Source organism: Crocuta crocuta, unplaced genomic scaffold (genome assembly GCF_008692635.1).
Source record: "Crocuta crocuta isolate KB4526 unplaced genomic scaffold, BGI_CrCroc_1.0 scaffold30, whole genome shotgun sequence".
Classification (NCBI taxonomy): Eukaryota; Metazoa; Chordata; class Mammalia; order Carnivora; family Hyaenidae; genus Crocuta; species Crocuta crocuta.
In genome coordinates this window covers 4803420-4925194 of record NW_027528345.1, presented here as the reverse complement: position 1 = coordinate 4925194, position 121775 = coordinate 4803420, and the positions used below count along the sequence as shown (strand labels likewise).

The window sequence follows — 121775 nt, the reverse complement described above, 5'->3', positions numbered from 1 at the left end:
AGACCCGGAGCCGGGAGCCCGCGGCCGCCGCCATGTCCCATCAGACCGGCATCCAAGGTAACGGCGCCCGGAGCGGCGCGCGGGAAAGGGGCTCCCGGGAGGCTGCCGGCGAGCCAGGCGGGCTGAGGGACGAGCAGGGCTGGAGTCGGGCTCGGAGGGAAGGCAGCCGTTCTCTCCGGACAGGCGGGGCCTCTGCGCCTCTCCGCGTTTTCTGGTCCCAGGCGCACCCGGCCTGCGTCCCTCCCAGCCCGGTGCGACCGCCGCCACGTTACAGACGGACCCGAAATTCGCCGAAGCGAACGAAATTGGTTTCGGAGGAGGCCTGAGTGAAGGGGGTGTGCCTTCCTCCGCCCCTGCCTGTAGCCTAACTTTCCCCCTTTGTATCAGGTACGGGGAACCTGAAACACTGGAGGCTACTGGGGCTTCACTGAGCAAAGGCGATTGTTACAAGATTTTGATTATTAAACGAAAGATACTGGAATCTTTTTTTTATTTCCAGTAAAGGTGCTTCCCAAATTCTTCCGCATTTTCTTCCAAACTCGAAACAAGAACTCTGGTATGAGTATGGGGTGTTTTGATCTTTTTCGTAGCTACTCCCTGGGGAACTGAAAAGTCCGATCTGTGTGGCCGAATTTAATCATCCCGTGAAGGCAGTTCAGTGTGCAATTATATCTGACCTCCATTATTTCCTGGTTTGAAAATGGGCAGTCTGGAAACGCTCACCTCATCAGAAATAATATATCCCGGGGTTACTGGCGATTACTTAACTAGTGCTAATATAAACCCACGCTCTTCCTGCTAATGGACAAGGAATCTTTTACCCAGATGAACATTTAATTGCGTTTTGTTCTTATGGGTCTTTAACCACACTGCACCTCTCCCTGCACACACAAACACAGCAAAATTCTCTCAAACCTAAAAGCACGTTTATTTGTCCGAGTTAGTTTTGACATTTAAATTTGTAATTACTGATTTTCCTGTTTGAGCCTTAGAGCAGTCTCTACTTAAATAGTGGTTCATTCTTACAACCCAAGAATGAAATCAGAACGAAATTGAAGTTTTAATAGGAACACAAATGTTGTTATTAAATATATATTTGTTTAATGAACTTAACTAGCTTTTTGAGAAATACAAGTTAGAAAAATATTGCCAGTACAAGCTTGACTGCATTCTATTGAGTTTTTGTTTAGTTGGGATAGGATATCTTATATTTATTGTTGCTTTTAATGTGAAAATGTAAAAATGAATTGCTATTAAAACTTGAAATTGGACCAGAAGAGAATGAAAAGTTTTCAACCAAGCAATACAGGTGGTTTTTAAAATTGTAATGTGTTCATTATTGGATTTGAGCAACTTTAATGTTTTCACTTCCAGTGTTATTTCTGCTTTGGAATTATCTAGCTAAAATATATTATAGTTAGTATGCTTTTAAGCTATATTAATATTTATATTTCTTAGCTGTATACCGTGTCTGATATATTACACCTTTAAGTTTTGTAATTTAAATTACTGGCAATAAGGGGATACTGCATCCTGAAGATTTTTTCTTTGTATTATAATTCATTTTTTCCTGACTTGAGTATTAACACATAAGTATAAAAAATAGGTTTACTTTTCTTTATCTTTTTCCACAGCAAGTGAAGATGTTAAAGATATCTTTGCAAGAGCAAGAAACGGAAAATACAGACTTCTAAAAATATCTATTGAAAATGGTTAGTTTTATATTTTTTAATTTCTAAGTCATTGTCAGTGATTGGAACTATTAATTACGGTGAAGCAAGTTCAGAGCTTGCCTTGAGATAACTTGGATCTTATATATTTGGTCATGTCCCTTTAGCCGCTGCTTACCTTCTGAATTCTGTAGTTGACTATCAGCGAAACAGAAAGCTGTTGGTTTTTTTGGTTTGACATCCTCTTCTTTTACTTTTTTGTATCTCAGTTTCTATACCATAACCCGTTTCTAATGTCAGTGCTTCCGTCTCTGGATTGGCAGTCTGTAAACAGGTGATTATCTCCACCCCCCCAACCCAAAAAAAGAAGTTATTTGAGAATTGTTATTTAGTAAAGTTAGTTTTGAAGTAGAAACAAAGGATTTCAAACTCCCATTTTTCTCCATATGATTGCAATCTGTGCTGGAGAAATGATTCTCCTACCCTGTTTTGGGAAAAAGTTGTAAGAATGTAAAAAACTATAATAATTGATCATTTCAAAATTATTTTTTAGGGAAATTGATTGGATGGGAGAATCTTTTAATTGGGTTGTATTAGAATTTGGACAATTATTGCAAATGAGTATGTTAAAATATTCTAACGGTCTAATTTCTTAAATACCTAAATTTCTTAAGTACCTGGAAATATTTTGCTTTGGAAAAATAACTTGTTCTTTTATAAATGCAAAGTGAATTTAATTTGATTTTTATTTTCTACTTATATATTAAAAATACCAGAGTAGTTTGAAAAAATATACAGTTGTTACTGTATAATAGATTACCATACTTGATAGTAATTAATATATATGGTAAAGCCGCATATTTTAGAAGTATTGAAATGCCATCATTTCCTTAAAGTAACTAAAATGGGAAAGTTTGTCTAATTAGCATTTTTTTGTTTTGACAAAAAATTTTAAGTAAGGAAATTACAGAGATTAAATAATATAACAAATACTTCCATCTCCTCTTAAATTAATAACTACTAATGTTTTACCATATTTGCTTCAGCTTTTTAAATTTTTTTAATTTTTATTTTTTAAATGTTTTATTTATTTTTGAGAGAGAGAGAGACAGCATGATCAGGGGAGGGTCTGAGAGAGAGGGAGTCACAGAATTTGAAGACAGGCTCCAGACTCTGAGCTAGCTGTTAGCACAGAGCCCAATGTGGAGCTTGAACCTACGAACCGTGAGATCATGACCTGAGCCCAAGTCAGACACTCAGCCCACTGAGCCACCCAGGTGCCCCTGTTTCAGCTTTTTAAATTTAACTTAGTATCTTTCTGGTACTAGGGCATCCCCTTTAACAATTTCACTTCCTGACCTCCTTCCCCTGAGGCAACTATATTAGGAGTTTTCCATATTATCTGCAGTGTGTTTTTTTATATGTAGTCCCCCTAGGTAACTTATAGTGCTGTTTTGAGTTTTAAGTTCATGTAAAGTAACACCTTATTCTGCGGCTTTTTTTTCCTGTAAACATTTTTGTAATTTGTCTTGATAGAGAGCTCACTAGTTATTTTTAAATAGGAATTCGTTATATAACTATGCCACATATATGATCATTCTCTTATTGATGAACATTTAGAGTGTTTGTAGCTTCCAGTGTTCTATATGGAGATGTGAACAATAGTATTAATAGGAAATGACTATATTATTTATTGTCTCTTCATTACCATTTGGAATTTCAGACCATTCATGTGTCTTTTAAAAATTGTTCTTCATAGAGAAACTTGTGATTGGCTCATGTAATCAGCCTTCAGATTCCTGGGATAAGGATTATGATACCTTTGTTTTACCCCTCTTGGAGGACAAACAACCGTGCTATATATTATTCAGGTTAGATTCTCAGAATGCCCAGGGATATGAATGGATATTCATTGCTTGGTCTCCAGATCATTCTCATGTAAGTACTTTTTTTGTAACTTGTTTAACATTAAATGCTAGAAATTTTTTTTTTTCTGAAATTGACCTAGGTCAAGAGAAAGTTAAGCAAAAGTTATTTCTGATAGAAGGGAATAATCATGAAGAAAATCCTACTATTGGTAATGTATAATCAGGAGTAATGTACTTAGATTCAGAAGTTTTTCCCTTGAAATAAACAGAATTATTGATTTTAAATTTAAAAATCTTTGGCAATTATATACAATGAGTATACTCTGAGAGTAATATTTAAAATAGTTTGTAACCTAATTGAATATTATGTTAAATATTTTTTTTAATAGCTCCCATTCAAATGATAGGCATACATGCCAGTATTTCTTTTAGGAAAGTTAGCGGACTGATTCAGACTCCTGGATTTGACTGTGCGGTATTATAAAACTACTTCTGTTAGTTGGCAGTTACCTTTAGTAGTTTTTAGTAGTTACTCTTTTTTTTTTTTTTTTTTTTTTTTTTTTTTTTAATATTTTATTTATTTCTGAGAGAGGGAGCATGAGTAGGGGAGGGTCAGAGAGAGAGAGGGAGACACAGAATCTGAAACAGGCTCAGAGCCTGACATGGGGCTTGAACCCACGAACTGTGAGATCATGACCTGAGCCGAGGTTGGTCGCCTAACCGACTGAGCCACCCAGGCGCCCCAGTAGTTACTCTTTAATAATAGTATATATTTGTAGTTTTCATCTTTGCGTTTCCCATAGAATAATATTTGCCATAGGTATGCTATGAACATTTGATTCTTAAACAACTTAATGAGTAATATCTGATCTAGATTTGCTTTGAGTAAAATGTCAGTATCCAGGTTACCTCATTTCAAGCATATATTCTAAAGTAGTATTTTAAGTCTTTTTTTTTTTTAAATTCTTGATCTCATACTTTGAAATGTGAGTAATTTTTTAAAATTTTTAAGTCTTTTTTTTTTTAATTCTTGATCTCATACTTTGAAATGTGAGTAATTTTTTAAAATTTAGTTTCTCCCTTTTTGTAAAATAGGACATAAATTGAAATCTACCTTAATAGGTGAAGTGTTATGATGGCTCTTTGTACACATATACTTCAGTCTATTACAGTCCATGGACTTAAGCTTTATCACAGTTTATTTCTAATGTGCTTGAAGATTTTAATACATTCAGAAAGTGCTTTCTTTTGTAATGGTAGTTTTCATCTATAAACTGAGTAAACTTTCACAACTTACTAGGTTCGTCAAAAAATGCTGTATGCAGCAACAAGAGCAACTCTGAAAAAGGAGTTCGGAGGTGGCCACATTAAAGATGAAGTATTCGGAACAGTAAAGGTACAAAAGTTAAACTTTTATGAGGCTTCCATATGTTGCATTTAAACCAATTTAAGAACTTCTACGTAATGTGTAATTGATATGAAATCAGATTAATGCATCTATAAGGATAAGAGAAAATATTGTTATATTTCATGATATGCAAGTTAACTAAAGCATTGTATTTACCCTCTAAATATGTTGAAATGTCCTTTGCTAGTCTTCAGAAAGTACAGTATGCCTTAGAGATCATCTAGTTCAACCCCTCATTTAGTTCAACCTTTTCACTTTAATGATAAGGGAAACAGGCTCACAAAAATGAGACACTACTTGAAAGAGAAGGTAGTTTTTAGATATTTTGGACGTTTATACCCACATTGTAGAAGCAGTAACTGTGCATATTATGTTAACCAGAAACACTGAGGCAGGTAAATTGATTGGTAATTAATTGGGATTGTTAGTTAATACATTTAACTAGTTAAATGATGATTAAGAATTTACTTTGTTATAAAATTTATATCAGTAGATAGACCACAAGACTGTATGGAGATACTTTTCTTGTTCACCATTAATTTTGAGGTGGCCTGGTTTCTCAGTTCTTTCTGTTCTCAATCTTCCAAATCACAAAATATTGATGAAAAGGTAGACCTATTTGGAATATTTTATTCCTTTAAATAAGAACTACAGTCATATTCTATGAATAATTATAAAGAAATTGTCTTGATTATTGAATAATTATAGGGCAGACTTCCCCAGAAGTTTAATTATTATTGTCCTTGTGACTTGAACATGACCAAGTTTATCATGTGACTGGCATCACCACCACCACACTCCTACAAAAGATTTAGTAATTATAAAACTTTAGGAAATGAAGAGTAAATATTCCCTTCAAATTTTTTCGAATAGAGGATTTTAAAAAATAAATAATAAAATTCTTGATGCTGTATTTCAATCAAAATATTTTCTGTTAAGTTAATAATTTTTCCTAAAGTAACTTCACTGAGGTTTTACTTCTAGAGAATAGCTAATAACAGTCCATTTCTTTGCTAACAGGAAGATGTATCATTACATGGATATAAAAAATATTTACTCTCACAGTCCTCTCCTGCCCCATTGACTGCAGCTGAGGAAGAATTACGACAAATTAAAATTAATGAGGTAAATTACATTTTTGAAACCATTGCAAGATTTTAAGTGTTTGAAAAAATATTTTTAATTAAGAGATTAATAGAAAATAAGTAAAGTAGTTTGCATTTATTCTGTATAGATAAGAGACAAGACTGCTCAATGTGTTTCCAGGAAAAAAAGATAATTAGAAGTAAATATTAAAATTCATGTCAGTTTCATAAGTAGCTTTTGCCTATATTTGTAATGTATATGACAGACTAGTAAATGTTCCTGTTGGAAGTACAACTTTTTAACCTTGTACATTGATTACTAAATAAATGGGAAAAATGTACATTACCTATTTAGTACAAAGAATTATATTTAATGAGGTTGCCTGAAACAGGTTTGCTTAGTTACATTATTTTGGAGAATCATGGTAACTAAAGAGAAAAAAATAAAATTGCTGTAAGATACTTACTTCTAGAAGTTCTGTAAATTCTATGAATACTACTTGGACGGGCATGTGCATATGTATATATGGGAGATGGTTTTTTGAGCACTTGTTTTAGCTCAGTTATATTAGAGTCCATAAACTTCATCTGTATTATAGTTTATCATATTTTTAATGTGTTCACTGGAGCTGTTCGAATTACAAATTAGAATACGATATTTCTACTGGGATTTTATAGGAAAGAACAAGTAAGTAACAGACTAATAGGAATCTGTCTGGAAAGTGATTGAATATTATTTACTATTAACCTGATAGCAAGGATCTATCTTTGTATTATTTTAACTCAAGTTATTTGAGTAAAGATTTTTATGTGATTTTTTTATAAGTTTGATAGTTTGTTTTATTCCTTGCAATCAGAACCCAGAGGATCATATTGGGGTATGCATTTGCATATGTTCTATGATGTTTTCATTATCCAGTATCATTTATGCTGTAGAATCTCCATTCATTTTTTTTTAAAAGTAAAATTTCTATTTGACTTTCTGTTGCAACACTGCAAATGAGACCCTATACTAGCTATCATTTAAGTATAAAAGTCATGAAACGTGCATCGAAAGCTTTCTTGAAGTACTCTTGTTTCCTACTATTTGTTCTCAGTAATGAAAGCTCTAAGTCTGGAACTTCTGCAGTAGTATAATTTGTTGAGCTGTGTTGTGTCTGTACACTGTTCATACTCCTCTATCAATTCAGTGCATGGTGTTTGTGTTGCATTTTATGTCTTCAAGAACAAAGTAAAGTTTTATATATACTGTATAAATACCACAGTGTTCATAAATTTTATCAAGTAAGTTTTGTAATTAAAGGCATAATCTGAAGACACTTCAAAGCGTTTATATAATTCCTTGCAAATGTGCCAAACCAAACATATAAACAACCTCCCTGCCAAAGCCCCACTAACACTGCATACTCACTCAGATATTCACTCCCAGCATTTCATAAAGATGTGTCATACACTCTGCATGTTGATACAATGCTAGCAGAACATGAACAAATGTAAAATATTATTTACTTTTTAAGCTCATGGTATTTAAGGGTTAATTTTTGTTACATTAAGATGGGCAAGGGTGGAATGGCACTTGATAGAGATTGGGTTTTCTTTGCTGTATGTCACTGCTAAATGCTAAGGCTTCATCAGTAAATTAAATCTATTGTACTTAGGTACAGACTGACGTGGGTGTGGACACTAAGCATCAAACACTACAAGGAGTAGCATTTCCTCTTTCTCGAGAAGCTTTCCAGGCTTTGGAAAAATTAAGTAACAGAGAGCTCAACTATGTGCAATTGGTAAGAGACAGATGATGCTTATTATGAAATGGCTGCTCTTCTTGGTGGCTCTCAGCTCATTAAATAGGTTCATTTTTAGTGGATTTAAATTTTGTTTCTTGGTATTTTTTAAGTTTATTTTATTTAGAAATAGAGAAAAAGAGAGAGAGAGAGAGAGAGAATATGAGCGGGGGAGGGACAGAGAGCAAGGATCCCAAGCAGGCTCTGTACTGTCAGTGCTGAGTCCGATGCAAGGCTCAACTCCTGAACCATGAGATCATGACCTGAGCTGAAATCAAGAGTCAGATGCTTAACTGACTCAGCCATGCAGGTGCCCCATGTTTCCTGTTTTTTTTAATTCATTTTTTGTAAACTATAAGACATATGTTCATTGTGAAAAAGTCAAACCTATGTAAGTTTCTCCTTATCTCTTAGGATGTTTTTATTATAAATTTAAAATTTCTGTCTATCTGTTTTAATGAATGTATTTCTTATTGACAGGAAATAGATATAAAAAATGAAATTATAATTTTGGCCAGTACAACAAATACAGAACTGAAAGATTTGCCAAAGAGGATTCCCAAGGATTCAGCACGTTACCATTTCTTTCTGTATAAACATTCCCATGAAGGAGACTATTTGGAGTCCATAGGTATATAATCTATTGTTTTTAACATGTTACTTTAAGTTTGCTGATTGACAGGTTAGCACTGTATTCTTACTTATTTCTTGCCAAGAGGACTTATTTATTAGTTCTGGGAGGATTAATATTTGCTTTAATTGATATGTTGCTAATTGTACTTATTATTTTAACTTAACAGTTTTTATTTATTCAATGCCTGGATATACATGCAGTATAAGAGAACGGATGCTCTATTCTAGCTGCAAGAGTCCTCTGCTAGAAATTGTAGAAAGACAATTACAAATGGATGTCATTAGAAAGGTAAAATTACCTACCTGTTTATTTGAAATTTTCAGTTTATATTAGATCTTTATTGTCTTCTCTATGTAGTTCATGATGTATGTTGGTTTATAAATGAAAATATTTTTTTTCTTGTTCTCCTCATAAATCCTTAGGATCTTCTCTACTCTAAGTGCTTGGGGATGATCTGACATTATTGCCATCTCTGTAGATCTGTACTCTCTCATATGTAGCCATAAGCTGCATGTGGCTATTTAAATTTAAATATAAATTAAAATTTTAAAATTCAGTTCCTTAATGCCACTAGCCACATTTGAAGTGGTCACTAGCTACATGAGGCTGGGGGCTACTGTATTAGACAGTGCAGAATTTAGAGGACATTTCCGTAGTGCAGAAAGTTCTTTTGGACAGTGCTGCTAGAGATTGCTAATACTTGGGATTGTCTCCGGACTTGCTGTTAATAAAGAACTATAGTCTCTAGTTATAACTGAATCATGGGAGGGTTGAGAATCTAGTTGTTGATAAAGGAGGGAACGGACAAAAACATTTGAATTATTTTCTTAAATGTAGATGAGGCTTAGGGAAAGATACTGATTTACTCTTGAGCCCTTCAGGTCTTTAAAACACAAGTTCTTGGGCGCCTGGGTGGCTTAGCCGGTTAAGTGTCCGACTTCAGCTCAGGTCATGATCTCACGGTTTGTGGGTTCGAGCCTTGCGTCGCGCTCTGTGCTGACAGCCAGCTCGGAGCCTGGAGCCTGTTTCAGATTCTGTATCTCCCTCTCTCTCTGACCCTCCCCTGCTCACGCTGTGTGTCCGTCTGTCTCTCTCTCTCTCTCAGAAATAAATAAAATATTAAAAAAAAATAAAATAAAATAGAAGTTCTTACAAACTACCAATGTATTCGGTCCTGAACCCTTCAAGGTTTTTAAGTTCCTAAGATAAAGCAGGGACTGGTCTTTTTCTACAAGAAGACCACAGAGTAAATATTCTAGGCTTCACCAGGCCACAGATGGTCTTTGTTACATACTCATAAGTTGTTTTATTATTTCGTGTTTATAGCCCTTTAAAAATGTAAAAGTACACTCTTAATTTGGGCTAAATTTGGCCCTGTTTTAGAGTGATTTCAAGTGACCCAAGAATGAAGGGGCCGATGAGTAATGTTCGCTGCATATGCATAGTGTGCCAGAGCAATACAGCTTGAGAAGAGAGTGGTGGCTGCTCGTTTTAAGTGTGAGTTAAGGGGCCCCTGGGAGGCTCAGGCAGTTAAGCATCCAACTCTTGGTTTCGGCTCCGGTCATGATCTCGCGATCTCATGAGTTTGAGCCCTGCATCAGGCTCTGTGCTGCTGGTGTGGAGCCTGCTTGGGATTTTCTCTCTCTGCCCCTCCCCTGCTTACACTCTTTCTGTCTCTCTCAAAATAAATAAATTAATTTAAAAAAAAAATCTGTTAAGTAGGAGAAGAAAGGGAACCAAACAAAATGATTATAGCTGATTATGTGTTTAGGCAACTCAGAAACCCCTTCCCCACCCCCTTCACAAAAACAGGGAAAGTCAAACTATTTATATACGGTTCTTGATACTGACCTGCTGAAATGGGTGTTAGGTATTTGTGAGCATTTACTCCTGAAAACTGGCTCCTTGCTTTGTTAGGTTTTGAATGTTGTCTTCTTCATATCATATCACACTTTACTGATTCCTTCTCTTGCAGATTGAGATAGACAATGGGGATGAGTTGACAGCCGACTTCCTTTATGAAGAAGTACACCCAAAGCAGCACGCACATAAGCAAAGTTTTGCAAAACCCAAAGGTCCTGCAGGAAAAAGAGGAATTCGAAGACTTATTAGGGGTCCAGCCGAAAGTGAAGCCACTGCTGATTAAAATCACTATATTAAACATTACAACACTAGTTTTTTTAAAAATCCAGGTTTTAGTACAGGAGAACTGAAATCATTCCATGTTGATACATAGTAGGGGGAAAAATGTACTTTTTGAAAAATAGCACTTTTCACTTCTGTGTGTTTTTAAAATTAAGGGTATAGAAGACTCATGATTTCTATTTTTGAGTTAAAGGTAGAAGAGGGTTCGACAGTCATGTTTAATTTTGTCACACTGTTTTCACAGAGTAATGATTCCATGCTTTCACATAATTCTTAAAATTTTATACAGTTGGGCCAATTCCAGAAAGGCTAATGTCTCAAAGTAAGATACACTCCTTACTACTCTTTAGTGAGACATCACATTTTTTCTTTAAGGAAGAAAGACTTGAAATACTCATACTGCTTATGAATATGTTAGGGACCAGGTTAGACTATGTTCTAAGCCGAGAACGAGAACTTCGAGTGCCTGGGTAGAGGTGAGCAGTTGCTGACTCTGAGAAGCAGTGCGTAACTCAGCCTGTGGGGTCATTTCTGCAGTGTGTAGAAACAGTGTTTCATGGCAGCAGGCATTTCTATTTAACTTTTTTGGTTTTTTAAATGGCATTAAAATTTCACTCTGAAACCTTACCTTAAGGTAAGGGTACCAGATATTTTCTATACTGCAGGGTTTCTGATGACGTTGAAAGACATATTTGAACAGCTTTAGTAAATTCTCTTTCCAATGCTTTAAAATTTTTCCTTTTCAAAATTAAGTCTTTTCCTTTTCAAAATTAAGTCTTTTCCTTGTAAGTAGTGTGAGGCCAATTATTTATGTTTGGATTGAATATTAATATCCTTAAAAAAACAAAACTAAAGTCAACAATATTGAAAGAGTTTTAAACATCAAGATTGATTTTTCTCCAAAACCACGTATTTATAGGCAAATTGTGTTTTTTATTTTAAGCATATTCAGATTTAATAAAGTTGTTGGAAAGTCCTAGTACTTAGCCTAACACAAATTAAACACGTAAGAATCTTGTTTCAATTTATATCTTATTTCAAAACACATTTAACTGTTTTTAAAGCTTTGCATTCTAGCTACAACCTACAGAAATTTTGAGCCTCTCGTTTTTTTTTTTTTAAATACTTGAAATAGGGAAGGAGTTAGAACACTTCGTCATGTTAAATCTGATAAACCTGCTGCAAGAGCCGTAACATGGAGGAGTTTTCTAAATGAACTGTGGGGATCCAGGATTTAGAATTTCTTGATCTAAACTGTATGCTGCATAAAACATATTAGAAATGCACATTTCATAGTATAAAATATGAAACACATTTTTATACCTTATTATCTAAGGTACTATATGCACCTTTCAGAAACTCCATGTGTGTTCAAGTAAAGCATATTAGAATAATTATGGGTTGACAGGATTTTTTTTCTAGAGTTAAGATTATTTGTGTGGGGTTTTGTTTGTTTACAGATAATCAGACTATAATATTTAAACATGCAAAATAATTGGCAGTAAAGTTGCACTTGTTTTCTAAAGATACACTTTAAGTTGTTCCATGGGTGCCCACATAGACACACGTACACACAAATTACTGCATTGAGAATCCTAGAGCTGTGTTGCAGACCATAGCTGAATCTGTATTTTCAATCAGAAAGAATGTCAAACCTGTCATGAAGGTATAAAATAATTTGGTAGCGAATGTTTTTTGTACCATTCATGTGCAATTATAGTCTAAATTCTACACTACATGAAAGTAAATGGACATTCCAGAATATAGATGTGATTATATAGTCTTTAATATTAAACCAAGATTGCTGAAAATCAGTGATGCATTTGTTATAGAGTTAAACTCAGTGTTTACAGTATGTTTTAGGTGACATCATAACAATCAAAGGTGAATAAAATATTCCAGTAAATTTATATAGCAGTAAAGAATTACATGCCTTCTGTGGACATTTTATAAGTGCATTTTATATTGCAATAAAATTTTTTTCTCTTTAAATTGTATACCAAGTTGTTTTCTACTTTACTTTTTTAATGTTTGCTTGATTCTGCAGAATACAGAATCTAGTAATAGGTTAGAAATCCCATCCATGTATTCATTTGTTAATTCACCTATCTAAATGAAGGATTTTACACATCTTGCAAGCTAGGCAAGTTGTGTCAATAGAGTGCTTAATTTAGAACTTTCTCACTGCTGCAGCAATAATGAAAATGCTGTGACTTAAACAGTTCCAACTGTGAGAGAAAGACCCCAGTACAATAGGGTGACCAACATACTTGACACCAAACTTGCCAGCCACCCAACAAATACTGTGAAAGCACTCCATGTACAATTCACTATCAAATGATCTTTTTATTAGGGCTAAATTACCCAAGGATGGAGAGTTGTCCTTAAAAGGGCTGATTTTAGAAACTTGAGAGTTAAGTTCTTTAAGGCATTTCTACTCAGAACTATAATGTGCCTCAGATACATACTGTAGTTTGGTATATATCTTTCTACATACTTTGCATACATAGCCATGAATTAGAAGGATGAGAGATTCTCTTAAAAAGTACTCCTTCTGGGGATTTATATCCAAAGATTTTGATAAAATCAGTGGGCCCAGGAATTACATAGTTTTATAAATGAATCCTGTGTTGCCATGATTGGGTACAGTTTGCCTTATGATAAATTTTTTTCCTCTGTATTCAGTCAACAAACTTCTTAAGTAGTATTGTTTACTGGTATGTAGTGGTTATCAGTAGAGAGAGGTAACAGAATAAAACAGTCCTTACTGTTGCCCGTTAGCTTCTTCATGACTTGGCCCTTGGCTCTGTCAAACTTGATCAATCATCTCCAGTTTATTAGCTGCTTGCTGTACCTCTAATGGACCAAGCATGTTGCTGCCTCAGGATGCCTGAATGTACTGTTTCTACACTGGATCAATCCAGTATCTACGTGTATTCCTCCTTCACTTAACCCAGGTCTATGCTCAAGTGTCATTTCCTTAGACAAGTAAGTCTTCCCCTAACATCCCAATCTGATTGTACCCCTTGTCTCTCTCACCATAATCCTGCTTTACTTTTCCAAGAGCATTCAGGGATTTTGTATCTATACATATTGTTTGTCTCCTCCATTAAAATACAAACTAATGGGGGAAGGGTCTGTGGCATCCTCAGCACCTAGAACAGCATCTAAGACATAATGAATACTTATTTATTGAATGAGTAAAAGAAAGAGATTTTACTTTCCTTGAAGAACAGTGGGGAGAGGAGCTCATTCCAGCAGTGGTCGGTGTCTCACGGAGGCTCTGGTCTTCAGCGCTGCATTTCTGGCCAGAGCAAACATCACTAGCACACAGCCTCTCGTCCTCTGCATCAGGGTTTCTACCACGAAAGACTCTAGTATTAACTCACTCTTGAGCAGCATCTTCCACTGGGGATCTTTATTCAGCAGACTGCTCTGGAAAGGCCAAGACAAGGCTCTACTACTCAACCAGAAAACATTAGAGGAGAGGGAAACTACAAATGCTGAGCTTTAGAATAGGATCAAACTTAGGTTTTTATCAATTTAAAATAGAGTGTCATAGATTTAAATTGTTATATGTTAGCTTCATTGTCACCACAAAGCAAAAACCTACAGTAAATACACAAAAGATAAATAGAAAGGAATATAAGTATACCACTAAAGACAGTCATCAAACCACAAAAGAAAAAAAAAGGGAGTGAGGGAAGAACAGAGAATTACAAAAAAATACAATAAGCAATTAAAATGACATTAATACTTACCAGTAGTTAATTTAAATGTAAACGGACTAAATTCTCTAATCATAAGATGCAGAGTGGCTGAATAGATATAAAACAAAACGAAAACAAAAATAAGACCCATCTGTATTCTGCATACAAGAGACTCGCTTTAGATATAAGGATACATACGGAATGAAAGTAAGGGATGTTAAAAGTTATTCCATGCCAGTTGAAGCCAAAAGAAAGCTGGGGTAGATTTCTTTATATCAGACAAAATAGACTTTTTATATCAGACAAAACGAAGACTGTAATAAGAGATAAAGATGGATGTTACCTAATGATAAAGGGGATAATCAAAAAAACGATATAGCATTTGTAAATATATACTTAACATGAAAACTCTTAAATATATAAACCAAATATTAGTAGACCTAAAGGGAGAAATAAACAGGAACACATAATAGTAAGAAATTTTAGGGGGCGCCTGGACGGCTCAGTTCGTTAAGTGTCCAACTTGAGCTCAGGTCATGATCTCACAGTGCGTGAGATGTCAGGCTCTGTGCTGACAGAGAGCCTGCTTCGGATTCTATGCCTCCCCTTCTCTCTGCCCCTCCCTGTTGACACTCTGTCTCTCTCTCTCTCAAAAATAAATAAACAGGGGCACCTGGGTGGCTCAGTCGGTTAAGCGTCCGACTTCGGCTCAGGGCATGATCTCACGGTTCGTGGGTTCGAGCCCCACATCGGGCTCTATGCTGACAACTCAGAGCCTGTAGCCAGCTTTGGATTCTTTTTTTTATTTTTTTATTTTTTTATTTATTTCTAGGAGAGAGAGAGACAGCGTGGGCAGGGGAGGGTCAGAGAGAGAGGGAGTCACAGACTGAAACAGGCTCCAGGCTCCGAGCTGGCAGTCAGCACAGAGCCCGACGCGGGGCTGAACCCACGAACCGCGAGATCATGACCCAAGCGAAAGTCGGACGCTTAACCGACTAAGCCACCCAGGCGCCCCATCCAGCTTTGGATTCTGTGTCTCCCTCTCTGACCCTTACCTGCTCACACTGCCTCTCTTTCTATTTCAGGAAAAAAATATATTAAAAAATAAATAAACATTTAAAAAAAAGAATCAAAACAGTGAACAAAGGGGCAAAAAGAGACAAACCAAAAAATATACTCTTGTTTTTAAGTTTATTTATTTATTTTGAAAGACAGACACAGCATGAGTGGGGAAGGGGCAGAGAGAGAGGGAGATAGAATCCCAAGCAGGTTCCACACTGTCAGCACAGAGCCCAATGCAGGGCTTGAACTCACAAAACTGGGAGATCATGACCTGAGTTGAAACCAAGAGTTGGACACTTAACTGACTGAGCCATCCAGATGCCCCCAGAAAACAGATTCTTTGCAGATGACAAACATAGAAGGGAGGTGGGTGGGAGGATGGGTGCACCAGGTGAAGGGGATTAAGAGGACACTTACACTGATGAGCACTGGGTCATATATAGAAGTTCTGAATCACTATGTTGTGACTCTGTAACACTGTATGTTAACTACACTGGAATTAAATTTTTTAAATGGGCAGAAGATATGAATAGACATTTGCCAAAAAAGATACAGATTGCCAACAGGTACATGAAAAGACACTGCGCACCATTAATCATTAGAGAAATGCAAATCAAAATCTCAACGAAATACCAGCTCAACCAGTAAGAATGGCTAGTATAAAAAAGACAAGACATAATAAGTGTTGAAGATGTGGAGAAAAAGGAACCCTCATGCACTCTTGGTTAGAATGTAAATTGGTGGAACTATGGAAAAGAGGATGGAGATACCTCAGAAAATTAAAAATAGAACTACCATATAATCCAGTGATTCCTTTTCTGGGTATTTATCTGAAGAAAACAAAAACACTAACTCAGAAAAAAACGCAACCCCATTTCTTCACTGCAGCATTATTTACAATAGTCAAAATATGGAAACAATTCACTACAGCATTATTTACAATAGCCAAAACATGGAAACAACTTTCGTGATCATCAGTGGATGAATAAATAAATGAGCTGTGGTATATATAGAGAATGGAATATTATTCAGCCATAAAAAATAATGAAATCTTGCTATTTGCAACAACATATATGGACCTTGAGGGCATTATGCTAAGTGAAGTAAATCACAGAGCCTCAAATACTGTATAATCTCTCTTACATGTGGATTTAAAAAAAATAAACAAAAATACCTCAACAAGCTCATAGATACAGAGAACAGATCTGTGATTTCCAGAAATGTGACAGGTGGCAGGAGAAATGGGTAAATGGAATCCAAATGTAAAAAGAAAAATAAAAATAAACATAATAACAATTTTAAAAAACAAGTAAACAAAACATAACATCAAATCCATGCACAAGAAGTCCTTGAATTTATTTCATATTCCTTTCTAATAAGTTTTATTAGCTGGTTTCCTAACCCATAATAAATATATAACTATTAATCTTATTGAGGATTCTTCATACCCACTGAGTCACTTCTTTTTTGCTGCTTTCAAGATTCCCTGACCTTAATTATGAGGAGTCTAGGTGTGGCCTTCATTAAGCTTATCCTCTTTATCTCTTTAGGTTTAACAACTTGCAATTGTTAATTTCTTGGACACATAGATTAATATTTTTCATCGAATTTGTATAAATTTTGTCCATTATTTCTTCAAATATTCTTTCTAGCACTTTCTCACCTCTCCTTTTAGGACTCCCAATACATGTATGTCGGTAAACTTTAGGGTGTCCCATTGGTTTCTAAAGGTCTGCTCATTTTTCTTTATTCTTTTTTCCTTCTGTCCCTCATTTGATTTATAGTCATCTTTATTGATTTTTTTTGGCCTGCTCAAATATGCTGGTAAGCTCTTCTAGTGAATTTTAATTTTAGTTATTGTACTTTCCAACATCAGGATTTTTATTTGGTTCCTTTTTATAAATTTTATCTTTTTAGTGATAATACGGCAAAACATCATTCTTATACTTCTCTTTGGTTCTTTAGAGATGATTTCCTTTAGCTCTTTGAACATATTTAAAATAGCTGAATAAGTCTTCTATAGTAGATCCAATATCCAGGCTTCCTCAGGTAGTTTCTATTGGCTTTTTTAAATCTTGGGTATAGGCCATACTTTGTTTTCTTTTTGCATGTGTGGTATATCTTTGTTGAAAACTGGGCATTTTATTTATTTATTTATTTTCATTCAAGGGAGACCAGCTTTATTTCTGTTGAGATTATCTTTCTTTCTTTTTTTTTTTTTTTACAANTGTTGTGTTCCTGATCTCAGGGGGAAAGCTCTCAGGAAAACTGGGCATTTTAAATAATAATGTGGCAACTCTTGAAATCACTCCCTAAGACTTACTGTTCCTAATTGTTCTAGTTGTTGAATGACTCTGATAAACAAGTTCTTTAAAGTGTGTATTCTTTGTGATATGTGGTCACCAAAGTCTCTGCTCAGCTTAGTCATCACTATTGAATAGACAGAGATTTCCTTAAACATCTGGAGCCAATAAACCTCCCAATAAAAGAGTCTTGGCTAGGGCTCTGAGTGCCTATGGAGACACACCTTCCACACCGAACTAGGTAATGTAGCCTCTGCCTTAATCCTCACTTCTTGATTGTACGGAGCCACAGGGTCAGTCAGAGGTGAGAGCTTAGGGCTTTCTCAGGTCTTTTTCATTCTGAGCATGTGCATGGCCTTGCGCACATACATGGTTTTCTAGGTTCCCAAGAATACGTTAGACATTTTAAAAGACATAATGAATATCTTATTCATCAGATTTTTCTTTTAAACTTTGTAGTTAACTTATCATTTGTCCTGTCATTCATCACTTCAGCCAGTTGTCGTTAAATCATTTGCCAGTAACTGTTTTTGACAAATGACTCCACAGGGAGGTGTTTTAGCACCAGGTGAGCTTTACTCAGGTCAAATAAAGATAAGACTTAGGACGTCATCTTCCAAGGAACCACCAGAGTGGTAAAACAATGAATAATTCTTTCAGAAGGACGCTTTGAAAGAGCTCCAGGTCTGTTCTGCACTCTCTGGTACCAAGAATGTACAGCTTTTCTCTCATGGCTGCAACTGAGCTGGACATAAGGGATAGTATTAGGACAAGTTAAAATGCCACAAAACTTGTCGTTCCTATTGAGATTCAGCCCTCTTTCTTGAGTAAATGCTCCTTGAGTTGCTGAAAAGTTTCTAGTTCTGAAAAAGTCAATTCAGACAATTTTTGCCATCGTATTCATTGTTTTTATGGAGAGGTAAATTTTTGGAACTCCTTTGTAATTTTTGAACCCTGAGTATTTAACGGCAGATGATCTTATTGATCTTTCTTGGTCAAATAAGGAACAAAATCTTGGCATGGCAGGGTTTTCTAATAGGTTTAATAGAGTAAGTTGTAACATGTTTCCTCTAATAACATGAATTGATTTAAGACCATTTGACCTAAGAATACCATTAATGGAAGTGATATTGACTTTGTTGTTTTTTTTTTAATGTTTTATTTATTTTTGAGAGAGAGATAGAGACAGAATCAGCAGGGGAGGGTCAGAAAGAGAAAAGTCACAGGATCTGAAGACAGGCTCCAGGCTCTGAGCTAGCTGTCAGCACAGAGCCCGACATGGGGCTCGAACCCACAGACTGTGAGATCATGACCTGAGTCGAAGTCGGATGCTTAACCGACTGAGCCACCCAGGCGCCCTGACTTTGTGTTTTTACAGCCATTGGTAAACATTTCAACGTATTTTTGAAGCTACTCACTAACTTATAATAGCCAAATTGTGTTCACTATAAAGAAGAGTGTTAGTCTTCTTTTAAAATGTTATAGAAATATGTCTCACTTTCTAATAAAAGTTTTGTCATTATTTAGACATTTTACAAAGGGGAGGAGAAACTAAGTATGTAGTCTCTTGCTTGACTTTTAAATTCTTTTCTAGCTTTATTGAGATATAATTGACATATAACATCATGTAAGTTTAAGGTATGCAACATGGTGATTTAATACACTTGTATATTGCAAAATAATCCCCACCATAGTGTTAACTACATATTTAAAAAGTTTTATTTAAATTCCAGTTAGTGAACCATACAATGTAGTATTAGTTTCAGGTTTATAATTTAGTGATTCAACACTTATATACAATACTCAGTGCTCATCACAAGTGCGCTCCTTAATCCCCATCACCTATTTAAACCAACTCCCACCCACGTCTCTCCTGGTAATCATCAGTTTGTTCTCTATAGTTAAGAGCCTGTTTCTTAGTTTGCTTTTCTCTCTCCTTTCTCCTACATTTGTTTTGTTTCCCCTCTTTGTTTTTCCTTAAATACCACATGAGTGAAATCATATGGTATTTATCTTTCCCTGACATATTTTGCTTAGCATAATACTCTAGCTCCATCCACGATTTTATTCCATTTTATGGCTGAGTAATATCCCATTGTGTATATACCACATTTTCTTTATCTGTTCATCAGTCGATGGACATATGGGCTGTTTCTGTAATTTGGCTATTGTAGGTATTGGTGCTATAAATGTTGAGGTGCATGTATCCCTTTGATTAGTATTTTTGGTTAAATTCTTTGTATAAATACCTACTAGTACAATTGCTGGGTTGTAGCTCGCTTTTAATTCTAAAAAGAGGTCAAGACACCATCTGGCTATTAGAACGGCTGTAGTAGGAGAAAGGGTCAAAGTTTAAAGTTTGAATTTTACAATTGCAGATCAGCCTGACATGATCAACTGTGAAGATTTAATTCATGCTACCTACACTTTTGAAAGACTTAGGCATAAACCAGGATGTGAATTTACTAATCAGAAAAAGAATCTGAGGGGGTGCCTGGGTGGCTCAGTTGGTTAAGCTTTCGACTTTGGCTCAGGTCATGATCTCGAGGTTCCTGAGTTCGTGCCTCACATTGGGCTCTGGGCTGACAGCTCAGAGCCTGGAGCCTGCTTCAGATTCCGTGTCCCTCTTTCTCTCTCTATCCCTCCCCTGCTCATGCTCTGTCTCTCTCTTTCTCTCCTTCTCAAAGATAAACATTAAAAAGACACTCTGAAACAGAAACTGATATGTAGGTTGCAATAGTCTTTGCCACTGTGCATTATCTTCTAAAAGGCAAATCCGGGCAAGAAATCAAAGTGAAAAGTCTGCTAGATTAGCATGGGTTTAATGTGAGCTACCAGATAGTTACATAACCTTAACCGCTATCTTCAACTACCTTGATGCATACATAGCCTAGTAGAAGAAAATACCTGACATAACCTAAAAGACAATTAATCTTTGCCCCAGGATAGTAGTAGAAATTTTATGACAAAGTCTTATTATTGGGTCATTGCTAACCTAAGGACATCTGATAACACAGCCAAACACACAAATAAAACCTGATTCAGTTTTGATTTTTTATTTTCTTTTTTCTGAGTTCTAACAATGCTTGTCATTTATATACACCATACTATACACTGGTAGATTTTATTTGTTTGTTTGAGCTTGGGTATTGTTAAAGCTTTTTAGCCAAGGGACTCTCTTTATCACACACATAGTTTTAATGTTTCCTTTGTACTTCTCACTATCTGATCCTGTTTTATTTACTTGTATATTATCATCTCAGTGTCTTATCTCCATCAAATAGTGACTTTCTCCTGAGAACAAGCTCCTAGAGAACAGGGACTTAGTATCGTTCATTATTGTTCATTGCTATTATGTCTGGACCATTGAAAACAATCAGTAAATATTTTTTGAATTAATTTGATTTTTTAATTATTGTTTTAGGTGAGAGTATTTCATGAGATAATTTTTTCCCCTAATTTCATCGGAGGAATGAAATCTTAGTGTTAATTTTGGAGATTCATTGCTATTGTCTCCATCCATATTGATTATTTTTGAGATTAGAATTTGAATGATTAAAAAAAAGAATGTGAATGATTAAAAAGCCATTCCTATTTGTGTCCACTCTTTTTTTCTTAAATAGTTTATTGTCAAGTTGGTTTCCATATAACACCTAGTGCTCATTCCACAAGTGCCCTCCTCCATGCCCATCACCCCCCTTCCCCACTCCCCCACTCCTCAATTTGTTCTCAGCATTCAAGAGTCTCTCATGGTTTGCCTCCCTCCCTCTCCCCAACTATTTTTCCCCTTCTTCTGCCCCACGGTCCTCTGTTAAGTTCCTCCTAATCCACCTATACGTGCAAACATATGGTACCTATCCTTCTCTGCCTGACTTATTTCGCTCAGCATAACATCCTCAAGTTCCATCCATGTTGCTACAAATGGCCAGATTTCATTCTTTCTAATTGCCATGTAGTATTCCATCGTATAGGTAAACCGCACCTTGATCCACTCTTATAGTGGGATAGTACAAACTTTAAAGGAGTATGAGGAGAGGTGGGTCAAAGAATATAAACTCTCAATTATAAAATGACTAAGTTATTGGATCTAATGCACAAGTTGATGATTATAGTTAATAATACTGTATAGCATACTAAAATTTGCTAACAGAGTGGATCTTAAATGTGTTCACTGCACCAACAAGTCAAAAAAGGTAGTGATATGAGGTGATGGTTATGCTAATTAGCTTGATTGAAGTAATCAGTTCACAATGTATACATAAGTCAAACCATACACTGAACACCTGAAGTATACATAATTTTATGTGAGCTATACCACAATAAAGCTGGAAAAAATTAAAATACATACTCATAGGCATGAATCATTTTATTTCACTTTGCAGATAGTGCAGCTTTTATAAATTGAAGATTTATGGCAACCCTGGGTTGAGCAAGTCTATTGGCACCATTTTTCCAACAGCATTTGCTCATTTAGTGCCTGACACATTTTGGTATTCTTGCAACATTTCAAACGTTTAATTATTATTGTATTTGTTATGGTGATCTGTGGTCAGTGAGCTTTGATGTTACTATTGTAATTGTCTGGGGGGCCTCATCTACAGTACCCACATAAGATAGGGAACTTATCAATAAATGTTGTGTGTGTTCAGACTGCTCTGCTGACCTACTGTTCCCCCATCTCTCTCCCTCTTCTCAGGTCTCTCTATTCCCTGAGACACAACAATACTGAAATTAGGCAAATTAATAACCCTACGATGGCTTCTAAGTGTTGAAGGGAAAGGAAGTGTACCACATCTCTTACTTTAAATCAAAAGCTAGAAATGATTAAGTGTAGTGAGGAAGGCATGTCAAAAGCCAACAGAGGCCAAAAGCTAGGCCTGTTGCACCAAACAGCCAAGTTGTGATGCAAAGTATAATTTCTTGAAGGAAATTAAAAGTGCTACTCTGTGGGCGCCTGGGTGGCTCTCTTGGTTAAGTGTCCAACTTCAGCTCAAGTCGTGATCTCATGGTTTGTGAGTCTGAGCCCCACATTGGGCTCTGTGCTGACAGAATGAAGCCTGGAGCCTGCTTTGAGTTCTGTGTCTCCCTCTCTCTCTCTGCCTCTCCCCTATTCACACTCTGTTTCTCTCTTTCTCTCAAAAGTAAACAAACGTTTAAAAAAAAGTTTTTGTAAAGTGCTATTCTAGAGAATACAGGAATGATAAGAAAGTGAAACAGCCTTACTGTTGATACGAAGACAGTTTTAGTGGTCCAGGAAGAAGATCAGACTAGCCACATTACCTTAAGCCAAAGCCTAATCCAGAACAAGGCCCTAATAACTCTCTTCAACTCTATGAAGCCTAGGAGAGGTGAGGAAGCTTCAGAAGAAAAGTTTAAAGCGAAATGATGCTGGTTTCTGAGGTTTAAGCAAAAAAATCCATTTCCATGACATAAAAGTGTAAGGTGAAACAGCAAGTGCTGATGTAGAAGCTACAGCAAGTTACCCAGATCTAGCCAAGATAACTAATGAAGGCAGCTACACTAAACAATACATTTTCAATGTAGAGGAAGTAGCCTTCTTTTGGAAGAAGATGTCATGTAGGACTTTCATAGGTAGAGAGGAGAAGTCAATGCCTGCCTTCAAAGCTTCAAAGGACAGGCTGACACTTGTTAGAAGCTAATGCAGGGGCACCTGGGTGGCTTAGTCAGTTGTGTCTGACTTCGGCTCAGGTCATGATCTCACCGTTTGTGGGTTGGAGCCCCGTGTCGGGCTCTGTGCTGCCAGCTGGCTCAGAGCCTGAAGCCTGGAGCCTGTTTCAGATTTTGTATCTCCCTCTTTCTCTGACCCTCCCCTGCGCACGCTGTTTCTCTCTCTCAGAAATAAATAAAACATTTTAAAAAATTTTAAAAAAAGAAGCTAATGCAGCTGGTGAGTTGAAGTTGAAGCCAGTACTCATTTATTATACCAAAACTCCAAGGGGCCTTAAGAATTATACAAAATCTACTCTGCTTGTACTGCATAAATGGACCAACAAAGCCTGGATGACTGCACATCTGTTTACAACATGTTTGCTAAATATTTTAAGCCCACTGTTAAGACATACTGCTCAGAAAAAAAGGTTCCTTTCAAACTATTACTGCCCATTGACAATGTACTTGGTCATGCTAGGGCTCTGATGGTGATGTATAAGGAGCTTAATGCTGTATTCATGCCTGCAGCCCATGGATCAAGGAGTAATTCTGACTTTCAAGTCTTATTATTTAAAAAATACATTTCATAAGGTTATAGCTGCCATAGATTCCTCTGATGGGTCTGGGAAAAGTAAACTGAAAACCTGGAGAGGGTTTACCATTCTAGGTGTATTTTTGTTTTTAACGTTTTATTTATTGTGGAGAGAGAGAGAGAGACAGTGTGAGCAGGAGAGGGTCAGAGAGAGAGGGAGATACAGAATCCGAAGCAGACTCCAGCCTCTGAGCTAGCTGTCAGCACAGAGCCCGACGCGGGGCTCGAACCCATGAACCGTAAGATCATGACCTGAGCTGAAGTCGGACGTTTACCTGACTGAGCCACCCAGGGGCCCCCCATTCTAGGTGTATTTAAGAACATTTATAATTCATAAAAGAGGTCAAAATAATAATAGCAACAGGCATATGGAAGAAGTTGATTCCAACCCTCATGGGTGACTTGGACGGGATTAAGACTTTGGTGGAGGAAATACAGATGCGGCGGAAAGAGCAAGGGTAGAAGTGGAGTCTTAAGATGTGGCTGAAATGCTGCACTCTCATGATAAAACTTGAACAAATGAGTTGCTTCTTATGGATGAGCAGAGAAAGTGGTTTCTTGAGATGGAATCTACTCCTGGTGAAGATGCTGTGAAGATTGTTGAAATGACAACAAAGGATTTAGAATATTATGTAAACTCAGTTGATAAAGCAGTGGAAGGGTTTGAGAGGATTGACTCCGATTTTGGAAGACGTACTACTGTAGGTAAAATGCTATTAAGCAGCAATGCATGCTACAGGAACCTTCAGCAGGTTGCCTTCAGCAACCACCACCTCATCAGTCAGCAGCCATCAACATGGAGGGGAGACCCTTCACCAGCAAAAGGATTATAACTCCCTACGAGCTTAGATAGTTAACATTTTCTAGTAATAAAGTATTTTTAAACTAAGTATATTATTTTTAAGCCATAACACTATTGCACAGTTAATAAACTACAAGATATTGTAAACATAACTTTTATATGCATTGGCAAACCAAAAAACTTATTTGACTCAGTTTATTTTGATGGTCTGAAACTGAACTTTCATACCTCTGATGTATGCTTATTTTGAAAGTGGAAAAAAGAGGGACTACAGATAGCTGAAATCTATGACCATTTTATCATTTCATACAGGACCAGAAAGTGGATAGAACAATAAATGCTTTAGAATGTCTTAAATTTCTCTTAAATATACAACAGAAAAGTAAGGCAAAACATTTATCAATTGTTCCTATTACCTGTGTAGTTTTCACAGAACATAATGAGAGAAATTTAAAATTAAAAATTTTAGTTGGCTAGCTAGTGAACCAAGTGGGTCAGAAATATGGTTAGAAAACCAGTTGTTCTTCCTAGAAGAATTCAGTTTCTTGAGGTTATACAACCCAAGTCCCAGTTTTTTATGTTGGCTAACAGCTGGAAGGTAGCTCCTAGCCTAGAAGGCCACCGATAGGTCTTAGTCAACGTGGCCTTCTTACAACATGGTAGCTTACTTCTTCAAGGCCCACAAGACAATGTCTCAAACTTCTTGTAAGGACCCACCTTATTAGGTTAGGAGTACCCAGCACATTCTCTCTGTTGATACTCAAAGTCAGCAGATTAGGGAACCTTGAAACATCTGCAAAATTCCTTCAGTTGTGTCATATAACATTATCTAATGATGACCATATCATTATGGGAGTAACATCAGGGAATATTTGGTTAGTGGTGAATGACTGCTTAAAATAGTGGGTTTCCTGAATGGCTCAGTTGGAAAAGTATCTGACTCTTGATTTTGGCTTAGGTAATGATGTCACAGTTCATGAGATCAAGCCCCATGTCAGGCTCTGTGCTGACTGTGCAAAGTCGGCTTGGTATTCTCTCTCTGTCCCTTTCTCTCTGCCTCTCCCTCACTCATACACACATATTCTCTCTCAACAAAAGAAGCACACTGTGAACATGATCCTATAAACAAATGCCTGTAATTGGATTGTATAAGCATCATTATATGAACTTTAACGTCACTTTACATGTTACAAAGTGCTTATACATAGTCTGTATCATTTGATTTTCATGATTACCTGTCAGAGAAGCACAGTAGATAATTAGCCTAACATTACCAGTGAAAAAACAAAGGCTCAAAGCTGTTAAGGGATTACCCAAAGCAAATTAGTAGTGGAGTTGGGGCTTCAGCCTCAGATCTTTTCACCCTATAGTCCAGTCCTCTTTGTTACTAATTCTATAGTTTTCAGACCATGTTTGGTGAGGTTCTAAGGCAATTACTCAAGAATTGAGGGTGACACTAAAAAGCCAGGGATTAGGGTTGGTACAGTGGCTCTACTTTTGTTTGTTCTATATATATGTTGGGGGTTCCACACTCCATGCTCCATGTTGCCTTGTTAAGGTAAAAAAGAATGTTTACAACAAAAATTTAGTTTAAAAAATGGTTTAGATAGCTGTATACAAAAAACCAAGAGTCTCTTCCAGTGAAGTTTTAAGAAGCTGTCATTTCTTGCAGTAGCTGTTGAACCTTTCATAAAGACAGAAAAAATAAAAAAGAAACTGTATTAAAGTGTTGGTCTGAAATGTACACTTAGGGAAAAAAGATGAACCCCACCTTCTTCACTTTTAAATAAATATAAAAAATCGGTACCTTCTTAATGTCTGGTCTCTTATTTTTCTTTTCATGCAAGCATTGACTTGCAACAGAGTACATAGTTTCAATGCAAATGGGATCAGTGTCATTCATCTTCGTGTCAATATAATCTTCAATGGTCTTTTCTTCATCTTCAATTTCTTCTTTAATATCTAGCTTTAACACAAATATTAAAACTTTAGTAGGAGCTTCAAAGAAAAGTGAGAGAAATCAGAATGTAAATGGAATTATTTCATCTACTTCATAACAACATGTACTTTTATTTCACTATCTAGTTTTATAACCTTACTGAGAATTAAAGACATACGGGAGAGACCCCATTTATTTATTTATACATCTATTCACACCTAGGTACAGACATACATACCTTTTAGATACTTTCAGCCATTTGCCTTCTAAGTTTTGTGTTTCTGTTGCTGAGCTAATTGTGCGCATAGTCCCATTGGCAGCATTTACTAGGCTGCCAGCCCAAGGTAATTTGCTTCTTGATGTGCTCCTGAGAATGCAGTTCCAACTTCTGGACCCCAAATCCTCCTCTCTGGACAGGCAAACTTGTCTACAGGTACTCAGATAGTTGAATCAAAGAGAGCGAGGGAGAAGGAACAAGGGGACAGGGCCATGACACGAAGGCACTGCATAGGGAGAGACGCACAGGACTAGGAGGATGGAGTGGGTCAAGTGGTGGCCGTGAGAACAGTACGTCCACGTCCTAAACCCCAGAATCTATGCATATGACTTCATTTGAAGAAAAGGTCTTCATGTGAAGAAAATGACATTTGAAAAACATGTCATTAAACATCTTGAGATGAGATCGTCCTAGATTACCCACGTGGGCCCTAAATCCAATGCCGAGCATCTGTGTAAGAGACAGAAAAGAGACGAAAACAGATGCAGAGAAGACAATGCGACCACAAAGGCAGAAATGAGTGATGTGGCCTCAAGTTAAGGAATGCCAGCAGCCACGAGAAGCTGGAAGGGGCAAGGAGTCTCCCCTAAAGCCTCCAGAGGGAATACGGCCCTAGGAATATTGGGGGCCCAATTCCTGGCCCTAGGAATAACAACACCTTGATTTCAGATTTCTTGCTTATGAAAGAATACGTTTTTGTCACTTTATGTCCCACTTTGTGCTAAGTTTTTTACAGCAGTCCTCAGAAACTATTATCATGGAAAAGACTATTTATGTGAGGTCAATGTACAACAACCCTCCAGAAACTCCTCCAGAAGAATTTTAAGGGGCACCTGGGTGGATCAGTTAAGCTTCTGACTCTTGGTTTCGGCTCAGTTCATGATCTCATGGTTTGTGGGTCTGACCTCCGTGTCGGGCTCTGTGCTGACAGTGTGGCCCCTGCCTGGAATTCTTTCCCTCTCTCTCTGCCCCTCTGCTGCTCTCCATCTCTCTCTCTCTCTCTCTCTCAAAATAAATAAAAAAGAATTTTGAAACATTTGGGAGATGGCAGAATCTAGTGATATAAAGGTTCTTTTAAGGATCACTCCCTTTTGGTTATCGTTGTAATAAAATCTTATTACTTTATAGTCATACTGCATTCATGCCTTAAGTAAAAGGGTATAATCTCTGAGTTTTATGATTTTCATTATTATATGATCATGCATAAAGCTTAGGACTGAGACGGATTCGGTGTTTTTCTGTATTTCATCCTTACTCAAACCAAATGTTTGAGTCTTTCGTGATACTCTAAAGGAGAAAAAGTCTGAGAGAAAAGGATTTAGGCTTTTAGACAGGTAGGCTCTGCTTAAAAAGTATAAATTACAAGGTAAAAAAAAAAAAGGAGAGTTCCTTTAGTTTTTTTAAACTGTCCTGTATTTTTATTTATTTTTAAATTTTTTAACATTTATTTATTTTTGAGAGACAGAGAGAGACAGAGCATGAGTGGGGGAGGGGCAGAGAGTGAGAGAGACACAAAATCCGAAGCAGGCTCCAGGCTCTGAGCTCTCAGTATAGAGCCTGATGGGCAGCTCAAACCCATGAACAGTGAGATCACGACCTGACCCAAAATCTGACACTTAACCAAGTGAGCCACGCAGGCGTCCACTGGCCTGTCCTTTCTTTTTTTAAATTTTTTTAAATGTTTTATTTCTAGGAGAGAGAGAAAGCGTGAGCAGGGGAGGGTCAGAGAGAGAGGGAGTCACAGACTGAAACAGGCTCCAGGCTCTGAGCTGGCAGTCAGCACAGAGCCCGACACGGGGCTCGAACCTACGAACCGCGAGATCATGACCTAAGCGAAAGTCGGGCGCTTAACCGACTAAGCCACCCAGGTGCCCCATGTATTTTTAATTTACACACTTTCTCTGCATAATCCCATCCACACCCAAAGCTTTATCTATACTTGGGCATTAATTGCTCCAAAACATTGTATCTGCAGCTGAGGCTTCCTTCCTGAGGTCTAATGCACAATGAGATAGATAATAAACAGATTATAATTTAGTAATATACATACAATATAATAACATATATATGTATTATATAGATAATACAAATAATATATATTATATAATGACTGTTCACAATAATATTATGTTCTATAAATATACTTCAATGCAAAATGTTATAAAATATGTAATACTGCATTACTACATATCCAGGAAACCATGGAAAGCTTTATGATGTATTTTTTGTAAAGGGTCACCAGTAACAATATTATAATATATAGATATCAAATTTATAGCTTTTCTTAAAAGAGTATGGCACCAAACCCATGAGCAAACATAGCTTTTGACTTTCTAATCTCCAATGTAGGGAAATAATCTGTTATATATGTATAATCTGGATTTTCACACTGGTTTGTCTCATTAGAACACATAAATTAGAATAAAGTCAGTGTAGTTCTTTAATTTTAAGAAAAGCTTATACATGATAGTAAGCATTTCTGTAATCTTCAGATTACAAAAGATTTTTGTAAATTTTTAATTTTATAAAAAGACCCTCTAATTTCGTAAAATCTACTATATCGAGGAAAAAAGGCCAAGCCATAATTGTCTTATAATTTTAGCATTCAGTTAGTCTATTTATGTACCTGCCAATGAATGCCTAACATAATACACAGGTAATGTTTTCTATCACAACTTTATAATTAAAATACTCCATACGGGTGCCTGGGTGGCTCAGTCGGTTGAGCGTCCAACTCTTGATTTTGGCTCAAGTCGTGGTCCCAGGGTTGTGGGACTGAGCCCCACATCGGGCTCTGTGTTGAATGTCGTGCCTGTCGTCCCTCCTTCTCTCTCTTTCTCTCTCCCTCCCTCCCTCTCTCTCTGCCCCTTCCTCCAATTCACACTTTCTTGCTCTCTCTCAGAAAACAAATAAAATAAAAATAGATAGAAAATTTTTCTAGTAATTCTAATACAAATGTGAATAGAAGCTATATTGTTTTTCCTCACTGAGCTGAAAAGTCTGTTAGTAATCATCCTGAAAGTAACAAAAATAAAAATATACTGGAGAAGACCTAAAAAAATCATATAGTTCTATTCTGATTTTACCCACAAAGAAACCAGAACATAGAATATATAAAACTCCTTTGTGGCAGAGCTGAGATTAGAAATCTGTGATGCTCTTTCCATATGCCACTGTGTAATCACCAATGGAAATATTGCCAATAGAAAGTGATATATCTAGATGCCAATTTACCCATATAAATTTAGATTATAAATGAAAAGAGAAAAGGACTGGAAAATGTGAATCTTTCAATTACCAATAACTGAGGTTCACGATGTTCATCTACAGCTGGAAGTCCAGTTATTATTTCTAATAAAACCTATGAACACAAAAAAGATCCATTACTGTAACACTCAAGACAATATACAGAAGCTAGACAGAATATGGATCTTGATTATGAAATCTGATTAATCATTTCCCCACATTGCATTATGCCTTTGAGGCATTAAAGCACAATGGACATGAGCTGTGGTCATCTGTCACCATCATTCCCTCACAGATACCTTGGGTTCCAGCAATCTCCACAAGCAGTACTTTTCAACTGGCAACTTACTAAACAATCAGCTCCACTCAGTATGTATTCTAGACATTTCTTCTCCTGTATTGCAGGGGATTCTTCACAAGAATAATTGTCTCTGGCTTTTAGAATATTATTTTCTAAATTTTAGGCCTGTCCTACAATTCTGTGCCTTAATTTCTCAGTGCTATGAAGTTAAATTTCCATATATGAAATACATATGCAAAAATAAGATGAAGTAGTGCCTAATTTCTCCAACCATTCCCACTCACTCCATCTTAAAAGTTACTAGAGACAGACCAGTAGATCAGAAAATTCCAAAGTGTATGTCTTTTAAAAAATATTTCATTTAAAAACTATGACACTAAAATGCATGCCGCATGATATAATTTGTTCTATGCACTAATTTAAGCTTCGTACTAAGTCGTGAGGACAGTGTGCTAAAAAAGTCATGTCTCACAGTGACTTCAGAAACCAATTTAAGTTTACAAATTTGGAAAAGCTTTTATAACTTTCTCATTTAACTAAAGGTTCAAGTAAATAATGTACATATTTACATAAGAGAGGTAAGCAAGACAGGTATATTCAAAATATTCTACTTCAACTTCACAGTTATAGCCAGAATGATTATTGTTACTGATTATATATGTGAAACGTACCACACCAAAGCTGTAGATGTCAGATTTGGCTGTTATTTCTCCTCGTAAAGCCTCAGGTGCCATATACGCTGTTGTTCCCACAATTCTGCTAGTCATGACTGTTTGGGCAAACTTCTCAGAAGCCCGTGCGAGCCCAAAGTCTGATATTTTGGCTGTAAAGTCTTCATCTAGTAAGATATTTGCACTGAAATAAAATTTGAAGAAAAAATAGTTTTCTTTTCAAGCAAGCCAAACAGGTGTGTGAACAAATGGACATATTTACAAAGGAGACCATTTAATAATATACATCATAAAAGCCTGAAATATGTGTAAATAAATCTACATGTCAGATTGAAGCTAAAGAAAAATAATGGTCTTCTTATTCCTTTTTGTTTCTTGAGGAAAAATTTTAGGAGAATAAAAATGAAATAAAACTGTCCACATTAGTTAGAGATAATTTCATGATTTTACAATTTATTTTGGGAAAATTTCCCTCAGTCTCCTAAAGCACCATTCTTAATTCCTTTCCTAACATTTCCCAACTCATTTAAGAATAAAGTTCCAACCAAAGTATCTCAATTATTCATTTTTTTATTCTTTTTTTAAAGCTTTTAATTTTACTTCCAGTATAGTTAACATGCAGCGTTATATTAGTTTCAAGCGTTATTCTCTATTATTTTTTGTACTCTCTGATAACTTTCAAAGAAAAAAGAACAGGGCTAAAAGGTGCTCATTCATTCATTACACACAGTCATTCATACACACATACTCAATAAATATTCAATAAAACTTTATCAAGGACTCACTATGTATAATAGTATTTCAGCTCAGTGCTGCATAGAGGGGAAATTTTCAAATCCTGTCTGTGACAAAGGTCTGTACCTAATTTTTAAAAATCCAAAAAATATTCCATAATGGTGATGTTATGTACAAAATGCTGAGAGAACAAACACATGCCTGAAAGAACTAGAGAAAATTCCAAAGACAGAGTAAATAGTGTGCTTAGTCTTGAAGGATTGTTAGGTGATGGTTAAATGAAGAAAAAAGGTATTTAAGGCAAATGGAGCAACATGTACAGAGTGATGAAAACATAAAATCATGTGATCAGCGGCGCCTGGGTAGCTGAGTCAGTTAAGCATCCGACTTTGGCTCAGGTCATGATTTCACAGTTCGTGAGTTCGAGCCCCACATCAGGCTCTCTGCTGACAGCGCAGAGCCTGGAGCCTGCTTCAGGTTCTGTGTCACCTTCTCCCCCTGCCTTCTCACTCATGCTTTGTCTCTCTTCTTCTCTCAAAAATAAATAAACATTAAAAAAACAAAACAAACAAAACAAAACAAATGAACCCCAAAACAACATGTGATCAATTTCAAGAAACTGGTGCCAGTGGAACATGGAGAGAATATGAACTTCGCTCTGTGACAGTGTGACACCAGTGAAAGTTTCTTAGTAAGGAATTAGTGTTATTAGACTTGAATTTTAGGAACACAACCTGGCAGTGTAGTAGTGAATTGAGGAGAATTGGTACAGACTGGTTAAAGGCTGACCATGAAAGCTTGTCATAAAGTAAATAAGAGATAGTGAGAGTCTAGATAAAGAAAGAACACTGGGGCGGGAGAGAAGCTGAAAAGTTTGATGCATGTTCAAAGGACCTTTGTAATTAGTCTGATATGAGGAATGAGAAAGTCTTTAGCTGGGAGACAGGATGAATAGTGACTTCATTTGATAAGGAAGGGAATCTAGAAGGAAGACTGGTTTGGAAGAGAAAATGAATTTGATTTCTGACATGTTAACTTGGAGGCTTCTGTGGGACATGCAGGTGAGGTAGTTTTGGTCTGGAGATACTGAAAATATAGGAATGGAGGCTGATGATACAGATTGGAGAGTCACCCACACATAGGTAGCAGGTGAAGTCAATATAATGTCAGTCAGCAAGAACACGTTCTGAGAACAGAAGAGACAGGAGGTGAGAACAGGAGATGCACCAATATGTAGAGGATGAGATATAGTACCTGTCCTGTCATCTAAGCTTGATCCCTCTATCTGGACTCCTTCCTAAATCCTCAGGAACCTTACTCTATACATTATCTTCTTCTCTCTTCAACTTTATCATCTCCTTCTTCCTATAGGCATAAAAATGTGCTTTAGTCTCAACCATCTTAAAAAAAAAAAAGAAACATTTCCTGAATAATATATTATTTCCAGTGATCATCCTTCACTATCCAAATGTCTTAAAAGACTTGTCTATACTCACATCCAGCTTTCTCTCTCCTAAACTACAATCTGAATTCTGTCCAATTACCACGTGGAAGCAGGACTCTGTAAAGATACTAATGACCTTCAGGGCACTAATCAAATAGTTTTCAATCCTCATCCTAACGTCTAAAAAGTAACATATTTTTGACTAGTACCTCTTGGAAAATGCTCTCTTTCCTTCTTTTGATGGATACCACACTCTCCTCGTTCTCTTCTTATCTTTCTATGCCTGTTTTCTTCGATTCCTTTCAGATCATGCTCTTCTAGTTGGCCATTACGTCTTAAAGTTCCTTAGGACTAAATCTTGGGAACTTTTCTTAATTTCTCTATCTTTCCTTAAGTGAATACAATCCTATGACAGTCTCCAATTAACACCTATATGCAAGTAATACATAAATTTGTCTTCAGCTCAGATTACTTCAGGTCCAAATCTGTATATCACATTATCTGTTTAACATCTCCACTTCCGTATCTTAAAAGAGTCTTAAATGTAACATGTACAAAAGAGAATTTATATTCTCAGTCCTCAACCTGGTCCTCTTCCAGTGCCTTCTATGTAAGTGAATCATGCCACAATCACCCCAGAATGCAATTCAGGAAGCTATAAATCCAGGAGTCATTGCTGACCCGTCCCTCTTCCTGACCCCTCTGCAGCCAAGATATCAGCAGGTCCTGCTATCTTAATCTCTCATATCTGCTCACTTCCTTTGATATGAACAGCTATCACCAAGACTTCTGAGAAGGTCTCCTAACTCTCCTTTCTTACAAACTGTTCTCTACACTGAGAGTCAAAGTGATCTTCTCAAAACTTAAACATGATGCCACATCTCTACTTATAATCCTTCAATGGCATCTGAGTATATTGATGATAAAACTAAAGACCTTACCTTAGTCTATCAGATTCTATAGGATTTAGCTCCCTGCTGACTTCTATATCTTCTATCAATCATTCCTTCCATTTCTGCACTTCAGTTATATTGTGTTCATTTCACTTCCTGTAATTAATTCATCATGCCCCCAAGCTCCCTCTCAACATTGGTCTCACAAATGCAGTTTCTTCTGTCTAGAATGCTCTTCTCCCTATCTTCTTTAGCCACCCTCAACTTGAGCGCACTTACTTCCTACTCATTCTTTGGATGTCCACTAAAATATCACTTCCTCAGAGAATACTTCTTTATACGAATACTATTACGTAGTACTAAATACTACATATTGCACACTAAAGTTCTTTTGTTAGTTTGTGATCATTTGCTTGATGTCAAATGCAACAAGTGCTACTTTTGCTAAGTATACTATCTCCAGTGCCTAGTGTATGGTAGGTGCTCAATTAGTATTTGTTAGCTACATAAGAAGAGAGAGACCTGAAATGTACCCATGGAGGATGAAAGTGATTCAGAAAATAATGGAGATCTGGAAAATAATTTTGACAAGGCAAAAGTGGTCAGGAAAAACAAAATGTCATGCTATTAAAAAAAAAAAAAAGGTGGGGGGCCATGCAGGCTAAGTACTAAAAATAGGTCACTGGGTTTGGAATAAAGGGGACTACAGAATGACTTAATGAGAAGAGCTTTCATGGGGTGCGATGAGACATGCATATGGATATGAACGGAAAGAGTGAGAGCAAGTTATTCTTTAAAGATGGTTTTCCAAAAGCTTTGTAAGAGTAGCATTTACCTTTTAATGTCTCTATGAATATGATGGTTTTCATGTAAAAAACTGATGCCATTAGCTGCACCCTGAGCAATCTTGCATCTCATGTGCCAAGAAAGTGGTGGAGTATTATCCTTATAAAGTAAGAAACCAACCCATTAAAAAAAAAGAGGATAAAAAAATCTGTAGAAAATATATAACAGGACATTTTTCTCAGCAACTACTGAAAATGATATCATATCACCCAGAATTTAGGATTGCAATTTTTAAAAACTGTTCAAAAATAATCTCTAAATAAGATCAAATCAGAGTTAGCATTTCTTATTTGACATTAAAAATATATGAGCATCTTCAAAGACTAGTCTTGACTGATAAATTTATGTTTAAGATTATTACCTAATAGAATGGTAATCCCAGTTGTTTACCTGGGATTTATATATCAACTGTATAATTTTCAAAGAACAAGAAAAATATTAAGATTAATGTGGTTTAAATAATCTTGTCACAAAGTGAATATTCATATTCCAACACATAAACAGAAAGCCAAGCAATGTGGTGAACAGACATCTTACCAAGCAGGACAGCCTGTCTAGCAATGAGCCATTGGGCATGTAGACATACACTAGGCAGAGGTCGTCTCCATCACTTGAGAAACCAAGTAGTTCAACTAAGTTTTCATGTTGACACCTATGACAAATAATTTTCCTCTCAAAATTATTATGATACATACACATATTCAGCTGTAGGTTGAAAGTTTTTCAATTTAGAGCTTTAACAGAAAAAAGGAGTAAGAAAAGAATGATGTGCTTTGTATCATTATATTACATTATGTATGTTTATAGTATGTGTGTATATATATATATGTTTATTAGAACTATTTATAATTTTCTGCAAACAGTTCTTTCAGTCAATACTGATCAACATTAGAAGCAAACACTTTTTCTATTTTTAGTAAAAGCTCAACAATTTATAAGTTTGGAACTTGTGATAGTTTGGCTAAGCACTGGGTTGATATTAACCTTAGTGTACCACAACTTTCAATGATAGTACAGGCAAGATTTCAAGAAGTCTGTTGAAATTGGTATGACAATCCTTTCAAGAATTTTTTTTAACATATCCAAAGCATGGATTTATAGACATGTAATCTTTAACTTCATCTAATTTACACATTTTTGATCTTTAATGATGTGTTGTTATTTATAGCCCAATTTGAGTTTTTTTATATACCTGAAAGGAATAAAACTGAAGAGAGCTGAAATATAACAAATCTTAGGTATCTGTGGTAAATAGAAGAAAGTAGGAAGAAAACTGGGCCAAGTCCCAAGTTTAAAGTCCAGCTTTGCCACCCTCTGGATATCTATAGGCCAAATTAACAGGTAACAGATTACCAACCTCAGTGAGCTTCAGCAACTTTACCAAATGTGGATAGTAATTGTGGATACTGATTGTGTAACATGGATGCTGTGAGAATTGACTGAGCAAATATGTGAGAGCCTAGAAATATACGTACAACATGATAATCTCCATCCAAGTGCTTACTCATTTTGTTGATTCAAAATGATCTAAAATTCTGGCATTTCATTATTTCAAATCAGGCTTTAATTTGAAAACAGTCTATCCTCATAAATATTTTAAGAAGTACAAATTAAAACAATAAGTGCTCTATTTTCCGCCAAACTGGCACATTTTTAAAATGAGTAGGTAACATTTGCTGAGTTTCTACTATATACATGGCACTGCAGTAAATGATTTACCTGCTTTGTTTTGTTGAATTCTCATAACAACTTAATGAAGTAAGCACTATCCCATTTTATAGATGAGAAAACTAATAAATAGACAGTTAAGAAACTTGGCCACAGTCATTCTGCTAGTAAGATCCAGAAACTGGTACTTATTAAAAAACAGTGATAATAGTCAATGGTGGTGAGGTAAGGATGAAAAATGAAATTGTAATACATTGCAGTGGGAGTATAAATCATTATTTATAAAGCCATTTGGACATGTACTTGGAAAGTTTTTAAGAGGTTCATGAATTCTGAACCAGTAATTCTTCTAGGACTCTACTTGATGAAATAAGCAGAGCTACATTTAAAGATTTATGTACAATGAGATTTAAAGGAGCTTTAATTTGCAACGATGAAAATTAGAAATAAACCTAGTAGGGTAATGGTTAAATAAAATATAATCATCATATGTGCCAAATAATTAATATACAATACTTTAAAATTAAAATTAATGTAAGATAACAAAATGCTTTAAAATTATTTTTAATGACATGGGGAAAATGGTATACACACATCATTACATCAAAATATTAGCCATGGTTATCTCCGAGTGATGTATTTAAGAGGTGATTTTTATTATTTTAAATACATATTCCTGTATTTCACAGATTATCTACTTTGAACAGATTACTTTTAGGATTGAAAAGTAGGTATAAGGGTATGGGGAACAAAATCCCGAAAGAAATTTTTGTTTTGTTTTGTTTTGTTTTTTTTAATCAGCATGCATTATTTTTACCATGACTGAATTAATTCCAGTCTGTTATTTCTTTCTTGAGGTTAATCAACTAAAATTGGTAATTTATAGCAATGAGTGTAATATTGTAAATTGGTAAATCTCACTAGAATTCGTCATATCGATAGTGTTGTATGGTGACCGATGGTGACTACAATTATGATGGGTGCTGAGCACCGAGTAATGTAGGGAATTGTCGAATTGGTATGTTGTACACCTGAAACTAAGAGAACACTGTATGTCAGTTACATTTCAATATTAAAAAAATACATTTAAAAAAAGGAAAAAAAAATCTCAAGCTCTGGAATCAGACAGATCTGAATATGAAAACCAGATCTGATTTTTACTGGCTACATGGCCTCAGGCAAGTTACTTAATGTTTCTAACTCTCAATGGAAAAAAGAAATATAGGGGAGGTTATAATAACCTTTACAGGGATTAAATGAGGCCAGATACATAAAATACACTGCAATATAATTATTAGAATAAATTTTGTGATTAGTTTCTCATTCTTCCTGAAGACGCCCAATAATTTTCAGGCATACTGGGTCAATGTCTTCTAAGCATACTGGCATATAACTTTTTCCTGGCTTAGAGCTATTAACATATCTAAGGGTCTATTATTCTAAATACATATTTTTCCATATCTATAAATTATCTGTCATGAATTTTGGGAGCAGCAAAGGATAATGCAAGATAGTTGAAACCCTTTGTAGCTTTGCTATGATTTAAAATAAAAACTGCTGTTTTATCTACATGCACATGAGCATATGCAGTCACTGAATTGTAGAGTCAAAAATTCTTTCAATTCCTCTAATCTGGATCCTTTATTTTAATTTTACATATCTGAAAATATTACTAGTTCATGGCATACTCTGGGTAAGAAACCAGGTCCCCTACTTCTTGTCCTGCTCTCTTCTACGATACCACATTGCCAAATTAACTTACTTTGCCATAACTTTTATTTCTTGATCAAACTGCTGCTTCAGTTCTTCAGTACTAATGTCAACCATCTGAAAAAATAATATATAACATAATACAACACGATAACCTCAAGGCTCCTAAAGCGAGAAGGAGGCACAAGCGATCGCCTGGCTGATCTTGCTTTCTTTAAAATAGTAAGGCATTATTCTCCCCTTTTGGTAGAATAACTGAGAATCAGAAATACTAATCATTTGTTGAAGGTCCCACGGCTAGTTAGTAGAAGGAAAAAAACCTCATAAGCCATATAACCATATAAACCTGAGTTATTGTAGGAACAAAATGAAATAATGTGAGACCTCACTGCATAAACATTCTCAAGAAAAAATTTGCTGTAACAGAAAACATAAGCAAATTTAAAGGCAAAAAGAAAAACCAAACCTGCAAAAGCATTTGTACTGTATATGACAATGGATGACTATTTTTATCATATAAATATGTATTCTATGGATATTTCTGGAATATAATAATAGATTTATAATGTAACAAATCAATGACATGCTGAACACTCTAGTGGCAATGGGAATAAAGGATCTAGACAAACTTTTTTCAATTATTTTCTTATTATGTAACTTTTAAACTTCATTTTTATTTTTATTTTTTTGATTTTTAATTTTTTCAATGTTTATTTATTTTTGAGAGAGATGGGGAGAGAGACAGAGCATGAGCAGGTAAGGGCCAGAGACAGAGGGAGCCCAATGAGGGGCTCAAACCCACGAACAGTGAGACCATGACTGAGCCACTCAGTCGCTCCTAAACTTCATTTTTAAATGGTAACAGTAACATAAGAAATCTCTTTTTACAAAATTTTCTTAGTATCTTCCCATTTTAATCTTGATTAGGCATGAAGCACTAAGTAGAACAGGGTTTCTCAACTTTATTTTGTGACTCTTCCAAAATTATATATACAATTATATGTGTATGCCCATAACTACATTTTTGTAGGGACAGGTTCCATAGCTTTCAACAACTTTTTAAGTATTAAGAACAGTCAGCTTAGAATGATGTTTAAAGAAAATATGCACTGAAATAATGTATTTCCTAAGGACTAATTTACAGCTTATGATACAGCACACTAGGAAGCAACTTTTTCCTATAATTCTTTTTACTCCTCAACATATAACTTACCGCCACAAGCTTCTTCACGGCCACAGTTTTGTTGTTCACATAGCCTTTATATACAACTCCAAACCCTCCCTCTCCCATCTTGTTGCCACCGATGGAAACGGGCCTTTCATCAAAGTTATTTGTGACATTCTTCAATTCATAAAATGAAAAGCTGTGAAAACCTATAATGTCAATGAAATAAGAAAAAAGGTGCTTCAATAAAAAGGATATTGGTTTTAATAACTTCAGTATTTTCTCAACTTGATTATTTCATATATACACAAATATTTACAACTTTGGATTAGACAGGAGAGGAGAGAGTAAGGCTATCTTTTAGATTAAAAATTTAAGTTTTATCTTTTATTTATTTATTTATTTATTTATTTTTATTTCTAGGAGAGAGAGAGAGAGACAGCGTGAGCAGGGGAGGGTCAGAGAGAGAGGGAGTCACAGACTGAAACAGGCTCCAGGCTCTGAGCTGGCAGTCAGCACAGAGCCCGACGCGGGGCCCGAACCGACGAACCGCGAGATCATGACCTAAGCGAAAGTCGGACGCTTAACCGACTAAGCCACCCAGGCGCCCCTTAAGTTTTATCTTGAGAATTCTGTTTGGTGGCCCTCCACCTAAAACTCTAGTTACTTGCTTTCATTACAAAATGACCTTTTCAAGTTATGTAAATATTTATGCATTTTTTCATACCTCTATGGTTGGGTATATGTCCTGTTGCCTCTTCTCATTGATAACACACTGACTAATACAATGAAGATGGCGCAGAACAGGTCAGGAGGGAAAAAAAGAAAACCCACAGAAGAGCTACTGCCAGTGTGCACAACCGAAAGGGCACATTTATTTCAAAGGGCTCAATGACAAACCCGCCAAGGGAAAGCACTGCACATGTTACTTACGCGTATCGCTGCCTTCTAGACTTGTACTTTCTGGACTTGAGGAGTCAGGTAGAGTATAGTTTTGTTCAAGATCCTGCACAGGTAACCCAAATGCCCTGTCTCTGCCACAGAGAGGCATTTCTTTCTGCTGAACTGTTACAGCTTCCTTAGCAGGTAGTGTATTAACAGCTTGGGGAACAGCATCTGCCAAATGAAGTAAGTTACAAGTTGTCCTTCCATACGAAAAAGTGTTTGTGTGCAGAAGTTAAACTAGGAACTTGGTTTATTTGACATCATTGCAGTTACCACACGTCAACCCCATTTTCTCACAGCATACACACAAGAAGCTACCTAGTACGAATTTGTGAGTTTTGGTTAAGGTGACTAGAGAGGGGAAGGTGGTGTTTTCAAAGAGTCTATGTACCGCCTACATCAGAGCACTGAAGGGCTTGTTGAAAAACACAGACCTAACCCAAGTCAAGAATTCTGATAATGAGGTCTGGAATAGAGACAGGAATCTACTTATTTAACAAGAACCCCAACGGATTCTACTGCGCACTGAAAAGTGACAACTGCTAGTACAAATGGTATCAACGGGAAATAAGCTGTTAGGAAGGGATCTAGACAGTAAACCCACCACAATACAATGTAAGGATATCAGGATTACAGAGTCTCATTGGGGTGGAAGTTAAGGGTAAAAAAAAGCAAGAGTTAAAACAAACAAATAAAACCCCAAAAAAGTAATTTCTGTCCTTCTACACTTCCTTTTGGCACAAAACTACCTGACACAAATGGTGGCTCAGGCCCAGTCATGAGGCCTCCATCTCCTCAGCAGCAAGTCCGCAGTGCCCTATATCTGGAGTGCTTGTATGAGTTGGGGAGGGTAGAAAGAATGAAAAGGAGTCTCAAATGTAAGGCTCATCTACTAGGAGAAAAAAGTCCGAGCAAGAAGACATGTTCCCATTTCTGCCACTTGCCTTTCCACCCTAATCGCTGATGCCCTACTCACGCTCAAGTTTACCTGGTAGCAAAAGACTTGCTGGGGCAAAAAACTCATTTTGGACCAACAGATCCACAAGATCACCAACCGTGCAATTTGTGGTGCCCCAGTCAAACAGTAATTCACAAGTGGGGCTTTGTCCAGTTTGAAGTAATGCTTCAAATCTCCTTAAAAGCAAGCAATAAAGAAACAAAATTAGTATGTAAATAGACTTAACATGAAAATAGGAATTACTCCCTCATGCCCTTGTCTGGCCCATACTACCTCTTATAGTATTAAGGAGGGGGCAGCAGAAGAATCAGCCAAAATTACAGAGAACTGGGAAGACAGGCAGAAAGGAAAAAGATGCTGAAGGTGATAATACTATAGGTCAGCATATACTGAGTGCTTACGAGTATCTGCTCAGTGGGCCATGGGATGCACCCACATGAACTCATCTAATTCTCTAAGATACTACAAATATATACTAATTATGAATAAGAAAGCCAGGCATGAAAAGGTAAAGTAACCAGCCCATAGTCACACAGCCAAAAAACTGTATCTAAATTGACATCCAAATTCAGATCTCACTTGACATTAAGGGTCTGCTCTCAACCTACTAAGCTATATTCTTTCCCTACCTGACTTAATAACTCTGCTAGTCACGTGAGTTTAAAAAAATTTTAATGTTTATTTTTGAGAGAGAGAGGCAGAGAGGAGCACAGAGGATGCGAAACAGGCTCTGCACTGACAGCAGCGAGCTGGATGTGAGGCCTGAACTCACTAACCGTGAGATTATGACCTGAGCCGCGGTCAGACGCCCAACCAGTTGAGCTACGCAGGTGCCCCAGCCATATGATTTTTAATAAACCTGCCTGTTTAATGAAATAGGATACTATACATAAACTTGGAGAATTATTCCATTGATCTTAATCACATTTCAATTAAATTACGGAAAAACAGATCAGTTTTTTGTTCTTTCTTTAAAAACTAGTCTGGAAACTAACATTTAAAAACTTAACAATTTTTTCTGGTTTTCCTCCAAACTTCTTATGTTGAAAAATTTCAAACCTACAGAAAAGTTGCAAGAATAATACCAGGAACAACCATTTACCCTTTGCCTAGATGCACCAACTGACCAGTTGATAACACTTTGTCACACTTGTGTTCTTGCCCTCTCCCTTTCCCTGTGTGTGTGCACATATGCTTTACAGTGTACACCACACACCTTGTAAATGTCTCACAGTCTAGATCTGTCTGATGACTTTTTCATGATTAAATTCAGGTTAAAAATGTCAGGTAAGAACACCACATAGGTGACAGACAGCATGTTGTTCCCACTGCATCACATCCAGAGTCACATAATGCAGTCTGTACCATTATCGGTGACCCAACGTTTGATTACTTGGTTAAGGAGGGGTACTTCAGATTTTTTCTTTATAAAAGCACCATTACCCTTCATAATTCCTAAGTAACCTATGGATAATACTTTGAAATCTTGTGCTTATCTTGTTCATTGACAACTTTTCATCTTGTGGTTTTAGCATCATCGATGAGTCTTGCATGAATCAATTATTCATTGGTGGTTGTAAACTAGTACCTCTTCTATCATTCTTTCAATAATTATTTGCTGCCACTATTCTGTAGACAAGAGCTTTTTCTCCACCCCGCCCCCACCCCCAATTGCCTCAACCATTCTCCAGAATATTTTGATAGTATACCATTACACTATCTTTGAAAGTTGCCTTTCAAGGTTTAAACTTAAGCTTCTTTCAAGTAATTTAAGGTGTTTATCCTTCATGTGAGGAAACACTTCCTGGAAAAACTAAGATAGAAGTTAGAGTTTTGGGATCTTTATTAGGTTAATGATGAAAATCACAAATTTATGCCTTTTCCTCTTGCTTCCAAAGACAGATTTTGATGTAGATTTGGACTGAAATAACTGACAAAAATAAATCTGTACTTGTATTTTACACTAAATAGAGACAAAGAATGAAATTATCTGAAGATAGTGTTGAAAAATCCTGGCTAAGAACTAAGAATTCTGTTCATAGATGTGTACATTTATAAGCAACTTTAAAATGTCAACTTGAAGAACTCCCAAAGTACACTGTTAAGGGGGAGTAGAGATTTACCCACTTAGAATTTTACTAGAGATTCTTATAATTTTCCTATGTTCAATCTGGAAATGACAAATGTGAGGCAGAGGGAACTGTTCTCAGCTTGCTAAACAGAAAACTAGAGTGAAAGTAGGAATCTTGATTCTAACCCAAAAACTTATTTGCAAGATCACAATACTAGCCTAGCTGACATAATGGAGAAGGAATCAAAAATCACATATACACATACACAAAGAGGTTACTTATTACCATTATCTCATCTGAAGAGAGTTTTACTTTCTGAATTGCAATATTAGACAGTATTTACATCTATTCATCATTCTAGACTGTGATGTAAGAATTTAAATTTTTTTAATGTTTTATTTATTTCTGAGAGAGAGAGAGAGAGAGAGAGATAGTGTGAGCAGGCGAGGGTCAGAGAGAGAGGGAGACAGAATCTGAAACAGGCTCCAGGCTACGAGCTGGCTGTCAGCACAGAGCCTGACGTGGGGCTCGAACCCACGAACTGTGAGATCATGACCTGAGCCAAAGTCGGACGCTTAAGTGACTGAGCCACCCAGGCGCCCCTGTGATGTAAGAATTTAAAAAGGAAAAGAATTTTATAGGTTACCTTATGTGAAACTGATTGTATCTATCATCGCCAGATGGTTTTTTAATGGCTACCGCTAACTTCTTCCATCCTTCTTGAGGATCAATAAAATCTGACAGCTTCCTAATTAGTCCAACATTGAGGGAGCGCACATATGTTGAAGATGTTATGGGTTTATTCATCTTCTGTTCCTAAAATATGGAAAACTGTCATTAAAATTTTACAGTAGTTTTAGTGATGACATCCATAAACTTATAAAATCACAATTTTCTACAGTACATGAAATGTTGGCAACTGATTATACCATAATAAAGGAACACTCCAAAGTCAACTAATTGATATCCTAATAAGAAATTAAAATTGTGGTTTATTTTGTCTAATTGTCCTCTGGTCTTATATTCTTTCTCTACCTATAATTATCAATAAAAAATGGAAGAATTTTTTTTCTGACACTGACACTTCCCAAGTACAATTTACCCAATGGAGTAAAAAATTTACTTTTTCAGAAAAATCCCTGTGAATATATTCAGGAATCAAATCCATTAATAAAAGAGATTTATTTTTCAATTTAAAACATTTTTCTCAATCAGTTTTTATCTGCTAATAAACATTTACCACCACTCTTTAGTAGAAGCAAAAAAAAAAAAGTCCTGAAATAATTTGAGTAACATTAAAAGATATGGTAAATAGTCAACTTTTTCTATACCTCTTTTTTGAGTGCTCCACATTATTTGAATCCAGCAGAACTGTCTGATCAGAATTCATTCCCTACTAAGCCAAACCCTGTGGTTCACAACTTCACAATTTAGAGAAAACCTTTACTTCCTCATTCCCCTTTTTCTTTTGCCACTACACCCTGGAAAGCACCAGCCAGGGATAAATTTCACAATTTTGCTTGTACATGAGCATTGCTGAATATACCTAAGAGAATACAAATTAACGGGGACCCATTTTCCATGGGGCCTTCAACATTGCTCTTAATCCTATTACTTGTCTTACCTATCACTGAGCTCACTGATTACCTATCACTCAGCTCATTGTCCTTAGCGAGTATTTCACACCTGAGCCTCTTTCCATGTGGTTTTGATTTCTATGCCTCTGTTTTAGCAAGTAGCAACCTTTCCTTCTAATTCATCAAGACAAAGAGATTTACATATTCTTCTGTCAATTATTCTCCTGCTATCCCTATATATATTTTTTAAAAAAAATTTTAATGTTCATTTATGAGAGAGAGAGAGAGGGAGACAGAAAGACAGAGCGTGAGTAGGGGAGGGGCAGAGAGGGAGACACAGAATCCGAAGCAGATTCTGTCAGCACAGAGCCTGATGTGGGATCATGACCTAGGCCGAAGCTGGAGACCCAAACTCTGAGTCACCCAGGAGCTCCATCCTCTTATATTTTTAACTTTAAGATGTAATATAATCAAATTTTGGAGTAAAAGATATATTCACAGGGTGCAAAATTCAGAAGCTATAAAAGAGTAAGAAGCAAATGTCTCCCTGATCCTAGGCCTCTATATTTATATATTCTACTCTTTGGCCTTCTTTGACCATGGCATCTAAGTAGGTCTATCCGCCATCAACCTAATTGTCTTTGATCATTGCATGATGTAACTGTAACCATGTATATATTTGTTTGTTTAGTATCTTCCTCCCCCATTAGACTATACGCTCCATGAGTTCAGGGACTATGCTCTTTCGTTCACTAATATAAAACTAGTGAATAGCACGTGGCATATATTGTTGATAAGTATTAGGAATGAATGAATTTGCTGTCTAGTACCATGCTAGGTGATTCGCATATTTCACTTAATCCTTACAGTGATGAAGACAATTTTAACATCTTTACTTCACAAAGGTAGTAAATGAGGGGCGCCTGGGTGGCTCAGTCGGTTAGGCGTCCGATTTCGGCTCAGGTCATGATCTCATGGTTCGTGAGTTCGGGCCCCGCATCGGGCTCTATGCTAACAGCTAGCTCAGAGCCTGGAGCCTGCTTCAGATTCTGTGTCTCCCTCTCTCTCTAACCTTCACCTGCTCACGCTGTCTCTTTCTCTCTCTCTCTCTCCGAAAATAAATAAAACATTTAAAAAAAAAAGGTAGTAAATGAGAGTTGGACTTGAATCAATATCTTACTCCAAAATTCATTCCGTATGTCCTTGTTTCTATAACGCAATGCATTGTTCAAGTCATTCTCTTTTCTATAAAGACATTTCCTTTCGTTTATTCATATGTTCAAATAACATGTCAGGCTTTGGGGGCAACTGGGTGGCTCAGTTGGTTGAGCATCCAACTTCGGCTCAGGTCATATCTCGCAGTTCGTGAGTTCGAGCCCCATGTTGGGTTCTGTGCTACCAGTTCGGGGCCTAGAGCCTGCTTCGGATTCTGTGTCTCCCTCTCTCTCTATCTTTTCCCTGCTCACACTCTGTCTCTCTCTCAAAAATAAATAAACCTTAAAAAAAATTAAAAAACAAAACAAAACATATCAGGCTTTGTACTAAGTTATAGGAGCTACAGAGAGGAAAAAAATCTTTGTTTTCAAGCTTCTCAGTCCCGCAGGGAATACAAACAGCGAATGATAAATGTTATAAGAGGCGTGTGCAGTGTGTGGAGGCCCAGAGAAGGAGCATCAAGCCAAAGCAGTCTAAAGTAAATATATCAAGACAGATTTGGGTAGGGTGGGAGATTAGAAGGATGAGTGAAAAGGGATGAGGAAAAACCTAAAAGGAAATTCCAGGCAGTAGGGATAGCAGGGAGAACATTGATTAGGCTCAGGCAAGGAGTTTGCTATGGGTGGAGCATAGGATGCATGTCATTAAGTAGTAAGAGAAGAGGCTGGAGAGGGAGGCAGGGCCAAATCATAACACACCTCATGTACTAAGACAAGGAGTTGAAGCTTTATACTAAAAGTTATGAGGAAGCCATTTCAGGATTTTAAAGAAAGGTGTCATGATATCTTATTTGGTTAAGTGGATTCTCCTGGATAAAAAGTTTGAAGGGATGTATATTGAGATAAGAGGACCAGTTTGAAGACTGCAATCATCGAGGTGAGCAGAAATGAAAGCCTGAAAAAAGTCAAGGAATGGAGGCAAAAAAAAGATTCAAAGATTTAGGAGGCCAAATCAACATAATTTAATGACAAATCAGATACTAGAGGGAAAGGAGAGTAAGGGAAACCAAGAAGCTGATTCCTGGCATTTTGGCTTGGGCAGTTAGATGATAGAGGAAATGAAATGTTCACGGTCATGTTAAATGTGAAATATCTACCTCTGGCACCATCTAGGGGGGTTAGCACTAAGTAGCTATATGGTCTGGAGCTTAGGAGAGAGGTTTAGTAAAGAATACTTACTACATGAGCATTCTCACATGTTCATAAGTGAATTGTTGGTTGAAGCAACAAGTAAATGTGAGGTTGCCTATTAGGAACATATAGAATGTGAAGAAATGAAGAGAAAGAAGAATGTTTAAAAAGATTGATAAGCCATGGAGGTAAGAAAAAAACTAAGACAACAGCATATCAGAGATTTCTAGAACAGGGGATAGGTTGGTATAAAACACCCAGAGAGGTCCAATGAATACTGATGGGTATGTTAGATTTGGAAACTGGGTGACTTAAGAACAGTTTTTAGAAAGCAGTGAGTGAATAATAAAAGCACTTTTTCCAAGAAATCTGGCTTTGAAGGGAAGGAGAGACAAAGACAGAAGGAATCAGTTCTCAAATTTGGTCTTGGTACCCTTTATACTCTTAAAAATTTCTGTGGACTCCAAAGAGCTTTTGTTTATGTTGGTTCTATCTACTAATATTTACCTTCTTAGAAACTGATACTGAGAAATTAAAAACTTACTTACTCATTAACTGATTAATAATAATGAACATACTACATGCTAGCATACATAATATATTTTGATAAAAATACATTTTCCAAAATAAATGAAAGTATGATATTATTTTAGTTTTGTAAATTTCTTTAATGTTCAACTTAATAGAAGACAGCTGGATTCTCATATCTGCTTTTGCATTTACTCTGCTGCAATATATTGATTTGGTTGACATATATAAAGAAAATCCAGCTTCACACAGACATATAGTTGGAAACACTATTTTTTTTTTTATTTTTAACATTTATTTATTGCTGAGAGACAGAGAGAGACAGAGCATGAGCAGGGGAGGGGCAGAGAGGGAGGGAGACGCAGAATCAAAAGCAAGCTCCAGGCTCTGAGCAGCCAGCACAGAGCCTGATATAGAGCTTGAACTCCCAAAATGTGAAACCATGACCTGAGCCGAAGTTGGGTGCTTAACCAACTGAGCCACTCAGGCGCCCCTGGAAACACTATTTTAATAGCCTTTCCACAAAGGAGATTTTTCTCTTTGACACTATAGTGAAACTTGATAAAAGACGGTTTCCTAAGCCATATCGATGAACTTTGTCTCATTAAAATTCATTGCATTCTGAATGAATCTTTTACTCATTAGTGATTTTGACCCTACACACCTCTTGAAAGGGACTTGGGAACCCCAACCACATCCTGAAAACTGCTGGTTTAAGATTTGCTTTAAGAGTTAAGCTTGGTTGGAGATACAAAAAGGGATAGTAAATAGAGTATAGGTAAAGATGTCAGCCTTGAATAGAAGGAAAGTTTTTCTTCCAAACTGTGAAAAGGATTTGGAAACAGGTTTGGATACAGATATATTTGAAGAGAGAGGGAAATTTTCACACAATGTTATTTTCTTGGTGAAGCAGGAGGTGCGTTTATCTAGAGCTCAGTAAAATAACTGCCCAATGACCTTGAGGACCACTGGATAAATGCCTAGTATTTCTTCAAGCTCAATGCAAAAGGCACTATTGGCTTTCCCTGATAATCATCTCTTTTGCTCCAAACTGTCCCCAGTCATTCTTTTATATAACTTCTGTATAACAATTATCATATTTTATTGTTTATGTGTCTGTCCTCTCTCCTAGTTGGTGTGCTCTCCTAAGCAGGGACCCAACCAAATTGAGCTTTAGTAGCTATTCAAAATATTTGTGTTGGATGAAAGACTGATTTTAAAATTTTAATTTAGTTTTCTTTTAAAAGTCTATTTATTTATTCCAAGGCAGAGAGGGGCAGACAAAGAGGGAGAGAGAGAATCCCAAGCAGGCTGAAATACTGAATATTTCTGAATGTTGAAATAAATCAAATAAATCAAAGTAGACTGAGTGTCTACTTTGTGCTGGATACTGATCTAAGTTCCTACACATTAGGTAACATTAGGAAAATAAGAAAAAATAACTGAACTCATGGAGCTTATATTTTTAACAGAGGAAGACAGGCAATAAGCAAATAAACTCCATACTATGCTACATAGTGGGGACAAAAATAGAGAAGGGGTTTCATTTTTAAATAGGGTAGTCAGAGTAGGCCTCAATAAAAAAGTGCCATGTGTTAAAGGTCTAACGAAATGGGAAAGTCAGACACTGGGATATCTGTGGGAGAAGTCTGGGGGCAAAAGGAATACTAAATGTAAAGGTCTGGAGTGGGCCCACTCAGAACAGCAAGGAGAGGCTAAGTCTGGAGAGGAAGTAACAAAAGAGTCTAAGATAAAATGAGAAGGTAGGAAAGTCACCAGGTCTCCTAGAGCCTATAGCTTTTGTATTGATATTGCTCATCCTCTGAGTGAGAAGACAGTAGAGGCTTTAAGATCGGGAGACATATACTCTACATTCATGTCTTAAAAGGACACTGGGGTTGCTTCTGAGAAGAAGGGATATCAGAGTAAGAGTGAGAGGCAAGGAGGGACCAATTACTAGAGTACACCAACAATCCAGCTGGGAGGTGCTGGTGGCTTGGACCAGGGTGGTAGCAGAAAAGGTGCAAAGTCTTAGGATGCTGGATATTTTCTGAAGTAGAGCTAACACAATCCCAAGTGCTGATATGAAGGGCGAGGGGATTGCATGCACCAAGATTTTTGGTCTGAACGTTTCCCAACATTTACTAGGATGAAGAAGACTGTGTAAGGTGCAAGCTTGGCCCCCACGACCAGGAGCTTGGATTGGACAGGCAGAAAGCAAACTTCAAATGAGTGTTCAGCATGAGAGAATAAGGGAAGTATGAACTTTCTGACAGGTCTCTTCAAGGATTACCCTTAGAAAGGGAAAAGGCTGACTTTTAATATTCTCCACTCTCAAGGCTCCTTAGGCAGATAGGTTTTACAGGCACAAACAGAACCATCAGTTCCCATTTTAAATAACATTTTCTCGCTTTCTCAGGGTCTGCTTTTTATCCCTTTCTCTCTTGCTCCAGGCTGTCAGGTGTCCTTTTCCAATCTGATAATGTACTTACCTGATCCTGACAGCCCTCTCCAACCTTCTAATTTCCTGGAATCTTGGAAGCCAGAGTGACAAGTTAATTAGAATCCTGCGGAGGCCCAGAATGCTTTCCACGCCAGGAGCATCTCTGCCCAGAGCCGGCCTTACTTCCTGGTTCTCAGGAAAAGAGGTTCATTTCGTAAACTGGTTCCCGCAACACACCGCCTGGGTGTTGAGAAACAGGAGGCGAGGTCTGAATGAGCCACACAATGAACTTGGTGACGCCTCTCCACGCCCCAGGTTCCTCCCCAGGTGCGATTCAATTTTTGATCCTCGGGAACCCACCCAAGATTTTAGCCTGGAGCAGGCTGTGCCCACACAACCTACTTCCTCTCTAACTTTTCTCACTGTGCGATTTTCCTTCCGAAACCGTCCCTCAACAACTCTGAGGCAGAGGGATGGAGGCCGGAGCGCAGACCTTGGACTACCTGTTAAAAAGGAGCGCACGGCTGGAATCCCTTACCTGCCCAGTATCGGGACGTCAGGGCGGCAAGGGCACCGCCCAGCTGAGCCCGCTGCGGGGGAACCCGGGCTCGGAACAGCACCAGAGAAGAAAAAGGCCAACCTCCTAGTTCCCGCCTGAGACCCCGCCCACGTCCTGCCCCGCCCCTCCTCCTTGCACGTCCCGGCGGCTCTGCAGCGTGAGAGATTCCGGGTCTCGCGTAAGGCTCTTCTTTAAGTGGCGACCTGCCCCTTTAATTATGCTGCTGTCGGAGGCTAAGTATTGTTAGCGCTTCCGGACATGCGCACAGCCTTGTGCCCTGGAATTCCTTAACCTGGACATGAGGTAGAGCGTGTCAGTCTTGCGAGTTGTGGCGTTTCTGTGGGGGGCAGTGACGAGATTTGTAATGGGACCCCCGACTTTTTGCCCTCAAAAGGAGGNAGGCGGGGGTAGTGGAGGGAGAAGTAAGTGGAGCCATTGGCTGTGTCTGGGGGTTACTTTTGGATTAGCCAGACGGCAACACCGCCAGAGACTGGTTCTGCAAATTGGTGACAGAAAGCAAGTAGGACTGAGTTCGGCTGAGCGTTGGCATTGGAAGAAAGAGCATGAGGGGAAAAAGCATTACCTGCTGCATTTCTAACATCTTCCCAGAGTCTGCCCTCAACCAACAATTACCCTGTCTTGGGTTAGGTAAACTACCCACTCCTCTCTCCATCCTGCACCCTCATCAAGAAATCTGTTTAGGAACACGGCACATTTGTGTTTAACTCCACGTGGGCTCCTTGGCTCCCTCCAGCTCAGTTACATTCTTTTATCAGATGATTGTTGTAATTCCCCGATCATTACGTTCTTCCCAAGTTCTACCTATTCTAGTAGTTTAGAATGCCTTCACATCTTCCTTTTACTGGGAGAGATCATTATTCTTTACAAGAACAATCCTAAAACAGTGCTCTTGATCACACTGCTTCAGAACTCTTGGAATTCTTCATCACATTCATCCTGCTCAGTGCCATTATTCATCTTATTAAAACAGCTTTTTGGATGGTGTCGTTTTTCTACTCCAGCACCTCCAGTAGCCATGTATTGGGCACTCAATGGATTCTCAGTCCTTGGCAGGGCATTCACTAGCAGTTTGGCCTTAATCCAAACTGTATTTTCTAGAACTATACTATAAGGCATTGCTCCTGTATCTGGGCTTTTCAGTTTTCCCTGAGACACTGCATATTTTGTTTGTATGTTACTTATGATACGTCTTTACCTTATTTCTATCTCTTGAATCATTTTGAAGACTTAGACAGCCATTTCTTACATTATGCCTTTTCTGATTATCATAAGCAAAAGTGATCTCTTGTTTTCTTCCTCTTCACTCTAACAGGTCTAGTTTCATATATTCAACAATCAGTATTGGTTGCATGCTTACTATATGCTTGACACTTTTCTAAATGTGAGATGATCAATTCGGCAGACAAGGTTCCTGCTCCCAGAGAGCTAACTTTGTAGTTGTGAGAAATATACCGTAAATAATAGAGAAGATTATTAGATAGAAATGCTGTGCAGAAAACTGAATAGAGTTTGGTGGAAGAGTGCCTTGCTGGTTCCTTTACATTATTAGTCAGGGAAGACCTCTGTGAGGATGTCATTGGGGAAGGACTAATTTAATCAGCAGGAACAGTTAACACAAAGGAACTGAAGGAAGCTGGTGTAGTTGGGAGTATAGTGGGTACTGAAGAAAGGGTACAAGATAAATTTGGGGAATAAACAGAGGCCAGAATCAAAGAAGTCTTTGGAAGCCAAGGTAAGTACTTTGGATTTCATTATAAGTGTGATTAGAGGTTTTAAGGAGGATTGTGATATTACTTAATTGACCTTTAAAATCATCATTCTGGCTATGTGGAGAATGGCCTATAGTAGCAGAAGCAGATTAGAGGCCTTCACAATGTATAAGAATTTCTGAGGTGGAAGTACTACATGATTGAAGGACAGCCATCGTGTACTGTCATCTCTGACAGTAATCAGAGAGCCAGATGCTTAAAGCCGATGAGAAAGTCAGCTTGGGGATGCGAAAGTCAAGGTTGTGACCAAAATGAAGTGGAAGTGGATTGAGGTTGAGATCAAGGAACTGAGGGACAGTGGTGTTAAATAGATGACGCATGTGGATGGACCTGAAAGCCATGCTGGATAGGAAGACAGGGAGGGAGGCATTAAAGGTGTCAGTGAATGAAGAAGAGGCATCTGGGGAATCAAAGCAGAAGATGACGGCAGATGGTAGAGCCTAATGGCATGAGCTTCAAAGGAGCTCGGATTTGGAGAGGTAGAGGAAGGAAAAATGGTTTGGAGCTGGACAAATAGAATATATTTACCATCTCTAGGTCCTAAGGTAGGTTGGTATGAAAGGAAAAAGAGCCTTCACTGGAGGGGACTAGAGAAGCCTGGGGAAATAGTCAGATTTCAGTTATAGCAAGAAACTGAGGAGACAGTGCAGGAAATTATGGAAAGAAGGAAAAGAAATATATCATCATGTAGTCTAAGAAATTAAGATATGGAGAATTTGCAGTGATTCCTACATGGCATAATTCAGGAGTGGGGGGCTTTGCTAAATTGGTTCAGATTGGTAGTATACATTGTAGAAATGGGGTGAAGGCCCAAATGATGACAGATGACCTAGAGACTGTGGTTAATACACAGAACTGAGTAGTATGGGGCCCCTGGACATTATATCTTTCATATAACTCTGTCTGATATGGTAGCCATGGGCTGTGTGAAGGGTGAGTAAAGGCTCCTTCAGAAGATTTTCTTACCTACTGCTTCAAGAAAGTCTGTAAGGGTTTTTTTTCTCTCTGATGCCTGTGGTATGGTTGGAATTTTTCTGTGGGTCAACCTCAAACGCTTGTGTCTGTAAAAGTTTGTAACTGGACTGTCAAGAAGGTTTAAAATTCTGGATTAATTTAAGCCTATTTTGAAGCATAATCACACTGCAAGTTGGTGTTTAGAATTTCATTTATCTATCAATTTGGACTATTGCTTCCTGTCTTCTAGTCCCTTCTCTCATCTCTAACCACTAATATATAAAAATCTAGCCACAAATTCTCTGGAATTAGCTAGAAATTTTCAGGGATGGAGTTTAGACAAATCATTATTTAAGTCCTATGTTCTGATCTCTTCTTTGTGGGCCTACAAATGGTATTTTAAAAAATAAATTATTTTTTATTAATTAGCATATAGTGCAACAATGATTTTAGGAGTAGATTCCTTAATGCCCCTCACCCATTTACCCCCTCCCATCCCTTCAACCTCTCCAGCAACCCTCTGTTTGTTTCCCATATTTAAGGGTCTCTTATGTTTTGTTCCCCTCCCTGCTTTTATATTATTTTTGCTTCCCTTCCCATATGTTCATCTGTTTTGTATCTTAAAGTCCTCATAGGAGTGAAGTCATATGATACTTGTCTATCTCTGACTGACTAATTTTGCTTAGCATAATACCTTCTAGTTTCATCCACGTAGTTGCAAATGGCAAGATCTCATTCTTTTTGACTGATGAGTAATACTCCACTGTATATATACCACATCTTCTTTATCCATTCATCCTTGATGGACATTTGACCTCTTTCCATACCTTGGCAGTTGTTGATAGTGTGCTGTAAACATTGAGGTACATGTGCCCCTTCAAAACAGAATACCTGTATCCCTTGGATAAATACCTAGTACTGCAGTTGCTGGGTCATAGGGTAGTTCTATTTTTAATTTTTTTAAATGTTTTATTATTTATTTCTAGGAGAGAGAGAGACAGCGTGAGCAGGGGAGGGTCAGAGAGAGAGGGAGTCACAGACTCTGAAACAGGCTCCAGGCTCTGAGCTGGCAGTCAGCACAGAGCCCGACGCGGGGCTCGAACCCACGAACCGCGAGATCATGACCTAAGCGAAAGTTGGACGCTTAACCGACTAAGCCACCCAGGCGCCCCTATTGTTAATTTTTTGAGAAACCTCCATACTGTTTTCCAGAGTGGCTGCACCACTTTGCATTCCCACCAGCAGTGCAAAGGAGATCCTCTTTCTGTATCCAATATCAGTTGTTGCCTGAGGTGTTAATATTAGCCATTCTGACAGGTGTGAGGGGGTATGTCATTGTGTTTTTGATGACAAATGGTGGTATTATTATTATTTTTTAATACAAATAATATTTTTAAAGCAGACTTGAAACTGACCCATTTTAATCCTGGATAATAAATGAAAGCTTGGAATGGGTGAAAGTAAAGTTGCAAATCTTCAATTACACAATAGAAAGATTGCCTATTAGTTCATCTGGGTATAGGAGGGTCAAAATACACATGATATATAGAAATAAATTGTCTTTTAAGGGGACCAGGATTGAAAAGGAGAAAGAAAAACGAATCCTGCAAATATATTTCTTTCTTGTTATCTATAACTTTTCTTTTGGGTAACTGACTGCCTCTTTGTTTCTTTTGTAGGCATTGTTATTTAAGAATGGAAGAGGATACAGATTTTAGAATCCGGTTTAGTTCTTTGTGTTTTATTACTGATCATGTTGGATTTCATGGCACTATTAAAAGCTCACCAAGTGATTTTGTTGTTATAGAGATTGATGAACAGGGACAGTTAGTTAATAAGGCATCCAGTGAACAGATTAGTAAAGTACTACCTGAGCCAAATAACTTTGCCAAAAAGACAAAACTTGATCTTGAGAATTTATCCTTTGAAGAGGGAAGTAACCAAGAAGTTAATATTTTTGTTGGGCGCTCTGGTGATGACCAGAATCATCAGTCTGGTTCAGAAAAGGAAGATCGTATCAGTGATGGAAGTTCCAAAGGCAAAGAAGAAAAAGTTGATGTTTTAGGCACCTTGTTAGATGAAAAAACTAATGAACTACTGAATCACTTTGCCTGTGATATAAAAGAGAAGTTGAATTCTAAAACTGAGCTAATTGGATCGTCTCCTGAATTTTCATTAGGCAGAATCCTTGACAAAAACCAGAGGGCTATTCTGCACAGCGCTGTTAGGCAGAAATTTCCTTTTTTAATAACTGTAGGTAAAAACAGTGAGATTGTTGTAAAACCAAATCTTGAGTATAAGGAACTCTGTCACTTGGTATCTGAAGAAGAAGCAATTAACTTTTTTAAGTATTTGGATGCAAAAAAAGAAAATTCCAAATTTACCTTTAAACCAGATACAAACAAAGACCACAGAAAAGCTGTCCACCATTTTGTCAACAAAAAGTTTGGAAACCTTGTGGAAACCAAATCTTTCCCTGAACTCAATTACAGTGCTGACAATCCAAATGTAGCAATAACAGTAAGATTTCGGGAAAAAACACACAAGCACAGGAAGAGGTCTCTTTTTGAGTGCCAGGATCGAAAAGATATATACACAGGTAATTTAATAAATAATTATCATTTTCTTCAACAAACTTAGTTAAAATTGTATGAAAGATGAATAATTTCAAATGAATTAAATAGAATTAACCCGAGGGCTCTTGGAAAAAATATTTGGGTCTGGTTTTTAGTGGAAGGTAAAGCCTTTCAAATTACACTAATTTTAAGAGTTAGCCTTACTGATGAAAGTATGGTTAGCATAGATCTTATGGTTCACATAGGCACAAATGTATAAAGTTGAAGCAGTTAGTGTGTTAATGTTATATTGGAGATAAATCTTGATTTCATCTTTAAAAATTTTAAATTAAAATTAAGCATTCAGAGATAAGTAGAATACATCTGCTATGCTTTGTTTTCCCAAAGTGAAGAGAATATCTTGTTATCTAAAACAATTGAACTTCATGTAAATTAAACAATAAATAAATTTAAAAAATAAATAAAACATTCAAACCTCACTACCCAAGGTAGAGAGCCTGAAAACTTACAAGGAGTTCCTTCCTGGCTCAGTCACTTATTTAGAGAGGTGGTTCCCAAACTTTAACATGCATTAAAATCTCAAAAAGGGCTTGTTAAACAAATTTCTGAGCTCTGTTCTCAGAATTTCTGATTTAGAGGTTTTGGGGCAAGGCTTTTTACAAATTCCCAGGTGATGCTTTTTCTACTGGTCTAGGTAACACATTTTGAAAATCACTGTTTTAGCGGGTATATTCAATTCCTAGGATTGGATGGAACTGATGAAATATGTTTAAGTTTATTCATTTATTTTGAGAGAGAGAGTGTGCATGTTTATGGGGTCATGCTCACATGAGTGGGGGAGGGGCAAAAAAGAGAGGGAGAAAGAGAATCCCAAGCAGGCTTCTCACTGTCAGCACCGAGTTCAACATGGAGCTGGTTCTCATGAATTGAACTGAGATCATGACCTGAGCAGAAATCAAGGGTAAGATGCTTAACTGACGGAGGTACCCAGGGCACCCCTAATGAAACCTTGTTCTTAAAGTTTGGTTGACCAGGTTTAATTGGCTTGTATCTTACATGAAGGATGGGAAGTATTTCAGGTGGTCATGTTTTATAGATTTATACAGTAAAGCTTTTTTGGGGGGGGGGGGTTAAACACATTATTTATTATTTATTTGTTTAAAGTGTTTATTTTAATCACTCAGTGCTCATCATGATACTCCTTAATCCCTATCACCTATTTCACCCATCCCCACATACACCTCCCCTCTGAAAACCATCAGTTTGTTCTCTGTAGTTAAGAGTCCGTTTCTTGGTTTGTCTCTCTTTTTTCCACTTTGCTCATTTTTTTTGTTTTGTTTCTTAAATTCCACATATAAATAAAATCATATGGTATTTGTCTTTCTCTAACAGACTTTTTTCCACTTAGCATTAGTCTAGCACCATCTATGTTGTTGCAAATGGCAAGATTTCATTCTTTTTTATGGCTAATATTCCATTGTATATGGTGTATACAGAAGTGTATCCTCCTCTTTATCCATTCATCAATCCATCAGTGGACAATTAGGTAGCCTGCTTGTCTTGCCTATTGTAAATAATGCTGCATGAGTACATGCAACCTATGGGTGCATGTATCCCCTTGAACTAGTGTTTTTGTACTCTTTGGGTAAATACCCAGTAGTGAAATTGCTGGGTCGTAGGGTAGTTCTATTTTTAACTCTTTGAGGAAACTTCGTACTGTTTTCCACAGTGGCTGTACCAACATCCACATTCATACCAACACCTTTTGTTATGTTGTTGATTTTAGCCATTCTGAGAGGTGTGAAGTAATAGCTCATAGTAGTTTTGATTTGCATTTCCTTGATGATAGGTGATGATGCACATATTTTCATGTCTGTTGACCCTGTATATCTCTTTTGGAGAAATGCCGGTTCATGTCTCCTCCCCATTTTTTAATTGGATTATCTGTTTTTTGGGTTTTCTGTTATATCAGTTCTTTATATATTTTGGATACTAACCCTTTATTGGATATGTAATTTGCAAACATCTTTTCCTATTCTGTAGGCTGCCTTTTCATTTTATTGATTGTTTCCTTTGCTCTGCAGAAGCTTTTTATTTTGATGTAATCCCAATACATTTAATCCATTTTGAATTTATTTTTGTGTTTGGTGTAACAAAGTATGAAACAAAGCCCAGTTTCATTCTCTTGTAGGTAGCTGTCCAGTTTTCCCAACATCATTTGTTTTTCCCATTGAATAGTCTTTCCTGCTCTGTCAAAGATTAATTGACCATATTATTGAGGGTTCATTTCTGTGTTTTCTATTCTCTTCAATTAATCTATGTGTCTGTTTTTATGCCAGTACCATACTGTTTTGATCACTATAGATTTGTAATATAACTTAAAGTCCCAAACTGTGATGCCTCCAGTTTTGCTTTTCTTTTTCAAGATTGCTTTAGTTATTTGGTGTCTTTTTTGGTTCCATACCAATTTTAGGGTTAGTTCTGTAAAAAATACTGGATATTTTGATGGAGATTCTATTAAATGTATAGATTGCTTTGGGTAGTATAGATTTTAACAATGTTTGTTCTTCCAGTCCATGAGCATGGAGTGTTTTTCTGTTTTTTTGTATTGTCTTTAATTTCTGTCATCAGTGTTTTATAGTTTTCAAAGTATAGATCTTTCACCTCTTTGGTTAGGTTTATTCCTAAGCATATATTATTCTTTTAGGTGAAATTATAAATGAGATTATTTTCTTAATTTTTCTTTCCCCTGCTTCATTATTGGTATATAGGAATGCCACATATTTCTGTACATTTATTTTGTATGCTGTGACTTTAGTGAATCCGTTTATTAGTTCTTGCAGTTTTTTGGTATAATCTTTAGGTATTCTATATGTAGTATCATGTTATCTGCAAACAGTGAACATGTAACCTCTTCCTTACCAATTTGGATCCCTTTTATTTCTTTTTGTTGTGTAATTGCTGTGGCTAGGACTTGTAGTATTATGTTAAATAAAAGTGAGGAGCATGTGAATCCTTGTCTTGTTCCTGATCTTAGGGGAAGGGCTCTCGGTTTTTCCCCATTAAGGATGATGTCCACTGTGGGTTTTTCATATATGGCCTTTATTATGCTGAGGTATGTTCCCTCTAAACCTATGTAGTTGAGGGTATTTATCATGAATGGATGTTGTACTTTGTCACATGCTTTTTCTGTGTATATTGAAATGATCATATGGTTCTTATTCTTTCTCTTATTGATGTGATGTATCACATGGATTGGTTTGCAAATATTGAACATCCCTTGCAACCCAGGAATAAATCCCACTTGATTGTGGTGAATGATTTTTTTAAAATGTATTGTTGGATTTGGTTTGTTACTATATTGCTGAGGATTTTTGCATCTCTTTCATCAGAGATACTGGCCTTGTACAGCAAAGCTTTTTAAATGAAAGCAGTACATGCACAGATTGCAGGTGGCACAGAAACAGGATTGTAACATATAGGGATTGTGTGGTATCAATGAAGAGATTGGGCCTTGAATGTAGGGCCCTAAAAGAATTTTGTATTATGACTTCAGTTCAAAAAAGATGCATGAACTTTTAAATATCTTTAAGATTTAATTTCCACAAATATAAAAATGGAAAGAATAATATCATGAGCAAGTTACTTAACAACATGGGCAAATTACTTAACAAGTTACTTAACAACAACTTTTGGTTGTACTTTAAAAATGAGGTAATAGTAAAACCTAATTCACAATCACATTCTAATAATTAAATGAAATAATGAAAATGTTTAATATACAATAGTTATCCAAATGTTGGTGTCTTCTCTCCTGGAAATTTCTGGTTGTATGGCTTGCCTTATCCATGAGAAAGTTGCTGGTATGGGACTTGACACGTGAGGCATGCAATAAATGGTAACAGATAAATCTGTTTTGAAGGAAAAAACAAAATTACTTTTACTTGTGGAAGGGAGAATTACAGATAAGTGATTTAAGCAGTTATAGATTTTATACTATTTGAAATTCTAATAGTATTACTTTGAATTAATGAACTAAAAAATTTTGGAAAATTTTTATGTATTAGTTTAAATTAGTTTTACAAAAACTGTGAGTACTTAGAGGGATATGTTAAGGGGGAGAATTGATGGTACTATTCCAGAGAATAGTATAAAGATACTAGGATATCCACAAGTCCAAGAACAAAGAAAAGGACAAAGGTAAAGTATGCCTGTCCCAGATTTTTCAAAGGCCAACCTTTTTTGAGAACAAAAACAGCTCATATATTAAAAAAATTCTTAATAAATAAGCTTATCTAAAAAGTAGAACACTTAAAAATCTTTTTAGTTATAAAATACACATAACAAAATTTACCATTTTAACCACTCTTTAAAAAACTTTTTTTAATGTTTTATTTTTTATATTTGAGAGAGACAGAGCATGAGCAGGGGAGGAGCTGAGAGAGGTGAAGATAGAATCTGAAGCAGGCTCCAGGCTCTGAGCTGTTAGCACAGAGCTTGACGCAGGGCTTGAACTCACAAGCAGTGAGATCATAACCTGAGCCAAGGTCAGATGCCTAACTGAGCCACCCAGGTGCCCCCCCCCCCCCCCCATTTTAACCACTCTTAAGTATAGAGTTCAGTGGCATTGAGTATATTCACATTGTTATACAACCATTTCCATCATTTATCTCCAGAACTCTTTTATCTTTCCAAATTGAAACTGTATACCCATTAAACAGTAACTGGCCATTCTCCTCTCCCCCAGCCACTGGCAACCACCATCCTGGTTTCTGTCTCTATGAATTTGACTACTCTAGGTATCTCAGGTAAGTGGAATCATAAAATATTTGCCAAGTTGTGATTGGTACATATCACTTAACTGAAGATCTTCAAGATTCATCTATGTTGTACATGTGTTAGAATTTCCTTCTTTTAGGGATGCCCGGGTGGCTTAGTCGGTTAAGCGTCCGACTTTCGCTCAGGTCATGATCTCGCGGTTCGTGGGTTCGAGCCCCGCGTCGGGCTCTGTGCTGACTGCCAGCTCAGAGCCTGGAGCCTGTTTCAGTCTGTGACTCCCTCTCTGACCCTCCCCTGCTCACACTGTCTTTCTCTCTCTCCTAGAAATAAATAAAACATTAAAAAAAAATTTAAAAAAAAAAAAAAAGAATTTCCTTCTTTTAAAGACTGAATGATATTGTATGTATATATATCACATATTATTTATCCATTCATCTGCCAATGGACATGGGTTATTTCTATCTTTGTCTGTTATGAATAATGCTGCTGTGTACATGGCCGTAAAAGTATCTGTTCAAGTCCCTATTCTTAGTTCTTTTGGGTATGTACCCACAAGTGGAATTCTGGGTCATATAGTAATTCTGTATTTAATTTTTTGAGATAGCATCGTAACCATTTTCCTAGAATACTTTTTGCAGAAGAAAATATATGAAAGATTTAAACATTCAATTTAATTTTTATTTTAAGAATTGCATTTTCCAGCTCTAGTGGTTTCATTTAGTTCTTTCTTGGGTCTTCAACTTATTACAGTCATATTTTCATACAATCTTTGAGCCTATTTTTAATAGGTCTTTAAAAAAATGTCTGGTAATTCTGTTGCTGTTATTGCTGTATGAGTTTCTAGTGAATGTCTTTTAGTTGGGTTGTGGGTCATATTTTCCTGCTTCTTTGCACGTGTAGTAATATTCTTTGAAGGTCAAACTTAGTGAGTGTTACTTTGTTGACTATCTGGATTATGTTGTCTTCTTTTAAAGAGTGTTGAATTTTGCTTTAATAGGTAGGAAGTAATTTGCAGATGTATTTGAGGCTTCATTTTGAGTTTTACTAAGGGAGGTCTAGAGTAGACTTTTCTCTAGAGCTGTCATATAGTTCTATTATAGCATGATCCTTCTATGGTTTCTACTGTATGCCCTTGCTGTTTAGTTAGATATCTCCTCTCTCTCCCTTTTGGCTGGTCTCCAGCTTTGTATAATCTCTGACAAAGAGATTACAAATTGACTAGATTACAAATGCCTAATATTTCGTTGTTTAGCCTGTCAGCATTCAGATAGCCCCCAGTGATCCTTAAGTACTGGTATTCATGATCTTTTATAATTCCCACCCACATTGAATCAGGGCCATCTTATCTAGGTAATAGATAATGGCAGCAACAGTGAGTGACTTCTGAGGCTAGATCATAAAAGGCATTTCATATTACTTCCTCGGACAGAACCAAGCCAGCGTACTTCGAAAGCACTCAAGAAGCCCTATAGGGAGAAACTGAGGTTTTGCATCAATAGCCAGCATCTACTTAGCCACTGATGTGAGTGAGCCACTTTGGATATAGCCTCTAGCTTCAGCTAATTTGACTGTAATTTCACAGTATCCCTCAAAACAGAACAGTCCAACTTCTGAATTCCTGCCCCCCAGAAACTGCTGGAATAGTACCTGCTGAAATAGTCTTCTCAGGCTGCCATAACAAAATACCATAGGTGCACCTGGGTGGCTCAGTCGGTTAAGTGTCCGACTTCGGCTCAGGTCATGATCTCACAGTTCGTGGGTCTGAGCCCCATGCTGGGCTCTGTGCTGACAGTTCAGAGCCTGGAGCCTGCTTCACATTCTGTGTCTCCCTGTCTCTCTGACCCTCCCCTGCTCATGCTGTCTCTCTCTCTCTGTCAGAAAGAGAGAGGCTTGAACAGTAGTAATTTATTTTCTCATCTTTCTGGAGATGAGGATCCAAGATCAAGGTGCCAGCAGGGTTGATGTTTAGTAAAGGTTGTCCTCTTGGGTTGTAGACAGCCATCTTTTTACTATGTGTCCACATGACATCTTTGTGCACACATGGAGAGAGAAATTAAGAGAGAAGGGAGCTCTCTGGTGTCCCTTCTTATAAGGACACTAATCCTATTGAATGAGGACCCCACCCTTAGGACAGTTTAATGTTAATTGCTTCCTTAGAGGTCCCATCTCCAAATTCAGCCACATTGGAAAGAGTACTTTGACAGAGGAATTTGAAGATTGGGGGTGGTGGTGGTGATGCAGATTTTCAGTCCATAACAGATAGTAAATACTTATTGTTGTTTTATGTCACTAAAATTTGGGGTGATTTATTGTGCAGCATTAAATAACGTATTTTGGTACCAAAAATGAGTTGCTTCTAAAACAAAAGCCTAAAACTTGTGGTAGCAATGTCTTTGGATTTGTTGGCAGGCAGATTTTTGAAGTTACCTCAGGGAAGCTATCACGGACAGTTTAAAGGAATAGAACCTGGAAGAAAGGAATACTTGTTATGTAGTGACAGAAAATTTGGCAAGGTTGTTGCATGCAGTAAAATGGAAAGTAGAAATGTTCTAAAGAGGAGCGCTGTAACTAAATAGATTTGTAGGCAAAATGTTGAAGACTTCTTTCCTGTTGCTTGTAGTAGAATTCTTAAGGAAAAACTCCTAGACCTAAAGGAGCCAGAACTCACGGGTTCAAAATCATTGTTTTCTTTAAAAAAAAAAATTCCCAGCTTCTTCAGATGGCACGTGATGTTTAAATTAAGAAATGGTTTCCAGACAAAGAGAAAACCATGGCAAGGACAGGACAGGTTCTAACAAGGAAATCTAGGGTGTGAACTGTGAAATCCTTTTTTAAAATTTTTGCATGATAGGCAAAAGACTCTTTGGGGGACTTGAAGGGTATGACTCAGGGATCCCCTGTGTTAGACAGTAATTCCCCTAGGGATTTAGGGGACATTTTCCCTCAGTAGCTTCAGTAGAAGCCCTAAGTAGAAAACATCTGGTCTTAACAAAATTTGAGTGTATCTTTGTCTAATAGAGTGAAACCACATAGTTTTTGAAAGGGTCAAAGACAGTACAAAATAAACAGAGGCCTTTGTACTGCCAAACTTGTTTTATTTATTTGTTGGTTGGTTGGTTGGTTTATATGTCTATTTTTGAGAGCGAGCGAGGGAGCAAGCCGGGGAGGGGCAGACAGAGAGGGAGACACAGAATATGAAGCAGACTCTAGGCTTTGAGCTATCAGCACAGAGCCTGACTTGGGGCTTAAACTCATCGACCACAAGATCGTGACCTGAGCCGAAGTTGGATGCTTACCCGACTGAGCCACCCAGGTGCCCCTATACTGCCAAACCTTCCACGGCAGGAATTGGGCTGAGAAAACTGCATTATAAATAGATTACTTTTACGGAAGAGGGAGTTTCCCTTGGCGGGCAAAGTTAACACCCAAAAGTGGACTCTAGAGCTATAGTAGTTATTCCCAGATACTGGGAGGATTGAATGCTAATAAAGGAACTACAAACATGTATCTGGCTGGATTCAGAACTGCTATGTAAGAGTAACTTGTAGGTATTTCTAGTCCTCCCCCAGTTTAAATAAAGAGTGTATAGCTTGCCCTGTGTGCGTTTGAACATTGCGAGGTGTGAGAAAAGCAGATCAGTCTCTTCATGTCACAGTCCTTCATAGCCTTCATATTAAGAGAAATTGTATTTGAGGATTCTAATTTGATATGTACTCAAGAAACCTTATCTATAGCTGGACTTGATTTAGATGAAAAAATGCTAGAATTTGAGCTGTTTTAATGGTATGAATTTTGGAGGCCTTGGGAAAGAATGAGTATATTTTGAATTGGGGGTTTGTGTGGTGGGACTGAAAGCATTAGAGCCAAAAGGTGGATCGTAGTTCTCAACCCCAAGATTCTCAATGCTCTTCTCCTGGTACTCACACAGAGTGGCTTTTGTGGCAGTAGAATATGACACAAGTGATGGTATATGACTTCTAAGTCTAGGTCATAAAAAGCATTATACTTTTTGCCTATCTTTCTTGAATTGCTCACTGTTGGGTAAGCCGGCTATATACTGTGAAGGTACTCAGGCGGCTCAGTGGAGAGCTGAGGCCTCTAGCCAACAGCCAGTACCAACCTGCCAGCCATGTAAGCAAGTCCCCTTGGAAATGCATCCTTCAGCTCCTGTCAGGCTTTTGAATAACTGTATTCCCTGCCACATCTAACTGCAGCCTCTTGAGAGAGCCGCACCTCAAACCACCAAACCAAGCTGCTCTTGAATCCCTGACCCACAGGTACTGTGAGAAATAAATGAACCTTTGTAAGTCACTGAGGTTTGAAGTGACCTGTTATGCAACATTAGATAAATAGTGTATAGCAATTAATCCTAGCCATGTGCAGATTACTAAAAAGCAAACACCTGAAGGGATCACCTATGCAGATTTCTGGAACTCTTTGTGCTCACATAGCTTCCTCTTATCTAGAACTCTGCCCTGTGAATTCCAACCCACTCAGCTTTCCTGAACTCTAACCTCTACCCTTTTAATTCAGTATAACCACTGTGTTCTATCTGGATTCATACTCCCTGTGCTATGGCCAAGTAAATATCTCTATGCCACAAACAAACAAACAAACAAAACAGTATTGCAGGACTCACTTTATTTTCCTTTTCTTTTTGGATCATAGTTCTATGCTGCCTGTTTGCCAGTGTCTAAAAGGTGTTTCTTATGTTTTGTCTAGCTTTCTATCTGTTTACAGTGGGAGGTCAAATCTAGTACCAGTTATTCCAACAAGGCTAGAAGTAGAATTTTCTAAAAGTGAATTTTATTTTATTTTAATTTAATTTTAATTTTTTAAATCTTTATTATTTGAGAGAGACAGAGAGAGATAGAGGGTGGGAGGGAGAGAGAGAGAGAGAATGAAAGAGGGAGAGGGAGAGGGAGTGCAAGTGGAGAAGGGACAGAGAGAGGGAGAGACGGAATCAGAAGCAGGCTCCAGGCTCTGAGCTGTCAGTACAGAGCCTGACACGTGGTTCAAACTCACAAACCAAGAGATCATGATCTGGGCCAAAGTTGGATGCTTAGACTGAGCCACCCAGGTGCCCCTCTAAAAGTGAATTTTAAAATTTAGCATAGCTGGATTTCTTTTTTTTTTTTTAATGTTTTATTTATTTCTGAGAGAGAGAGAAAGAGGCAGCATGAGCAGAGGAGGGTCAGAGAGAGAGGGAGACACAGAATTGGAAGCAGGCTCCAGTCTCTGAGCTGGCTGTCAGCACAGAGCCTGATGCGGGGCTTGAACCCACAAGCTTTGAGATCATGACCTGAGCCGAAGTTGGATGCTTAACCAACTGAGCCACGCTGGCACCCCTGGATTTCTTTTTAAACACTTCACTTTTTCCAAGTAATTAAGAAAATGTTATAAATTAAACTTACAAATTTGGTAACCTTCAAGTTTTCCTGTGTTGTTTCCTTATTATTTACTAACTTAATGAGATTTCAGTGTAAAAAGACACATTTAAATCAATTAGACATTTGTAATTGTAATTATGTAAGTCTCATTCTCTTAAACATTCCAAGTATGTAAAGACACAGATTCATTTACACAAATGCTAAATTTATGGGTTTGATTCTCTTAAATATTCTATTCTAGATTCTAAATCCTTACAAATGAAAAAAAACAGTGTTTATTCTCTAAGACTAATCAGCAACAGACGATATAATTTCAGTCAATTTGGAGGTTCTTTTTTACATGGCTGAGTTTGCTTAACAACTAGCGAGTGACATGCCTGGGTTGTCAGGGGTAGATTTGACAACTTAAACCCTGGTTATCAAACACATGAACTTCAGAACTTTTAAGGATTTGTTTCTTGGCCTTCTTTGGAGTACAGTGTCCTAGTCTACTTTGTAAAGCTTGTAACACCTAGCCGAGCTGCTACAACACTTGACTGAATTTTGCATTTCTTTTACTCCTAAGATATTTTAGTGACTTGGGGCTCCTGAGTGTCTCAGTTGGTTAAGTGTCTTGACTTCAGCTCAGGTCATGATCTTATGGTTTGTGAGTTTGAGCCCTGTGTTGGGCTCTGTGCTGACAGCTCAGAGCCTGGAGCCTGCTTTGGATTCTGTGTCCCCCTCTCTCTTTGCCCCTCCCCATTCACATTCTGTCTCTGTCTCTCTCTGTCTCCCTCTTAAAAATAAGTAAACATTAAAAAATATATTTAAAAAGATATTTTAGTGACTTCTGTCTAGTTCCACAGATTTGATATACTTGAGGGACTATCTGTATTTTTTCACATTGTTCCTAATTGACTCAGACATTTTGGTCCTATGACAGCTGAAGAGGGCAGTTCTCATAAGTTATTGGAGACCCCAAGCAACTTTTGTTTGTGTGGTTATTACCTATTGATATCTAACCTATTAAAATAGAGAAATTGTTGGACCACCATGTTGCATGCTTGAAACTGAAGTAATGTTGTGTGTCAGTTATACTTAAGTTAAAAAAAATTAATATAAGAAGTTGTTTAAAATAATCTTTCACTATTAACATGATAATAATTTTTAATGAAAAAACATTTTCTTTTTTTTTAATTTTTTTTAATGTTTTATTTATTTCTAGGAGAGAGAGAGAGAGACAGCATGAGCAGGGGAGGGTCAGAGAGAGAGGGAGTCACAGACTGAAACAGGCTCCAGGCTCTGAGCCGGCAGTCAGCACAGAGCCCGACGCGGGGCTCGAACCCACGAACCGCGAGATCATGACCTAAGCGAAAGTCGGACACTTAACCGACTAAGCCACCCAGGCGCCCCGAAAAAACATATTTTCAACTATAAATTAGTGACAAGAAGCATTGTTTTACAGTTCTGCAAATCTTTCTAATACCCGATTTAATAGAAGTCAGCTGGATTCTCATATCTGTTCTTGCATTCAGTCTGTTGGGATTTCTTGTTTTGATTAAATCAAAAGAACAAAACTTAGCTTCACACAGGTATATAGTTGGGAAAGGGAGAACATTATAGACTCTATAAAATAATAGGGTCCCATAAATCTTACAAATATTGAAATATTTGATATTTTGATCTTTCTTATTGCTTTGGCTCCTTTCTTATTACTTTGACCATACTTCTATTCATTCTTTAAATGTTCAGAGCCATGGTAATTCTTCCTCAAATTCTTTTTAGCCTCCTAAGACCAAATGCTTCCAAGGAATGGATCATTTTTACTTTATTGACAATTATATCCTTAGCCTAGCACATCTTCTGAAATAATTTTATTTAAGCTTTAAAATTAAATCCTGTCATGACAAAAGATGAGATATTTTGAGGTTATAATTTCTCTACATTTTAAATATGGTCTTTTCATTTTATTTCAAACAAGTAATATAAACAGCTGTCTTGGGGTAAGACATTTATATTCGAATCCATTTAGTTAAGATAACCTGAAAGTGTAAAGAACAGATTGTGACTTAGCACACAGAATTAACTTGTATGATTCTTTCTTTTATCAGTTGTTTAGGAATAACAGAAGTCATAGTAAATTTAACTTATCACTTCTGTAATAGAAAATTTGGAGAAATCTAGGAAGCTCTATGATCGTACAAAAAATGGCCCCAGTGGTAAAAAATACCTAGAAAGTAATAGATAGTGCTTGAATATTCTTCAGAAATTATAGCTGTTTGTTTATACTTTAACAATTCCTTTTTTAAAAAGTNGGGATGGTGATACCTCCCGTTTTGGTTTTATTTTTCAGTATTACTTTGGCTATTCGGGGTCTTTTGTGGTTCCATACAAATTTTAAAAAGTATTTTTAACATTTATTTATTTTTGAGAGACAAAGAGACAGAGTGTGAGCAAGGCAGGGGCAGAGAGAGAGGGAGACACAGAATCTGAAGCAGGCTTCAGGCTCCGAGCTGTCAGCACAGAGCCCGATGCAGGACTTGAACTCATGAACCACAAGATCATGACCTGAGCCCTGCTTAACCGAGCCCCGCATCCAGGTGCCCCTATTTTAATAATTCTTAAACATGCAAGCAAAAATATTTTTCTTAAAAAAATTAAAACATTGAAAATATACAACATTGCATTGTAGATTTTAAAAATTACATGTTATATGCACTATGCGTATTTTTGAAGCCTGCTGTTTTCGTTTTTAGAGATATTCATAAGGAGATATAAATAACATGTAGGTCCTTCCCATTCTTTGAAACAACTGCATGATATTCTAAAGTGTGGATGTTATAAGTTCTTGTTTAGCTGTTTTATGTATTCATTCATAGATAGATAGATTTCACATCCTCTACTTCTTGAATCATGTTTATGTTTAATGTTCATCTTTTCTAGAGCACTTACTATTCACAGAGACAATTGTGAATGTAGCTGCTGATGACAATTACAACAGCTGAACAAAATGTAAATTATTCTGCAAAACCCCCTGCATTTCCTTTTCGTGACTTGAGGGCAGAGGGCAGTAGTTTGATGTATCTTATATGTAAATATGGTGAATTCTGGGTTGCAGTATTTTGTTACTATCAATTCTGGTGGGTTACATAGGGGAACTTCTTTGGTGGTGATTAGGACTGGGCTTTTTCCTTCTCCCTACCTCCGTAATCTCACCTTAAAATGTCTACCAGACATTGCCTTCCACAAGGCAAACAACCTTTTATCTACTGGTTTGCTGGCCTGGAACTCCCAGTTTATGGGGTGGACAAACATAAAGAGATAAATTATCTGGCAAGTGTCATGATAGCAATAATGACAACTTGTGGAGACATGCCAGATTATGTAATCAGCCCCTTGTGGAGTTTATTTATTGGTTTACTTGACAATTATCTGCATATTTACTGTGTGTTAGGCTATGGGTGTTAACGATTGAGAAAACAAACACGATCCCTGCTCAGGAGCATTCAGTGTTGGGAACCTGGAAAGAATTTGAGCGAGAACTGCTGCTGTTGTTGGATCATGAGGAATGCATACAAGTATGGCAAGTAAAGTGGAAGGAACACATTTAAACAGAGGGATTCAAATGTGCACAAGTACAAAGCTGTGGAAGGCTCTAGTCCACCCAGGAATTATGAGATATTCTCTGTGTTGTGTAAGACATATGAATGGAAGTGGCACATATAGAGACTGAAAAGGGAGGTTGGGGCCAGACATGAGTGCCAAAGTAAGGAATTTAGATGTATTTTCCCCGTAAGCCTTTCCTGAGCCAGTTAGTGTTTTTTAAATGACAACTGTAATCTAAGACACTGATTTTGTACCTTGATTTAAAAATACTTAAGTGACTAATTTGGTTCATTATATTAACCTGTTTGTCTACTAAGACTGTAATTGATGTATTATAGCGGTTTTGTGTGTGTGTATGTGTGTAATCTTGGGTTTTTCTTTGTTTCAGCCTTTACTCTACGGAAAGAAAATCTGGAAATGTTTGAAGCAGTTGGTTTCTTAGCTATGAAACTTGGTGTGATTCCTTCAGATTTCAGTTATGCAGGCCTTAAAGACAAGAAAGCTGTCACCTATCAAGCAATGGTTGTTAGAAAAGTGACTCCAGAGAGGTAATATGACATTACTTTATAAGAGAGTACTTTACTTTCTTGTTGCATCAAATAAATAAATGTAAGATTTAAAAAACAAGAACACTAGGAACATATTAACCTCACTATCAATAGTAATTAATTGATTGAAGGCTTACTGAGCAGCACATTCTGCCTTAATAATAGAGTTATCATCTAAATAGCATTATGTCTTAAATTTATACTGAAGGGGCACCTGGGTGGTTCAGTTGGTTAAGTGTCCAGCTTTGGCTCAGGTCGTGATCTCCTGGTTTGTGGGTTCGAGCCCCATGTCAGACTCTGTGCTGACAGCTCAGAGCCTGGAGCCTGCTTCAGATTCTGTGTCTTTCTCTCTCTCTTTTCCTCCCCTGCTCACGCTCTATCTCTCTCAAAAATAAATAAACATTACATTGACACTGAAAATGTAGGTTTTAAGGCTGGAACTTTGAAAAGTGACAGATTTTACATGATTTGAATTGTTTCTAAACTATATTTTGAGGCACCTGGCTGGCTTAGTCAGTATAGCCTGTGACTCTTGATCTCAGGGTTGTGAGTTCAAGCCTCATGTTAGGTATAGAGATTACTTAAAAGATTTTTTAAAAAAATCCTGTACCATATTTGAATATGCATGTATATTCAGGACAGTGTCTTACAAATGCTGCCTGGAGCCTGCTTCAAGTTCTGGGTTTCCCTCTCTCTCTCTGTCCCTCCCTGATTCATGCTCTGTCTCTGTGTCTCTCTCTCAAAAATAAATAAACATTAAAAAAAAATTTTTTTTTAAAGTACAGTAGAGTAAGAGAGAAGGATTTTAGCTTTCAAAGGTATTTAGATGTTAGAAACTGATTTCCAACTACTAAATACAACAATCTTATTAATTCCTAGGAGGAAAGAGTACTTTGATTTGGCTAATGGGTATGGGATTTCTTAGCTATGAAACTTAGTGTGTTTCCTTCAGATTTCAGTTATGCAGGCCTTAAAGACAAGAAAGCTGTCACCTATCAAGCAATGGTTGTTAGAAAAGTGACTCCAGAGAGGTAATATGACATTACTTTATAAGAGACTAAGTTATCTATCTCCCTAATAAAACAGATAGTTCCTATAAGGATGACAGTAAATATGGATGTAAAGAAAAAATTGGTTTCTTATAGAATCTTTAAAGGTATGCTAATAATTGGAATCTATTCTTTTAGACTTTGGGGAAAGAATTGAAAATTCGAGTAAGAAAGTGTTCAGAGCATGGGCCCCTGGGTGGCTTATTTGGTTGAGCTCAGGTCATTTCGGCTCAGGTCATGATCTCACAGTTTGTTGGGTTTTTTTTTTTGTTTTTTTTTTTTTTAACAGATAGTTTATTGTCAAATTAGTTTCCACATAACACTCAGTGCTCATCCCCACAAGTGCCCTCCTCCATGCCCATCCCTCCTCCCCCCCACATCCATCAGTCCTCAGTTTTTGTCAGCATTCAAGAGTCTCTCATGGTTTGCCTCTCTCCCTTTCCCCCACCATTTCCTCCCTTCTTCTCCCCCTTGTTCCTCCGTCAAGTTCCTCCTAATCCTCCTATACGTGCATCACAGTTTGTTGGTTTGAGCCCCATATTGGGCTGTGTGCTGATAGTTCAGAGCCTGGAACCTGCTTTAGATTTTGTATTTACCTCTCTCTTTGCATCTCTCTCTCTCTCTCTCAAAAATAAATAAATATTAAATAAAAAAGTGTTCAGAGTAGAATTTTAGTAAAATCCTCTGGTGCTACTGGTTTTTCTTGGTAATGTTGGAGGAAGAGAGACTGAGGAGGAAAGGAACAAAGTCTGAGAGGAAGACTAGAACAGTTAAGAGATTTTATCAGTTAAACTAAGGAGAAGTCAGAAGGCCTGCACAGGATAACATTAGGAGTATATATTTCAGGTCATAAAATAACTGTTAATATAATCCTATAATTATGGTTTTTTAGTGCAGATTTATTGAAATAACATTAACTTTTGAGTTCCAAAAAAATTTTAGTTTTTGTGTTCTGATATACGTGTTTGTCTGGCAACTCATTTAAACCTTATGTTAATTTTTAAATGTAAGATTTAACTGAAGCTATATGCTTTATCGTTTATAGGTTGAAAAATATTGAACAAGAAATTGAAAAGAAAAGAATGAATGTGTTTAATATTAGATCTGTAGATGATTCCCTTAGACTTGGTCAGCTCAAAGGAAATCACTTTGATATTATCATCAGAAATTTAAAAAACCAAATAAATGACTCTGCAAACCTGAAAGACAGAGTTTTGGAGGCAATAGAAAATGTTAAGGTAAGAAAACTCAGATTTAAAATAATGTTTAAAAAAGTTTAAAATAGTGTTTATAGTCCTTCTCTTTATACTGAGGCAAGAAGGAAAGCTTTTTCTTTTGTACCTTTCTTTATGTGTATATGTAATTGTTTAAAAAATGATAATTGGGGCCATTTGGCTTATTTTTAATTTTCTTGTTAGTATATACTTTTGTATTAAAAAACAGCTTTAATGTGATTTTTAAAAATATAATATATAGAGAATTATCCAGAGTATATGTGGAGGAGTTATCTGTATAAGAACAGAGGTGTTTTTTGTTGTTATTTGTATGTTCTTTTAGCACATGCCATATACAGTAGTATTTTAGCAAAAGGATTAATTCTTTTGGAAATTTTGTTCAGTAATTTTTTTTCCAGAAATCTTTGGTAAATAGTTACATTACTTATTAGAATTATATAGTCTTTTTTCTTTTTAGTCTAATTATGAATTTTTTTCAATACATACAAATGGTAAATCGCATACATTTTATTGTGTCTTACAGTATAAAAAACTACTTAACATAAATATATAAGTGACATTTGCCATGCATCTAAATATACCATAACCTTCAGTCTGATCATCTAGACTGTGGGTTAGCAAACTTTCTCCATAGAAGGCCAGGTAATAAATATTTCTGGTTTTGTAGGCATGGGGTCTCTTTTGCAGCCACTCTACTGCCATTGTGCGGAAGCAGCTGTAAATCATACATAAATGAATGAGCATGGTTGTGTTTCAATAAAACTTTATTTAAAAAAATAGGTGTAGGGCCACATTTGACTTGTAGGCTGTTAGTAGACTGACAAGTTCTGATCTAGACCAGTGATCCTCAACCTGGGATGCTTGTAGGCAATATCAATAGTTAATCTGTACTCCCAAACCAATTAAATAAGAACATTTGGGAATGCAGCCTAGTTTATTAATATTTTTTTAAAAACTCCCTAGCTGATTTTACTCTATAGCTAAATACTAAGATCCTGACCACAAAGACCTTTTTACACAATTTTATTCCTCTCCAAAAGAAAACAAACAAACAACCTGGTTTTTAATCAATGATTATAGGCAGGAAAATGGCTTCCAATAAAAATTTTTTAAATTCAGCACATTTACCTGTGTATAGAAACTCTTTGATTGCATACTCCTTGTTTTTTCCCTTTCTTCTGTATCTAAAATTCTTTTCTCTGTCCCAAAAACCTGTTATTAAAATGGTAGCCCTAAAAAGGGGGAGAGTTTCTCTGAACTCTGATAGCATTAATTGCCTGTCTTTCATTTAGGACTTATGGATATACAACTGCTAGTTGTAAAATCCCCATTAGAAATGGTTTTAGTGTTAGCCAACTTTCCTTTAGTGCTGAAAATAAGAAGTCTTTGAAGTTTTGTTTTAGAGGGTTATAACTTTGACCACTAAGAACCTTTTCTTATATCCAACCCTAAGTAATTTCAAGGGGTATTTAAAACTCTTATAGTTATTTTAGGATATTATTTGATATTATTTTTCCAAATTTGAAATAATAATTGTTGAATGAATAAATATGATCTCTTCTCATCAAGTGAGTGTAGAAGACTCTTATCTTTCAAGAAACCATCTGGACTTGGTGTTTTCTTTGTGAGAGCATGTTTAACCACTGACTATTATTGTCTCTAAGGTTGCAGAGTAATTTACAATTTTCTGTTCTTGGGGAAGTGATGACATGTCATTGTCTTGACCCAGGTCTTCAGAAACTGACATAATTAAAAAATGAACTGCTCTAGATAAAGGAACTAAGACTTGCTGAGTTTGAAGTAAATGTATTGATTATTCCCAGCATCTCCAGACAGCAGGAGCATCTCAGAATCAGAAAGAGCTTTAAGGCAGAGATCGGACCCAGTAACCCGTTCATCCCCGTTTTCCCAGAACTTCACTGATTTTAGCACTGAAAGTCCTTCATCCTAGAATCCTTCAGTAATATGAATGGAGAGCTGACATATTTTTTAAAGCTTTTTTGGTGGCCTTATTTTCTACCTTTCAGTTGTTTGTTTTTCTTCTTTCTTTTCTTTAATTGTATAGCGTATCTCAGACCATTTGGTTCCCAGGTGTATATTGCTGGTTATAGTATTCTTTTATTAAAATAAATATGAAGAGAAAGACTTGATTCGATAGTCTGACATAATAATTCTGTTTACTTGTTGAAGTCACTTTGGGCCTATGACAAAGACCCATAGACTCGGTGACTTTTAAATCACAAAAATGTATTTTGTATCGTGTCAGATGCTGGAAGCCTGAGTTCGGGGTGCCAGACCTGTCTTCTTGTTATAGTCTTACATGGCAGAAAGAGAGTGAGCCAGCTCCAAGGTCTTTTCCTAGAAGGGCCCTGATCCCATTCATGAGAGCTCTAATTACCTACCAGTGTCTCAGCACCCCCACCCCAAATACCATCCCACTGGAAGTTGGAATTTCAACATATAAGTTTTGGGGGGTACATAGACATGCAGTCCATAACAATATACTTTTATTAATGATTGATTTTCTTGTATTCGTAGAATAAAGGGTTTGTAAATTATTACGGACCACAAAGATTTGGGATGGGAAGGAAAGTCCACACCGACCAGGTTGGATTGGCTTTGCTGAAGAGTGAAATGGTATGGATTAAAGAAACATTCTGCTCTGATTTGTCTTGTCAGTTGTATTTACTGTGTGACGCAGCCCTTTGCCTTATTAACCCGGCATATGAATGCATTTATACACACATATGTATACCGTATGCTACATGAACATTTATGAGCAGCTACTATATTCTTAGTATCACATTATAGTAAAGCAAACTGTATGTGATGTCCCTGTGTTTAATACTCATTTAAGACTTAACAGAGAATTGATCAGCACTCACCAAATTCTTAATGAAGTGAATGGAGGATTTAGAGGAAACTTAACACCCTACAATTCCAGAAATATGGCATCCAATGATATAAAATTCACGTTTCTCATAGCATTTAAACAAAAGCTCTCCCCTCTTCTAAACTTCATAGTCTGTGCTTCTCATTTTTCTTTGACTTTGCTAGAGCATTAGCTGTCAGTTGTTGCTGTGTAGCAAACTACTCCCGAACTGTGTGGCCTAGAAAGATGAGCATTTGTTATCTCACTGCCTCTGAGGGTCAGGCATCTGGGAGCAGCCTGGCTGGGTGTTTTTTGCATCAGGGTCTCTCATGGTGTGCAGTCAGCCAGGGTTATAGTCTTTGAAGACTTGACTGGGCAAAGAGGACCTCCTTCCAGGCACACTCTCTTGGCTTTTGGCAGGAAGCACTAGTTTCTCACCCTGGGGCTACGCATGGCATGACTTGCCCAAGAGAAAGGAGTCCAGGAGCACTAAAGAGAGAGAGAGAGAGAGAGACCCCAACATAAATCGCAGTGTCTTTTATAACATAATCTTGGAAGTGACATCATCACTTCTGCTCTGTACCATATTTTCTTTCCTTGAAAGTATCTTCTCCCCACCCTTTTCATTCTTTACATCTCAATTTAAGTCTCATCCCACTCCTGAGAAAAATGAATTCTTCTGATCTTGTGACTTCAAAGCCTTTTGGACTTCCCAATTTAGGTTTTATTATATTTTACTGTTAATGTTTATTTAATCTTTTCCAGTTAAACAAAACACTATGTCTCTCTTGCTCAACACTCCATCCCTGGTACTCTGCATAGTGCCTAGCACATCACAGATGTTTAGTAATATTTACTTGAATAATTTAGCTTCTTAACATATATTTATTTGAATGGATGAATGAATACTGTAAAATAAGACTGGGATTTTAGGTTGATTCTACTCTAAAACATATATTTAGGAATCACCATGCTGGAGACAGTATAATAATCATAATAAAATACATGACCCCATAGATACCATTAAAAAAAAGGAACATCTTTTAATCTATTTAGTTTTCAAAAGAAAATATTAAAGTTGGCAATTAAAAAATATTTTGGCAATTTTTGAAAGACCACAAGCATTCCAAGACTTGAAAACTGGAATGAAATTAGTGGTACACCATTCTCCTTTGCTTGTTGCCTCCTCTGTTTTTGTTGTATATGTAGGTCGAGTCTGAGTTGTATGTCATTACTTCACACTTGGCAGTCGTAACTCAGTAATGGAGGTAAGGAATGACAAGTGGAATATGTAAGTGATGGGAAGCACTTTTTCCAGTCCAGAATATTTTAAACCTGTGTGTAAAGTTGCTTTCTAAAGATTTATTTTCAAATTTAACACTGTTTAATTTTTGAAAGCTTGAAGATAAAATTGCAGCATCATATATCATTGGTTAAGTGCCTATTCTATTATGATGCCAGATAATTTGTATCTTTTTTTTTAAAAAAGTAACTGATTTGGAGGCACCAGGGTGGCTCAGTCAGTTAAGCATCTAACTCTTGATTTTGGCTTTGATTATGATCTCACAGTTCATGAGTTTGAGACCTGCAGGTCTGTGCTACAACGTGGAACCTGTTTAGGATTCTCTCTCTCCCCCTCTCTCTCTGCCCCTCACTGCTTGTGCTTTATCTCTCAAAAATAAATAAACATTTAAAAAAAGTAAGTGATTTGTCATTTTCATTTAAATTATGTTTACTTGTTTGATTTTTAAAGGTGGAGGCTGTAAAATTGTTTCTTACACCAGAAGATCTGGATGATCCTGTAAATAGAGCAAAGAAATATTTTCTTCAAACTGGTATTTAAAAGTTTCTTTACCCCATACATAGCCATGCAAATCAATAATATAAATTTATGTCAGCAGGAGCGCATTCATTGCAACATAAACGTGATAGGAAATAGATTGTAATATATATTTAATAATTTTATTACATGCCTAAGACACTTTAGTTTGGGCCAAACTAAACAGACTAAAGAGTCTGTTTTAACTCTTGCGGGGGCGGGAGGGTAGGAATAAGGGGAGAAATAGCTTCTTAGTTTTTCTTGGTCTATACCCTCAGAGGAGATAAGAATTCCAGATTCTAAACTGGTGCTGATGGAAGCTACACTACAGCTAGGGGAGACTGAAAAGCAAACTACATAAAAGTATTATTTGTTATATCCAATACTTTGTGCATTGTTTTTGACTTCGTTGCCATTTAGCCCTGTCAATTTTGACACTTTAGCTCAATATGATGGTTTATAATGCAGAATGCTTAATGAGAAGCACTAAAGAAAAATGGTTATGAGTATGGGTTCTAGAGTCAATCTACATTCACTTTGACTCTCAAAACGACGTATGTGTTTGTATCTATTTAGAGTCCCGAAAACATAATGTCCTTATGGCAATGATTCTCAAAGTTTAGTGTGCATAAGAAACACCTGGCACATTACTAAAATGAGGATTACTACCCGAATAAGCATCTTTACAGTAGAGTCCTTCAATTTAATTTTAAAAAGCATCCCATTAGCAAGACCTGTTAGCATACTTGAAGGATCCGACCCTTTCTTATTCCAAAGATTCTATATAAATGTTCATTATAGCTCTTTAAAAATGTATAGGCTCACAGGTTTATTTCATGCCTGTTTTTAAAGAAGTCCTTTGAATAATTGCAAGTTAGTTCATCTCCATTCTGAAGTAGGTATTATGAATGTGCTTTTGCTATTTTTTTTTTAAGCAGGGAAAGTGAATGGAGTATGGACTATATGATTAATGACCTTTATTAAACAAACAAACTCTTCAGGTATAGCTAGGTTTATAGTTAGTAATAAGCATCATCTTCATTTTCAAGTTGATAAGACTGCATAGTTCATTGCCTTTCATTTAGAGGCATAATAAAGGTCTAACTGGCCTTTGAAGGAAAGTGGTTGACTCACTGATTTTCTCTTCATTTCAGAGGATGCGAAAGGCACTCTTTCATTGATGCCTGAATTCAAAGTCCGAGAGAGAGCATTGTTGGAGTCCTTGCATCGCTTTGGCATGACGGAGGAGGGTTGTATCCAAGCGTGGTTCTCTTTTCCTCATTCTATGCGCATATTCTACATTCATGCATATAGTAGTAAAATTTGGAACGAGGCAGTATCCTACAGACTTGCAACGTATGGGTCGCGAGTAGTCGAGGGCGATTTGGTCTGTTTGGGTGAAGATGTTGACGATGAACATTTCTCAAATAGTAAAGTAAGTATCATTTCATCACAGTTTTCAAATAGTAGTTACCATGCTAACATTACCTAAGCTCCTTTTTAGAAATAATTTAGCACTAAAAACACATTTTATTTTTTCACTTGTATTTGCTTATCTTTTGCTTCTATGCTGTTAACTAAGGCTTAACACGTCTGTAAACAGAAAAATAAACATAGTGGTATTAAGTGAAAGATAGAAACATAGTAAACCTTCCTTTAAAGAACAGGTTAAAAAATTACAGAAGTATTGCACAAAATAGTGCCACTAGAAGTGAAAATGGAAACATTAACATATGAAGCTGTCATCTTGCCACCACTCCTATTGTATGTCTAGGACATCAACCTCTGTTTTTTTCATGTATGTCCTTCTAGACCTTTTTCTATGCTTTTGCATAAATATCCATAGAAAAGTGTATTTTTATTCTGTTAGCTAACATGAAGAAAAGCAAAGACGGCTTAGGAGCTCAGAACTTAAAATATATTAAAAAAATACAATTTTTATAATAATGGTATATGGGGTGTATAATGTTGGATGTATTTTATATAAAAGTGATTTTATATCATTGCAATTTTACAACTTGCTTTTTTTTATACATTATTATTTATATTATAAAAGTTGCTCCTTCCATTTCTTCTCTGTCCAACTAAGTATTTTTATCTTTGTGGGCTTGAACAGTTAAAATAATGGACCTGAATTCCATAAACCAAGTAAAGAAATGTATTTTATAATATAATGCAAAAAGAACTTTATCTCAAGGTAGTCTCACAAATACGTTATAAAAGTTAATCAAAGTATTTTGAGTAGTGCTTTCACATGTAACATCATAAAATCATTGAATTTTAGATGAGAGAAGGATTTTAGAGACTCTCTTTCATAACTCCCATTTTATAGAAATGAAAATCAAGACCCAGATTGGAGAGGAGACAGTTAAGGGACACAGGTAGCAGAATTAAAAAGACCCTAGCCTGAATTGGTCGTAACAGAAAAATCATGGAGATAGAACATGGCCGAGTTCTTCAAAAATGAAGAAAAATAGAAAAATAGACTCTGAACTCTACTTAAAGGAAGCTTTATCTAAATTAATGGCAGATTCTGGATGATAAATTAAGGCTTTTGTTTATTTTGTTTTTGTTTTAAGTAATGGAGATCCACCTCAAACTAACTTAAGGCAAAGCAGACAGGAATTCATTGGCCCTCATAACCAAGGCACTGATTGATTCAGGCACAGCTATATCCAGAGGTTAAGCAGTCTCTTAAATAGTCTCTCTTATTTTCTCCATCTTTCAGCTCTGCTTTCCTATGTTAGAGCTGATCTGGGTCTGGCTTGTTCTTTTAGTGGCAAGATGGTCATGAGCGTCTCTAAACTTATTTCTTGTATCTAAGTGATGACTCATGGGAATCTACTCCCGAAGCCAGGAGCACACTGCATCTGTATGTTAGCTAACTTGACAATAAATTATATTAAAAACAAAAACAAACCCAGATTAGTGTGACTGCAAAACAAACAAACAAATAAACAAACAAACAGAAAACCAACTTGTAGAGAAGAGGACTTTTCTTCCCCATGGATTAAAAGCCATGGAATTAAGTCTCTCTGGCTAGGAGTGACTGGGCTTGAGCCCCATATCCAGGTCCAAACCAATTATTGTGGACTGGAGTATGTCACTGGGTAAGCCTATGTTCCCAAGGATCCTTCCTGGAACCACCTCATGCAAATCACATTTGAGACCTGGGAGAGGAGCTCCCTGAAAATGAGGTGCTAGAGAGGGAATGAGGGAAAAGAGACAACAAAGGCTGAAGTAGCCAGAACAACGGATGTCTGCTTCACTGTTTCATTGAATGAGTGGCTTGTAGATATTCAGTTAAGAAAGGGATCACTAGGAGCATAAATCACTAAGAATGGTCATTTAACTGAGACTACATCTGAAACTGTGTAAAAGGAAATCTAATGGCATTATAGGTTTTACTTTACCTCATGTGAGTGGGGACCCTGTTCACCCTTGTTTAATGATGACACTTGCCTTTGTACCTGAGTTTCATATGCCAGAGAAATCAGAATTACTTATTCTGTAGTGATTGTAGCANGCCCCATACTGTTCTATGAAACATGCTTTGAGAAACACCACTTCTCAGAGAGTGTTGTAGTATTTGTTGGGGACAGAGGTGGCGGGATGGGGGGCGGCGGAGTGGTTTCATAGAGGAGGATTTTTGATTCAGCATAACAACTTTGTAATTAGGAAAAGTTGGTGATGAGGTGAAAGTATCAGCTCGGAGTGTTAAGCTACCTCCCTTCTCTGTGTTCCAACTTGACTTATTAGTGGTTAAAGCAGGAAGTATTGTTCTAATTTTTATGTAGTCTAGAAACAAATTGCCAACATACTATTGTTTGAATATATGTATATTCAACATAAGAGTCAAATTATACATAACGGGAAAATTGAAGGAATGAATCATCCATATTTTTGTCATGTTTTTTAAAAAATAGGTTCATCTAGTAACTGAAGAAGAGGAATCAGCTAACACATATGCAATACATCAGGTAAATTTGCTTAAAAATTGGATTCACTTTGGTCTAAATGTAGATATTGTGTCCAAAAGACAAGTTATATACAACAAAATTCATTCTTCTCAGTTTATAATTCTAAGAGTTTTGATAAACACATTCAGGTTTAATGACTACCACAAAAATCAAGATAAAGTAACATTTTCATCTCTCCTAAAATTTCCCTGTCCCCCTTTTAGTCAACCTGTACCCCCAGTCCCCAGCAGCAACTCGTCCATTTTCTGTCCCTTTAGTTTTGCCTTTGGAAGAATGTCAAATGGAATCATACAGTATGTAACCTTTTGTGTCTAGTCTCTTTCAATTAGCATAATGAATTTGAAATCCATTCATGTTGTGTGTACTTGAATTTTTTTACCTTGTTCCTTTTTCTGACTACCTTTTGGTACTGTTCAAGAAAAACGTCTAGAAATCACCAGCAAAGGAGGAGAGCCCTACAAAAGGCGTCAACAGCTGTATTTGCTGCTAGTGGTTCGCTTTCATGTTTTTTAAATAAGTAAGAAGAATGTAACATAATCAGCCAAAATACCAGTTATATCATTGAGCAGTAGGGATTTTTCTTTGTGTTACAGAAACAATACGCTTTTAGGATTGTATGACTACATTGAGATTAAATCTTTGCCGGCTAATTAAATGTACCAAAACTTCTTGTTTCCTCTCTTCTGCATTAACGGTAGTTTGTCTAGTAATGTCTGACTTGAGTTGTTTACCTTGGTTATTGTGAGTCCTTCTTGATTTTAGTTAGCTCTCTGCCTGGTAGCATTTAAAATAATCAAAATCGTGTAGTTCTCAATAGCATGTTTTAGGCTGATGGTGTTGTTTATATCCTGAGACATAATGATCATTATATCAAGGATTATTTTATATACTGAATCTCAGTGTTACAATGATCATATATTTTTCTGAAGACTGTTTCATCTATTTTTTTTTCCCCTTCTGCACAGGTGGTTCTTCCAGTGCTTGGCTACAACATTCAATACCCAAAAAACAAAGTAGGGCAGTGGTACCAGGAAATACTTAGCAGAGATGGACTACAGACATGTAGGTTTAGAGTACCTACTCTAAAACTGAATGTTCCAGGATGCTACAGACAGATACTGAAATGTCCCCACAATGTCTCATACCAACTAATGGAAGAACATGATACTGATGACAAAATGGAAGGTTCCCACATTGATGAAACAACTTTATCTCTTTTGATCTCTTTTGATCTTGATGCTTCATGTTATGCTACCGTCTGTCTGAGGGAGATAATGAAGCATGACTTTTAGAACCATTACCCTTGATCTAATCATACATGTCATTCTTTAAAAGAGAGGGAGCTAAATCTTCTTGAGCATCTACATTTACCAGGAGCTTTATAATTGTTATCTCCTGTAATTACAACAAAACGTCCGAGGAAGCTGGAATTTGATGCTGTGGTTCCAGAGGACATAGAGCCAGTAAGTGGCAGGGTCTGAATTTAAGACACCAAAGCCTATGGTCTTTCTATGATCTAATGTTTCAGCAGTCTTTATTCTGTGCTATAAAATATATAGTCTTTCTGGACTATTCAGAGGATACAATACTTACATTTTCTTAACATGTAAGAAAAACATGTTTGGAGTAATGTTGCTGTCCTCTAGCTCTTTGCTTAGAATGTATATGAAACAAGGTTGTAATGAAAGCATATGGTTGGAGAGAAAGTTTATGTTAATGAAACATTTTGTTAATTATTATTGTCTTTCTCCACTTTTTGAAATTATTGATCAGACTAATACATTAGGGAACTATAATCCTTCTATTTATGGTAGCTATCCCAGGGTAGTTTACCCCTTTATGAGATGAATAGTCTTCAGTGAAGACTGAAATAAAATTTTTCATACAATTTCCTTATCTCGATACTCATAGATCGTCTTGACTTTCTGTGTTTTTTTTTTCTATCTTCAAGAACAGATTTTAGAGTCAGACAGATCTGGGCTCAGACTCCAGCTCTCCCACTTACAAGTGACTTGGGGTATGTTATTGACTCTTTGAGGCTTCCTTAAAGAATCAAGGCAGTGCCAACCTCATAAGCAGCAAGTAATAGGATTGTCTGCACCTTTTATGTTGCTAAAGGAAGAAAACATTCTGCCTATTTGAAAATTGAAATATTGTTTAACTATCCCACATCATAAATTATCCTTAACCACTTTATGTCAGTTAAATATTTGGGGGGGGTTGGTGTATATTGATTGCAAAGGTCTAGCATTCTTTCATTGCTAGTAGTATAATATGATGACATTTAAAAAGCTGTATAGAGCATTATATGATAGTAATATGGCACTATTATATATTTAAGTCAGTTAAACTATTCTGGGTATAGTAGCATAAGGAAATAAAATTCAAAAAATAAAATTCAAAGTAAAATTCAAAATGCAATGCAAAATTTGCTCATTATAACATTTTTATATGAAGTGAAAGAAATTATAAATAGTTTGAAAGTCCAGCAGTAGATAACTAAATAAGATGAGATGTATCAACTTGATGGCAAAACATGAGTTATTAAAAATTATTTAAAATGAAGATAAAAGCTTAGGTATGTGAAAAAATGTTGCTTCTCAAAACCAGAACGTAGACATTACAAATCCAGTATAAACACTGAATGCAGCTCTTACAAAGAGGCACTTTAGCATAGCGACTGAAAGCACAGTTACTGGGGACAAACTCCCTCAGTTTAAACCTTGCCTCTGCCATGTGGCATGTGGCCTTGGACAAGTTGTTTAAGCTTTGTGTGCTTCGGTTTCAATATCTATAAAATGAGAATGGTAATATACCTCCCTCATAGGATTATTGTGAGGATTTACCAAGTTCATATATTTAAAGCACCTTGGGAAAATAGCTGATACTTAGTTACTGTTAAATAAGCATCCACAGATTCAAGTTTGGAAAGGAAAAGAAAAACATGAAAATAAGTGTTGTTATATATAGTATCTTTTTAAACAGCTTGTGTTTTCAGTAAATTTTTTAAAAGTTTATTTCAGTCATTTTTTTAAAAAGTTTATTTATTTTGAGAGGGAGAATGAGTGAGGGGCAGAGAGAGAGAGAGAGAGAGAGAGAATTCCAAGCAGGCTCCGTGCTGTCATCACAAAGCACGATATGGGGTTTGAACTCATGAACCGTGAGGTCACAACCTGAGCCAAAGCTGGATGCCTAACCGACAGAGCCACCCAGGTGCTGCTGTTGTCATATATTTTAATAATCAATATAGATCTCAGAACACAAAAATTGGAGGTTGTAGTACCATTGCTTTATTAATTAATTAAAAAATTTTATTTTAGAGTGGGAGCAGGGAGAGGGGCAGAAGGAGAGAGAGAGACATAATTCTAAGCAGCCTCCACACTCAGCATGGAGCCTGACACAGAGCTGATCCCAGGACCCTGGGATCATGACCTGAGCTGAAATCAAGAGCCAGATGCTCAACCAACTGAGCCGCCCAGATGCTCCTACCAATGGTTTTTTTAAAATTACCTTTATTATTTTAATATTTATTGAAAATAAAATGCTACATTAAGTAGTAAAATATTTAGAAAAAATATGTCATTTCATATGATAAATTATCTCCTACAAATGTAATCAGAAAATGAATTATGTAAATTGTGACATTCTAGATGTCTTTTAAATGTTGAACAGCAGTTAGAAAACATGAAAGCATTAAGATGTGCCATCATTGATATTATTTCCTTTGCCTGTAGATGGCACTATAATTTTAGGTATCTTTCTTATTTATTTATTTAATTCTTTGGCCATATGTAAAGAAAGAATCTCTGAACCTATTTCAAGTCACCATAAAATGTATTCAGATACTGTTCATGTGGAAAATTATTTCATATGCCTGTAATATTTGACGTTAATTTTTTTTTTCATTTAAGGCCTTGAATGTACTTTAGACCATATGCTGACCTAGGTTTCTGCAGTTTTCCTGAGCATTTCAGGCCTTCAGAAGGATAATCTTTGAATTAGTTTTAATTTTCTAGGTTGCTCTTGAAATTGAGCAAGAGAGTCTCAGAATTACTAAGGTGGAGCAAATTGAGGTCTTTTTATTAAGCTAAAGCACGTCGGTGTTTGTGACTTACCCGGAACTTCAAGTCATGTGTAGCTTTTGATTCAAGTAACATTTATTGAGGGTTTGTTGCACTAGCACATCTGCTTTTCTCATTTTAATCCATGGACCCAACCTACAGATATGTGGTACTTTCCCTGATTTTAAAGATGGGACTATATCTGAGTGATTTACTGACCTAGTCAGGGTCACACAGATAGTATGCGGTTAAACCTGATTATGCTTCATAGATCAGTACTGTTTTTATCTACCTAACATTTGCCTTTTTTTTTAAATTTTTAAGATTTATTTATTATTGAGAGATAGAGCATAGCATGTGAGGGACAGAGAGAAAGGGGGACACAGATTCTGAAGATGTCAGCACACAGCCTGACGTGGAGCTCTGTGCCGAACTCACAAACTGTGAAGTCATGACCTAAGCTGAAGTCGGACGCTCAACCGACTGAGCCACCCAGGCGCCCCTGACATTTGCCTTCTGAAATCAAGTTTTTTGCTGATGACTTCCTTTTCTATGTATTCAGGATTACTTGCCACTGATTAATAGACATACTGGAGCATGTTTCGAGAGAAATAAGATTCCTTTTGAGATTATGAGTCTAAAATAAAAGTAAAGGAGACCCTTCAGGAAATCCCCAAATCATTTTGGGTTATTTTCCAGAATATTTTGGGACTTGTATCACAATGATAGACAAAATTATTATAGGTTATAGGACGTTATTTTAGATGGTACCTGAAACAATAGTAATATCATTGAAAAAGCATGGTGAGAGAGTTGCTTCTTTTTTTTAGAAAATCTTCTGAAACACTGACAACAGTGTGTAGCACCTAGTAAATTCTGAATGCCAGCTAGTGTTATGATAGTTAATATTACATTACTGTGCTGATGAAAGTTTTACAGTGGAATGGTTAATGACTTCCCCTAGAGATCTGATCTGCCTCTGTCTTTGCATAAAGTAATTATAATTCAGCACACTTTTAGATTTACTTATTTTTTTGCAAGCAGAAAAAACTTTCTAAATCTGGGAATTCAGGAATTCATTCAAATTAAGATTTTTAAGAACTATCTAGGTCAGGGTTTTCAGTATTTCCCACCTGGGAACCACCTTAGGAAACAAAAACAAAAAAAAAAAAATGAAGCCCCAGGTTAATAGTGCAGATTGTGCATGTTATTTTGTATTAACATAGGGATAGAAGAAGAGGCTGCAGAAAGATACTGGAGTAAGGATAATTGGACTTTTCATTTTTTTTCTCTATTTACCTCTGAAGTGTTTGGGTTTTTGAATAAGAATATATTTGTATATTAAATTTACAGTTTAAAACCCTTGAAGAATATTTACAGCTTAGAGAAGGGAATGGAATTGGTGGATTATAAATGCATTATTTTCAGAATGGTTCTTCTGGTGGCTCATACCAACATACTGCCAGAGAGAAATATGCATTATTTGTTTTAATGGCACTAAAGACAGTTAATATAGTTTAAAGTTTAGTGCCTATACTGTGGATTTTGCTTTCCAATTCAGAAAAGTTCTGTCTTAGAGACAGCTCGATGCCTTATGGTATTGTGTTAGCCTATTTTTCCTAAGCCCTTCTGCTTTACCTATTTTTGATAGGCCAGCAAGCAGTGCCAAATGCCTGACATAATAACCAACAGATATTTGAGTGTCCCTAAGTTAAAGACACTCTGTCACTATGGGGAAAGACAAAAATAAGTCAGATAGTATCTCTGCCTTTGAGGGATTAACAGTGGTATATCCTTTAAGATATCATTTGATTTGAAATGTCATCTGTGAAAAAGAATATGTAGACTAAATGGCAAGGAAAAAAAAACCAAGCAGCGTCTTTCCATTTCATGTATGGCTCACTGTACGGCCAATAATACGTTATGTGACCTCTCAGCACCTCAGTCTGAATCCTTACATGATACTTATATTAGCATTTCTAAGCATTTTGAGATCTCCTCTTAAAATATGCTTTGAACTATTCAGTCCAAATGCTGCTTTCTGGAAAGCTACTACTTTAAAGAATGGGAAATGGTGTTAATGGAGTTAATCTTGTGTAATTTCAGTGTGGGTTGTCAGGAATATCTTTAAGAAAATGACTCTAATCTTCTTAAGCAATTCATTTTCTCAGCCGCTGTGAGGCGGGAGCTAATTTACTCGGCTTGTGTACATAGACCCTGTCTGATTAAAGAAAAATTTTACTCATGGAAGGAAGCCAGGACATCCCTGAAATTATTTAAATTTAGATATATTAGAAATACTATAAAATATATTAAATTGTCTTTTTCATTATCCGTTTCCTTAATACTCAACTCAGTTACCAAAGTAGAAATGAAATCCCTGTTACAAGGTAGAAATTTAATTATGGAGTCAAAACAAGAGCTATTTAGTTGGTTTTAAAGAGAAGAGATCAAAGAACTGGTCACTCTTTTACTGAGCACATTCGAGCTGCAGGATGGGGTAGGGAGTGGAGAGGGTTAGGGATTCAGTTCTTGATTCTTTTATTCCAAGTCACCCTTTTCTGATGAGCCTCACTGACATTCTCTTAGACTAGTTAGGTCAAGATTCTGAACTTTTCACTACAATAGGGTTTTAATCTTAGCTGATTATTGTTTCCACCCCCACTCCTAGTCATAAAGGACTAGTGTTTAAAACAAAAAAAAAGATGATGAAGACTATTTCTATAATAAAAAAACCTTTATAAGTTTTTTAGGGTTTAGTACAATGGAGTTTTTTTTGCACCTGATTTTCAAAAGGAAATTCATTTAGGTTGCATTTTTTTCAATAAATATCCTATGGTAACTCTAATACATTTTTATGATATGTGAATAATAATGCACTTTACCTACTTAGAAACGATTTTAGAAAGTTTGAAAAGCAGTCATTCTGAATTCAAAGAGCATTCTCCCAAGGCATTGAAAGAGAAATTTTAATTTCATAGTGAAGCATTTGATGATTGTGTTTTTCTTACATGTCTTCTCTCTAGTTTTGATTATTGTGATGATTTTCTAGCTGGCTGTCTCTGTTCTTCATTCTAACCAGTCCATCCTGTACCTTTGGAAAAGTAGAAGTCTGATCCTGTCATTGTGTTTTGGCCAGGTAGCATTTCACTGGCTTCCCGGTATTTGTGGAATAAAAGTCCAAATCCCTAAACATAGCACATACATACCTGCACAGTATGACTTCACATCTTCAAGTGTCATCTTCCACCTGTTCCATAAAACATACTTTTTTTGCTTTTTTATTTTTGTTGTTGTTTTTTAGTTTATTTATTTATTTTTGGGAAAGAGAGAGAACGAGAGAGAGAGCACAAGCAGGATAAGGGCAGAGAGAGGGAGAAAGAGAGAGAATCCCAAGTAGACGCCATGTTGTCATTGCAGAGCCAGAAGCTGGGCTCAAACCCATGAACCGTGAGATCATGACCTGAACCAAAATCAAGAGTCAGATGCATAACCAACTGAGCCACCCAGATGCCCCAACATGCTTTTTGTTTTCCCTGTTTGCTCTTTCCCAAATACAGTAAATTTTCCTATGTTACGCATCTCAACCTCCCATTCCTGTTGACAGTGTCTCTTCTTGCTTAGTTTAAATATCTTGGTCTATGAAATCTATGTTGTCATAACACTTGTATATGTCTGTACTATCTCATTACTCACATTACATTATGCTAATCTGACTAAATGTCTGGCTCATCTATCTATGAACTATTCAAAGTCATTCATCTTTCTTTTTTTCTCAAAGGCATTCATCCTTATACCTCAGGGACCCATCGGTGTTATAACATATAATAGGTTAAAAATGCTGAATGAATACCACAAACATACCTTATGAAATTTATTTGGCAAGTGTATATATTGTGATATTTATAATATCAAGAATGTTCTAAAATAGTTCTTCACCCTCACAGAAAGTTTAGTAGAATTAGGTTTCATTTGATTGCTTTTCCACTTTTACAGAATTGCCAAAAGAATTTTAGTAATCTCATCTTTGTCATTACTACCTAGAAAATGTCTACGTTTTATTTAAATATTAAATGCATTGTAGAATTTTATTTACTGTTCAGAGAAAGCTCTCAAGTGTATAACGATTCTCATTTTACAAATGAAGCATTTAGAGCTTGAAGAAACTAAGGTAGTATATTTCTAATACTTTATGACATTAAAGCAAAGTGGGAGAAGACTCACTTTAAGTGACATGATAATAGCTGTCAATCACTAAGCACTATGTGCTAAGCATTTTACAATTTATTAGTACATACCTGTAGAATAAGTACTGTTATTATCTTATTTTATGGATGAGGACTCAGAGATTCAATGCAATTAAGAAACTTGAGAAAGATAAAACATGGAGCCAGAGCTGAAAACTGGATCCTTTCTCTTACAGAATCCAGAGACACTCTAGCCATGAACGTGGTTTGAAATTAAATGACAGTGACTCCAGTCATAGAAACCAACACAAGTGTTCTTTTGAAGTCACCTTATCCCAGGTTTTGATTAAATGTTCAAATACAATGAACATCACAGAAAAAAACATGGCATCATAATTGAGAGCCCGCAGAAACAAAAGATAGTGTAAATAGACCTGGAGGACTTCAGAATTCTAGATACGGATGTCATGTTTACTCTTTTTAAAAGAGTAAGAGACAAGCTTAAAAATGTACAGGAAACAATAAGCTAAAACAATTTAGCATAGAGGTGCCTGGCTGGTTCAGTCTGTAGAACATGTAACTCTTGAATTTACAGGTATGGTTTTGAGCTCCACATTTGGGTGTAGAAATTAATTAGAAATAAATAAAAACAAAACAAACATATTTGAAAAAGGACCAGTAGACTTTCTAGAAGTGAAAACTTTAATAATCGAAACTTAAAACTCATTGTATGAGTTTAATAACAGTATACAAAATTGAAAAGCAAACTAGTAAAAAATAGTTAAGAAATCCAAAATGGAGCAAAAATGAGATAAAAAAAAAATACAGAGATGAGACATGGAGGACAGAGGAGATTTCAAATACATTTAATTGGAATCTGAAGGAAAGGAGAAGGAATAAGGCAGAGGCAACATTTTAATAGATAACAGCTATGAATTTTCCAAAACTAGTAAGATACTAGAATCAGGATTTAAGAAGTCCAGTGTATCCCAAGCAGTGTAAATAAAAGGAAAGCCACGTTGAGATACATCGTAGTGAATATGCAGAGCACCAATAATAAGAAGAATCTTAAAAGCAGCCAAGGAAAGATTATACTCAAGGAATGACTGGAGTGATAGCTAAGTCTCCAGAGAATTGATGGAGTACATTAAAATAATTGAGAAAGTTTGCAACAAAGTACTGACTCACTCAAGGAAATTCTAAAACAAAAAATCCCACAAAGAAACAATGACAAAAAATGTTTCAGGCAAAGGGTAAATGTTCCCAAATTAAAAAATCTGAAGTAGGGGAAAATGAATGATGAAAAGTGGTAAATATATGAATATATAAACAAACATTGACTTTGTAAGATGATAATGTTTATAATATTTGCTGGGTTACAAAAAAATAATAAATTAAAACATAGAGCCTGGGAGGGAACTTAAAGGAATTAATGATCTAAGGTTGTGTTATCTGTAAAAAAGGGTAAATATATTGTTTAACTTTGGTCTTCTGTAAGTTAGAATTGTGTGGTATAATATCTATAATAATCACTAAAGTAATAAAACCAACTGTAACATCCAAACTAAGTAAGCAAGATGATTGCTCTAGAGTGTGTCCCACAGATTAGAGCTTCATGATTAGTTTGATATATTTGATAAGAGATTTGTTGGAAATATAAGAAATAGTTTATTTTGAAACTTTATATTAGCTCAATGTTTAGTATCTTCTCTAGTAGTTGTAGTTATTTCATTTTCTGATCCTATTTATATAAAAAAGGTAATAATGTGTTTTTCACTAACTCCTACTCCTAAATTCTCAGTCCACTTTAGTGTGGTACAGATGTCATTTTCTGCATATGGGGGGAAAAGTTTGGGGAAAGTGACATTATATAGAGCCAGATGGAGTTTGGGAAGAGGGCGAAGGAAAAATTCCTCATTATCTTTTTATCTCGCTCTAAGTCTATTAAAATATTAGAAAATGTTACTGCCTATAAATATGAATACTCTTATTTATTTCCTTTTACTTTTCTCTCTTTGGTTCATGCCCCTGTGCTCTCACTCTGCATTTGACAACTGACTTGATCAGTTCCATAGCCACAAAAAGTCATAAGTCGTTGGTTTCACAGGATACTTGTGTGACCTTTGTACTGATGGTTGCTTAGTGCTCCCAAAAGAAAACTCACTAGGAGCCAGCCTTCAACTTCAATGCCTACTCTAATTTCACAGTGAAATATATCTTTGTACTTCTAACCCCTTCCCAGGTCATCCAACTCTACTAGGTATTCTTCATGTCTTAATGCTCTAAGAAAAGCTGGAGGCTATCCTACAATTTTCTCTGCCTATTTCTGAAGTGTTAGAATGCTTATTTTATCATGCATTCCCTTTCTAGGTGAGAAATCAAGTAAATTATTTTGATAATCAGCTGAATTGCTCTGGTAATTGCAGTTGAATAAAAATTCTCTTAGTAGAAGCTGTTGACAAATATTCTACATGTATTTAATAAGAGAAATTAGAGAACTTAATATTTTAAGCCCTTGGTTATTGGTTTTACAACTGTGTTTAATATCATCCAAAAAAGTAGATAAGTCTTAGAAGATTTAAGATAAGTCTTATAAGTCTAACAAGTCTTCTAAGATACTAGTTAAACTTAGGTCTCTGATCACTTAAAATATGAATGTGGTTGCACAAGTGAGCTTTCCCCTTTCTGAAAATCATATAAAAGCAATAGGGAAGTCAACATTTTTAAAGCTTACAAACAATATGATAAGCAAACTTAAAGTACATGTAAGAGCTACCAAAGGCTACTGAGACCTGAAAAATAGTTACATAGTAAGTAGTGAAAGAAAAAAGTGGCAAGTGGTTTCAATAACAGCAGACCTCAAAAGCACACACATTTAAACAATAAAAGTTTTTTCTGAAGATGAGGGGCCTGCCCTAAAAAAAAAAAAAAAAAAAAAAAGTTCTATCTCATTTTTTGAAGGNAAAGAAAGTTCTTTCTCATGTTTGGAAGGGTGTGAGAAATTGAGTAAGCCAGGCTAGTGGCAAAAACCCTGCTGAACCTGGCTTTGGGTAAACAAAGCATTGCAAACACTGATGTGTTGCATTTGTAAAAGGCAGAAGAGAGAATCTGAGTTATAAGTCATGAAAGATTACTTGGTTTCTCTGTTCTAACCTAGCATCTCCATCCAATAACTGGGCCAGGAAAATTCAACCCATTCAGTAATGAGTAATGAATGACACTGGGCACAACCTCAATACAAACATATTATAAGATAGACGTGGAAGAGAGGTACAAAATTTACCAACAGATCACTGAAAGGTGGCCATAAAGAGGATAAAAATTGTGGCACAGACTTTTCCTTAGTAAAGCAATCATTTCTATTAAGGAAGACTACCAAAAAAGGGAAGAAGAAAGAAAAAAACATAGGAAATACTAGACAAGAGGAGAGGACATCGGAGATAGCAGATTTCAAGAAAGATGCAGAAGACGAAAAAACCATCAAAGAAATGAAGATGAAATTGAAACAAGCGCCGAAAAAAAGGTGATGAGAAAAATACAAAAAGGGACAGAAAAGATGAGAATAAAATTGAACTCTCCCAAATATTTGAAGATTTAAGCACACATGCGTGCATGTAAGGAAAATCATAAAACACACTCATTAAGATGTAAAAGGATAACAAAAGACCTTCATATTTGTGGTCACGAGAACATTTAAGACAGAATTTAAAAATATACTGTATTATGGAATTACAAAAGAATCTGTCTTCCTGGAAGGCTTGATGGACTGAGTACTAGGATGAATGAATTTTTCCTAGCTAAGCAAAGAGCCATGTGACTTTCCATATATGAGTGTGGGTAAACTCAACCTAACTAAAGCTGTGGGCCAGCCTCATATCAACTCAAAATCTAGGAAGAATCCAAATAAACAGTCTTTCTTTCCAACAGCCAAATGAGGAAAGAACTTTGTACTGTTTGAGAAATAAATAAAACAGAACAACACTGATCCTTTTCATGTAATGTTGGGAATGGAATTTTTAAAACTAAGACATTCAATGAAGCAAGAATGTGTGACCCATACTGAAGAGAAAACTTTATGGTGAAATATTAAACAGTTTCTCCTAAGAACAGAAGAAAGGGAATGATATCTGCAGTCACCACTTCTATTACATACTAGAAGTCCTAGCCAGGTCCAGCAGTAAAGCAAAGCAAAGCAAAGCAATTAAATGCATCAAGCTTGAAAAGGAAAAAAAAATTATTATTTTTTTTACCTTTGGAAGACAATATAATAACGTACATAGAAAATACAAAGTTATCTACCAAGAGAGCAATACAAACAGCTACAACTAATAGTTTTATCCAGTTTACAGACTACGAGGTCAATGTACAAAAGTCAAATTTATTTCTATGTAATAGCTATGAATAATTGAACAATGAAAATTTTTAAACAATGTTATTTACAATAGCATAAAAAATGAAATATTTGCAAATTTATTTAACAAAAGCTTACATGTCTTCTATGCTATTAACAATGAAACATTTTTGAGACAGAAAGAGAAGAAAAAAGAGAACCTCAGAAGATGGAGAGAGAAATGCTATTCATTGACTGGATGACTCAATATTGTTAAGATATCAGCTCACCCCAAATTGGTATGCAGACCAATCAAAACACAACCAGCTGTTTGTATGAAAAATGGTACAAATGCTTTGGAAAACTGACAGTTTCTTCTAAAATCAAACATAGTCTATTGTATGATTCACCAATCCCACTGCTAAGTAGATATCAAAGACTGATAAAAACATATCCACAAAAAATTACAAAATGTTATACAAAATTTTCACAGTAACATTATTTATAGTAATAACTGGAACAAACCCAATACCTATAAAATAAAATTGGATAAAAAATGGTGGTATATTCATACAATGGAATATAAATTTTAAAATACATACAACAACATGTATAAATATCAAAAACATTGTTTTGCATGAGAGAAGCCAGAAGCTAAAGAGAATGTGCTGTGATTCCATTCATATGAAGTTCAAAGCAGGCAAAATAAACTATAGTAATAAACATCAGGACAGTGGTTGCCTCTGAGTGTGTTGGTAGGGAGAGTGAGCAAAAGGGGTCAGAATCAGAGGGGGCTGGTTCCAAGGGCTTGAGGGAAATTTTCCATGTGAAGGAAATATTCTGTATCTTGTTTGGAATGGGGTAAATGGATTTGTAAGTTTGCTAAAACTTGTCAGACTGTATACACTTAAGATCTATACATTCACTGTATGTAGATTATACGTGAATAAAATATTATAAAATTTGTGTTGTAGCCATGGAGCTCTTTGATTCAGATATTCAAGGGTGACTCTGCCGCGAGGTATGCAGTTAACCTATAACCTCAAGTTGTAACACCTTTAGGATGTGCTGCAGCATGGAAGCTAAGGACATGTTCTCTTCTGCTACTCCAGCCAGTGACTTAGCATGGCCTGAGTATTAGAGACTGGCTATTTCTGCCCAATGACATACTCTCTTAATAGGCAATTTTGTTTAGAGCTCTCCCTTAGGACTAGCCACAATGTTTTCAGAGGTGCACTAGAATCTGAGGCTCTTCCTATCCAACTGTCTTTGCTTTCCCCTGTCTTTCTCATGTCTTAGACTTTTCCCATGGTCTAAATGTTTTTTCTCACTTCTTCCTCTCACATTTTTCCTTTCATAGGCATTACACTTAGTAAATCTCTTCCATGTCTAACTCCATCTTGACTTTTGACACAAACTGTCAATTAAAAAAATATGTGATAGAAATGAGACTAAATATATGTCATATCAATACATCTGGTGTAATTTCAAAAAAGCTTTTTTTGGTTTTTTTTTCTTAAAGTAAATCACATTTATGCCTTTATGCTAGGTGCAACAGGCTTACCTAAAACATACACTTAATGGTTGAATATAGCATTGGCAAATGTAAACAGAAAGCAGAAATTATGATCAGATTAGAAGGAATTCAAGCCAAAACACATTGAGGAAAGGCAATTTTGTATTCTTAATGCCAAAACCAGACAAGGATGCCACAAGAAAAGAACATTATAGGCCAATATCCCTGATGAACATAGGTGTAAAAATCTGCAACAAAATATTGGCAAACCAAATTCAACAATACATTAAAAGGATTATACACCATGATCAAGTGGGATTTATTCTAGGGATGCAAGGATAGTTCAACATCTGCAAATCAGTTAATGTGATACACCACATTAATAAAAGAGATAAACATCATATCATTTAATAGATGCTAAAACATTTGACAAAATTCAATATCCACTTATGATAAAAGCTCTCAACAATGGGTATCCTTGCATCCCTAGAATAAATCCCACTTGATCATGGTGTATAATCCTTTTAATGTATTGTTGAATTTGGTTTGCCAATATTTTGTTGCGAATTTTTACATCTATGTTTATCAGGGATATTGCCCTATAATGTTCTATAACGTGCCTCAAAATATAAAGGCCATAATGACAAACCATATATGACAAAATATAGTGAGGAAGAAGTAATTCTTGTACTATTTATAGATGACATGATACTATACATAGAAAACCCTAAGACTCCATCAAAAAACCATCAGAACTGATAAAATAGTAAAATTGCAGGATAAAAAATGTGCAAAAACCTGTTGTGTTTCTACACACTAATAATAACCTATCACAAAGAGGAATAAAAAAGTCCCTTTTACAACTGCATTAAAAAGAATAACATACCTAGGAATAAATTTCACAAAGGATAAGAAAGACCCATGTATTGAGAACTATAAAACATTAATGAAAGAAATGGAAGAAGACACAGATAAATGGAAAGATGTATCATGCTCATGGATTGGAAGAATCAACATTACATCCACACTGCCCAAAGCAATCTACAGATTTAATGCAATCACTATTAAAATTCTAATGTCTGTCATTTTTCGAAGAGATAGAACAAATAATCCTAAAATTTATATAGAACCACAAAAAACTGAATAGCTAAAGTGATCTTGAGAAAGAACAAGGCTAGAAGCATACTTCCTGATTTCAAACTATATTATAAAACTATAGTAATAAAAACTATATGGTCTTGTCCTAAAAACAGACATATAGATTGATGAAACAGCATAGAAAGCCCTGAAATAAACCCATGCATATACAGTCAATTAGTTTCTGACAAAGGAGCCAAGAATATAACAATGGGTAAAAGAAAGTCTCTTTAATAAATGATATGGGAAAGCTTGACTGCCACATGCAAAAGAATGAAACTCAACTATCTTACACTATACACAAAAGTTAAAGTGGATTAAAGACCTGAAAATATAAAACTAAAAGAAAACATAGGTGGTAATCTCCTGGACAAAGGTCTTGGGGATGACATTTTGAATCTGACACCAAAATAAAAACAACAAAAGCAAAAATAAGTTCGTGGAAGTACATCATACTCAAAAGCTTCTGCACAGCAATGGAAATCAATAAAATGAAAAGGCAACCTACTAAATGGGAGAGAATATTTACAAATAAGGTATCTGATAAGAGGCTAATATCTAAAATAATAAAGAACTCATAAACTCAATAACAGAAAAATCTGATTTTAAAAATGAAAATGTGGGGGGCACCTGAATGGCTCAGTCAGATAAGTGCCTGACTTTGGTTCAGGTCATGATCTCACAATTTGTGAGTTTCAGCCCTGCATTGGGCTCTGGGCTGACAGCTCAGAGCCTGGAGCCTTCTCTCTCTGCCCCTCTCCTAGTTGCCTGCTCTCTCTCTCTCTCTCTCAAAAATAAATACACATTAAAAAAATTTTAAATGAAGATGTGAATAGATATTTTTTCCCCACAGAAGACATACAAATTGCCAAGGGGTACATGAAAAGATGCTCCACATCATTCATTCAGGTAAATTCAAATAAAAACCACAATGAATATCACTTTACGTATGTTAGAAATACTATTATGAAAAAGACAAGAAAGAAGTGTTGGCTAGGATGTGGAAAAAAGGGAACCCTTTTGCACTCTTTGTGGGGATATACATTGGTGCAGCCATTATGAAAAACAGTATGGAGTTTCTCCCCAAAATTAAAAATGGAACTACTATATGATTCAGCAATACAATTTCTGGGTGTTTATCTGAAGAAAATGAAAGCACTAATTTGAAAAGATATATGCAGCCTCATGTTTACTGCAACATTATTTACAATAGCCATGAAATGGAAACAACCTGTGTCCACCAATAGTTGGATAGATAAAGACATTGTGGTATATACATAAAATGAAATATTACTTAGCCATAAAAGATAATGAAATCTTGCCATTTGCAACAGCATTGATGGACCTTGAGGGCATTATGCTAAGTGAAGTAAGTCAGAGAGAAAGACAAAAATGATCTCTTTCATATGTGGAATCAAAAAGAAAAAAAATCAAGCTCATAGATATAGAAAACAGATTGGTGGTTGCCAGAGGCAGAGGGTGGAAGATAGAGAGAAATGGGTGAAGGAGGTTAAAAGGTAAAAATTTAAAAAGAAATGAAGCAATGTTAGAAGAGCTGAGCAATTTTCAAATTAATTAATTATTTATTTTAGGGAGCTGAGGATTTAATTATTTCCTGAAGTAAGGTTACAGCAAGACTCACCTTGCCCATTGAGGAGGCTTTGATTTCATATATTGAGGGCTCAGATGATAATTTCCCATTCTCCACCATGCCTTGGTTAGAAAATCTAGTTAAGTAAATTGATATTTGACAGTATTGAAGGTATACAAAAACAGCCCAAGGATAGAATATTGTATATTAATCTATAACTGCAAGAAGCAGGCTTTTCGAAGTTAATCTGGAATTAAATTTCATGAAGTGCTGTTTCACTATGAAAGGAATGTCAGACACAGAAAAATTAAAAACAAAAATCAATTTTCAAAAAGGGAAATACTCATTTTGACAGCATGAAGAGACATTTCAAATATTGGTGAATTTAAAGGCAAACAACAAACTGAAGGATTAAGAGAGGAAATTTCCCCTGAAAACAAGTAATTGTACATGTGAATCATTATGTAGTTAATTTAATTAATAAACTTGTGTGGATAAGCCAACAATATCAATTTATTTAATATATTTCTGGATGCATCTGTGTCTTCAAAAGGTTATTTTCTTTAATAACCAAAATATATGTTCTGTCTGAGAAACTATGACATCTGGTTTAAATAGTTATGCATAATAATTTTGTAAGTAATTCAAATGCATTCCTTTACATTTATCTCAATTGTAACTATATACATTTATTTCTCTGATTATTAGGCCAATATCTTTCTCACCATACTTTGAGATCCGTGAGGGCAAGGACATGATTGGTTGATCGGTTAGTTGGTTTGCTTGTTTTTATCATTGTATCCTCAGCATCTGGAACAATGTCTGGCACATAGTGGGTACTCGGTAATTCTTATGAATGAATAAATGAAGCATAGGACACAGTAATACTGATGTAAATCTTTTTTAAGGACTACAGCAGAGAGTTGCTGTGCTCATTTATTGCTTCATCCATTCAATCAACAATTTATTTACATGGCAGACAACACTATTCTAAGCATGGAGTACCTGGTGATAAGAAGAACAGATATAGTTCCTGCCTTGGAGGAGCTCACAATCTGGTAGGTAACTGATTAAAGACTTACCAATTCTCTATTTCTAATATTTTATGTACAGCTATAAATATACATTTATGGTAGTACTGTATCAGAGAGATCTTATAAGCTTTTTTCTTATTTGATCCTCACATATTTGATCCTTATATATTTATATATATACATACATATACATATGTACATATTTGATCCTTACATATTTATATTTATATTTGTGTTTCCACTTTGAATTCAATTTAGTGTTTTCAAAGTTCCTACAAAATAAGTAGAAATGATTCAATGCAGTTTTTACACTTAGTAAGATCAGGTTGTGATAAGGTCTAACAGTTTTTCAAATAGTATTAAAAATTCTTAAGATTAAAATTTTCTTTCCCTAACTTATTTCAAAGACAAAGAAGCATTTTTGAAACTGAGTATAATTTTATTAAACCTTAAATCTAAAATAAGCATAAAAATCAGGGAGTCATATTTTTATACTAGGTTATTTCATAATCATATTATTTTGTCTAAATATAAAATGCTTTCTTTAAAATATTACTGTTGTGTTTATTTTGACTTATATTTTCTTTTATTGGTTTTTGGTCTCTGGTAAGTATATGACATAGTCATTTATTTTTAACCATTCATTCATCAAATAGTAAACAATAAATTGTTTTCAGAGGCATATTCTCAAAGTTGGAATACATCATCATTTGCAGCCATTTTCTTCTGCTTCAATGAAATGTAAGCAGGATTTAAAATTTCTATGACATGTTTTAGCTCTTTTTCTAACATAAATGGACTCAGTGCTCTGAGTATCTGTGCTCTATATTTTTAGCCTCATTACTTTGCTGTTTTCTTCCTTTCTTTTTTAAAAAAATTTTTTAAATGTTTTTATTTATTTTTGAGAGAGAGAGAGACAGCGTGAGCAGGGGAGGGTCAGAGAGACAGAGGGAGACACAGAATCAAAGACACAGCACAGAGTGTCTGTCAGCACAGAGCCCGAGCGAGGCTCGAACCCACCAACTGGGAGATCATGACTTGAACTGAAGTTAGATGCTTAACCGACTGAGCCACCCAGGCACCCCTGTTTTCTTCTATTCTTGTTCTTTATTCCAATTAGCCAATTCCAATCATCCTCATAAGCATAACTCAGGTATTTTCTCTTCTGGGAGGTGTTCTAACAATATTCCAGGAAAGCCTCCCTATCTCTAAAACTCATCTACTATGGGATCATGTGTTCCTTTATGATAACGTCTTTTTGTTGTCTTATTACTCAACATTCCACATTGTTTTCCCCTAAATGAGACTGCACATTCCCTGAAATCAGGGACTAGGGCAGTATAGCCAAGTGTACCAGAATTATGGATTCTCTAGCTGGATTGCCTTCGGTGACTCCAAGCACCCTCACTATTTCCCTTGAGGCATAAGATAACTGCTCTAAGTAATTTCCTCTCCTAAAATACTCTAAAATAAATGTCTGCTCCTATTTGTTCAATAATAGTACCATTTACATAGCAATTTACCACAATTTATTGGATTTAGTCCTGATAATATTCTGTTAAATATATGTTATCCTCACTTTATAGATGAAGACCCTTTTGCTCAAAGAAGTCAAGAGCTTACATGAGATGATATTATAAGAGGTGGAACCAAGGCCATTCATCCATATATAGCAGAGTACTTTGCATACCGATGGTACTAAATTCGGTGATTGATGAGTTGTCTCATGCTTGAAATCTTTTTCTACTGGGGCTTTCTACTGGGGCTGTTAATTTCTTTGAATTTCCCTGTTTGTTTCCTGCAAGCTTTCCCTCTTCCCACCTCAAGAATTTTAAGAATAAGAGAGGGTTAATTATGTATTAGCTACCATTTCACTATGTCTAATTGAACCCTGAAATTAATTTGAAATTTCCTGCTTGACTTGTAAAGTCAGTCTCTATTCATTTTATACTTTCCAACTTCATATTCTCTTGATCACCTTTCTGTGACTGCACAGCTGAGTCACTCTTTCATGTTCCCTGCTCCATCGCTTACTTCCTTTCTTCCCCTCAAGCCATTACATCTGTCCTTCCTTACAAAATATGTTTCTTATTGGTTGAATCTGTTTTTAATTCAAGTCTTCAATCATCCTTCATTGCCTGGAGTACTTACAGCTTGTCCAAAAGCCCATTTGTAATTTTACCCTTTTACTTTAGATTTCTTCTTCTCTTTTTTTCTTTTAGAAATCTTGTTCTTTGATTTTCAGATAGTATTATCTCTTTATCTATTGCTCATTCAAACTTTACTATTCTCCCATGCTCACTATAGCAGAACAAGTTGAAATTTATCTGCTGATAATCATGCATATATCATTAAAGTTCACTTATTTAACTATATGCAGATTGAAAAACAACCTGACCTCTGCCTCTTTTTATCAATCTAAATTAAAAAACTAGGACTCTATTTTGTTTTAAAGATGATGGAATTTCAGGAGAAGGAAAAATTTGGGTAAGAATGAAATTTCTATGACAACTAAGGTAGACTACAGTCCTATAACAAGATAAATATATAGATTTGGCCCTAAATGTGTGCCTTGGTGTCCATAAAAGACCTGAGCCTCTCTCTCTCTGTGTTGATGTAGAGAGCTCAAGACACTGTCTATCTTTGTATCCCGATTGCTTTTTTGCTCATAGCAGCTTTCACAGTGGCTGTTTTGATTCAAAGTATTTAAACTTCTTGAATTTTCCCTCTCAGGGTTTGACTATCAGACCTAGGGCCTAAAGGGCAAACCTCCACATTCTCACATTTGAAATCAAATGTCTAATTTCAGGTTCCCAATAATAATATAAATTATACATCACCCTTGGGAAGATGCAAGACTATCAGTACTACTTCATTCTACTGAAGTAAGAATGTTGTATCAGGGTCTGCACTAGCAGACCTTCTCTGAAGGTATCATTCAGCCAAGGGTTTCTCAAGTTTCTGAAGTTTCATACCAGACTCCTGCTATGAGACCAATTGTAGCCCTGGACTGGACATATAGGGAGTTCTAGGCTCACAGACTCCTTAACTCAGTAATAAACCCCATTTATACAGTTGCCTATTGCTCCAAACCTTCTAGTGAAGATCTGAGACCTTGGTGCTAAGCACAGTTGGCTGGAGTTTCTGCCCGGTTGCCCAGAATCTTTAATCTTTGGTCTCAATCTTGAGCATAGTTTCAAGTCTTCCCAGATGCCTGATCTACCTGATTTCTAATCAGGGTTCAAGATACTTGCTGACTTGCTCAAACTTATCTGAGATTAAAATAACTCTCCTTGGTAAAGTGGCATTTGTCTACTCCTACATCATTGCTTTGAGTGTGACTGAAATAAAGAGAACAGGGAACTTGATTAAAACAAATTAGATGAACTAGAAATCCTGATGAGCATCATATAACAGAAAGTTGGGGCTAGTTGTGCTAGCATCAAAGAGAATGGGAATGAATGCATAAAAATGTGACATAATAAATATTTGCAATAAAAACTGAGTGTAACAATGTTAGATACTGCATTTCTTTGATATTTGCATGTTGTGCATGAATAAATTTGAAATGAAGAAGAAATGTTCAGAGGTTTATGTTCTGTGTAAGTTTAAAGAGAACATCAATTCAGGAATATTCCAAGTTTGGTGATCTTTTTGCTTCATTAATTGTATCAATTGTTTCCACAATTTTCTCCCTTTTTTGCACCTGCATTTCAAGATATGAGAAATGTGTTATGCTCTCTGCCTCTCCCCGACCCCGGAAACACTCTGCTCAATTTACACCTTATGAAGGAAGCTTAGAGGTTTGGTTAGTGCTTTTACACTTGAAAAGATTGAATTCTCTAAGGTGACTTTCAAGCACATGTTATTTATTAAATAGTTATGTTTCCTCATTAATCTTAGCATTTTTCTCATCAGTACTGCTATGAAAACATAACCAAAGTAAAACTTTGGAGATAGTCCGAGACATCTACTGCCCACGGCTTTCCTTTCTTTACTTCTGGAAGCAGATGTGTTTTAGTACAAGGTGGTGATGATGATACAAAGAGGACTTTCTTGGTCTCTTCTTCCATAGCCGGTTTATAATATCTATGTATGTGTGTGTTTTGTAGTACACAAGTGTATCTCTATCTATATTATACTATCTATATGTGTTTTGTAGTACATGAGTATTATCTGTTGGCTATTAACATTCTGTGCAATAAAATTAGCCTTCTTTTCTTGAAGTTTAAATTAGCTGGAATTTATTCGTCCTTCCCTTCATCTTCCTTTGGCTTGCCAGGGTAACAGTATGTCGACTTTTAGAGCAATGTGCTAACAAAGCCAAGAGAATGCATTTGCTTTACATTTAGTGAGGGAAAAAAAATCTCCCAAACAGTAAAATATAAAAAGGATAAATTTAGAGGCCACCTATCTGGCTCAGTCAGAAGAGGATGTTGACTCTTGATTTCAGGGTTGTGAGTTTGAGCCCCACATTGGGTATGGAAGTTACTTAAATAAATAAACTTTTTTAAAAAGGGATCTTTAGAAGAGTGAAGAGCAGGAGTGTACAGAGGTTGTGCGGGCTCTGAGGTTTATTAAATATGGGAGGACTGATTCTTTAAGAATCAGAGTGCAAACTACCTTTAGAACCCTAAAATAAATGACCATTTGATCACATTGATAGGACCTGTCCTGGGGTTTTGGAGGTGGCCTGTGCACATGAGAGAACCCACAGCTTCTTCAGCTTCATGGTAAGTGTGCCTTCTGTTCATCTACAGTATGGTTTCAGATGTACTTTTAGGGATTTTTGCCATTGAGTTGTGTTACACTTCGCCGGATCCCCCATTTTGACTAAATGGACTTTCTAGGGCTAAGCACTGGATTTGTTATATCATAGACAAGAAGGTGGGCAGTATGGCCCTGGCCTCACACTATTTCTGTGGAACCTGTTTCAGTCCATGTGCCAGAACCTAGAAGCTGCCCTTTTGTTTTCTCTCTAACAAGAGATCAGAAGGTCTCTTTCTGGAAGGGAAATGATTAATGAAGAACATTCATCTTGTAAAGAAACATGTTAAATAGTGTCCGTTCACCCTATGCGTATTGATTGTTCTTTCAAGAGGAAATTCAAATGTCATGACTATAAGCTGTGTATAGCATCTGTGAACTGCTCATAAGCTCAATTAGGAAATAGAAAGTTGGGTGCGTTTGTGTGTGCAAAAGTATATGGTAGTTTTGTCAGTTTAGCAGGCAACTATTTTTACTTAAAAAACAAGTAATTTCTTGGCACTTTATACTTACAGGTTATTAATATACATAGTTTAATTATAAAGTGTTGAGATTAGCTTTTAGCTGAATACATGCCTAATTCTATTTTAAATAAATCTTTTCCCTCTTTAATGGAGACATTCATTTTTGGAAGTGATATGTTTATTCCCACATTATTGAAATAATATATTTTCAGGATTTCCTATAGGATTTGTTTTATAAATTCATTGTATGTATCTGTGAATACATACATGTGAATATATATGTATATATACAGACATATACATACACGTGCATGCATGCACATACATTTTGTCTCTTGCACGACCTATGTGAGTAAAATTACAAAATTCTATTAATGTGGTTATATTTATTTATGTGGGAGGATAAAAGAATAAAAGAAAGAAAAGGAAATAGCCTATGTTTGGATAGGAAGACTCAGTATTGTCAGGATGTCGTTTCTGTCCACACTCATCTATAGCTAAGCATAATTCTAAGACTTGCTTTTGAAGTTTCGTCCTTAGGAACTTGAAGATTAAAAAGGGATTTTAAAGTACATTTTGGAAAAAATCATACAAAAATAGCCAGAAAATTTTTCAAAAGAAGGATAAGGATCAGAGACTTTATCCTATTTTTTATGTCAATATAAGACTTCAGCAACTAATGTGTCTTATGTTAATGTGTATTGTATAATTAGGTATGTATTGGACTGGTGTACACAATCAATAGGAAATAACCCCAAATATTTATGATTTATAATAGTGACACAGTGGCATGTAAAATCGTTGGGCAGGGTTAGGAAATAATAATAGCATATACTGAGCACTCACTATGCACCTGGTCCTGCTCCAGTCATTTGACATATATTATTTACTTCTCACTTGTATTAGTCCTGTTTTGTAGATGTAGGAGCTCAGACTTAGAGAAATTAAGTTATTTGCCAAAGATCATATAGGTGGATCTAGGCAATCTGGCTCCCAACCCAATCTCTTAACCACAATGCATTATTGCCCACAGTGCCCCTTGCCAATGATAGATGCTAGTTATTTTAGAGCATTGTCAGCATAAGAGGCAAAGCAATTTTAAAGTATTTTTTCATTTTCTAAATTGCATTCTTTAGTTACCAGTGGGAGTGAACTTGTAAAATATTGCATACATAGATGTCTTTTTTGTAAATTATCTACTCCCACTGATATGTTCAACTTTTAATTTTTGATTTATAAGAATTCTTCACATGTTAGAATATTAATCTTCATTTATCATAAAATGGTTGCAGCTGCACTCAAATTAAAAAATGGCATACCATACTTTGCCCCTATATTACTAATTATACTTTTTTCACCTTTCCAGAAACATACTTTCTCTGCATAACCCCTATTCTTCATCATCTCAGTTTAAACAGCTCTCACAGCAAGGTCTTCCCTGAAACCCTGGACTAAGTTAGAACCCCCTTTTCCAGTTAAACAAAATACTCTGTACTTCTCTCTTGTAAACATGGAACATATTTACATTTACTTGTCCAAAGTTTATCCATTCTAATGGAGGCTGAATATTCTGCTTATATGTACCTGTGAAATGTTTTCCTTTCAGATTTTCTTGCTCTTGATTATGGCCTTTTCTTCCCACTCAGAGAATTCCCTTTAACATTTCTTGTAAGGCTGGTTTAGTGGTGATGAGCTCCTTTAACTTGTGTGTCCAAGAAATTCAGTCTGTCCATTCTGAATGATAGAGTTGCTGAGTAGAGTACTCTTGGTTGCAAGGTCTTTTTCCTCTCTTCTGGCTTGCAAAGTTTCTGCTGAAAAAAATCAGCTGGTAACCTTATGGGTTTCCCTTGTATGCAATTCTTTTCTTTTCTCTTGATGGTTTTAAAACTCTTTATCTCTACTTTTTGGCATTTTAATTATCGTGTCTTGGTATGGACTTCATTGAGTTAATTTTGTTGGGGTTTGTCTGCTTCCTGGATCTGGATTTCTGTTTCCTAACCCAGATTAGGGAAGTTTTCAGTTATTATTTCTTCAACTAAGTTTTCTACTCCCTTCCCTCTTTCTTCTTCGTCTGGGATCTGTATAATGGGAATGTAATTATGCTTGATGATGTTGCTGAGTTACGTTAACCTATTCTCCTAATAATTATTATTCTTTTTCTTATTTGTCATTCAGCTTGGTTACTTTGTGTCTTCTAGCTCATTGATCCATTCTTCTGCTTCCTCTAATCTATTATAGATTCCCTCTAAAACATTTATTTTATTTTTTAAATTTATCTATTTAAATACAAGTTAGTTAACATACAGTGTAGTATTGATTTCAGGAGAAGAATCCAATGATTCAAAACTTATATGTAACACACCTAGTGCTCATCCAAATGAGTACCCTCCTTAATGCCCATTACCCATTTAGCCCATCCCTCCACACACCTCTTCTCCAGCAATCCTCAGTTTATTCTCTGTATTCAAGAGCCTCTTGAGGCACCTTGGTGGTTCAGTCAGTCGAGCATATGATTCTTTTGATTTTGGCTCAGGTCATGATGCTAGGGTAATGGGATCAAGCCCCATGTCTGGCTCCACACTGAGCGTGGAGCCTGCTTAGGACTCTCTCTCTTTCCCTCTGCCCCTCTCCTCTGCTCTCTCTCTCTAAAATTAAAAAAAATTAATCTCTTTGGTTGCCATTCTCTCTGTTTTTATCTTATTTTTCCTTCCCATCTCCTATGTTCATCTCTTTTGTTTCTTAAATTCCACAAATGAGTGAAATCATATGATATTTGTCTTTCCCTGACTGAGTTATTTCACTCAGCATAATACACTCTAGTTCCATCTACATTGTTGCAAATGGCAAGATTTCATTCCTTTTGATTGTTGAGTAATGTTCCATTGTATATGTAAACCACATCTTTATCCACTCATCAATTGATGGACATTTGGACTCTTTCCATAATTTGACTATTGTTGGTAGTGCTGCTATAAACATTGGGGTGCATGTGCCCCTTCAAATCAGCATTTTTGTATCCCTTGCACAAATACCTAATAGTAGTCATAGGGTAGTTCTATTTTTAATTTTTTGAGGAATTTCCTTACTGTTTTCCAGAGAGACTGCACCAGTTTGCATTCCCACCAACAGTGCAAAAGTGTTCCTCTTTCTCTGCATCCTTGCCAACATCTGTTGTTTCCTGAGTTGTTAATTTTAGCCATTCTGACAGGTGTGTGGTGGTATCTCATTGTGGTTTTGATTTACAATCAACAAAACTAAAAGGCAACCCATGGAATGGGAGAAGGTATTTACAGATGACATATCAGATAAAGAGTTAGTATCCCTCCAGTTCATTTTAAATTTCAGTTATTTAGTTCTTTGTCTCATAGATTCTTTATTTTTACATTTTCTTGTGCTTTTTTCACCATGATCTTGTTTGTTTTTATTTTTTTCACAACTTTGTTTTTAAAGCTGCAGAGGAAAATGGAGAAAATTAACATTACTGGTTGCATATGAGCAATGAAAAAATTTTTACACAATTTCCTATGTTTTCCAAATTATATATTATTTATTAATTTATTTATATTCTAACTTTAAATTTTTATATATTTTTACTTAAATTTCAAGACATTTTATTAAATTTATAGAGAAATCTAGTTTTAAATATCAACTGGAACCAAAAGGCTTATAATGAAAAACAGAAGTCTGGTCATAATTCCTCTCCAATTTCATTCCCTAAGACAATTGTTTTTGTGGGGGGTTTTCTTTTATTTTTTTAATTTTAACAAATTCTAATTACACAAAAATCTACATAATACAGTTATTTTTGAAATCAGAGTTCCTAGTCTCTGCCTCATCTATGGTAAACATAATTTTTGTATTTATTTTTAAATATTTTTCAAAATAGTTATTTATTTATTTAAATTTTGGGAATAGAATTTAATGATTCATCACTTATATATAACACCCAGTGCTCATCCAAACAAGGGTCCTCCTTAATGCCCCTCACCCGTTCAGCTCATCCCCACACGCAACTCCCTGCCAGCAGCCCTCAGTTTGTTTTCTGTACTTAAAAGTCTCTTACGGTTTATCTTCCTCTCTGCTTTTACGTTATTTTTGCTTCCCTTCCCTTAGGTTCATCTTTTTTATGTTTTCTATCATTGTGGGAGCTCTCACTGAGATCCTCCAGTCTTTTCTAAAGTAGTAAGCATCTTTATGACCATTACTTTGAGTTCTGTGTGAGGCAGATTGCTTATCTCCATTTCATTTAGCTCTTTTGCTGCAGCTTTGTCCTATTCTTTCATTTGAAACATACTCCTTTGTCTTCTCGTTTTGTCTAACTCTTTGTTTCTATGTGTTAGGAAAATCAGCTACATTTCCTACTCTTGAAAGTAGTGGCCTTATGAAGAAGTCCTGCGGTGCCCTGTAGCACAATGCCCTTGGATCACCAGAGCCAGGCACTTCAGAGGTGTCTCCTATGTGTGTCGCACATACCCTACTTTTGTGACTGAGCCTCATTTGCCTTCAGTCCAACTGGCCACAGTGGCCCACTTTTCCTGTTGTGGGCCAGGTTTGGTCCTTGTGCTCTTGAGAGGCTATCATTGGCTTGTAGTTGGGCAGTTTCAGCAGTAAGACCAGATCCTACCCTCAGCCCATTTGCTGGTGCTGTAGTGGTACCAGCCTGCAGGGTGCTCTCCCATCTTATCCCCTGAGAGGCTTCTGTTAGTGGACAGGACCAGTAGTCAGGCCAGATGCCTGCCAGGGCACAGTTATACTGATTGGCAGGGGACTCTCCCTGCACTGCTAGTTATAATTTTTAGCTGCTGGGATTCAGAGTGTATTCATGTGTGTGGTTACCTTCCTGTCTCCCCAGGGCAGGAGTCAGTTTGGACTGGAGCTGGTCCCTGTCGGGGCTGCTTATAGGATGAAACACAGCAGAAACTGCTTTGGAGGGACTCCTGCTGAATGGGGTGGGTTGAATGGGGCGGATCGGTAGGAGAATGCAGGGGAGGGAGTGGCACCCAGTGTTAGCACGGTAGGTGGAGGGTGTTTGTGCTGTTTCCTGTAGGGGCAGGTTATCCAAGCTGGGGAGAGGGGGCGAGAAATGGTGCCCACTAGCTCTTTGGTTATTGGAAAAGTGTCCTCAAGATCCCTATCCTCCAGCACATGTTCTGGGATTAGTAAAGAAATCTTTACATATACTCCAGGCAGTTTTCAAAAAGTATATGTATTTTTAAAATTGAGATAAAATCTGCCATTCTAAAATATTCAATTCAGGGGGTGTAAGTATATTCACAAAGTTCACAAAGTATATTCACATTGCCGTTGTCAAATTCTGGATTAATGTCATCGTCATACCCCAAAGAAACCTTGTATTTACTAGCCATCACTCCCAAATTCTTCCTCACTCCAGTCCATGGCAATAACTAATCTACTTTCTATCTCTATGGATTTGCCTTTTCTGAACATTTGATATATTGACTTTTGTGCCTGGCTTCCTTCACTTAGCATAGTATTTTTGAGATTTGAACATGTTTCCATATTGTGACATATTTCAGTACTTTATTTCATTTTATCAATGGATAATATTCCATTTTATGGAGATTCCATTTTTGTTTATCCATTCCTTAGTTGATGGACATTGGGTTTTTCCCACTTTTTGGTTATTATGAATAATACTGCTATAAATATTCACCTACAAGGTTTTTTTTAAATGTTTATTTATTTTGAAAATGTGAGCAGTGGAGGGGCAGAGAGAGAGAGGGAGAGAGAGAATCCCAACCAGTCTCTATGCTGTCGGCATGCAACCTGCCTGGAGCTCGATCCCATGAACTGTGAGATCATGACCTGAGCCAAAATCAAGAGTTGGACGTTCACCCAGGCACCCCCATCGACAAGTTTTTGTGTGGACATATGCTTTCAGTTTTCTTGGCTATACACCTAGGTATATATAACTGGGTTATATGGGAAACTCTATTTTTAACTTTTTAAGGAACTGCCAAACCATTTCTAAAGTGGTTGCACCTTTTTATATTCCCATCAGCAATTTATGACAATTCAATACATCTTTCTCTACATCTTTGTGAATGCTGCTGATAGCCACTTTTTTTTTTTTTTTTGAGAACCATCCTAGCAGGTATGCAGTGACATCTCTGTGGTTTTCATTTGTGTTTCTGTCATGACTGATGATGCTGATCATCTTTACATGTTCTCGTTGTCCTCAATATATCTTCTTATATATCTTCTTCTGTTCAATCGTTTGCCTATTTTTTATTTGATAATTTGTCTTTTTCTTACTGAGTTGTAAAGTTTCTTTATATTTAGATTCAAGTCTCTCATCCAATACATGGTTGACAAATATTTCCTTTCATTCTATGTTTACTTTCTTGATAGTTTTCTTAAGGCGCACAAATTTATAGCTTTGATCAAGTCCAATTTGTCTGTTTTTTCTTTTATTGCTTGTACTTTTGGTATCATATCTAAGAAACCAGTGCCTAATTCCAAGGTCACAAAAGTTTATGTTTGTGTTTTATTCTAAGAGTTTTATATTTTTGGGGTGCCTGGGTGGCTCAGTCGGATGAGTGTTCCACTTCAGCTTAAGTCATGATCTCATGGTTCATTAGTTTGAGTCCCACATTGGGCTCTGTCCCGACAGCTCAGAGCCTGGAGTCTGCTATGGATTCTGTGTTTCCCTCTCTCTCTGACCCTCCCCCGTCACATTCTGTCTCTCTATCTCTGAAAAATAAACAAAAAAAAAATTAAGAGTTTTGTATTTTTGGTGCTTTTCATTTGTTTCTTTAATAATTTTTGAGTTAATTTGTAAATATGGTATGAGATAGGCATCCATGTTGAATTCTTTTGCATATGAATATTCAGTTGTCCCAGCATGATTTTTTGAAATGACTATTCTTCCTCCACTGAGTTTTCTTCTCACCTTTGCCAAAAATCTGTCAGTGTTAAGTGCTTATTTCTGTACTTTCAATTTTATTTCAGTGATCTATATGTGTATCCTCTTGTCAGGACTATGCTTGATTATTATAGATTTGTATATGTTTTAAAATCAGGAAGTGTGAGTTCTTCAACTTGGTTCTTCTTTTCCAAGACTGTTTTGGCTATCCTGGGTCTCTTACATTTCCATATGAATTTTAAATTTTATTTATTTTGAGAGAGAGTGGGGAAAGGGCACAGAGAGATGGGGAGAGAAAGAGAGTCCCAAGGAGGCTCACACTGTCCTCACAAAGCCTAATGTGGGGATTAAATCACAAACCGTGAGGTTATGACCTGACCTGAGCTTAAATGACAGAGCCACCTCGGTACCCCTGAATTTTAGAATCGCTCATCCACCTATTCAATAGAACCAGCTGGGATTTTCCTAAGAATTGCAATGAATCTGTAGATCAATTTGGGGACTATCACATCTTAGCAATATTAAGTCTTCCAATCCCTGGTCTTTAATTTGTATCGATTATGTTTTCTAGTCTTAGTTTTCAGTACACAAGTCTCCCACTTTTTCTGTCAAATTCACTCCTAAGTATTTTATTATATTTTATATTACTGGTACTGGAATAATTTCTATTTTGTTTAATTAATTAATTAATACTATAATAGGTTTTGTTGGTATTTTTATAGTCTCTCTTACATAGTATTTTAATTGTCATAATTCTACAAAAAACATGACATCACAACTTCAAACAAGACAATTTTACATGAAAAACCAACCAGACTATTTTGATATTGTATTTATAAAAATATAAATATATCTTTATATTTGTATGCTAAATTCATACAGTAACTTAATGNAGTCACTGCTAATATATTTTACTGTAAATATATTACTATTAAAATAAAAAATATATTACCTAAAATTATTTTTAGGTAATCATAATTCTGGTACTCTTTGGGAATCTCTGCTAGAACCAGCTTAATTAACTGGATGAAATAGAAATTTCCCTACGATTTATTCTATGGTGGCTAGGTTATCCCTTAGTGACATGAAGGAGAGGTTTAGAGTCATTATCTGAATACATAGGCAAAAGACAAGGGTAATGCCTCCAGTTCTTGATTTGGCATTTCCAGGGAGTATCTAAAGGATATGCATCAGTCCGTGATACTCTCATGAGTAAAATTTGCTCTTATTCAATGCTCCATGGATTACATCATGCTGCTACCTGATAAATATGAATAATTTCCTCCTAGAGGGTAGGAATTGTGTCTATTTAACTTGCCTCATACAGCATGCAGTGTAACATTATGTTCATTTGGGCACTTAATAAATGCAAGTTGATGATATAATGCATTTGTTAATCACCAATCATCCTGAAAAATAATGATGTACTCAGAGCTGATGGGTCCACCCCAGAGTTTTATTATTGAGGGTTAGACATTATTGGGAGGCCTCGCTTAAAAGGAAACACAGTAGAAAATTGTTCAGCTTTTCAGCAAAAAAGAGGGAGCTTTCATCCTTAAAATAATTAAATTTCTTTTCAAAGCCAAGAATTACCTGAGTGATTATTTTACTTAGATAACAATATTTATTTAAATAACAATTTAAAGCATTTCATCTAGAAAAGAAAATATTTCAATCTCTGGATTTTTAAATAACTTTTCAATGAAAACCAGGCCACAGGATCCTTGGCATGAAGAATTAGTGAAGGGCTAAGAGATAGGGAAACAGACTCTTGGCTTATCTCTTGACACTAGAGTGTTGAAACATTTTGAGAAGCACCCAAACTAGCTTCATTCCACCACCCTACCTACCTGCAGGCTATTTCTGTCTCAAATTCACAGTTCAGCTTCTTTAAGGCTAGAGACAGTCTTCAAGAGGGGAAGTACCTTATAGTTATTGTCTTGGTCTAGCAATGTAAGAACTAAAAGAGTACTTGTTATTCTAACTGGGGCTGCTAGAGAGACATGACTTATGTAATCTGATTTTGAATATAAAATTCCCTAGATGTAGTGCCCCAGAAAGAAAAAAATAATCAGTGCCACCAAAGAAAAGTAGGGAGGTATCAATTAATAAACATATGAGAGTATTTAAGGATCTTTATATCTAATAGAGGTTGTGAATTAAATTATAGACTGGCACCATACTGCTATAGGCCTGAAAGTTATACTTGAAATGAATTTTAGTGTGGTTTTCAATTTACTTTCTCATTTTGTTAAAGAAACAATGAGAACCTTTTCATTAAGAGCAGTTAACTCTACTGTGCTGTGACCTTGCGTCTTTCCCACCTATAAAATGTACGTTCCTGTATTTATTTTGATTTCACTATAATTGTGATTGAAGAGTTGTTAGCTTGATTAAAAAGATAATAGTTCATCTATCTGACTGGTAATCTAAATAGAAATTCCTGCCCAAATGGGACAGGAAGCCCCTTGATCAGCTGCCCAGACCAAAGGTAATATAATTATTTGTTTTCCTGTTGAAAATGCCCTTCATAATTCAACATGTTTGGATACTTGAATGGAGAATTTCGGATTAGTAGAACAGTTGGTGTTCCAAAATCCTTAAATTAAACATCTAAAAGGCTATAAATTTGGTTTGTTTGTTCTTTTAAAGACAGAGAAGTTTGGTTAAAGTATCAAAAAGTAAAGTCAGGAAGATGAATTGTTTTGCAAGAGTAAAACTAAAACAAGAGTTTCCTTTCTTACAGTTTCTTTTTAGAATAGCAAACACATAAAATAAGAAAGACAAAGCAGAAAGATTTGTATCTTTAAGTAACAGAAAATTGAGGTGAATTGTTAACAGGTCTCAGGTCTAAGACCTCTTGGCACTGGGAAGACTTAACACATATGCCTGCCAGTGCACATAAACCTTTGCTTTGATATGGCCAAGGTCGTTGGGTTAGATAACTTCCCTTCCTAGTCTTGTGTCTCCTTGGTACTGGGCACAACAAATCTGTCCCTCCTTTAAATTTGTCTCTTCCCTTCCCTGCCTCTCTTTTTCCGCTAGTCCAGATGACCTGGGTTTGCGCTCCTCATTAAAGTCATAGCTTTTACTCCAGGCTCCTTGCTTACAGACATAAACTAAGACAAGCATCCTCTCACGCCTATTTGCCGTAAAAATATGTATATAAGTTGGGATTCAGCATTTTAATTCCTGTAACCATACAGCTTTAATAATAAAACATTTCTGAATTAAATTGCCATCACGATTATTATGAATATACAAATGATAAATGGGTGGTAAGTAGAAAAATAAACTTTATTGGTAATGTGTTTCTTAATGAGATGGAAATGGGGCTACTTTCCTTAATTAGTTTAGGTATCCTTGGGTGATTATTTATGTTAACGTACTTCCTGAGGCAATATACCATAGTGCGATTCAAGAGGGATGAGAATTATGGCTTTCCTTGTTATAGGGGAAATGGCTGTAAGGAGATGTGGGAATGGAAAGCTTGCCTCTTTATCAGGCAGTATTTGGACATTTTTGAATCATTACAAAAATTGATTACTTTCAAAATATCAATGAATGTTAGAGAACTGTAGCTGCAAACCAAGGGGTGGCAGCAGCCACCCGTATAAGCAGTGCTGACTCAGAGAAGCTTAAGCCAGTTTTATTATTTATTTATTTATTTTTATTATAGTTTATTGTCAGGTTGGTTTCCATATAACACCCAGTGCTCATCCCAGCAAGTGCCTCCTCCATGCCCATCACCCATTTTCCCCTCTCCCCACCCCACATCAGCCCTCAGTTTGCCACCCTCCCTCTCCTTAACTATTTTTTTCCCCTTCCCCTCCCCTATGTTCCTCTGTTAAGTTTCTCCTCTTCCACATATGGGTGAAAATATATGGTATCTGTCTTTCTCTGCCTGACTTATTTCACTTAGCATAATACCTTCTAATTCCATCCACATTGCTACACATGGCCAGATTTCATTGTTTCTCATTGCCATGTAGTATTCCATTGTATAGATAAACCACATCTTCTTGATCTATTCGTCAGCTCATGGACACTTAAGCTCTTTCCATAATTTAGCGATTGTTGAGAGTGCTGCAACGAACATTGGGGTACATGTACCCCTGTGCATTAGCACTCCTGTATCCCTCGGGTAAATTCCTAGCAGTGCTATTGCTGGGTCATAGGGGAGTTCTATGGTTAACTTTTTCAGGAACCTCCACACTGTTTTCCAGAGGGGCTGCACCAGTTTACATTCCCACCAACAGGGTAGGAGGGTACTCATTTCTGCACATCCTTGCCAGCATCTAGAGTCCTCTGATTTGTTCGTTTTAGCCACTCTGACCAATGTGAGGTGATATCTCAGTGTGGTTTTGATTTGTATTTCTTTGATGATGAGTGATGTTGAGCATCGTTTCATGTGTCTGTTGGCCATCTGGGTGTCCTCTTTGGAGAAGTGTCTGTTCATGTCTTCCGCCCATTTCTTCACTGGATTATTTGATTTTTGGGTGTGGAGCTTGGTGAGTTTCTTATAGATTTTGGATACTAGCCCTTTCTTTATCTAATATGTCATTTGCAGCAATCTTTTCCCATTTTGTCGGTTGCCTATTAGTTGTGTTGATTGCTTCCTTTGCTGTGCAGAAACTTTTTATCTTGATGAGGTCCCAATAGTTCATTTTTGGTTTTGATTCCCTGCCTTTGGAGATGTGTCAAGTAAGAAATTGCTGCGGTGGAGGTCAAGGAGGTTGTTTCCTGCTTTCTCCTCTAGGGTTTTGATGGTTTCCTGTCTCACATTCAGGTCCTTTATCCATTTTGAGTTTATTTTTGTGTATGGCATGAGAAAGTGGTCTAGTTTCATTCTTCTGCATGTTGCTGTCCAGTTCTCCCAGCACCATCTGTTAAAGAGGCTATCTTTTTTCCATTGGATACTCTTTCCTGCTTTGTCAAAGATTAGTTGGCCATACATTTGTAGGTCTAATTCTGAGTTCTCTATTCTATTCCATTGGTCTATGTGTCTGTTTTTGTACCAATACCATACTGTCTTGATGACTACAAGCTTAAGTCAATTCTAAGACTACTAACAGAGACTAAGTATGGACAGTCACTGGTCATTTCTTTATGCTAATTTGCCTAAACCAAGCCCTAGGTCCTGTATTAGAGGCTAACGACTTGCTTTGATATGGAAGCCCCTTGGGCAAACTGAGTTAATGGTGAAATGCTAATCTCAAGGTCTGAGAGACCCAAGAGTATTCCAGAGAACCTACATTTTCTTCAAGGTACACCAAAAGCTTTGAAATTGTATATGCACCAAATTGATTTAAAGGAAAGGGCCATTTGCTTTAGTGGCAGTCCATTTTATTTTATTTTTTTTAAATGTTTTATTTATTTCTAGGAGAGAGAGAGAGACAGCGTGAGCAGGGGAGGGTCAGAGAGAGAGGGAGTCACAGAGTGAAACAGGCTCCAGGCTCTGAGCTGGCAGTCAGCACAGAGCCCGACGCGGGTCTCGAACCCACGAACCGCGAGACCATGACCTAAGCGAAAGTCGGAAAGTCGGACGCTTAACCGACTAAGCCACCCAGGAGCCCCAGTGGCAGTCCATTTTAGAGAAGTATATAATCTTTAAACTAACATGCCATAGTTAACACCCTAACCAAGAAACTTTAGCTCTAAAAGTAAAGCTGTATAAATGCAATTTCTCAGGATTTCTCTCCTTTTCATTCTCCTTGTCCTGATATTTATTGCTGTCCTTGTCCTTTATTTTAAATTTGAAAAATTCAGAAAAGGAAGAAATTAATAATTACCCACAACCAATGACTCGGAACTAACAGTTATCACAGTCTTTTCCCTATGTGTATTATTTATTTTTTAAATGTTCATTTTATTTGAGAGAGAGAGAGAGAGAGCACATGAGCACATGAGCAGGGGAAGGTCAGAGAGAGAGGAAGACACAGAATCCGAAGCAGGCACCAGGCTCTCAGCAGTCAATGCAGAGCCTGCCATGGGGCTTGAACTCACAAACTGTGAGATTATGACCTGAGTGGAAGTCAGTGCTCAACCAATTGAGCCACCCAGGTGCCCCTTCCCTATGTGCATTCTTGAAAAGATTATATAGGCAGCATATAGTATTAGTTTCCTATGGCTGCGATAACAAAATGCCACAAACTAGGTGACTTAACACAACAGAAATTTATCCTTCCTAGGCCTACAGTGTCTAAGTCAGAAATCAGTTTCATCAGACCATGTTGTTGGTGGAGACGCTCTTGGGAAGAATCCATTTCTTGATCTCCAGTTTCTTGTAGCTACTGGCATTCCTTGGTTTGAGGCTGCATCACTCCAGTTTTCAAGGGCAGCATCTTCAAATCTTCCTCTGCTGCATCTTTCACATTGCTTTCCCCTCTGGGTATCTGTGTCAAATTTCCCTCAACCTCTCTCATAAATATACTAGTGATTACTTTTAGGACTCATCCAGATAATCCAGGATAATCTTCTCATTAAATCCTTAATTTAATCACATATGCAGAGTCCTTGTCTTATAAGGTAATTTTATAGGGTCTGGTATCTTTGGGGGACATTTTCAGCCCACCACACATTTGAATGTATATAATCTATTTAAATTGAAATGTAGGATGTTACAAATAAAGCTAAAATCCCATTTGACCTCTGCTCCCATTTTTGGCCTGCCTTACATTCCCTAGAGGTCACCAGAGTAGTTAGTTTGTTATACTTTAATGCTTTTACAAAACTTTTACCTCTGTCTAGAAATACATCTATAGAAAGTATATGACATTGGTGTGTGTGTGTGTGTGTGTGCACGCGCGTTAACCACAAAATGTTAACAAGCTATTCTGGTTGATTATTTTGCAACTTGGTTTCTTTTCATTCAAAATGTTTTTGAGATAAAGTATATTGATGGCAGTTAAAGATACATATTTTTTATCATAGCATTCATATTAAATATGTACCACATTTTATCCATGCTTTAAGTTATTTCTAAATTTTTGCTATTATAAGCTATATCCTGGTACAGGTGTCCCTTTGTACAAATGTGTATTCTTAAAAAAGTATGTAAAAGAAGAACTTTCCCCACAACTAACTTATATACTATTTCAGGTTATTAATATATTTAGATCTCTATGCTTCATGTTTTCAGATATTTTAGATTTTATTCAGATTATTAATCTATCTGGACTCCATTAGAGGCTATATGTGCATATTATGTGAAGCATTCTTTTCCATTTTGTTAGACAATTTTCAAACATTGTTTCTTACAGACCTTCCCCATTTGTTACATCTGCTTCATGTAATAGGGTAGTTTATATGCATGTTTGTTTATTGTGTCTTTATCCTTTACTGTGAAATACTTTTTATATTAAGTAATTCTATTTACTTTTCTCCATAGCATTTGTCTACACTTAACTTGCTCATTTATTCAGAAGCTTTTTCCTGCCACTTATATATCATCTCTATTGATTTGTTCACTTTTACATCCCAGCACATAGAATAATACTCGGCACATAGTAGATGCTCAGTAAACATTTATTGAATAAACTGAATAAATAAATGTTCTTTTAATGTTTACTTTTGAGAGACAGAGAGAGAGAGAGAGAGAGAGAGAGACAGAGAGAGAGAGAGAGAGAGAGAGAGACCTTGAGTGGGGGAGGGGCAGAGAAAAATAGAGACATAGAATCTGAAACAGGCTTCAGGCTCTGAGCTGTCAGCACAGAGCCCAACATAGGGCTCCAACTCAGGGACCATGAGATTATGACCTGGGCCCAAGTCAGATGCTTAGCCAACTGAGTCACCCAGGTGCCCCAGAATAAATAAATGTTTACATTGGCAATCTTATACAGTCATTTTCAGTGTTGTATCTCATAGTCACAGAGAAATGTTATATTAGCTCTCAAATTTAGATATCAAAGCAAGTTTAGAAAGGATACTGATCTGTAAAACAATAAGTCATATACTACCAATATTTTGCCCCAGACATCTCTTTACTCTTACACTTAAAAAGGCATATATGTTATGAAAAATCATACAGAAACTTTAGAAAAAACTTGGAAGAATAAAGAGAAACAAATTACTTATAATATCATTTTTGTGAAATAACAACTACTATTAAACATCTTTAGAAATTTCTCATCTGATCTACTCTGCCATATTTTATTGACAATTTCCTATATCAGCATCGCAAAAGAAAGGATATATCTCAAATATGCTATGTTTTAACAAATAGAGTGTAATTGTAATTTATAATTTTTCTTTCCTCTTTGGCCTTAGATGTATTTTTAAACCTTTATCTCATAAAACAAGAGGTTTATTACCCCCTAACATTCTTTTTATCTGGCCACATTTCTACTGTTCTCGTATCCTGAGGATTCTTGAATAATGCATATTTACTCTATTTGATATCATGACTGATTTTATTGGTTAATCCTATTTAAAAAAATCGTGCCATAATATTCATCATATCCATATCTCACAGATGTTCTACATTTTCATCCTCTGCCTCAGCTCCTTTCTCTCCCTGGAACATCTGTAAATTTATTATGTATTTGCAAGTTTGAAGAGATGTATTTTGTACTTATGGGAGAAAACCACTGTTTTTGGTAAATCTTGAACCAGTAATCCAAAATTCTGCAGTTAAAAAACATGACCATTTTCCATGATAAGTACAATGGTATTTGCAGCTCAAAGAGCAAAAATAAACACAGAGGGATGCTTGGGTTTCCATTAAAAGAAGGATCTACCTGAAGTCTGACATAAGAAGAAAATCAAGGGGGTACCTGGGGGGCTCAGTCAGTTAAGCAATCCAGCTCTTGGTTTCAGCTCAGGTTATGATCTCATGGGTTGTGGGCTCTGTGCTGACAGTGTGGAACCTACTTGGGATTCTCTCTCTCCCTCTCTCTTTCTGCCATTCCCCTGCTTGCTCTTGCTCTCTCTCTCAAGAAAAATAAACTTACAAAAATTAAAAAAAAAAACCCAATAATTTTTAAACTTGAAGTCATTGGGGAGAAGATATAAAAATAAAACTTAAATTGTTTAAACAATGAACTTTTATTTAAAAAGGCTATAAAAAACTCATTCACATAATACATTTTTCATTAATCTAACTCTATACTTTATACCCTTTTGAAATAGTCGAAATGGTCCCTTTTAGTCAAAGCAATGTTGTCAGTCTACTATTCCCTTTATAGCATGTTTTCAGAAAGATAATGGGTCACAGATGATGACATGAATCCTCATGAACTATTTTCTTATAAAAAGAGTTCATGACCCTTCAAGATAAGTGATTTTATCATAGAAATAAGGAATAGTATAGGAGATCCTATTTCAAAAATAAAGTTTCATCTATTTTGACATTTAAATAGAACAACATTTTTCTGATAATAAATTTTTTAAGATAGAAGCCAACATATAGCATGATTACAGATGTTCAAATTAATGTGAAGAATGTGTTCCAAAGAAGAGAGATGTTTCAAAGAGATAAAGTTATTTTCATTGCTTCTAGAAACATCACAAATAGTTGTAAGAAATCTGTTTCTTAGGTTTTCCTAGGACTGTGTGACCTTGAGCTAACCAGTCACTATACTTTGTTATTGCCAAAGAAATTCAGATTGATATTCAGTGAGAAAAAGATTCTTGGAAGCTTGAGAATAAAATGTATACTTTGTCGGTGAGTGTTGCTGTATAGGTCAACTTGTGAGCATCTGTTTCATAACAGCTACATGTCAAGATCTTAACCATGGGCCACTATTTTCGCTACTTAGAGATTTGATCACTGTTTATGATTTTACCTTTTCACCCATGACTCTCTAATCCTTTCTTTAATGTTAACCTCCCCTTTTGTAATAGCTTTCCAGGAAATTGGTGGATCTATTCGGCTTCTTCCTTGTTTCCCACAGCTATGCTTAGTTATATTACTGAGCTTTAATTTCTTTGCTTCCTACCTAACACATGGACAATATATTTCTGCTCCTGGACAGTCTGGAAATTTAACCATCTTCCCCTCACACAAGACAAGGCCAGCTTTAATGATGACAGCTTGGCCACCTACCAAAGTCTTGCTTTTAGTTATTCTTGCTGGTTATTTATTATAAGGAATATATCACATATAGTTCATTAGAAAAATGTTATCAGGGTGCCTGGGTGGTTTAGTCATTTAAGCATCTGATCTTGATT

At 36.2% G+C, this 121775-nt stretch overlaps 3 protein-coding genes across 4 annotated transcripts; 2 read left to right on the top strand and 1 right to left on the bottom strand.

The window, feature by feature from the left end:
• Positions 1-6: 6 nt before the first annotated feature.
• On the top strand, positions 7-11202 carry TWF1 (twinfilin actin binding protein 1). Its single transcript, XM_077753235.1, has 9 exons — positions 7-57; positions 1635-1712; positions 3430-3608; positions 4839-4934; positions 5967-6071; positions 7690-7815; positions 8296-8446; positions 8616-8737; positions 10425-11202. Exons 1-9 carry the CDS (start codon positions 33-35, stop codon positions 10593-10595), a joined length of 1053 nt encoding a protein of 350 aa, XP_077609361.1. The 5' UTR covers positions 7-32; the 3' UTR covers positions 10596-11202.
• A 13810-nt stretch (positions 11203-25012) lies between these two features.
• Positions 25013-51145, bottom strand: IRAK4 (interleukin 1 receptor associated kinase 4). Of its 2 annotated transcripts, XM_077753234.1 has the most exons (13): positions 51035-51145; positions 50546-50736; positions 44250-44419; positions 41562-41707; positions 40562-40744; positions 39677-39837; positions 38516-38580; positions 35623-35737; positions 35075-35184; positions 31168-31351; positions 30248-30310; positions 26541-26699; positions 25013-26417 (listed from the first exon to the last, which is right to left on the bottom strand). In XM_077753234.1, the coding sequence occupies exons 3-13, from the start codon at positions 44408-44410 to the stop codon at positions 26382-26384; spliced, it is 1383 nt and encodes a 460-aa protein (XP_077609360.1). In that variant the 5' UTR covers positions 44411-44419; positions 50546-50736; positions 51035-51145; the 3' UTR covers positions 25013-26381. The 2 variants fall into 2 exon arrangements, with proteins under 2 accessions (XP_077609360.1, XP_077609359.1); XM_077753233.1 differs by lacking the exon at positions 50546-50736.
• A 196-nt stretch (positions 51146-51341) lies between these two features.
• Positions 51342-83528, top strand: PUS7L (pseudouridine synthase 7 like). The gene is made up of 9 exons (XM_077753232.1): positions 51342-51358; positions 55479-56398; positions 70518-70677; positions 72772-72964; positions 75500-75598; positions 77587-77668; positions 78807-79087; positions 81579-81632; positions 82598-83528. The coding sequence occupies exons 1-9, from the start codon at positions 51354-51356 to the stop codon at positions 82922-82924; spliced, it is 2121 nt and encodes a 706-aa protein (XP_077609358.1). The 5' UTR covers positions 51342-51353; the 3' UTR covers positions 82925-83528.
• Positions 83529-121775: the final 38247 nt, after the last annotated feature.

Bases quoted from the DNA above. Each gene is read 5' to 3' on its own strand.
- TWF1 (XM_077753235.1), top strand. From the start codon at position 33: ATGTCCCATCAGACCGGCATCCAAG. The intron at 1,713-3,429 runs GTTAGTTTTATA...TGTTCTTCATAG, and splicing joins AAAAATATCTATTGAAAATG to AGAAACTTGTGATTGGCTCA. The intron at 7,816-8,295 runs GTAAGAGACAGA...TCTTATTGACAG, and splicing joins AGCTCAACTATGTGCAATTG to GAAATAGATATAAAAAATGA.
- IRAK4 (XM_077753234.1), bottom strand. From the start codon at position 44,410: ATGAATAAACCCATAACATCTTCAACATATGTGCGCTCCCTCAATGTT. The intron at 38,581-39,676 runs GTAAGTTATATG...TTATTTTTTCAG, and splicing joins CCGTGAAGAAGCTTGTGGCG to ATGGTTGACATTAGTACTGA. The intron at 35,738-38,515 runs GTAAGTTAATTT...TATTTGTCATAG, and splicing joins GAAATAAAAGTTATGGCAAA to GTGTCAACATGAAAACTTAG.
- PUS7L (XM_077753232.1), top strand. The intron at 72,965-75,499 runs GTAAGAAAACTC...TTGTATTCGTAG, and splicing joins AGGCAATAGAAAATGTTAAG to AATAAAGGGTTTGTAAATTA. The intron at 77,669-78,806 runs GTATTTAAAAGT...TCTTCATTTCAG, and splicing joins GAAATATTTTCTTCAAACTG to AGGATGCGAAAGGCACTCTT.